Source organism: Trachemys scripta, chromosome 15 (genome assembly GCF_013100865.1).
Source record: "Trachemys scripta elegans isolate TJP31775 chromosome 15, CAS_Tse_1.0, whole genome shotgun sequence".
Taxonomy (NCBI): Eukaryota; Metazoa; Chordata; order Testudines; family Emydidae; genus Trachemys; species Trachemys scripta.
The window spans coordinates 30,475,985-30,585,207 of NC_048312.1; the positions used below are offsets into that span (position 1 = coordinate 30,475,985).

The following is a 109,223-nucleotide window of genomic DNA, read 5'->3' on the forward strand; positions in this document are numbered from 1 at the left end:
CCCCCCAGGACCCTACCTCCTACCTGACTGCCCAAAACTTTCTCCACTCCCCCCAAAAAGCCCCCCCCCCCGTTTCTTGACTGCCCCCTCCAGAACCTCCCTGTCCCTTCTCCTGCCCCCTTACCCTGCTGCTCAGAACAGGGTGTTGGGCTCTGTGCCAGCCGAGCCGGACACGTGGCTGCGCTCCCCAGCACAACAAAACCCGGTCCCTGGCCCTGCACAGTGCTGCCGGACCGGGTTGCAGGGGAGAGCTGCTTGCTCAGAATGCAGGGCGGATCCGGCTCCTCTACAGCTGCTCCTGAGTCCAGCCCGGGACTTTTCTGCAGCCCTCCCAGCCGCTCGCTCTGCTCTGCCGGGGGAGGGGGGAAATCCCGGACATTGTGAGTACTTTACAAATTCCCCCCGGACGCTATTTTTAGCACGAAAAGGAGGACATGTCCGGGTAAATCCGGACGAATGGTAACCCTAGACACTGGGGGTGTGGTGTGGAGCCTGCCCCCGGTCTATCCATGTCCCTCTTCGCCCCCACCATCATTGTTGCCCCCTCCACCACCCCCACTGGCTGTTTTCCATCTGTCTCGACCTCCTGCCTCTGGGACTGAGCTACTCACCTGGCTTGCCACGCCACTTCCATTGTTTGGGCCTGTAGCAGTAGCCAGCCAAACATTGACTTTCCGTACAAGTGCTCGTGGGCGCACATCCCCCACCCTTGGACTGACCCCCTCTCCTTTGCAACGTTTGTCTGTCCTGCCCGTTTCCCTCTGCAGCCCTGATTGTCCTGCCCTAGCCCTGAAGCTAGCCCCTTGGTCCCTCTGCCCCATTCCCAGCTCGATTCTTTTCCCCCCTACCCCGTGGTCCCCCCAACCCTGATTAGCCCCTCCCCTCGTGCGCCCATGCCCCCTCCCATGTGCTTGTGCCCCTCCCCTATTTGAGTTTACCCTTGTTCACTGCACTCCCTTATGCTGTTATCACGCCCAATCCCCTAGTGCAGCTAGAGGAGCCAGAATTCCACTCTGAGTCGGTGACTGACACCCTCCCCTCCCTAAGTCCTTGATAGCTCCCCACGCCCATTTAGCCCTCCCCTTCTGGCGCCCTCCTCCCCTGCCTGCAGCCTAGCAGGAGGAGTGGTTGCCTCCTCTCCCCCCACTCCACTTGCTGTTTGTCCCCCTCTCTGCACTCATTATGGAGGGGGCCACGGCGGGAGAGACCCCTCACGATGATCCCACCACCCCTCCTCCACCTGCCCCTGCGTCCATTCCCCAAGCCTCTACCTCAACTGCCACTGCTGACCCACCTGCTACCGCCCCACCCCCACCCCCCCGCTGGGACACCGGCAGCGGTGAGTACCGGGAAAACCTCTGCTGCTGCCACATCCCTTGCCCCTTCCGATTCAGGGGGAGCCCCCCCAGCCGGTGGGAAAGGTCAGGGAAGAAAGAAGGGTAAGGGCCCCACTAAAAAAACCGGGCCCCCCATGGCAGGAGCTACCGCCACTGCTGCAGCCCCGCTACCAGCTTCCACCCACTCTGGCGATCGAGCCCTTTCTCTGTCTCCTCCGTCAGAGGCTGATGGGTTGGTGCATTGAGAGCCGGAGCTGCGGCTGGTCCTGTCGGCATATGTCGACGATGTGCTCCTCGTGGTCCAGGACCCGGGTGACTTGGCGCGGGTGGAGGCTTGCCAGACCGTGTACTCGGCAGCCTCCTCCGCCCGGGTCAACAGGGTCAAGAGCTCTGGTCTGGTGGTCGGGGATGGGTGGCGAGCTCCCTCCCACCCGTGCTTCAGGCCATCCAGTGGAGCGCAGGTCCACTGCTCTATCTCAGCGTTTACCTTTCTGCCACTCATCCGTCTCCGCCGGAGAACTGGCAAGGTTTAGAGGGCAGGGTGTCGGAGTGGCTCCGGAAATGGACAGGACTACTCCGGTGCCTCTCCCTCCGAGGGAGGGCACTGGTGCTCAATCAACTAGTCCTATCCATGCTCTGGTACCATCTCAACACCCTGGTCCCGGCCCCGGGCTTCCTGGCCAACCTCCAGACGGCGATTCTGGAGTTCTTTTGGCCAAGAATGCACTGAGTCTCTGCAGGGGTCCTCCACCTGCCCCTGGAGGAGCGGGGGGGGGGGGGGGGGGCAGGGCCTGAAGTGCCTACACACTCAGGTCCATGTCTTCCACCTCCAGGCCCTGCAGAGGCTCCTGTATGGTGCAGGTAATCCGGTGTGGAGAGTACTGGCGCACGCCTTACTGCGCCGCTTCCAAGGGCTCCGATATGACCAGCATCTCCTTTATCTTCATCCGAGAGGCCTTCCGCAAGACCTCTCCGGGCTACCAGTCTTCTACCAAGACCTCCTCCGGACCTGGAAGCTGTTTTCAATGACCAGGTCCGTGGTGGCCATCGTGGGGGCTGATCTCACGGAGCCCCTGCTACACAACCCCCAGCTTCGTGTGCAGGTGGCGGAGTCCCCCGGGGTGCGTCAGAGGCTGGTCTTGGCAGAAGTCACCAGGGTAGGAGACCTCCTGGATTACGACCGGGGAGACTGGCTGGATCCCCTGACGCTCGCTCAGTGCATGGGGCTCTCCAGACCTCGCACTCCCCAGCGCATACTTCAAAAGGTGAAGGCCGCTTTACCGCCTGCTGCTCAGGCCTACCTCAACTGGGTCCTGTGAGAGGGCACGCCCTGCCCACCCTCCCCCCCAGACCCTGTAGACCTTTTCATCGGGCCCCTGCCCCGTGGACCCAACCGGCCCCCCCCGCCCTTTCACTGTGAGCCGACTGCACGATCTGCAGCCGGTTCTGTTCCAGACTGCACCAAAGAAACATCTGTACACGCTCATGCTCCACACTCTTCACTTCCTCACCCTTGCGTCCCGCCCCGACACAAAATGGCAGGACCTCCTGCCACCTCTCGAGGGCCAGCCTATACTCCAACCTGGTTCCAAGGCCCGCCGGGGATATCAGTTGGTGGCTCCTTCATGGGGCCGTGAGCACGGGCGTGTGCTTGGCGCGGTTTACCCCTATCCCAAACACCTGCCCTTTTGCGGCATGAAGGAAACCCTGGCGCACATTTATCTAGAGTGCACCAGGTTGCAGCCCCTATTCCGGCTCCTCTTAGTTATATTATTATGGTTTTGGTTGCACTTTTCCCCTCACCTGTTCATCTATGCACTCCCCATCCATGGCCCCACAAAGTCGCAGGATCTCCTTATCAACCTCCTCTTAGCCCTGGCCCAACTAGCCATCTACAAAACCAGGCCGACAGGATTTCCTGTGACTGTGGGGCCTATTTCCGCTCCTCCGTATGTTCACGCATCAGGGCAGAGTTCCTCTGGGCGGTGTCCGCTGCCTCCCTTGACGCCTTCGAGGAGCAGTGGGCACTGTCTGGGGTTCTCTGCTCGGTGTCCCCATCAGGTTCCCTTCGTTTAGCCCTATGACCTCACTCCCGTTCCTGTTTTTTTTCATTATTTGTCCCCTGTATTTATTTGGTATCACAGACCTGTGGATCCTCCCCTTAGGCTCGGGGGAGGTCCTTTCGCAGTGGGTGGGCTTTGCCCGCCCACTTCCTGGATACCAACAGGATCACTCTTCTGTAGCCATCTGGCCTGATCCTGTCACACTAGAGAGAGAAAGCATCTGGCAGTAGAAAAAGAAAAGAAAGATGGGAAAAGGAGCAAGGGGGTCCCTGGGCTCATATAAAGGAGAAGCATGATACAGAGGTGAGGTCAATGGGACTTGAGAGGAAGGCTGGTCTGATGGTTAGAGCCCTGACCTACCACTGAGACATGAGTTCAAGTCATTGCTCTGCCATGGACTTCCTAGATGACCTTAGTCTTTCTGTGCCTCAGTTTCCGCTCTGTACAATGGGGATAACAGTACTGCCCCGCTTCACCAGGATGTCCTGAGGATACACTAGAGTTGGAAGAGCTTGCAGGCTACAGTAATGGGAACACATATGTACCTATAATAGACCACTCACAGGGATAAAATTACACAACAGCTTAAGGTGTTAGCAGAATCAGGCCCTTAAATTCACTGAAGTCAAGAGGACTACCTGTGTGTGTAAGGTTAAGCATGTGCTTGTGTGTTTGCAGTGGAGTCTTGGACTGAAAGCTCCTTGGGGGTAGGCTCTGCGGGTGAAATCCTGGTGCCGCTGAACACAAAGGCAAAAGTCCCATTGATTTCACTGGGGCCAGGATTTCCCCCAAGTCATCTTCTGTGTATGGTGCTGTGCTGAGTGTAGGATCAGTGCTTAAAAAGAATAATGGCCAGAAAGCTAAATTGACCAGTTGAGTTCACTGCCCAGATTGAATGAAACATCAACAAACTGACAGCACAAATGGGGAAAAGGAAAAGCGCTGTAACACGTGCTTTCAGCTGGACTAGTCAAAGGGGTTGCTTAGTAAAAGGCAAGGTCATTTGGGGGCAAAAGAGTGAGGGATATCAATATCCCTTTAAATCAAAATCCAATCTTTCCCTTATTTCTTTTCTAAGATGGCTCACTGGAGATCTTCAAACGCTCCTTGCAAAGCCCTTTGGAAACGGACAGAAGATTGCTGTGACTGCTGCTGCTACTGATTGGTTACAATGTGTGCTAAACCCGCCTCCTGTCTGCCCCATCCTCCTTGCCCCTTCTCCCTGCAGCCTATTTGTTTTTTAGTCTCCTACTGTCTTGTCTCTTCGATCCCCATCCTACAAAGAGAACCACATCTGTGAGCCCTCATCCCTGCATGGAGTCTCATTGACTTCTCTGGTGCAGAGGTTTGTTCATACAGTCCTCTTGGCAGCATCAGGGCCTTAGACTGTAACCTCTCTGGGGCACACACTGTCATTTACTAGGTCTTTGTACAGTGCCTAGCATGCATGGGGCCCAGACTTGCTTGAGCCCTTTAGATGCCATCACAACATAAACAGAATAAATAAAACAAGACCAAGACCAATAAATCAATTACCTACAATGAGTTGGTTTCTCTTTGTTATTCATCCTTTTGATGTATAAAGAGAGCCTGAAAAGGAATTTCTATTGTTTACTGTATAAATTAATGTATTTTCTAGTCTTTTTTTCCTGGAAGACTCTATAGATGTCTTAGGACTATGACATCACAACTACATGGGCAGTGAAACCTGAGTAGCTGAGACAGAAAGTGATTGTAATTCATACTGTTGAAAACTGTTTAACATATATTCACTCAAATGCTCAGTAGCAGTTGGGAGAAAAGCTCTCTTTGTTAAAGATTCAACAATGACCCTCCCCCCTTTTCAAACAAATGTCTTCTAGCTAAATTAGGAGACACCTGACTTGATATTCCTGCTATTTCTAAGGTATAAAAATGAGGAGGGGGGGACTTAAAAAAAACTTCTATCCATCAAAAAGGAGCAAGCACAGCAAGGCAATTTTTTTCTCCTTGCAGGTCACCTCTACGCTAATCCTCTCTGGCCTGGAGGGGGCATGATTTACAATAATGCTTAATATATATTTGGTGTGGCTCCCTTCTACAGAGGATAAAGCAAAAGTGTTTGGCAGACAGCCAGGATGAGGCATTGTTTCCTGCATTCTTGATTTTTTTTTTAAATGCTCTTCTAAGCCCACAAGTCACCTGTAGCCAGGGCTCCCATTCTGTGCCACAGGAACAGCTCAATCTGTTACCATCGGGCTGATTTCAGTGTTACAAATGGAAGATCCAGCGTCATCTCTCATCCCTTGCACACCGAGGTTGAGCAGGGGGAGGTAAGTTATGAAAGCATTTAATAGCTTTGACATTCCTCAGGTTTCTAAACAATTCAGGGTGACAATTCAGAGGCCACACAGCAAGTGGGAGGTGTGAAAGAGCCCATGCATGTGGAACGGTACTACGCTTGCTGGGTTTTAATAAAGCTTCCACTACAGCTAATAGATTCAGTAGCCTTAGGCAAGCCACGGCTGGGATTGAATTTCCTTGCATGCAGGAGCACGTGCCAGTCTGGACCGAGTACCCTTTGCTTCATGTCCCACTCTTCCCCCAGGCACTGGGATAGGTCAGCCAGCCTGTGTAGAGGAGAGATTGCAGTGTGTAAGCCCTCTGGGGCAGGGACCATCTCTTTATCCTGCATTTGTACAGAGCCTAGCACCAGGAGGGCCTGGGCCGTGACTAGGGTTGCCAGGTGCTACTGCAATACAAACAAGTTACAACTTTAAGTGGCCAGGACAGCGGTTCAGAGCATCAACTTACGATGACTTGTCAGGCTGTGCTGGGTAGGGGTCGGTACTGTCAGTGTATTTTTCACAGTGGAGGCAACACAATCTAGTGGCCTGGGGAGAACTATCATCCTCAGCTGGGGAAACTGAGGGATGAGAATGGGCTGTATAGGGCTGACTCTGGCAGGGGTGAGGGGATTGAGTAAAATCCCTGATGTGGGGAGGACAAGTAGGACGGGGGATTGATCTTTGCAGTGGGAGAGGGCAGCAGGAGCTAGGCAGGGGTGACTGAGCAGAAATGCTGGGGCTCCAGAAGAGGGTGTTGCTGAAGTGCTGCTCTAACTGGCCAAGTGAAGCCCCACATTCAGTTAACGGGCACTTCTCTCGGGGTCCATAATGGGAACATGGGGCATCTGTTACTTGGGGGCTACATGCTGCCATGCATATGAAAGCAGAGCAGTACACCCAGCCAGGTCCCTTCCCCCACTCCAGCTAGCTCCCCCAGCCAGATTCCTGCCCCCCACTGGGGCCCATGTCCCTCTCCAGCCAGCTGCCCTCCCTCTCACCCAGGGTACTTGCCTCCACTCTGGCCAGGCCCCAGCCAGGCCCCCAACCCCAGCACCACCAGACCACCCTCCACTGGCCCCTGGCCCCCACATCAGCCAGCTAGGGTTACCAACTTTCTATTTGCAGAAAACCGAACACCCTTGCCCCACCCCTTCCCCGAGGCCCCACCCCCACCCACTCCATTTGCCCCTCCATCCCTCGCATGCTCTTCCCCACCCTTGCTCACTTGCTCATTTTCAACAGGCTGGGGCAGGGGGTTGGAGTGAGGTAGGGAATGAAGGCTCCACCTGGGGGGGTGGGCTCTGGGATGGGGCTGGGGATGAGGGGTTTGGCCTGCAGGAGGCTGGGGGGTAGGGGGATCAAGGGGTTTGGAGTGTGGGAGGGGGTACAGACTCTGGGCTGGGGATGTGGGCTCTGGAATGGGGCCAGAAATGAGGGGCTCAGGGTGCAGGAGGGGGCTCCTGGCTAGGGTAGGGGGTGCAGGAGTGGGTGAGGGCTCTTGCTGGGGGTGCGGGCTCTGGGGTGGGGCCAGGGATTAAGGGTTTGGGGTGCAGGTGGCGGCTCTGGGCTAGGCCTGAGGGGTTCAGAGTGTGGGAAGGGGCATAGGCGCCAACTTCTGCTGCGCCGACCCCCCCCTCTGCCTCCGGCCCCACCCTGACTCCACCGCTGCCCTGCCCCTTCCCGCCTCTGCCTATCCCCCATTCTAACCCCTTCCCCAAAGTCCCCGCCCCAACTCCTCCCCATCCCTGCCCCTATTCCAACCCCTTCCCCAAATCCCCACCCCGGCCCTGCCTCCTCCCCTGAGTGTGCCACGTTCCCGCTCCTCCCCCCTCCCTGCTGCTTATCTCAGGTGGCTCCCAGAAGAGGCTGGCATGTCCCGCCGGCTCCTAGGCCAAGGGGTGGCCAGGTGGCTCCGCATGCTGCCTTTACCCGCAGGCGCTGCCTCTGCAGCTCCCATTAGCCATGGTTCCTGGCCAATGGGAGGTGTGGAGCCAGTGCTCGGGGTGGGGGCAGCGCACGGAGCCCCCTTGGCCATGCCTGTGCCTAAGAGCTAGAGGGACATGCCAGCTGCTTCTGGAAGGCACGCGGAGCCAGGGCAGGCAGGGAGCCTACATTAGCCCCGCTGGGGACAGCCAGCTGGAATTTTAATGGCCTGGTCAGCAGGGTCATAAGAACGGCCGTACTGGGTCAGACCAAAGGTCCATCCAGCCCAGTATCCTGTCTGCTGACAGTGGCCAATGCCAGGTGCCCCAGAGGGAGTGAACAGAGAGAGATCAAGTGATCTCTCTCTTGCCATCCATCACCATCCTCTGGCAAACAGAGGCTAGGGACACCATTCCTTACCCATCCTGGCTAATGGCCATTAATGGACTTAACCTCCATGAATTTATCTAGTTCTCTTTTAAACTGGTCCTTTTTCAACTGGGCATTGTGGTTGAAAACCAGATGCCTGGCAACCCTACAACCAGCCCCAGCCCCTCACCTCCGTTTGCCCTTAAAATACTGGATAACACACAGAGCTTGACCTACAGGAGCAACACAGTGTGTGACCCTCTAGTTCATAGCAGTGACTTACCCACCACCACAGTGCATGGCAGTGATAGGGTCAGGATTAGAACTCAACATCTGCTGTCTCCCATCCCTCTGCTGAGTTCTCCAGACCTGGCAGAAGGACCCCCCTGCACACACGCATCTGAAGCAATGAGGGTGTTCTTCCTCATCAAATGCAGTGTGGACCATGACAATGCTCAGCTGGAGCTGTAGGTGCTGCAGCACAGGCCATGCTTCAATAAAGAAGATGGAGGCATCCATGCCCACAAGCTTCACTGGAGAACACTGTAGGCTGCGTGTCTGGCCACCCCTGAAAAATGGAATCACAGAAACAGTGCTTTGCCCCTCTCTTCCTTCCTGCTTTATGTGACGTGTTCCCCTGGATGGGGCATCAGGTGCAGTGATTGGGCCTGGAACTTCAGTGCGTGAAGCTCTATTGCCTGGATAAAGAACACGGACTAGCTCTGTAGCGGGGCAGTAACCCCACTCCTGCCCTGAAGGGCTTAAAACAGCCCTGTGAGAGGGCTGTGGCGGGGAACCAGTAAGCCTGGGCTGTGAGCTAAAGGCTGGGCTGATTGGGGAAGCAGCTGCTGCTGGGCCACACCTCGGCCAGGCCACAGCTGGCCCTATAAAAGGCCAGTGATCCAGGAGCTGGCAGAGTCTCTCTCTGGTCATAGAGAGAGGACCTGGTTGCTGAGCAGGGTACCTAGAGTGGAGCAGGGCTAGGGAAGGGCTAGAGGAGCTGGGGAGCTCCAGCTTGGAGAACCCCCAGGCTGCAGGCCTTGATAAAGGCCAGAACAGGTACTGGGGCTTCAGAGGGGTAGCCTGGGGTAGGCAAAGGCAGCAGGTCCAAACTCCCCTTTGCCAGTGATGAATGGCGTGTACACTGCAATCCGCCCCAGTGAGCAGGGGCTAGATGGTGGCTGGCAGTAGCCATATACTGAGGTGAGGTGGGGATAGAGGGTTCCCCTGGGAGGGGAGACCCAGAGACTGTGGGGATACTGGGGAAAGGGGCACTGGGGTCCAGGAGGGACACAGGGGCCAGCGACAGGTGAGACACCGGCTGACAGAGAGCGCTCTGGAAGCTGGTGAGCTAATTCCCTGGATGTCCAGTGGGAGGTGCCGAACCGGTGAGTCGCAGCAATGCTCCAAGTGCCAAGGCTGAAGTGGACTCATGAACCCCTATATGTGGTGTGACACTCCCAAGAGCGTGAGTACCAACCTCACAGCAGGCTGTTAGAAACCGGGGCACCATCCCCAAATTGGTTGTGAGTTCTAAACTTCGATTGCACCAAGTGCAAACTCCTCAGGCACCTTCATAGCCTGAACACGGAGTCACAGACAGTCCCTATGGGTGCTCTGGTCTGTCTTGCCACCCAGGTGAGTGTAGTTCTGTGATAGATGGCCCCTTACACCAAGAATCACAGAGTTACTCCTAATCCCAAAGGACCAATCACTTACCTCAGGCCAATTACTCTTTAGGTTTCATCCAAAGACAACGCTTGTAGCCGACCCTATAATAAACTACATGAAGATTTATCAAGCAGTAAAAGGACATTGGAGAGTTATTTACAAGGCTAAAGCAAGTGAACATAGACACACAAATGGGTTACAAGCTCAAGTTTCAAAAGGTAATATAGGCTTCTATCATCAGCAAGCTGTAATTGTCCTTTAGGGCTAACCCAGGCTAAGTTGCTGGGGAGCTCTTGCTTATGCCTAGAAACACTTTGCCCTCCAAGCAGCATAGAGGTGCTAGGTCCTTTGGCTTAGGGTTTTTATCCCCCTCCTGCCATGTGCTCTGAGCTTTTAAAAGTGATGGGACCCTGGCTCCCTGACCTGCCCCTGTGACCAGGGGCACTGGAACAGTTTGTATAGTGGGGGTGCTGAGAGCCATTGAAACAAACTGTAAACCCTGGATATGATGGAAACCACTTCATGCCAGGGGATGCTGCAGCACCCCCAGCACCCTTAGTTCCAGCCCCTATGCCTGGGGCTAGCCACTATAGGGAGGTAGATCCACTGTGGAAGAGTGGGTAACACAGTTTTTAACTCTCTCCTGGGAAGGATCAGGATCCCTATTTTACAGATAAGGAAGCTGACACATATAGCTCATTGCATTCCAGCGCCAGAGCTGAGCTCAGCACAGGGCCCAAGAAGGCCGGGTCTCCTTTGTGCCTTGCCTGTCCTGAGCCAGCTGTGGGCTTCTTTATCCCCCAGAGCTGATCAGAGCAGCCCAACTTACCTCCTGGCTGCCTAGGGTCCATATGACTGTTCCAACAGCTTGGAATAACTAGAGTGCAGTTGCACTCTAGCCTCACCCCCATGTCTCCTCTATGCCATCAGGGAAAGCTCCTTACATAGGGGAAATTCCCTAGGGCCCAGATCCATCAGCTTAGTGACCCCTTATGCTAGCAAACCCACAGTACGGGGTGAACGAGAGAGACCCACTGAAATGAAATACCCTGTATAAGGGTATGTCTACACTATGGGATTACTTTGAATTTACAGAATTTGATTTTTGGCAACCGATTGTATAAAGTCGAGTGCATGGCCACACTAAGCACATTAATTTGGCGGTGTGCGTCCATGTACTGAGGCTAGCGTCGACTTCTGGAGCGTTGCACTGTGGGTAGCTATCCCATAGCTATCCGATAGTTCCCACAGTCTCCTCCGCCCATTGGAATTCTGGGTTGAGATCCCAATGCCTGATGGGGCAAAAAACATTGTCGCTGGTGGTTCTGGGTACAGCCTCACCCCTCCCTCCATGAAATCAACGGCAGACAATCGTTTCGCGCCATTTTTCCTGGGTGAACTTTGCAGACGCCATATCACAGCAAGCATGGAGACCGCTCAGCTCAAGACAGCAGTTATGAACATTGTAAACACCTTGCGCATTATCGTGCAGTTTATGCTGAACTGGGACCTGAAAAAACAGGCGAGGAAGAGGCGGCTACAGCAGCGCGGCAACGAGAGTGATGAGGACATGGACACAGAATTCTCTCAAACCGCGGGCCCCGGCGCTTTGGAGATCATGCTGTTAATGGGACAGGTTATAGCCGTGGAATGCCGATTCTGGGCCCGGGAAACAAGCACAGACTGGTGGGACCGCATAGTGTTGCAGGTCTGGGACGATTCCCAGTGGCTGCGAAACTTTTGCATGCGTAAGGGCACTTTCATGGAACTTTGTGACTTGCTTTCCCCTGCCCTGAAGCACCAGAATACCAAGATGAGAGCAGCCCTCACAGTTGAGAAGCAAGTGGTTATAGCCTAGTGGAAGCTTGCAACGCCAGACAGCTACCAGTCAGTCGGGAAACAATTTAGAGTGGGCAAATCTACTGTCGGGGCTGCTGTGATCCAAGTAGCCAAAGCAATACTGAGCTGCTGCTACCAAAGATAGTGACTCTGGGAAATGTGCAGGTCATAGTAGATGGCTTTGCTGCAATGGGATTCCCTAACTGTGGTGGGGCGATAGTTGGAACTCATATCCCTATCTTGGCACCGGAGCACCAGGGGAGCCAGTACATAGACCACAAGGGGTACTTTTCAATGGTGCTGCAAGCACTGGTGGATCACAAGGGACGTTTCACCAACATCAACATGGGATGGCCGGGAAGGGTTCATGACACTCGCATCTTCAGGAACACTAATCTGTTTAAACGGCTGCAGCAAGGGATTTACTTCACAGACCAGAAAATAACTGTTGGGGATGTTGAAATGTCTATAGTTATCCTTGGGGACCCAGCCTACCCCTTAATGCCATGGCTCATGAAGCCGTACACAGGCAGCCTGGACAGTAGTCAGGAGCTGTTCAACTACAGGCTGAGCAAGTGCAGAATGGTGGTAGAATGTGCTTTTGGACGTTTAAAGGGTCGCTGGTGCACTTTACTGACTCATTTATACCTCAGCCAAACCACTATTCCCATTGTTATTGCTGCTGTGAGAGTAAGGGGGAGACCTTTATGGCGGGGTGGGAGGCTGAGGCAAATTGCTTGGCTGCTGATTACGTGCAGCCAGACACCAGGGCAATTAGAAGAGCACACCAGGAAGCGCTGTGCATCAGAGAAGCTTTGAAAACCAGTTTCATGACTGGCCAGGCTATGGTGTGAAAATTCTGTTTGTTTCTCCTTGATGAAAACCCGCCCCCTTGATTGACTCATTCCCTGTAAGCAACCCACCCTCCCCCTTCGATCACAGCTTGCTTTCAAAGGAAATAAAGTCACTATCATTTAAAAATCATGTATTCTTTATTAATTGATTATAAAAAGAGGGAGAGAACTGACAAGGTATCCCGGATGGGGTGTTGGAGGAGGGGAGGAGGGAAGGAAAAGGCCACTTCAAAAGTTCAAAATAATGACAGCCTTTTGCTTGGGCTGTCCACTGGGGTGGAGTGGCAGGGTGCACGGAGCCTCCCCCCCCCCATGTTCTTATACGTCTGGGTGAGGAGGCTATGGAACTTGGGGAGGGCGGTTATACAGGGGCTGCAGTGGCACTCTGTGATCCTGTTGCCGTTCCTGAAGCTCCACCAGACGCCGGAGCATGTCCGTTTGATCCCGCAGTAGCATCCTGACTCCTCTGGTCTTCCTGCCTCCTCTGGTCTTCCTGCCTCCACCTCTCATCTCAAGCGTCCCTCCTGTCCTCATATTCACTGGCATCTTTCCTGTACTTTGATACCATGTCCTTCCACTCATTCAGATGAGCTCTTTCATCGCAGGTCGATTGCATGATTTCCGAGAACATTTAGTCTCGCGAGCATTTTTTTCGCCGCCTTATCTGAGATAGCCTTTGGGACGGAGGAGGGAGGCTTGAAAAATTTGAAGCTGCGGGAGGGAGGGAGGGAAAAAAGGGAGAGAAGTATTTAAAAAGATACATTTTACAGAACAATGCTTATACTCTTTCACAGTGAACAACACTATTCACATTACATAGCACATGTGATTTCGGTACAAGGTCGCATTTTGCATCTTATATTGAGTGCCTGCGGCTTTGGTGTTAAGAGATCACAGATGCAGGGCTGGGCAACAGAGTCTTTCGGCTTCTGCAACCTTCATTAAAGCAGCGCCCTCCTTTCCCATACCAAGCAAAGCCCGTTGAGTGCTGTGGTTTTCCTGTTAATGTGCAGCAGCAGAAACCAAACTAAACCCTCCCACCACCCATCCAATTATCTGGGATGATCGCTTTACCCCTCCCCCCCACCGCGTGGCTGGTATCAGGGGAGATCCCTGCAGAAACCAAATGGCCATCTCTGTCCCCTTAATTAAACTCCCGTATTTCAACCAGGTTACCATGAACAATATCACTCTCCTGAGGATAACACAGCGAGATAAAGAACGGATGTTGCTTGAATGCCAGCAAACACCGGGACCACACACTGCCAGGCTTTGTCATGCAATGATACCAGATTACTTGCTACTAGCATGGCGTGGTCAAGTGTCCTACCATTGAGGACGGAATAAGGCTGCACTGCCCAGAAACCTTCTGCAAAGGCTTTTGGAGTACCTTCAGGAGAGGTTCATAGAGATGTCCCTGGAGGATTTCCGCTCCACCCCCAGACATGTTAACAGACTTTTCCAGTAGCTGTACTGGCTGTGAATGCATCCCAAGTCCTCAGGGCAAATTAATCATTAAAAAACGCTTGCTTTTAAACCATGTTTTATATCTACAAAGGTACACTCATCTGAGGTCCCTTCCATGGGTTCATGGTCTGGGATGGAGGGTTGGGAGGGTACTTCAGTCAGGCTGAGAAAAAGATCCTGGCTGTTGGGGAGACCGGAGTGCTGTGTGCTCTCCGCAAGCTCGTCCTCCTCCTCATTTTCCCCATCCGCAGAATCCTCAGGCATGGCTGAGAGTACCCCCTCTTTGGAATCCACGGTCAGGGGTGGGGTAGTAGGGGCGGCCCCCCCTAGAATTGCATGCAGCTCAGCATAGAAGCGGCATGTCTGTGGCTCTCCCCCGGACCTTCCGTTTGCTTCTTTGGTTTTCTGGTACGCTTCTCTGAGCTCCTTAACTTTCACGTGGCACTGATATGAGTCCCTATTGTGGCCTCTCTCCATCATGCCCTTGGAGATTTTTTCAAATGTTTTGGCATTTAGTCTTTTGGAACTTAGTTCTGCTAGCACGGAATCCTCTCCCCGTATAGCGATCAGATCCAGTACCTCCCGTATGGTCCATGCTGGTGGTCTTTTTCGATTCTCGGACTGCATGGTTATCTGTGCTGATGAGCTCTGCGTGGTCACCTGTGCTCTCCACGCTGGACAAACAGGAAATGAAATTCAAAAGTTCGCGAGGCTTTTCCTGTCTACCTGGCCAGTGCATCCGAGTTCAGATTGCTGTCCAGAGCGGTAACAGTGGTGCACTGTGGGATAGCTCCCGGAGGCCAATACTGTCTAATTTCGTCCACATTAACCCTAATTAAAACCGGCAATGTTGATTTCAGCCCTACTCCCCTCGTCAGAGAGGAGTACAGAAATCGATTTTAAGAGCCCTTTATGTCGAAGTAAATGGTTTCGTTGTGTGGATAGATGCAGGGTTAATTCGATTTAACGCTGCTAAATTTGACCTAAAGTCATAGTGTAGACCAGGCCTAAGATCTCACGGTGAGCGTGGCAGAAGTTGGAATAGAATCCATGAGTCTGTAGACACTACTCTTGCTACATGTAAAATTCCTAGGAGCTCAGGTTTGCCAGCCACCTTCTGGAGTTTCCTCTACTAGTGCTAGCCCGTGAGTAGGTTTGGCAAAATTCAATTTCAATTTCTTTTTTTCAATAATTTCAACTGATATCACTTCTCAGCCTTTTGGCTAAAATCAAGTGTAAACATTTTGATGGATAATATCAATGTTTATTTATAAGCATTTATTTTTATTTTTTTGTCTATTTACATTTACAATTATGGATTTTAAACATATTTTTCAATTTTTGATCCATCAAAATGTTTACAGTTGCAGGAAATTGTGGGCAGGGCAGCTGAGACAATAATTATTTAATGGCAAGAGACGATGAAATTCAGAATGTTAAAGCTCTATGACTGTTAAAGCACCAATTGTCAACATGTCAAAATAGACAAAGTATCCTTAACTCAAGCTTTGATAAGTTCTGAGGCAGCATTTTTCTTCTTTTACCTATCTGCCAGTTTTGATTATTACTGATGGGGATGTTTTTGCATGGGTCTGTGTGTGTACATGGTGAAATTGATGTTTACCAATAAAAATCGAATCCTTCCAGGGGTACGTGTAAACAATGTTTTCACTGTGCCGTGCAACATCATAGTGTCTTGCACGGCTGTCGTCCTGGTGTGATGCTGACGTGACGATGACACATAGTGCTATCCTATCAGTCTGCTGTGGCGGGGGCAAACATGAGCACGCACAAATTTGTGAGCCCCCCCTCATCCCATGTACAGTGGTGCTGGAACTAGGGATGCTGTTGCCCCCCTCACTTGAAGTAGTAATAGCAAAGACCAAATACGTGGTTTCCATGATCAACACCCCCCACTATAAGAATTGTTTCAGCACTCCTGCCCTGCCCATGTGTGCTGCTGTGAAGTTTTCTCCCGGTTCGCGGTCTTAGAGGGGACCCCCGGGCGTGAGGCTGAGCAGGGTTAGGGCTACCGCTAGGGGGAGCCAGAGCCCGTGCTTCGCCTTCCCGCCAGGGGCCTGCCTTGCTCAGCAGTCTCTCAACCAACCCTGCTGGGAAGGCGGGACCGTATGGGAACCAAAAGCTACCGAATGGCAGCGCCAATAGCCAGTCAAATGTAGATAACTCCGAAGTCTAGGCGGGAGGAACGTCCTATTGGCTGAGATGCCCCTCAGGAGGCGGGAGGAAGGGCGGTGTCCCGCCCCTGGCGGGCTCCTGGGCCAATGGCGGAGAGCGGTGCGGTTAGGCTGCGCTGGCTGAGGCGAGCGGAGCTTTGTGAGGCAGGTAGCGCTGGTTCCTGCCCGGCTCTGCTTCGTGCGGACCCCCGCCCCTGAGAGCAGCCCCGCCCCCCGGTAGGGCCCGATCCCCGAGCGGCCCCCGGAGCTGTGGAGGCCGCCGCGCGCTGCGGGCCAGGGCCCGACCCAGGTCTCGCCAGGCTCCCGAGCCCGCCGCCGGCCGCCCCGCTCTCAAGGCAGGAGCGCTGGGGTGCGCTGCGGGCCCGGAGTCAGGCTGATGCAACGTCCCTGCCCCCCGCTTGCCTTGCGCGGCCCCCCGCTGCGAGCCGGGGGGGCTGGCTGACCTGCTAGGGCCTTGTGCGGCCCCCGGCCCGGCTCCCCGCCGGGCTTTGGGCCTTCTCAGCCCTTCCCCCCGCGCCTCACCATGGCCGGTGCCATCGCGTCTCGGATGAGCTTCAGCTCCCTGAAGCGAAAACAGCCGAAAACCTTCACGGTGCGGATTATCACCATGGACGCCGAGATGGAGTTCAGCTGCGAGGTAACCGGAAGCGGGGCGTCCTGCGCCTGCTGGCCTGGGGCTCCCACACCCCCCGGTGACGGGCAGCGCCCCGCGCCTTCCCAGCGCACCCGCTAGCGCCAGAGCGAGCCCGTGGCCGGCCCAGCAACCCCCGCTCGGGGGCCGTGCGCAGCTCCCCGAGCCTGCAGCGCTCTGGGACGGGCCTGGGAGATGAATACCGGGACAATATGACTGCAGGGGGATCGAGGGAGGCAAAATGTAGCTACCCAAGGTGGAGTGGGATCGGGATGCCAGGGCTAGCACACCCTTGGGAAAAGCTTTCTGTGAGCTTTAATGAACAAAACCGGGCTTGATATCCTCTAAAACATAGTACTTCCGGCACCACAAATGACCCATTGCATCCTGTTGAGGGCTCTGGCTTATTGGTAAATCAGAGAAAAAAAGTGCTTCGCACTGAATCCACTTTCTGGTGCCCCCCTTCCCCCCTCCCCATTTTCCTGTCTACCAGTGGTGGGCACGTACTAGCTAAATATTGTACAGATCCTCCAGAGTTTCTTTTGCGAGATGAATGTGTTTATAGCCAAAGATGGAACATGTGGGGTTTCAGTTTGAATGTCCTTGGATCTACTCACGGCCACCTGCATCTGTTTTGGTTAGGAAACCCTATTCGTAAATGGTGCTGTTTTTCATATGCCTGCATTGAGCAGGCACTGGAAGACTACAGGGAGGCCCTCTAGGAATCCATTGTTAATCTAGCATCAAAGTGTAATGTCTTTCCCGAAAGATGTGTTGGGAGAGAAACTGTATGAATATAAAGAACTTGTGTGTCAGTGCAGGAGGTTCCTTGGTGCTGTGCTGTGATACAGCAGAGGGGATGCAGTCGTGTCTCGTTGTGGGAGGTTCCAGGGTGCTGCACTATAATATAGAAGAGGGGAAGTCATGTCTTCACACAGAAGGTTCCTCAATGCAATTCTCTTGTGACTCCCAACCTCTACCGGAATATGGTACAACACATCCTTGAGCAAAGGAATTGGGGGTGGGGTCAAAAATAATTGCTCTGATTCTATTACAAAAGAACAAAGGTGGCTCTGGGTCACCCCCTATTATGTTGGTAAATTAGGTACTTCCCACTCCCTTTTAGCCCCTAAAAAAGAACGGCTTGCGGGTACTCTGTGTACAATAGGTAAGCAGAAAGCTGTGAACAAATAACTCTTAAGTTACAGTGAGGTTTTTGGATGACTTGAAATCTTTTGGGGACACTAAAGGGTAAACTTTGAATGCATTTGGCCTTTCATCCCCTTTATCACCCCCAGCAACATCACTACTTTAGCCTGCTCAAGGAGTGCTGTCTTTGATATGAAAATGCAAATGACTATCTGCTTTGATCTTACTAACTGGCAGATTGCAAAATTTGATCTCTGGAATTTGCTAAGAGCATAGCAGACCTAGTGATTTGCCATTGAAAGTTGGCATTATAGCTATGTGGTGCTAGCAGTCTGCATAATACAGTTCAAAATAGAAGCAGGATGAAGTACCAAGGGGGTAGGGGGAGGGCAGTAATAGAGACCAACCATAGGCTGTGAGATGTCTTGAGTCTCTTCACAACATGATGGGGCCCTGATCCTGAGTTGGGCCTGTGGGCACTAATGTAGTATAAATACCTTGTTCCTAGGCAAAATATGTCACTAAACTGGAGTCCTAAGAATGTACAGTATCCAGGCACTTGCTATCTGGAGAATGATGCAAAGTACATGAGGGAGGATTTGAAGGGGTCCATCAAATAAATCCAGAGGCATTGCTCTGTTGAGAAGTCTCCACCCCTCAACTACTGGAAGGGGTGAGTGCTGAGAATCCTGTCAGGTTGTTGTCTCCAGACTTGATTTGGGCCTCCAATTAGTCCACAGCTAGAAGGTGTCTAATTACACTTGAAGCTTCCTCCCAATACTCACGTCAGGTTGCTGATGTGATGGTCACTCTGCTGCTTGCTCTTTCTAGGTACTCCTAGCACACTGTCTCTCTAGTTTGAGTGCTTTTCTTATTCTCAGAGGCAATTATAATTAAGGCTATGATTTAGTCACGGAATCCATGACTTCCAGTGACCTCTATGACTTCAGCCTGCGGTGGTCAGGAGCTGCAGGGTTCCCCGCTGCCACAGGGGCAGGGAGCGGCGGGGTACCCCCACTGCCTCTGGTGGCCCCCAGAGCTCCAAACTGCTGCAGGCAGCGGGGCAGGCAGCAGGGTACCCCGCAACTCCCAGCTGCCACAGGGTACCCCTGAGCTCCTGGTCACTGCCGGCTTCAGGTGGTGTGGGGACCCACAGACCCCCATTTTGTCACAGATATTTTTCATAAAAGTCACAGACAGTTCATGGCTTCTGTGAATTTTTCTTTTTTGCCCGTGACCTGTCCGTGACTTTTACGAAAAATATTGGTGGCAAAATCTTAGCTTCCCTCAAGGTGGTATATTATAATTAAGGCTATCAGCGGCCCTCCTCAGTCTGAGCGATTGAGAGAGGAAAGACGCTACTTAAAACTCTTGGCTTTTTTTTTTTTTTTTTTAATGCCCTCTTCTGTTTAACTCAAATACATGACAAATAGTTAGAAAGAAAAAAATCTCTGTTAAAAATTCAACTCTTCTGCCCCTTCAGTTAAGGTCTGAGAAAGCTTTGTGTTCTCTGGTCCTCCAAGAAGACCTTCAGAAAAGGGAAGAGAAGACTTGATATTACTGATTTCTAAGGAATAGTAACTCCCCCAGTTAAAAAAGGCCACTTTTCAGGCCTTTATGCCCACCCTGAACAGAGAGGGCATAAACCCATTTTTTTCCCCTGTTTGTGAGTCACCTTTAAGAATATGGAACGTTAATATTCAATACCCACACCCTGGCCTAATTTAACTAAAAAACAATTAAATCGATTCTCTCCATATGTTCTTAAATACATCATGTTTCAGCTAAGATCAAGCATGGAAAACTTGAGCCCAAAACGATAGTTTTTCAGTAAGTGGGGGCAAAAAGAGTTGTTTGTAACTCATTTATTTTGCACTTGCTACTGAGCAACCAGTGAATTGGCTTTTGCAGAGCTTGAGTTATACTGGCTGGTGTCGTTTAAATCTAACAAATCCAGCTCCGAGAATGACTGACCAAATGCTGTCTGTGACAATGATAAACAAAGCCTTCAAATCTTATATGGTTTATTGGGCCTCTCTAGTAGTTGAAAATTGTTCAAGAAGGTGTGTAGGCTAAAGGGATTTTATTGTGGCTTTCTCTTTCTTTTCCATCTATTTTTTCAATATTTCAATTTTCTAGCTCATAATGGTTTATAAACACTGTTTTTTCTTTGTGGTTGATATTTAACCCTCATGAGCCTAACTCATTATATTGCTGTGTTTTCTAATGATCCAGTGGACTTATAAATTGGGCAGTGGATAATAGGAAGCTGATGTTACCCTCCATTTAAAAAATCACAACCTTTTTACACATATTTTAAAAAGCGTCATGGGTCTGCTGTAACTCCATTGACTCCAATGCAATTATGCTGGGGTGAGTTTGGCCTTGTGTGTTTTTATCATTTGTAAAATGTCATTAATGGCCCTGGATAATGAAATCCTCAATCCCCAGAAGAGGTAGCGATAATAGACCAGGGGTCGGCAACCTTTCAGAAGTGGTGTGCCGAGTCTTCATTTATTCACTCTAATTTAAGGTTTCGTGTGCCAGTAATACATTTTAAGCTTTTTATAAGGTCTCTTTCTATAAGTCTATAATATATAACTAAACTATTGTTGTATGTAAAGTAAATAAGGTTTTTAAAATGTTTAAGAAGCTTCATTTAAAATTAAATTAAAATGTAGAGCCCCCCAGACCGGTGGCCAGGACCCGGGCAGTGTGAGTGCCACTGAAAATCAGCTCATGGCATATGTGCCATAGGTTGCCTACCCCTGTAATAGACCATAGCAATGCAAACTTCCCTCAACTGTGTATCTCAGGACATGTCTACACTACGATATTAGGTTGATTTTATAGACGTCGATCTTTAGTAACCGATTTACAGTTGATCGTGCGTGTCCCCACTAAGCGCATTAGGTTGGCGGAGTGCGTTCTCAATACTGTGGCTAGCATCGACTCATGGAGTGGTGAACTGTGGGTAGCTATCCCACAGTCCTCGCTGCCCATTGGAATTCTGGGTTAAGCTCCCAATGCCTGATGGGGCAAAAACATTGTCACGGGTGATTTTGGGTACAGTCTCCTTCCTTCCTCCCTCCCTCCTTGAAAGCAATGGCAAATAATCATTTAGTGCCTTTTTTCCTGGGTTACCTGTGCAGATGCCATAGCACGGCAAGCATGGAGCCCGCTCAGCTGCACACTGCTTTTGTGAGCATTGTAAATACCTCGCGCGTTATCCTGCAGTATGTGCAGAGCCTAGCTAGGAGCTGCCAGCACAAGGAAGATTGTGAGTAGGACATGGACACAGACGTTCCTGAAAGCACGGAATGTGGCAATTGGGATATCATGGCGACATTGGGGCATGTTGATACAGTGGAACGCCGATTCCGGGCCTGGCAAACAAGCACAAACTGGTGGGACTGCATAGTGTTGCCAGGTATGGGATGATTCCCAGTGGCTGCGAAACTTTCACATGCGTAAGGCCACTTTCATGGAACTTTGTGAGTTTCTTTCCCCCGCTCTGAAGCTCAAGAATACCAAGATGAGATCTGCCCTAACAGTTGAGAAGCAGGTGGCGATAGCCCTGTGGAAGCTTGGAATGCCTGACTGCTACCGATCAGTTAGTAATCAATTCGGAGTGGGCAAGTCTGCGTTGGGGGCTGCTGTGATCCAAGTAGCCAGGGCAATCAGTACCCTTTTGCTAAGGAAAGCTGCAAGAAGGAACTTTCTTCCCAGACCAGAAAATTACCATTGGGGATGTTGAAATGCCAATAGTTATCCTCCCATGGCTTATGAAGCCATACACAGGCAGCCTGGACGGCAGTAAGGAACAGTTCAAATATAGGCTGAGCAAGTGCAGAATGGTGGTAGAATGTGCCTTTGGATGTTTAAAGGGGCGCTGACGCAGCTTGCTGAGTAGGTCAGACCTCCGCGAAAGCAATATTCCCATTGTTATTGCTGCTTCCTTTGTGCGCCATAATATCTGAGAGAGTAAGGGGGAGACGTTTATGGCAGGACGGAAGGTTGAGGCAGATCACCTGGTGGTCAATTTTGAACAGCCAGACACCAGGGCAATTAGAAGAGCACACTGAGGCATGCTGCGCATCAGAGAAGCTTTGAAAAACAGTTTAATGACTGACCAACTACGGTGTGACAGTTGTGTGCATTTGTCCTTGATGCAAAGCCGCACGGTTTGGTGAATGTACTTCCCTGTAAGCCAGTCCCACTCCCCCTTTTGACCACAGCTGGCACAGAAAATAAAGTCCCCATTGTTCTGAATCCATTCTTTATTTATTAAAAAATACTTGAGATCACTGACAACTCTGATTAGTAAAAGGAAGCCCAAGTGTACAAAGGGTTTGATAATGGATGGGGTGGGGGAGGGAGGGAAGGGTTAGGATTAGCGTTAGGGTTTTGAATGACAGCCTTCTATTGCTTGAGCCATCCCCTGGAGTTGAGTGGTAGGATGCCCGGAGCTCCCCCCCCCCCCCCCCGTTATTTGGCATCTGGGTGAGGGGGGTATAGAACTTGGCAAGGAGGGTAGGTGGTTATACAATGGATGCAGCGGCGGTCTGTACTCTAGTTGCCTTTCCTGCAGCTCCACCAGACGCCTCATCATGTCCATTTGCTCCCCCATTAGCCTCAGCATCTCCTCCTGCGTGTTCCGATCACACTCACTGTATGCTTTGCTGGCCTCTGCCACCAAATGCCTCCGTGCATTCAGCTGTGCCCAATCAGTGCGGGAGGATTGCATGAGCTCTGAAAACATGTCATTGCACGTGTGGTTTTTTCCGCCTTCTAATCTGCGATAACCTCAGGGACGGAATTGATGCGGGGAGCATAGAAGCATTTGCAGCTGCAGAGGAGGAAAAAAGGGAGAGTAGACTTTACAGAAGATACATTTCTGAGAACAAAAGGGAGACTCTTTCACAGTGAATCAAGCAATTCACAGCAGACGGCACATGTGTTTTTGTCTTTTATATTGAGTGCCGGCAGGTATGGTGACACATCAGACACGGCTAGTCGACAGAATTCGGTTTGCAGGCAGCCATGGTAAGCCAACGGGTACGTGAGGTTGTCTTCTTCCGTGTTCATGACATGTGAGAATGGTTTCAAACTGCAGCACCCTTCTTTCCCATAGCAACCAATGCCAGTTGTGTTTGCCGTTTAAAAGGAGGGGCTGCGGTTGCCCTTTAAAAGGAGTGGCAGCGGTTTTGGGGTGGATGTGCAGCACACCCCTCCCCCTTCCCTCTGCGTGACTGTTCTCCGGGATGATCCCTTTTAGCCAAGCGCAAACAGCCTAGCATGTCCAGTGTCTAATGTGTCAGGGATCAGCAAACAGAGGGGATTACTGTTCCCTTACAAAACTTCCCCTATTTCAACCAGGTGACCATGAATAATATCACTCTCCTGAGACTGACACAGAAAGATAAAGACTGAATGTTTCATGAATGCGACCAAAACCCAGGACCATTCGCTGCCATGTTTTGTGCTGCAGTGATTTCAGACCACTTGCTACTGGCTTGGCGTGGTAAAGTGTCCTACCTTGGAGGATGAAATAAGGCAGCCCTCCCCAGAAACCTTCTGCAAAGGCTTTCAGAGTACCTCCAGGAGAGCTTCATGGAGATGTCCCTGGAGGATTCCCGCTCCATCCCCAGACACGTTAACAGATTTTTCCAGTAGCTGTACTGGCCGCGAATGCATCCCAATTGCTCAGGGCAAATCAAACATTAAATACAATTGCTTTTAATCTCTGTAGTGTTGTTACATATGTGCACTCACCAGAGGTGCCTTCTCTGCTTTCAGGGTCCGGGAGAATATTGGCTCCAGGGTGAGGAAAAGGTCCTGGCTGCTAGGCAGAACGGATTCTCCACTTGTCTGCTGTGCATTCTCCTCCTCCTTTTCCTCCTCCACAAAATCCTCATCCATGTTGCTTGAGGCTGCCATCTTGCAGGTGTCCATGGAGAGTGTTGGGGTACTGGTAGGGTCCCCCCCCTAGAATGGCATGCAGCTGATCATAGAAGCAACATGTTTGGGGCTCTGACCCGGAGCAACTGTTTACCTTCTTTGTCTTTTGGTAGGCTTGCCTGAGCTCCTTAATTTTCACGTGGCAGTGCTGTGCATCCCTGGTGTAGCCTCTGTCCACCATGCTCTGTGCAATTTTGGCATATATATATATATATATCAGCACTTCTTCTGCTGGATTAGAGTTCTGCCTGCACAGATTCTTCTCCCCATACTGCAATTAGATCCCGTGTCTCCCGTTTGCTCTATGCTGGAGCTCGTTTGCGATTCTGGGACTGCATGGTCACCTGTGCTGCTGAGCTCGCCACGCTGACCAAACGGAAATGAAATTCAGAAGTTCCCAGTGCTTTTCCTGTGTACCTGGCAAGTGCATCAGAGTTGAAAGTGCTGTCCAGAGCGGTCACGTTGGAGCACTCTGGGATAGCTCCCAGAGGCCAATACAATTGAATTGCACTGTGCTGTGTCTACATTACCCCAAATTAGACCCAGGAAGGTCAATTTTAGTGCTACTCCCCTCGTTGGGGAGGAGTATAGAGGTTGATTTTAAGGGCCCTTTAGGTCAGTGGAACGGGGTTGGTTGTGTAGACGCATTCATTATAAAATTGACCTAACCTCGAAGTGTAGTCCAGGCCTCAAAATTGCTCAGGAGGACACTTCTTTCCTCTCCAGGGACAGAGGGGAAGTTGTCTTCTTGTACCAGACAATTGTTCTCTCCCTGTAAGAATGTCAGTTAATAACAGATGTAGTGGCTTTCTATAGTGTGAAAATTTGTCACTTCCTATAGGCTGTAGAGTATTTGTCAGATGATAACAGAGTGGGTTGGATCTGAACTGGCAAGTCTTACATCTTCAAATGACTCCTTAGGGATGCTTCTGCTAAAGAAGCCCTATTTTTATCATTGTAGATGAACTTCCATTGCCTCTCCTGGAAGCACGCAGAGAAACTGACAAGAATTGTCAGAGTATTCTCTGTCAGTGCTGTTATAAAAGCAGGACTTGTGGGAACTCAGCTGCAATCCTTTGTTGCTGTTGTTGGGGAGCCCTATCTTTGTTGGGAAGGAAGAAGTGAAGGGAGGTGACTTGTGGCCTGGTGACAGCACATCGGAGCTTGCGTTCCACCATCATCCTTTGCCCTCCAGGTTAGAAGCAATGTTGGAGGGATTATATTTAGTTGCAGGGGATTTATTAACCAACCACCAGCCAAAAGGCAGTCTGCTGCAGTTTGAGCCTTTGATGATGTGGATCCTGGAATGAACCCTGAAAAGAGCGTTGGGACATGGGGTGAAAGAATGATATGCAGCTACTAACTGCCATGTGTTTGTCCTAGAACACCCTCTTTCTCCTCTCCCCCTCCCCCCGCCACAGGCAGAGCTGTAATGAAGAGTCTGTCTTCAGGTTGGAAGGATGGTCATACCCCAAAGGGGCAAGACTTTGTAGTGAGGGGATGAAGCTGCCAGTGCAGCGGCTTCCTAGAGATTTGTTCTCGTGGGAGAAATGTAGGGTGCAGATTTATTCTTGCTCTTTCCATTCACTTGTCATCTGTGCACAAAGCAACTTTTCCTTTGTACTGGTTGGTGTGGGAGGAGCTAATGGACAGTTAGTCCCATGCAGGGGGAGAGCTGCTACAGTATTCCTGCTATGGCTGGCAGTACAGGGACTTTTCTTCCTGATGAGTCATGGCAGATCTATTGGGTGGAGAAGGCAGGGAATTACTACCTCCCAGCCTTCTGCCCCTCCTGTATTTGCTTGCCCCTCCCCATGTCTTTCTGACACTGCTGTTCACTATCAAGGCTTCTGGCCAACCATTGGGACCCTGTTGCTATTGAGGCTGTGAAATATTGAAAAGGATTAGTTCGTTAGTAATTGCCTGTATTGTGATCTCTCTTGAGCAGGGAATGCATTTTCGTTCTGTTTTTACTTTCTCCCCACTTCAAACCCCTTGGTATCCCCACAACCTCCCACCCGTCTCCTGATATCCACCTGCCCGCCACCATCTGCTCCCCTGCCTCCCTCCCTGTCCACCCTTCACTGCATGCTGCTTCTCTCTCTCTCCATCCTCATCCATCGTTCTGCTGCCTCTGCCTCCACCACGTGTGTAAGTGAATTGGCTGTGTGTGTTGGCAGCTGTATGGTGATGTGGAGGTGAAGAGTTTGAGGGGATCTGGTAGTTATGATGCTGGCTGGTAGACCATGTGTTTGAAGTTGTGCTGTATGTTATGTAGCTCTAATTGGTGGCTTACATGCTTTGTATTGTTGCTGGGAAATGAACTTCAGCAAACTTAACTCTTATTTTTAAAGGTCTTTTTTGTGGGAATAATATAATTATTTGCACTTCTCTAGTGCCTTTAATCCAAAAATCTCAAAGCCTTTAACAAATGTAAATGAATTAAGTGCCTCCGACCCCTGTAGGTGTGACATTCCCCAAGGTACAATCTGGACTGTTGACCATTAGTGTCCCTTTAAATCTCTAGCCTGGGCTGCCTTTTACACTGCTTTGTTGTCAGAACAGCCACTCCTGACTTGCTTGCGCAGCCTTCAGCCCACAAATTCACTCCCATCGAAATACATGAGCATGCTGAGGAGTCACTCATGAGGATGACACCTGCAAATTCTTACTCCCAGCCTTGTCCCCCAGAAATGTATGTCTTGTGCTGCTCGGTACCTTTTCTGAACAGTATACGCTCATAGAAAGTCCATCACTTCAGCAAAGGAAAATTATATATGCAAATGGAGTTTCCTACGTACTCTAATCCAAATATACTGGATAAAATAAAACAATATGATAAATTTATTAAGAAAGACAGATTTTAAGAGCAACAGAGAGTCCTGTGGCACCTTTAAGACTAACATGTGTTGGAGCATGCATAAGCTTTTGTGGGTGAATACCCACTTATGCTCCAATACATCTGTTAGTCTTAAAGGTGCCACAGGACTCTCTCTTGCTTTTTACGGATCCAGACTAACACGGCTACCCCTCTGAGATTTTAAGAGATTACAAGTGATGATGCATAAAAGTCAGGATTGGTTACAAAAGAAACGAGCAATGCGCAAGCTAATATTTAACAAGCTAAATGAACTTAACAGCAAAAGTTTTGTCTCACCATACGCTGTAGTAAATTTCATAGGCTGGGTCTCCTTCCAGCCTAGGACCACTCCCCCTTATTTCAGGTCTTTGAGAGTGGTTAATATCATGAGCAGAGAGATGGGAGGAGGAGAGGTGAAGTCAAGTGTTTTCCTCTCCCTTTATAACTTAATTTCTTGTGCTAGAAACATCATTGCTCAGTCACGGTGACACGCAGGTCAAGCAGGACATGAGGTTTGAATGGTCCCCGAAGTGGAAATTTCTTGTTTATACCTTCCTGTTGCTGAAGAATGGCTGCTTAAGCCGTGATAGCTCTTTAACATCTGGCTGGAGTGCTAGTGTCTTTGTTTCTGAACACTTGTTTGAGCCTGCTTTTCTTAAACTTGGAGCATGTTACAGCAATGATATGTAGTATCAACATTGTATGTGGGTTATAAGATTCTACATGTTTCAGAGTGGTAGCCGTGTTAGTCTGTATCAGCAAAAACAATGAGGAGTCCTTGTGGCACCTTAGAGAGTAAGACATTTATTTGGGCATAAGCTTTCGTGGGCTAAAACCCACTTCATCTGAATAAATTTTAGTCTGTAAGGTGCCACAAGGACTCCTTGTTGTTAATGTTGATGCATGTATTTTACCAGGGCAATAATGTTCAGCAGATGGAGTTTTCAAATGATACCTCACAGGGCATACTTTTTATAATTTTTTTACAAGGCTCTCTCACAGGCTCCTCCTCTTATTTTGTACTAAATCTTTATAGAGCACTAGTTTTGGTTTGTTTAAATATATTCTGTTTTAAATCTGCCCCTCAGCAATTCCCAGATGTATATATTGGGAGATTAAACCTCCTTTGCATCTGTCTACAGTGCAGCTAACATCTCTAAATTAAACCCAAATCTATAATAATTCCTGGAAATGGAAGCTTAATGTCTTTTACACTATACAACTTCATAAACACAGTGAGGATTTTATTTTAAAGCTTTTAATTTGTTAGGGAAATATTAAAGGTACAAACCCACCCTCTCTCCCTGTTTTCTGCTTTCATTATGGCCATTGAAGTGTGAAGTTTAATTAATCAGCAGCATATTAAGGATGGAGACCCTAGGGCTGGTTTACACTAGAAAATCAGATCAACCCAGCTATGTAGCTCGGGGTGTGAAAAATCTGCACCCTGAGCATTGTAGTTAAGCCAGCCTAAGCCCCCCTGTAGACAGGAATAGATTGATGGAAGCCTTCTTCTGTTGACTTACCTCAGGGATCGGCAACCTTTGGCACTCAGCCCATCAGGGAAAGCCGCTGGTGGCCAGGGGCGGTTTGTTTACCTGTAGCGTCTGCAGGTTCGGCCAATCGCAGCTCCCATTGGCTGCGGTTCGCCGTTCCAGGCCAACGGGGGCTGCGGGAAGCGGTGCAGGCCGGGTCACCTCTTCCTGCAGCCCCCATTGGCCTGAAACGGCGAACCGCGGCCAGTGGGAGCTGCGATCGGCTGAACCTGCAGACGCTGCTAGTAAACAAACTATCCTGGCCCGCCAGCGGCTTTCCCTGATGGGCTGTGTGCCAAAGGTTGCAGATTCCTGACCTAGCTATTGCCTCTCGGGGAGGTGGATTTACTACAGTGATGGGAGAACCCCTCCTGTTGCTGTAGTATCTACACTGAAGCGCTACTGCAGTGCAGCTGGAGTGGTTTAAGTGAACATACCCTACTTGCGTAGCTCTTAATATCACTGCATTATGGAAAAGCTGGGTTTGCCCCACCTCCCTAAGAACTAGACCACAGATGTTTTATAATACTGCCAGATGGCTTTGTACAGGTAACCTGCTTGGGGATCAACATAGACCTTCTTTCAGCAAGATTGTCTTATTTAAATGTTCCAGTACAGTTAGCACTGTCATGATTAAGGTTAAGATTTTATCACAGTCATTTTTAGTAAAAGTTATGGACAGGTTGCGGGCAACTGTGATCTGTCTGTGACTTTTATTAAAAATAATGGGGGAGGGGCTGATGGGGAGAGGGCTGAAGTCTGAGCCCCACGGAGGCCGGGAAAGAGTTCAAGCTCTGCTGTGGGAGAAGGGAGTCCAGCACCTGCACTGCAGCAGCTGACAGTGCCGGTGCCTGTGCTGCAACCCCAGTGGCTCAGAGCTCTGGGATCCCCCTGCTGCTCATAGCAGCTGAGGGCTCCAGCTCCCCCCACCGCCTGTGGTGGCTCAGAGCTCCAGGGTCCCCACTGGCTGATACCTCCAGCCCCACCGCCCCTGGGGCTGAAGTGGAAAATGTCACAGAGGTCTCTGGAACTCACAGAATCCGTCACATCCATGACATAATCTTATCCTTAGTCATGGTGTAAGCTGTTAAAGTAATCTAGCAATAGTAATGCAGTTCTGTCAGTAGGTGAAACTCCCGGATGAGGTACTGATTTCTGCTGCTGTATCTGAACTCCTGTCCTTGCGTGCCATTGTGAGATGATCAAATTCATTTAGGAAGGAAATTGCATCTTTCCATGCTTTTTTGGGGTGTTCTTTCTCCCCATGAATTAAGGGAGAGACCCCCTCTGATTTTGTGGCTGGCTAGGGACCCCCTTTTTTTTTTTTTTCTCTTCACTTGTGTGTCTCCTTCCCTACTCCACTTTCTCCTTTTCTCTGCAGAGTTGTCTGCTATTTGTGTCACTACTTCCAGATTTGGTAGGGTGACTGTCCATTCAGTAGGGTGGGTTCTCCATTCAACCCCTTCAGTAAGGCCTGGGATCTTAGACCCAAAACTCCTTTTCGAATTCTTACTCTGCGGAGATTTAGCTGCTGCCCCAGCTGGTTCCCTGACCTTAATACTTTGACAGCAGGAGCTTTGTGGGTCTTATATTATAAGTGAACTGAAAAGGTTTGCAACCAATATAGAGAAATAATTTAAGCTCCCAAACCAACAAGATGCAAGTTTAGACTAAATGTATCTGTCAGTCTCTAAACTTGCATCCTGATCTGGGGCTTAAACTAATTCTTTATTGGTTGGAAAGCTGTTCAGTTGACTTTTCAGTAGACAGGGCCCAACGCTGGCACTGTATGGTGTGGTATTTGTAGTATGATTCCTTAGTAGGATGTTGAGCTCTACTCAGCTGAGCCATGACACCTATGTTTCAACCCAGTAGTAAACCAGGGTTCTCTTTCTGGCAATTTGTGGGGCCAAATTGACTTCATGGGAGTTGCACAGGAAGGGATGAGGGTGTAAATCGGGGCAGAATTTGATTCTTAGTGCTAAAAAGTGATGCAGATGAGTAAATGCACAATACTCAAAGTTGTGTACATCCCTCCCCACCTGTAGATAAATGACGGCAATTTGACAGTGGTGTAACAACGCCGATAGTAACAGTGAGCTCTCTTAATGCAGCTGAGCTTCAACAAATAGCTGGCAAGTTAACAGCTCAGGGGAAACATATGGTTGTCAGCAGCAGTAAATGTTCTCTTTAAAAGGCAGGAGAGGGGAAAACCCAAACTCTTCACTGAAATTCACTTTGCAGTCAGGGAAGTAACTGAAATGCCAACTACCAAATCAATGTGTGATTGCCCAGTGCTCTTATGATGCTCTGAGAATGTTTTGGGAGGTGGGTGCCAATTGGAAGCTGCTGATTTTTTTTTTCTATGTATATATACAGGAAATGCAGGGTGGAAGCTTCTATTTGAATTTGAACTTTCTGGTGACGCAATGAGGAGGTGTGCACACCAAAAAAGAACACAATGCCAATTGAATTCTAACAGGTTGTGTGATTTGGGAGTTAGTTTATCAGAGACATCTGCCTTGCCTGTGGTATAATTCAGCTTTGTTTCCCCCTTCTTATAATACTTAAAAGTCATTCACATGAGACGTATTCTGTGGTCTATGTACCTTCCTTTATACTGTCCCCTACGAACGGACAGCCCTCTCTGATCCTGTATGCCCCATAACTATCTTCTTCTCCCAATTTTTTTTTTCAAATCCTACCTTTTCTCCTACAGTCCTCTTAATTCCCTATAAACCATGACAGTTTCTGTGGATCTGACAGACTGTCTTTATTTTTAAGATAGATGAATTTCAACCTCAAAAAAGAATGTCTATCTGGTTGTGTGTGTATTTTTAATACTATATAATGCTCTTGTTTTGCTTGCAGTGGCATCCTACAGGCAGCAGCCTAGGAGATTCAGGGGAGGTCTACACTATAGCCGGGATCGATGGTCTGAGATCGATCCACCAGCGGTCGATTTAGCGGGTCTAGTGAAGACCCGCCAAATCGACAGCAGATCGCTCTCCAGTCAACCCCTGTACTCTGCCCCCTACGAGAAGAGTAAGGTAAGTCGACGGGAGAGTTTCTCCTGTAGACCCCCGCGGTACTCTATCTAAGGTACGTCGACTCCAGCTACGTTATTCATGTAGCTGGAGTTGGGTAGCGTAGGTTGACTTACCGCGGTAGCGTACAAGTAGCCTCAGTCTGAGCAATTTGGATAAGGAACTAACTTTACCAATGGCTTATCTCGCTTCCAGAAAACACTGCATCAGAACTAACAAACAGCATTTATCCAAAAGCTGTTTATCCTATTATTATTTTATTATTTTTATTATTGCAGTGGCTAGAAGTTCCAGGCATGGGCCAGGCCCCCATTGTGCTAGGCGCTGTACAGACACTGAACAAAAAGACTGTCCCTGCCCCAAAGAGCTTACAATCAAAGTATAAGACAAGACATGAGATGTTTTAGTAATTGAAGTTCTGTTTCACAGTGTATGACAATGTCTCATTGTTTCTTTGTGCTCCCCAGTCTGTCTGTCTGTATCTGTATTAATATTACAATATGTGTAAACTGCCCAGTACGCTTTTATGCTCAATATGAATAATATAGAGGAGCAAAAACATAAATCTGCAATAGTGCCTTTACTGCGTAGTATCACAAATACTGGGGAATGGATTGCAGAGATCCTACGAAGTTAAGAGCGTTCCATTCTTAGGTGCTTTACATAAATCAAAATATTCTGGGCTTTCGCTGAAAACGCAATCATTCCGCCCCCAAAAATCAACAACTGATATCTCCCCCACAAATACAGTTGGTAACAGAAGAGCCCCACCTCCCCAAAAGCTACGTTCCTTCCAAACATTTCTGCCCTCTCCTAAAGCCCAAGAACATTGATGGGTTTTGCAGAGTGCCTATCAGGTGTGTAATTCCCTGCCCAGATTTGCTCAATTGACATTGCCTTCAGGAGGAAAGACCTGCCGGCAGCCCCCTTCTTAGTTATATGGTGAGGCTCCTTCAGCTTGAGTGTCTCTGCCGGTCTCAACTGTGGCAGTATAGTGCATGGAGATTTCTTGGAAAGGCAGGCGCCAATCTGTTATGGCCTTTGTAGGCAAAAATTGTGATACCAATTCTTCTGTCAGACACGTTTGTCAGTCAGGAGTAACTCCTGAACTCAATACAGTAGTAGAGGGTTTCTTAACCATTTCAGGCTGGCAATCCCTTATTCAAACTCAGAAATTTTCATGATACCCTTACAATTGCTACAAATGTAAGAATAAAATTGTAACCATGTTATCCTTGGTAAGCTTATATAATGTGTGTATGTAGCAAATGCCAGAGAATACTTGACCTGGAAATCAACTATACCTACATTTGACCTCACCAACTTTGAAGGTTTTGGCCCTCGTGAAGTTATTCCAGAAATTTTATTTTCTTTGCTTTAGAACTGTAATAACATCTTCAGTGCCTTGCAACCCCCCCTTGATTGCCTTTTGTGACCTACCCCCAGGGATTGTGACCCATTGATTATGAAACATGGCAATAGTATATCAGTGTTAGTGAGGGAGTGGGTGCTTTCTCCTTAAACTCCACCCAGAAACCAGTTGGCAGCCAATGCAGATCACAGAGTACCGGTATAATGTTCAGGTAGCTGCATTCTACACCTGTTTCTGTCTCCAAATGGATTTCAGGTGCCTCTCCTTGTAGAGCACATTATTGTTCTCTAATCTCAAGGCGACAAAGGCACAGACTGCAGAACTGAGATGTGGCTCTGACAGGTGCATAACTCCTGGACATATCCAGGGTGGGAGAGAGCCATCCCAGTTACTGTTGCTATCTGATTATCTCACTCCCAAATTACAAACTCAAGTGTTTAAATGGTGGTAAACACCCTCAGGCTAGGAGGTCTGTTATAATTTTCAACATCTCTTCTGGCTCCTTTCCCCTAAGGTACCCACTATTACCTGGATAGAGCTTCCACCATCACCCCCTCCTCTCTAGATCCCAGGCAGATGCTGAGAGATATGCTCAACTGCACCATCTGGGTTGATGTGCCTTAGTGCATTTCCAACCTCCTTGGTGGTTAACTGAAATAGAGTTTAATTAAAATCTCATTATCAAGTTGTCCTACAACATTAGTAAATAAAAATAACTTTAACAGCTGCCTCTTGTGACTTAGTAAGTGGCAGTTTCAAGGATTTGACATCTGTTCATTAAAAAAGAATTTGAAAAATATTGAATATTTTTATTCCGTCTGCTCTCAGAAGATTTTAAATCCAACTATATTGTGGTCTTTTTTTCCTACTGCTGCTATAGTTTAAAATTCCCAATGAGAGGGGAGTACACCCCATAGCAAGCTGCCTTGGGTATGCCTCATTTGGATTTATAAGATGCCTTGGGAGTCATTTGAACATCTCCCTATGGGCCAGCGGGTGGATGTATCTGTCTCTCTTATTACAACCTGTTTGATGCACCCTCCATTTTACTACCTATTATTTGATGCACATTGCTGTTTTAAAAAGCACAGCTAGCAATATTCAGCCAGTCTAATTTTTCTCCACTTCAGCCTACTTACTCCACCCATTCCCATTACTTTCAGTTTTGCTAATGAAACCTGCTTACTCTCCCCTCCCCTTGTCACTTCTATTTTATTCTGCTCCCTACACCTGGATCATCCTCCTTATTCCAGCATAATAGGTGCCCATCTTCTTTTCATTCAAATCTGTCCTCAAAGCTCACTTGATCCGCGAGACCCATAAACACAAGTGTGTCATGTTAAGAGTTAGTGCTATTCTCTCGGACTCTGTTTCACTCCTCGGTGTCTGATCTTTGTCTTTTTAGACTGTACGCTCACTGGGCCAGGACTGTGTCCTTTAGGAACGGTACGGGGCTCAGTAGAATCTCGGTGCGTAAATAAATAATAAAGTGACCTGCTTGACTGAGGATCCATTTTCTGCATTAGTCACTAAGTAAAGTAGTGCAAACAAATGTTTGTTCTACAGACTTGAATAATCTCTTCAAAGTCACACTTTCAACTGACTGTTTGACCCCTACAATTTGATTCTAACAAGTGACTGAATAAATAGTTCCTTCTTATATAACAGGTCTTATCCCTGTTTCATATTTGAGGCCATACCCGCTTACTTTAGTCACAAAAGTAATATTTGACTCCTGTTCACTCTACTGAGCCAACACAGCTACAAGGGAGCAAGCTGGATTCTGTTGTGGCTCATGTATCATCAGTTATATTCCAGTTGTGCTCTTGGTTAAACCTGTGCAGTCCCAGTGGTGACAGTGGTGTTGCACAAGTGTGACTGAGAGCCGAATTTGGCCTGCAGAACTGTTTTCCTAATGAAGCTCCAGAAGGTAAGAACTTAGCTTGACTCTCGGATGGCAGAGTTTGCAGGGCTGGTAGTTAGAAAACCCATTTTTCCTTGTGAATTGAGTGAATTTGATCTGGAGTCATTGAAACAAAACACATGGAACAGCACACTGCCTGCCTTATTATCATTTTGCAGAGTAGATCCATACATGAACTTTCTCACAGCAACTGGTTCCTCTCCTTGTGTGTGTTTTCACTAAAATGTGGCCTCCCTACCGTTTACCCTGCAGTATTTATGGAAGCTCAACCAACCTCTCTGCTCATATTTGCAGCTGCTATGTAGGCTGTAATTACCTAAGAAGCAGTTGTGACACTTATAGTAAGGATGCAATACAATTTATGTTGGTATTATCGGAGTGATGCTTTGGCTGCCTGCCAATTGCATATGACTCCTGGTGCAGGTTAATAGGTAACGTACCCCCGTTAATAGATCCCAAATCTGATCATGTGAATAACCGATGCTGGAAGTGCCGTATTCCAGCAACCAACTGCTGAGTTTTTAAGTGCTTAGTGCTGTTTACTTAACACAGTCTGTGCTGATAAATTACAAGCACTCTGCACTTAGTAAAGAAAATAAATTCCAGCCCCACAAAATAATAGCTTTGCAGCACTTAGCCCTGTTTATAGAGTAGTTCATCCACATTTCCCCCAAGACTCGCAAATATAGCTAACAAATCATGTGAAGATAAAGTCAATGGGATAATATGAGACCACAAATGCAAGATCGTTCTTTTTGAAGGCTCTGGCTCAACAGTAACTTTGAAGGAGCATGGTGGCTCCAAACCCTGTTGTGCCTGGACAGGAGCAGAGCCATTGCTGTTAGTTTAAGGTCACTCATCTAACGTAGTTTTCATTTGGGGATTTAGCTTTTATTACAGCAACCATTCTAGTTCATGGCTGAGGTGGAGAATGTTCATTATAAACCTTGCTTGCAGGCACTCAGAACTTTCTAAAAGATGATCCTTTATGCTAAAATGTCCCATGATTAATATAAGTGGGGGGGATGGTGTTGTAAAGCACAGGTCAGAGAGTCAAGAAGTCTTGAGTTTTATTCCTGACTGTGTCACAGGCTGTCTGTGTAACCAGGACAAGTCATTTCGCCTCTGTGCCTTTTTAAGTTCTTTGCTTGTAAAATGGGGGTTACTGATACTTGCCTATCTAATAGGGTGCTGGGTGTTTAGATTAGGAATGTCTGTAAAACACTTGGAGTTTATGCTGTCTAAATGCAAAGTGTTATAAGTAGGGCACGGTGTTTGTCATGGAGGTTGCAGGAAGTCACAGATTCCATGACTTCCTGCAACCTCAGTGACTTCTGCAGTGGCCAGTGTGGCTGACCCCATGGCCAGCTGCTTGGGTGGTCCTGGGAACAGTCACACGGGCTCCTGCTGAAGCGGCTCTGCAGTCAGCCTCTCCGGGGGCCCCGCAGCCAGCCACACCAGCTGCTGCTGGAGTGGCCCCAGCCCCCAGGCCAGCTGCACTGGTCGCTGCTCTGGCGGTCCTGGACAGTTGGTCCCTGGGACCACCCCCCAGGGCTGTTGGTGCCCCCGCCCCTAAGATTCAGTCAGGGATATTTATGGTCAGGTCGCGGGCTGTGATTTTTTTGTTTCTTGCCCGTGACCTGTCCATGACTTTTTAGTAAAAATACCCATGATTAAATTGTAGCCTTAATTATAAATACAAAGGTGAGGAATTCAGTCATGTATGTTGAAATAAACTGGATTCCTATTCAACTTTTATTTTCAATTAGTGTGTGTGTGGGGGAGTATGCTAATATGATGTGGTTGGAATTTTAACACCACAGTAAAATGTATGGTTCCCACAACAACCATAACTCTGCCATTACATGTGTGCGTTAAGGCCTAAAACTTAATAGCATAAACAGTCATTCAAAATACTTTATACACAAAGGGCGAAATTACATTTGTGGAGAGAAAACACAGATCTCAGTTAAATGCTGACCGCTGATATTTTAAACTAACCATAGACCTCTTTCTGGAGAGGAGAGAATCTTTGAATTTCGTTACTTGTGTTACATTAACTCAGTGTTTGTAGTTGAGAATTTTAACATAGGTTTTTGCACAGAGTTATGTAACTGCAGATCATTTGTAGTCTGCAGGCTGGTTTAAACTCCAGCTGGGGTGCCTCAGTGTAGATTGCAGTCTAAAGCACAGCTGGAGTTTCAAAACATTGATTCCATAGAGTATAAATTGCATCTGTGGTTGAAAGCCTCCCAATGGCAATGCGCAGTAACCTGAATTTGAGAACGCTTTCTTTTCCATCTATGGTGGATAAATGTCTGCACGTAAACATTAATTGGTCCTTTAAAACAATAGCCATAAAGATGGCCTTTTAAAAAAATTGCTTATGCTGTTTTACGCAAAGCAATTTAGTCCTAGTTAGGAAATAACCTCTTGCTAAAAATGTTGGCAACCCAAATCTGTGTTCGGAATTTTAGAAGCGCAAAATAGCATCTTCGATCTTTTTTTCTCTCTCTGTATTTTGCTTAAAACCCCAGATGAAACTCCCCTTGAAAAAACTGGCCAGAAAAAACTCCCTCCCAGTTGTATCCCATTGCAGGGGGTGCGTTTGAACCCCTGGAATTAGGGCATTCTAATGGCAACACTGGAAAATCAACCCTGGGTGCTTTCATCCTCACTGTTTAGATTGTGTCTTATGTGAATCACAGAGATGCTCTCTGACATTTGATTTGTTTTTATTTGAGCATTTACATTCTTCTGTTCTTCAGAATTTTCTGGTAACATTTGTGCATGTGTTGGGTGGAGGAAGGAGTTCTGATCTGTTCCTTTTGATTCAAAACGGCTGTGGAGTAATGAAAGGGACTACATATTCCTTGACTGCATTACCCACAAGGTGGCAATGTGTGACAGCAGCTGGTACGGTGAAGCACAGTCTCTGCTGTTCTTTAGCATTAATATTGAAGCTGGCCAGGTGGTACTAAGATTGAGCAGCAGTGACAGGGAAGTGTGCTGAGATTCTTCTGCCCTAGGGCTTTGGAAAAATGGCCATATGTCCCTGTCCAGCAGTGTTTCCATCCATGCAAGTGGAAAAGCAAAGTGGCTTTGGAATATAGGATCTCCTGTTTTATATCCCTCTTCATCTTCCTTCTCTCCCCCCCCCCCTCCACTTTCATTTTTTTTTTAATCAAACTTTAACAAGGCCGAGGCAACTGTGGAACTGTTGGAAGGTCATGGCTTGTGGTCTGGACCAGTTTTCTCAGCTCCAGCAGTTACTTTTTATTACCAAATGTCTCCAATGTAAAGTGTGGTTGTACTCTGCGTAAAAATAGCCCTTTGTTACACCATAGCTGTTCCTTGTGTGTCTAGAACAGAGCTGCAGACTTCAGTGATTAAAAATGAGGCTTTTGTTACTTTTTATTCCTGTCAGTCCTGCAGAACTAATGGCTCTGGGAGAATAAGATGGTCTACTCTTGTTTGTGCATCATCATTAGAAATTGTTTAAGTTCCAGTTGCAGGGCCAGAATCTGTTCTGTCTCATCTGTGAAACCCGATAGAAGATATTGAAGTGAGTCTAGGGATAGCTGGGAACAGGATTTGAAGACATTGAGGTTGCACATGTGCAATTAAGGGCAGAATTTTGCATGCTGAATATTGACCGCTGATGGTGATGTGGGCATCAAAAAGAACTCAGATTTTTCAGATCCCAGGTGAGATTGGTGCATTGGCAGTAAGAGAAATTGACTTCTTTCTTCTAAACTGAACCAATTTGATATGGTTTCACCGAGACATGCTCAACATGGGACTGCCATAAAGTCATGTTTGTGGTCTATTTCCAGAGTAAAACCACCCTTCCATGCAGTGCAGGGTAAAATTGCCGATCTGCTGTCTGCATTCTATGGAGGATTTAATGTACAGTGTGATTGCAATAGGATAACATTGGCATTCCTAGTGCTGTATCTGCATTACCAGGCATGACAGTGGGAGTAGTGGGGGAGGGCAAGCACACATGCAGGAGAAAGTGAATTTGATGTGGCTGAATGGAAAAGTGTGGGGTGGGGCTATAATTCAATTTTTAAAATGCCATTTGCTGTTTGCTCTCTTGCTGCAGGTGAAGTGGAAAGGGAAAGATTTGTTTGACTTGGTGTGCAGGACACTAGGACTCCGAGAAACCTGGTTCTTTGGACTTCAGTACACGATCAAGGATACCGTGGCCTGGCTCAAAATGGACAAGAAGGTTGGAATAGGACTTTCCTTTTAGGGGATGTGTGTGGTGGGGTTGGAGGGCAGATCTTTCCCTGGCTGTCCATGCATGAAACTCGGAGATGCATCAGTGGGAATTCTGGGGGCGCACCAGGAGCGGAACTAGGCTTTGGCTGATCTATAGATACATTAGTCAGGAGATCCAAATACAGTATGATTGTCCTCCAGCACAGTTAGTGTTAGGTCGGACCTTTAGTCTATCCCTGAACCATCACAAAGCCTTAGACTATACATACAAGGTCCCTTCTACGCTATAAAACTGGTGCGTTAGCTGTTTCAAGGGACAGCCATGTTACAACCATACCCCTAAGATGATTGTAATGTAAATAGGATCTAATATCCTATTTGGACAGTCCCCGTGTGTACATGAAGGGCAGACCCTTTAGAGACGGTAGCTTTCCAAAATATACAGTGCAAATAGTGGAAAAGTGAGGCTGAAGTATGACATTTCTTTACTAACAGTCTGCCAGTGTTTGAGGTATGGAAGTGCCTAGGAAGGAGAGACAATAGCGAACGTATATGGGAGATGAAGTTAAGGAAAGGAATACTTCCCAACAGTGTGATCCTCTCGGCTGTTGAATAGTCTTCTAATGGAACCATCATTTCCTTTGCTTGTATGATTTAAAACTAAACTGGGCAAACCACTAGGAAATGTACAATAGGGAATAATCCTGTATGCCGTCTCCTCCCACCCCCCAGGTATTCTTCGTTCTGGTGTCTGAGAGGAACCTTTCTTGAGCAGTATTGAAACAAGGGTCCAGTTGAGCCTGTGTTTCAAAACACAAGATATTTAGTTCAGTGAACAGAAGTTAGGATTGTATCTCTCTGCCTAAGAAAAAATATGGAAGCAAATTCCGGGTTCACCAGTTGTCTTTGTAGCAGGAAACTGCATTTTTTGGAGAAAGATTTGTGTGTTGGTAGAACCCTGTATGTGCTCAGCAGGGAAGAAGAAAAATGAATCCTCTGCCTGATGACAAATTGCACCCCATGGCATGCAGGATGATTTGTTTCTGCTTTGAGTTTGTTTTATAAATATGTAGAAATTGCAAACTTCTTACCAGCCTGTGGGGCAATGGTTCCTGAACTTCCCAGATTTCATCATGTTGACCAGGTGACTGGAAAACCTGGAGAGGGGGTACTGCAGTTTGAGGGGAAGTAGAAGTTTGGCACCTGTGTCTAGGCTGTAAGAGACAATGGTGTTGGGGAGGTTGGAGTCACTGATTGTCAAATCCTGCAGGTTCTGGATCATGACGTTCCAACAGAGGAGCCGGTCACTTTTCACTTCCTTGCCAAATTTTACCCTGAGAATGCGGAGGAGGAGCTGGTTCAGGAGATCACACAGCACTTGTTCTTTCTGCAGGTATGCGCTTCAGCAATTGGTTGTCCTTCCCAAGGGCTGGGGAATGTGGTGGGTGATAAGTCTGTAGATGTGTTTCTTAATGTTGGCTGTCTCTGGCCATCCCAGCATGGCTTCTCTTCTTTAAGTTCAAACCCACTCTGAAATGAGCAATTTCAACAAGCACACGGTGTTGTAAAAATAGAGAAAAGATGGTTTGTGTAAACCTAGCAGCATTCGACATACTCAGTCTGTAAATCTGGGAGCAATGAGGTGACTAGCCATATTAATAGGTTATACTCTCCTGCTAGGGGGGTATCTGTGTGAGAGAGGGGCAGTTTCAGGAGCTAAGCAAAGTGCAGGAGGTGTCACACCCTTGCAGCCAGTGCAAATGTCTTGTATCAAGATATGCTAGCTGTCTATAATGCATGGCTAGCATTTTTATTGTATAAAACACAGGTACATCCTCCTGAAGGAGAGCAGGACAAGTCCAGCCCTTGCCATATTCAGGGTACACTGTAAAACTCTCCTCTTCACCAAAGTAGGCCCCAAATAACTGGAGCAGAAGAAAATCCCAGAAGCCCAATGGAGTCAGAAGCTGATGGCTAAGATGGAGTGGGATGGAGAACTAAATGTTCCAGCTGACACACTGTAGTTTGCAAACTGTGATAACCACACCTAGCTCTTATGCAGCACTTTTCATCAGTAGATCTCAAAGTGCTTGACAAAGGATGTCAGTCACTATCACTGTCTTTTTACAGATAGGGAAACTGAGGCACAGAGAGCCGAAGTGGGTTGCCCAAGGCCACCCAGCAGGCCAGAGCTTCTTCAAGAAACCCAGATTTCTTGAGAGCCACTCCACTGTGCTGTCCACTAGGCTACATTTATAGTAACAGGCTCTTTAGCTTTAAAGATTTCTAGAGAGAAGGGAAATGCCATGCAACTTTGTTTTGGGGAAATCTGCGCTGATGCTGTTGCAGTGGCAGCTCTCTACTTCAGGTTAATGAGGCACTTTCATCAGAACTTCCATTTTTCAGGCAAGGACGATTTCTGAAATAACTACCTTTTGGGCTGCAACATTCCAGGTTTATTCTCAGCCCGTAAGGTGACCTGTGTGTATGTGTGAGAGACTTATTGGACTGGGAAAATTACAATGATGTCTAGTGGTTACACTAGGATTCCTGGGTTCTATTCCCAGCTGTTTGTCCTTGGACAAGTCATTTAGGCTTAAACTTTCAAGTGTCTGCCGATTTTTCTTTTTTGGGTGCCTCAGGTTGAAGAAGGAGGTTGGATTTTCCAGTGTCCCAAGTTAAAGCACCCAAAATTAGTAGATGCTTGGCTATTTAGCCCCAAAACTGAAGCCATCCAGATCAGTGGACACTTGCAAATGTAGGATTCAAACCTCACTGTGCTGTTTCTGTCCCTCTGTAAAATGGGTATAAAAGCTACCTCAATGGGTTGTTGTGAGGCTTAATGTTCATGAAGTACTCTGTGCCCTTATATAGTACCTCTACTCTAGGGAGCAAAGTATTAGTGTTAATTTTCAGGCACTTTTTGTTGCTCAGGTACTTCACATAGGTATTTTAAAATGATTTTAAAATGGCAAACTTGCCACGGATTTAATCCTGGGTGAGGAAAAGTGCCTTTGATGTAATTTAAGAGTTTAAGCAGTTGAAAACTGCATCTCACAAGTGCAGCATGTGACTTTTTACTGGTGGTTTTTAAAAACAGTGTTGGAGCACCACCACCCAACTATCTGTGACATAGGAACATGTATAAGTCTGCAGACTCGCCTGATTGTGTTAATACAGAAATATAGCCTTTGTGATTGGTAAGGAAAGGACATAGATGCAAATCACACTATAAGTGCAAAGTGATGTTACTGTAGCTGATTGTGTGTCAGTCTGACAATCCATTTAAAGCTCACATTGAAATAAAATGAACTTTTTTCCTTTGGAAAATTAGTGTTTAATATAAAAATAATCAAACATGCATGAAAGTCAGGAAATGCAAAGGGGCTGCTGGGGGGGCTTTCCCGATCCCATGGCTTCTGCCGGGGACGGGGTAAGGGTGTGTTCTAGGGGGGCTTCCCCCATCCCGCGGCTTGTGCTGGGGTCCTGGTCGGGGGTCAAAGGGGCTTCATCTGCCGGGTGGCAGAAGCCGGGGCCCCCGGGCCTGTGGGTCCAGTGGCTAATCCGCCACCTGCATGAATCCATCTGAAAACAGTGGCTTGTGGAAACCTGAGCCCGTTCCCAGAAGAGTGCCAGAGTTTGCGTCAGCCAGAATTGTGCCCTGTATGAGGAAAATCTTTAACTGGCTGGTTGGCCCTAGTTAAAACAAACTGCAGCCATCCGCTGTGATGGTTGCGCCTTGCATAGCTCCACTAAAGCAATGTTCTATCTCCTTTGCTGCTTTGCTCAGGTAAAGAAACAGATTTTAGATGAGAAGATCTACTGTCCTCCTGAGGCATCTGTGCTGCTGGCCTCCTATGCCGTCCAAGCCAAGGTAGGCACAGAGGAATGATGGGAAATCTCCCATGAGCCCACTGATGTCCGAGTGATTTCATTTTATTTCCTCATGCCTTTTGAGGTGATAGACCTTCATCTGCTGAGGAACTGGGGCGGTGCTAGATTTGTGCAGACTTGAGTGAATGGCAGGAATGCCAGCTTCATTGCCTGCTCTGTGCTGGTGACCCTTTGGTCCTTAGGATAGAGCCTGCATCCCCTATTAGGACTTTGCAGCGAGGGCAGAGCTTATAAACTGCAGTATCCACACCAGCTGGTGTTGCTACAGGAGCTGATAAGTCATCATACCCCACCCTGCTCTCTGCAGAAGCCATTCTACCCCCTGTTCTTGCACCTTTCAACTCTTCTTTCTGCCAAAGACCCTCCAGCTGGACTGCCACCATGGCATTAAATAAACCCTCCATTGCTGGCACCAAGCCTTGCTCCAGTCCATCTTATGTTGTTAGTGCAAATTTGTTGGGGTGAGGGAAATATAGTGAGGTGTTTTTCTTTCCCCTCTTCCTTTCTCTTAGGCATCAGATCATGGGTTCTCTTGTTACAGCTGGCCTAGCCAGATCACTGGTTCAGCAGTCATTGGGTTTCTTCCCTTTGAGCCAAATTCTTGTCTTGCATAATAAACCTGAATTGTGCTGGGGACCCATATGAAAATGACTAGCCGGGAGGAGAAGGGATCACAGAGTTGGAACTCAGAGCAGCCACCAAGTCATTATTGAAACCTGCAGGCTGTAGTCATAGTTACAGCTTTCTACATGCCTACTAATCAGAGCTTTTGGCCAAAGGAGTGGTGTCCTTCATGGATCCACTGGCTACACCACTGGCGTGCCCCCTCCACCCATGTATGAGAGAGTGGCTGTGGAGCACTGCTTAGTGATACACTGGGCATAGAGACATCCTGCTTCTCTCAAGCCATCCATGATGTTCCTCTTCTTTGTGATCTGCAGTTGCAGAAGGGGGAATTTGTCTCACTGTCCTTGTAGAGCCAACACTTACCCCCTTGTCTTTCACTACCTGCCTGGCACTTTGCCCGCCTTGTCATCCTATTCCTTTATTCAGACTACGTACCTCATTAGTGTTGTTACCTCTGCATAGTTGGGTGGCATTTGACATAAGTATATATTGATAAAAGTTTGGATTTATTAAAAAAAAAAAAAGTGTAGGGCTTTTGGGTTTTATTTGTTTTATAACTAAAACATCTTGTCTTTGTTAAAAACAAAGTGTTATAATTTTATTTAGAGCAGTTATCAGCCAGGGAAATGGATCTTTTAAAATATTTATTTGCTGAGAAGCATTGTACTGAATATTCATTCAGCACCCTTGTATTCAAGAGCATGAGCAAACGTTTGTTTTGATTTCTCTCATTTCCTGTTTCATACAGAATATACATATGGGCTGTCTCTATACTACAGCTTACAATGACATAATTTATGTTCTTCAGGGGGGTGAATAAACTGCCCCCCTGAGTGACATAAGTTACACGGACATAAGCGCTCGTGTGGACAGTGCTATGTTGGCAGGAGAGCTTCTCCCACCGACATAGCTACCGCCTCTTGCAGAGATGGTTTTATTATGCCGACAGGAGAGCTCTCTCCCGTTCGAATAGAGTGTTTTTCACCAGATGCACTACAGCAGTGCAGCATGTATGTATGTGTAGACAAGCCCACAGTGACTCTTTCAATCACAAAAATAGTAGAACTGTTGAGTAAACTCTGTGCTGTTAGTTTCCCAGCCACTGGAGCTACAGTTCACATGCTCAATGCCAGGCTGAAGTTAGGTAAGACATATGTGGACTTTTCACTGTACCCTCTCTCCTTCCCCAGCCACTTCTGCAGTTCCTCTATTGGCCACATGCTTATTAACACACTATTGAATTGTGCTTGATGTTTAGTTGTTTGTAAGGTGCAGCATGGCTTTAAGCAGGGTTTCCTACTTCTGAGTTGTGATATTCTATGGAATCACAAGAGGGCAGCAAAAAATCCCCCTTGATTTTCAGCCTCTTAATCCCAGTGCTTCCATGACTGCTTCCTTTAGTGACCTCACCACTGTCATCTACTTGCTGAACAGAAGCTGGGACTCCTGGCTTACTTCCTTCAGTTGGGCTGGTGCTGGTCTCTCGCCTGATAAACTGTGGGACAGTGGCCTCTAGAGGTAGGGATGAAGCCACTAAAAGAGGCATTTCCCTAATGATCAGCTGTTTGTTGTAAGCGGTGCTTAACAGCAATGCAAACGGATGCGTTTACATTTGATTTCGCTGATTGACAAGTGCATGTTTGTGTTGCTGTTTTACCTTTATCTATAATAACAATGTAGCCATTAGGGACATAAAATATATGTCTTTATTTGTAATACTACTCTGTTCATTCTGGGAATTACTGTGAATTTTTCCCTCCAGTGTTGCTTTCAAATCACCTCCACCGTTTTCAAATGTTGGTATAGTCTTCAGTTTTAAATAGCAAGTGTTAGGACAGAATCTATTGAAAAATACATTCCTGCTGAAAACAATAAAATCACACCAGAGAGATTTTCCTATTTTTTTTTCCAATGTGAGTCATTCTGACTCTAAGCCTGTTCAGTCTCTCTGATGTTGTAGGATTCCTACAAGAGTTATTTTTTCTTATTTTTTTTTTTATTTTTTTCCTAAATAAATAATGCATTGCATTTATATTCAATATATTAATGTACGCAGATTGATACAGTACAATATAAACCAGAGGTCTGAGTGATATAAAGACAATCTCAGAGTGTAAATACAAATATTAATCTCCTAGTTCAATTAACAAGAACTAAATTGCCATGACAGTTTTTGAGTTATAATTGAATTGGAAGGTTTTTTTCAATATGTTTGCCAAATCACTTGAACCAATATATCCTGCAATATTTCGGCCATTTGTTGATTTTAATTTTTGAATAATTAATGTTCTCATCCAGAGTTGCTTCCTGAACACACATTCCTTTGGGATGTGGTGACATCCTTGACCATACTAAAATCACATAATCCACACACAGTCTTGGGTTCCCATGATAGATCACAACCTAAAATAATCATATCAATACTATTTATCATTTTTTTCCAACCAGAAATAATTTATTTTCTGCCTGTCCAAGTTTATAGAAGGAGTTTTCCCTCCCAACTCCTGCATTTTTATTATTATTTCCCAGTTTGACATGTGTTCAGTAGATCCATATATGCAGCCTGTTTTTGAGACGCACTGAGCACCTGCAGCTACGATCGAAGCCAGTGGGGAGTTGCCAGGTGCTCAGCACCTCTCAGGATCAGGCCAGTGGTATCTCTATTGTATTAATTATGTCTGTGTTGGCTCTAAATCGGTAAGTCCATCTTTAATCTCCAGTTGTATGAGATGTTGACCGTTTTGCTGCTAGGGGTTATGTGCACAGATTGTTGATTCTGAGCTCTGGTGTGTGTTAGTGTATGTCGTCGCAGCTCAGCATTAAATGGAGGCTGATTTGGAATGTCTCTCGACTTCCTATTGTTGCTGTGTTTTATTATTTGTCTGTCTTGTAACAGTTGTTACTGTTTGCTACTGTTTGTTCTTTCCAAGCAAGAAAGAGAGATGAAGGGCATTTTCACCATGAAATGGCTGACTTAGGGAAATGGTGTCCTGTCTTTTATTGGATGATGCCGTAGTGTGACTCTTGCATTGAGAGATGAATTAAAATCGAAGTATTTCCTGTACATATCACTTGTAAATCATCTACTTTCCGTCAACTGACTCATTTCAGGCACGGTGACTTGGCCATTACGTGCCCTGCGTACTGTGCAGGAGGAACGTTGTTTCTCACACACTGCAGAGATACTCAGCGTTTGAATCTTTTACCGATGCACTTTATATCTGGTTTTGCCAATTTCACTTTTTATATGAAGCTTGAAATAATTTATAATCTAAACTAGTGTGAATAATTATTGGGCACACTTTTCAAATAAGAATAGTATTTTCTGACCTAATTTGAGTAAGAGAACTTCTGGCAGTGGGACAAACTCCTGTCTGAGCAGTGTCCCCAACTGTCCATTGAAATCTCTCTTTAAAAAAATGTTCCTAATGTTAAATTGATTAAATAGGACACTGAGAGGTGACTGAAAGGGGGTGCCAGCTGCATCAAATGATTTGCTGGTCTTGGTCCATGCCACAAAAACCAATGATGCAACTGGACTCCTTGTGGACAGCCTCAGCTGAGAGGTCAAGATCTGAATAGCTATGAAGAGCAAACTCCCCTCTTGGAGGACAGGGCTGAGGCCCATTGGTGGGAGTTGTTGAGGCATGTTTGCTGTACTACTGTCCAGCTGCTCTGGAGATAAAAGAAGGTAGTTGGTCTCCAGGCCTGCACCATACAGCAGCTCTAACATCACAAAGAAAACATATGGGGCTGACACACTGGCCAACGTGTACTGTGTACTCTACTCTCACTCAGTGGTTATTTTAAGGGTGTGTGATATTGAGTTAAAGTTCAAGAATGTAGATGATTTCTATCTCATCTTCAGACATAGTCTCTGTGCGTTGTCGCCATCTTAAACATGCAGTGTTTGCGTTTCTTTTCAGTATGGTGATTACGATCCCACTGTTCACCAGCGTGGCTTCTTAGCACAAGAGGAGTTGCTTCCAAAACGGGTAAGGAGTTCAACCAGGCAGAATCCTAAATTCGTGGCTGAGTCTCTAGGACTTACTGGCATCTTCTGTAGAATAGCCCTGTAGGATTACCTACAAAAGCCACAACAGTAAATTATTTTCTCTTGACCAAAGTTCCCTTATTGAGGCAAGTGATACAATGTGCCATGCCCCTTGGCCACAAATGTTCACCTGGTAAAGCTGTACCGGCACAGCAGCCTAGTGTAGACACAACTTATACCGGCAGAAGGTATAGAAACACCACCCCCTCACCAAATGACATTAGCTATGCCAGCAGAAGCACTCTTCTGTCAGCATAGAATCATAGAATACCAGGGTTGGAAGGAACCTCAGGAGGTCATCTAGTCCAACCCCCTGCTCAAAGCAGGACCAATCCCCAGACAGATTTTTGCCCCAGATTCCTAAATGGCCCCCTCAAGGATTGAACACTCAACCCTGGGTTTAGCAGGCCAATGCTCAAACCACTAAGCTATCCCTTCCCCTGCATCTACACTGGGAGATTTGCTGGCATAGCTCTTGGTATGCCTACGTTGCAGCGGAGAGCAAGCCTCCCAGCCTGTGTGGCCAGACTCTTGCTAGCGAGGCTTGAGTTGGAACACTAAAAGGAGCAAGTGTGGAGTTTGTGGCTCGGGCTCTCAAGCCCACATGACCGTCGAGGCTTGAGAGCCTGAGCTCCAGCCCAAGCCACAGCATCCATGCTGCTGTTTTTAGCAGGCTAGTATGAGCCCCGCTAGCACAAGTCTATCTTCCCCAGGCAGGGAGGCTCCCTCCCAGCTGCAGTGGAGATGTACTCTCTGTGGCTGGCAGAGGGACATAGCTATACCCACAGAACTTTGTAGTGTAAACCTGGCCATACTGAATGAGGACATCTTAATCTGTATCTAGAATATTTTAATAAATATGGAAGTGAATGTTTTCTGCCCACTGTCTTTTGCCAGAATAGCAGCTGCATTCCGCAGGTGTCCAGGTGTTGGTTTCGGGGTGGTTGGAGTGTGGTGTGCTCAGGAAGGCTAACTGAGAGCTGATTAATGAGAGCATAGGGTTGATCTTGGCTAGTCACGAGGGAGTTGGAAAGGCATATGAACTGGAGATTAGACGTTAGGGTTGGGATGGTGTATGTGAGAGGACAAAAAAGGCATTTTGAGCTTGAGGCTCCCTGTTTCTGGCTCATTCATCAGGTGACGAGTCAAAGCCACAGGTAGGACAATGTGTGCTGAGGATTTCTCTGCCTGTCTCTCTCAGGTAATTAACCTGTACCAGATGACTCCAGAAATGTGGGAGGAAAGAATAACAGCCTGGTATGCAGAACATCGAGGCAGGGCAAGGTGAGTGTCTGTTAAGTTGGGCTATTGACTAGTGTAAATTCTCTAGCCTCTCTGTGAGCAGTCAGAGTGAATAAGGTCTCCAAGATCCCTAGCAGGCTATGGAGGAGTTCTGCTAAAAGAGCGCCTCTGGCAGGTCAAGCTCAGGGCTCTGCCAAATTCACAGCCATGAAAAACGCATCACGAACCGTGAAATCTGATCTCGCCCCCATGAAATCTCGTCTTTTGTGTGCTTTTACCCTATACTATACTATTCACTGTAGCAGTGCTGGAGGAACCGACTAGGGGCCGTGCTCCTCTTGACCTGCTGAGTACAAACAGGAAAGAATTGGTAGAGGAAGTAGAAGTGGGTGGCAATCTAGGCAGCAGTGATCATGAGATGGTTGAGTTCAGGATCCAAACAAAAGGAAGAAAGGAGAGACCCTGGATTTCAGAAAAGCAGACTGAGACTCCCTTAGGGAACTGATGGGCAGGATCCCCTGGGAACCTAATGTGAGGGGGCAAGGAGTACAGGAGAGCTGATTGTATTTTAAAGAAGCCTTATTGAGGGCGCAGGAACAAACCATCCCGATGTGCAGAAAGAATAGCAAATATGGCAAGCGACCAGCTTGGCTTAAGAGCGAAATCTTCGGTGAGCTTAAACTCAAAAAGGAAGCTTACAAGAAGTAGAAATTTGGACAGATGACTAGGGAGGAGTATAAAAATATTGCTAGAGTATGCAGGGGTGTAATCAGGAAGTCCAAGGCACAATTGGAGTTGCAGCTAGCAAGGGACGTGAAGGGTAACAAGAAGGGTTTCTACATGTATGTTAGGAACAAGAAGGTGGTCAGGGAAAGTGTGGAACCCTTACTGAATGAGGGAGGCAACATAGTGACAGAGGATGTGGAAAAAGCTGAAGTACTCAGTGCTTTTTTTTGCCTTGGTCTTCACAGAAAAGGTCAGTTCCCAGACTGCTGCACTGGGCAGCACAGCATGGGGCGGAGGTGAGCAGCCCTGTGTGCTGAAAGAACAGGTTAAGGACTACTTAGAAAAGTTGGGCATGCACGAGTCCATGGGTCCAGATCTAATGCATCTGAGGGTGCTGAGGGAGTTGGCTGATGTGATTGCAGAGCCAGTGGCCATTATCTTTGAAAATTAATGGCGATTGGGAGAGGTCCTGGATGATTGGAAAAAGGAAAATATAGTGCCCATATTTAAAAAAGGGAAGAAAGAGAACCCGGAGGACTACAGACCTGTCAGCCTCACTTCAGTCCCTGGAAAAATCATGGAGCAGGTCCTCAAGGAATCCCTTTTGAAGCACTTGGATGAGAGGAAGGTGATCAGGAACAGTCAACATGGATTCACCAAGGGCAAGTCATGCCTGACGAACCCGATTGCCTCCTATGATGAGACAACTGGCTCTGTTGATATGGGGAAAGCAGTGGACATGATGTATCTTAACTTTAGCAACATTTTTGATACGGTCTCCCACAGTATTCTTGCCAGCAAGTTAAAGTAGTATGGATTAGATGAATGGACTGGGTGGTTAGAAAGCTGGCTAGATTGTCGGGCTCAACGAGTAGTGATCAACAGCTTGACGCCTAGTGGGCAGCCGGTATCAAGAGGAGTGCCCCAGGGGTTGGTCCTGAGGCTGGTTTTGTTCAACATCTTTATTAATGATCTGGATGATGGGATGAATTGCACCCTTAGCAAGTTTGCAGATGACCCTAAGATGGGAGAGGTAGATACGCTGGAGGGTAGGGATAGGGTCCAGAGTGACCTAGACAAATTGGAGGATTGGGCCAAAAGAAATCTGATGAGGTTCAACAAGGACAAGTGCAGAGTCCTACACTTAGGAAGGAAGAATCCCAGGCACCGCTACAGGCTGGGGACTGACTGGCTAAGCAGCAGTTCTGCAGAAAAGGACCTGGGGATTACAGTGGACAAGAAGCTGGATATGAGTCAACAGTGTGCCCTTGTTGCCAAGAAGGCCAACGGCATATTGGGCTGTATTAGTAGGAGCATTGCCAGCAGATCGAGGGAAGTGATTATTCCCCTCTATTCGGCACTGGTGAGGTCACACCTGGAGTACTGCGTCCAGCTTTGGTCCTCCCACTACAGAAGGGATGTGAGTCTGATTTATGAGGAGAGGCTGAGGGAACTGGGGTTATTTAGTCTGCAGAAGAGAAGAGTAGGGGGGATTTGATAGAAGCCTTCAACTACCTGAAGCAGGGTTCCAAAGAGGATGGAGCTCGGCTGTTCTCAGTGGTGGCAGATGACAGAACAAGAAGCAATGGTCTCAAGTTGCAGTGGGGGAGGTCTAGGTTGGATATTAGGAAACACTATTTCACTGGGAGGGGGTGAAGCACTGGAATGGGTTCCCTAGGGAGGTGGTGGAATCTCCATCCTTAGAGGTTTTTAAGGCCCGGCTTGTGAAATCCCTGGCTGGGATGATTTAGTTGGAAATTGGTCCTGCATTGAGCAGGGGGTTGGACTAGATGACCTCCTGAGGTCCCTTCCAACCCTAATATTCTGTGATTTCATGGGGGAGACAAGCGTTTCTCAAATTGGGCGTCCTTACCCAAAAGGGAGTTGCAGGCGGGTCACGAGGTTATTTTAGGCCGGGGTCACAGTATTGCCACCCTGATTTCTGTGTTGCCTTCAGAGCTGGGTGGCCAGAAAGTGGTGGCTGTTGGCTGGGCGCCCAGCTCTGAAAGCAGCGCCTTGCCAGCAACAGCACAGAAGGAAGGTTGGCATGGTATGGTATTGCCACCCTTCCTTCTGTGCTGCTGTCTTCTGAGCTGGGCGGCTAGAGAGTGGTGGCTGCTGACTGAGGGCTCAGCTCTGCAGGCAGCAGCACAGAAGTCAGGGTGGCAATAGCATACCATACCATCATTCTGTGCTGCTGCTGGCAGGGCGCTGCTTTCAGAGCTGGGCTCCCGGTCAGCAGCCGCCGCTCTCCAGCTGCCCAGCTCTGAAGGCAGCACCACTGCCGGCAGAAGTAAGGGTAGAAGTACCCCAACCCCCCCTACAATAATTTTGAGGCACCCCCACAACTCCTTTTTGCGTCAGGACCCCTACAATTCCAACACCATGACATTTCAGATTTAAATAGCTGAAAACATGAAATTTATTATTTTTTAAATCCTATGATTGTGAATTTGACCAAAATGGACCTTGAATTTGGTAGGGCCCTATTCATGCTGGATACTGAAAAGGAAGAGACTATAGAAGAGTGACCTGAGTTACAAATACCGTATTGTGGGGAGGGGGAAAACATATGAACAGTGGTGTTCTGGATCAGCTCTTTGGACTAGAAGTCAATTTAGCAAGGCAACCCCCGTCTTTCTAGGCTGCCAGCACAGTGGAGATAATGCTTACAACAAAGAACGTGTCTACACAGTTTTTTGTGCAATACAGCTATCTCAGCTAGGAGATTTTTTTTTTCTACCAAAATCGTTAAATTAGTACACCCTTAGGGCTGGTCTACATTGAGAGGGGGGTCAATGTAAGATACGCAGTTTCAGCTACAGGAATACCGTAGCTGAAGTCGACATATCTTATTTCGATTTACCTCGGGTCCTCATGGTGCGGGATCGACGGCTGCGGCTCCCCCATCGACTCCGCTACCGCTGCTCGCCCTGGTGGAATTCCAGAATCGACAGGAGCGCGTTCGGGGATCGATATGTTGTGTCTAGACAAGACGTGATGTATCGATCTCGATAGATCGATTACTATCCACCGATTCGGCGGGTAGTCTGGACGTACCCTTAGTGTGGATGCAGTTATATCTGTATAAGGCACCTACATAGCAGGTGCCTACCGGAATAAGCTATACCAGCATACGCACCATTATATCAATAGAACTGCAGCAACGTGAGAGTGTTTGTACCATTGTTGTTATGAGTATGGCTGGTGTGGTACAATTTTGTATGTAGACAAGTCCTAAAGGAGCAGTTGGAGAGAGCTTTTACCACTCCTAGTGCCCCGTGCTGGCCAGTCATAATAGTATGTTGATGGGATTCCAGTGGGAGGCTTTGGAATGCCACTGCAGGAAGGCCATGTGTGTGGTAGGTAGGGCGTGGCAGCACTCCTGCTGAGTCACTGAAATGACTGTTGAGATGGGAGTGATGCTCAGTGGGCAGCAGAGAGAAATAGGAGTCTGGATTCGTGAGATTTCACCCACTTAATGATTCCTTGTACCACAAGCTAGTATGGGTGGTTATACCCTTACTGCACAATACACTCCTCCTTCGGGATGAGCAAAAAGCAAGAGATGTCAAACACACAAACTGAGTCTGTTCAAGGGATTGGGGTAGAGACAAGGCCTGAAACATTGCATCCTCTGTGCTGTCATTGATAGACATTAGGATGCAGGTAAGCTGCAAACTGGGATTTGCTGGGGATCTTTATTGATCCTGCTGGTAAACAGAGACTTGACCCTTGCAATAGAGACAGTCCTGGCTCCAGTGCGTTACATGCCTGCAAGGCTTAGAAGGCGCCTGTTTTCCCCCTTTCTCTTCCTGTCTGTAACTTTGGCCTGTATTTACCTGACAGAGATGAAGCTGAAATGGAATATTTGAAGATCGCTCAGGACCTGGAGATGTATGGAGTAAACTACTTCGCAATTAGGGTGAGTTCAGAGTTTGGGTCATGTTTTCAAGGCATCTTGAGTCCATTGTGTGTCTGGGGCAGGGGAAGAGGCATTTGAGAGGGATAGTCTTAGTGTTAAAGGTCCCCTTGTCTTGAGACTACTGTGTGGAACTCAATGCTGGCTGCACTCCCGCAGTATTTTATCTGTGGGTGGGGGGAGGGGGAGGCAGTGGATAAGCTGCTGCCAGAAGCCTCCCAAGAGGATGAGTGAATGAGTCACTACTGCAGTACACTATGCCTGGGAAGCAGGATCCCCTCTGGGATAATTGGTGCTGCATCCCTGGTCAGGGCTGGATGAAACTAGTTGGATGTAACTGTTTGTGTCAGATCCTCCTTAAATCTTCCTGCTTCAAATGGAAATGATGTGTTCTGCTCTGTTCTTCCCTCCTGTAGAATAAGAAGGGCACCGAGCTGTTGCTTGGGGTTGATGCACTGGGGCTTCACATCTACGACCCAGAAAACAGGCTGACCCCCAAAATCTCTTTTCCATGGAATGAGATCCGGAATATCTCTTACAGTGATAAGGAGGTAGGACATCTTTAGCCTATGTACAAATACCAATAGGAATGCAATAACAAATCAGAGGGACTTCTCTTATCTCCTGTTTCACTTGCTCTCTCAGTCACAGCCAAAGCTGTCTCAGTCTTTCCAGTAGAACCCTTAATTCCCAGGCTTTTGTATGTTTTTTTGAAAGCAGGCGTTCAAGAGCTCAGCCCAGGAGCTATTTTTTTTTTATTTATTATTTTTAGAGCCCTCTGTTTAACCATTTTAAAAAGAAAATTATCCCTAGTATGCACAGCCCAGCCAGCTGAAAGTTCAGAAGGTGAGAATCTTGTCTTACTATGAATATGCCCTGGCATCGTGAAGTATAATTAAATGCATTCCTGGTAAGAAGAGCTTTTGGCTCACTGCTTCATTATAGTACTCTGAGCTTCCAAACTTTCAGACTGCCAGGCTCAGTGCAACAGATTGAATCTTTTCTTAGGTGTCAAGTAGTGTAGGCCCAACACCTATGGTCGATTTTGATTAAACTGTTGATGTGAATAGGAATGGCTTCCTGAATAGTTGTAATCCAAACACCAACACCACTAAGACTAGAATAAGGGCTTGGCTACACTTGCAAGTTACAGCACAATAAAGGAGCCATGGGCTCCCTAGCTCATTCCCCGTCCACACTGGTTCTCCACCTTGGCGAATGGAATAACGTTTGCTGCACTCTCCCTGGAGCACCGTGGTGCCAGTGTGGACGACCTGTCCTGTTAATGCGCTCTGATCGGCCTCCAGAAGTGTCCCACAATGCCTGTTCTAGCCTCTCTGGTCATCACTTTGAACTCTACTGCCCTGCCCTCAGGTGATCAACCATCAGACCTGCCCTTTAAATTCTCTGGGAATTTTGAAAATCCCCTTCCTGTTTGCTCAGCTAGGCGTGGAGTGTCCTCAGCGAATCTTTCCAGGTGACCACACCTCCACGCACCAGGCGATCCCCAGTATGGAGCAATGGCGAGGTGCTGGACCTCATCAGTGTTTGGGGGGAGGAAGCTGTCCAGTCCCAGCTGCGCTACAGCCGTAGGAATTACGATACCTTTGGGCAGATATAAAGGGACATGACAGAAAGGGGCCATGACCAGGACGCTCTGCAGTGCAAGGTTAAAGTAAAGGAATTGCGGAATGCCTACCGCAAAGCCCGTGAGGCAAATAACTGCTCCGGTGCTGCCCCCACAATCTGCCGTTTCTACAAAGAGCTGGATGTGATACTTGTGGGTGACCCCATCTCCACTCTGAGTACCACCGTGGACACTTCAGAGCCCAGTTCAACAAGGCAGGAGGAGGAGCAAAGCGGGAGCGAGTGTGCTGAGGCGGAGGAACGCACCCCAGAATCCCTAGATGCATGCAGCCAGGAGCTGTTCTCAAGCCAGGAGGAAGGTAGCCAGTCACGGCAGCCAGTGCTTGGGGAAGGACAAACACCAGAGGAGGTTCCCGGTAAGCGGCTTTTATTTTGGGAAGGAAGTTATTCGGTGGGGGCTCTCAGGGCAAGGAGGATTACGGCGGCATGCATGCCTAGATAGGGCATTGATGTGCTCTCACATTGTGGTAATCGGCTTCAGTGATCTCTTCAAAGGTCTCATCCAGAACTTGGGCAATGTGGTTGCACAGGTTTCTCGGGAGAGCCACTGTGATCCTTGTCCCAGTAAGGCTAACTTGTCTGTGCCACTGTGCTGTGAGGGGCGGGGAGACCATTGCTGCACACAGGCAAGCTGCATGTGGGCCAGGGCAGAAGCTGCATTGCAGTAGAAGACCCTCCCTTGCTTTCCAGGTCACCCTCAGCAGTGAGATATCTTCCAGGACGAATTCCTGTGGAAAATGTGAGGAAAGTGTTCAGTATAGGGGCCCCCTGCCACTGTTGGCTCTCCCCATGGCACAGAAACCCAGAGGACAGTATAGCCGTGAAACAATCAGTCACGCTTGACCCTGTGCTTTCTCACCATTTTGGGGCTCCCATGGGTTTATGTGCGCTTGCTTTGGGACAGGCAAATTATGCTGTTGTATAGGCTGTGCTTGCCTTTAAGTACAGAGGAATCATTGCTTTGTCTGGTGTGAACAGGGCTGCCTCTGTTAAGTGTTGCATTTTGCCTTTACAGATGCAACCTTGAGATCTCAGCCGTCCATGTTATCACCGGCTGAAAGACTCCAAAGAATCAGAAAGAGGCCACGTAGAAGCAAGGAAGACATGTTGCATGAAGTAATGCAGCATTCAAGTAATGAAAATCAAAAAGTGCAGGAGTGGCAGGAGAGTAAAAGGAGGATCAGCCAGCAGAACGAGGAGTGCTGGCATAAAAGCGTGGTGCTCCGGCAGCAAAGCATGGATCGGCTGATAAGCATAATGGAGCACCAAGCAGACTCTATCCAGGCGCTCGTAGCTATGCAGGAGGAGCATTATCGCGCCCCCCCCCCGCCCCCTGCAGCCCTTGTCCCAAAACTTTCCCTTGTGCCCCCATTTCGCCTCCAACCCACTTTCCCCATCATCCGGGTTCTTACTGCCAACACCTGTAGCTTCACCACCCAGCCCTGAAAACTACGACCCTTACCCACTGCACTCAACCCCCATCACCATGCAGTATAGCCATCCTGAAGTGAAGCACTCATTGCACAGCACTCCAGACAGGACATACGCAAATCTGTGATCGTACCATACCCCACCCCACCCCACCCCACCCCCTTGCCCTTTCTGTTTCCCAAGCAGTTGTGTTTCTTTTCAATAAATGGATTTTTGGCTTTGAAAACATTCATTATTATTGCATAAAGTAAAAGATACTTTAGCCCAGGAAGGAAACAGGCACTGCAAGTCAGCGTAGCAAACACAGATTCTACTAACATTGGAACCACTGCACTTCACTCCCTGAAGGGCACCAGACATTACTGGTGGCTTTCAGCCTCAAATTGCTCCCTCAAGGCATCTCTAATCCTTGCAGCAGCGCTGGGCCCCTCTAATAGCCCTGCTCTCTGGCTGTTCAGATTCAGCCTCCAGGTGTTCAACCTCCGAGTTCCATGCCTGAGTGAATCATTCACCCTTCCCTTCACAAATGTTATGGAGGGTACAGCACGTGGATATAACCGTGAGGATGCTGTCATCGGCCAGGTCCAGCTTCCCATACAGAGAGCACCAGTGACCCTTTAAATGGATAGAAGCACACTCCAAAGTCATTCTGCACCAGCTCAGCCTGTTGTTGAACTGCTCCTTGCTGCTGTCAAGGCTCCCTGTGTAGGGTTTCATGAGCCACAGCATTAAAGGGTAAGCAGGGTCTCCAAGGATCACAATGGGCATTTCGACTTCCCCTACAGTGATCTTCTGGTCTGGGGAAAAAAGTCCCGGCTTGCAGCTTCCTGAACAGGCCTGTGTTCCAAAAGATGCGTGCGTCATGCACCATTCCAGGCCAGCCTGCGTTAATGTTAATGAAATGCCCGCGGTGATCCACAAGCGCTTGGAGAACCATAGAGAAATACCCCTTCCGATTAATGTACTTGGAGGCTAGGTGGGCTGGTGCCAGAATTGGAATATGCGTGCCATCTATCGCCTCTCCGTAGTTAGGGAAAACCATTTGTGCAAAGCCATCCACAATGTCCTGCACGTTACCCAGAGTCATGGTGGTTCTGAGCAGGATGCGATTAATGGCCCTGCAAACTTGCATCAACACGATTCCAACCATTGACTTTCCCACTCCAAACTGGTTAGCGACTGATCGGTAGCTGTCTGATCCCACCACTCAGTGCTTGTTTCCCAGGCCCAAAAGCGGCGTTGCACGGTGCTGAGCATGGCCGTGAATGCCACAAGCAAACTCGTGTCGTATGCGTTACTCGAGTCGCAATCGTCGTCTGAGCCCTCACTGTCCCTTTGGATCCTAAGGAATAACTCGACTGCCAAATGTGACGTGCTGGCGAGACTCGACAGCATACTTCTCAGCAGTTTAGGCTGCATTCCCGCAGACCGAAAGGGAAGATGGAGTGCGCAGTACAAAAAACATTGAAAGATGGCGCCAAATGTGGACGGAAGCACAGGGAATGCTGGGGTGCGAACCGATGCATCATGGGGCATTGGGACAGGACCCAGAATGCCCCACCCCCTTCCCACAAGCCAAAGCGCCAGAATGGGAATAGGTGCTCTGTGGGATAGCTGCCCATAATGCACCGCTCCCAATACTGCTGCAAGTGCCGCAAATGTGGTCACATTGCAGCGCTTTCCCTACTGCGCTCTCCGAAGGTGGGTTTAACTCACAGCACTCTACATCTGCACCTGTAGCCATGCCCTAAGGAGGTAAAATTGACTATGGAAAGTGAAAATGACCAATTCCCTGTCCAGTCTGAGGGAATTGCACAAAGGAAACTAGCTACCTTCATGACAAGTAAACAAATTAGCTGTTTAATTTCTGTTTTATTTTTAATTTAAAGATATTTGATGAGGGCAAAAAGCTAAAGATTTCTCACTTCAGTTGAGTTCATTCATGTTTTTCTTAAGTGATAAGCGCCTAATTTAATCTTTTTTTTTTTTAAGAATTAAAACTAAAGCTCTCCATAATGTAGAGCAACAGCCCAAGCACAACAGTTTTTCTTCTCCTAAGACTCTTTTCTGCCCATATCCAGGTCAGTGCAGTGAAAGCTCCCTGATCATGCGTTACTCTAGGACTCTGAGGCTGAAGCAGCTGCAAGTAGGCCTTGACATAATAGACTGTAATAGATCTTTCTCCTGGGGGAAGACACTGTCATCTTCTATCATGTCAATAATCCTTGTAATAAAATGACCACAAATTGACCTGACATGATAGTAAACAGGCTTAATAGCAGTGAATGACAGCTATATTGACACAGTGAAGATGTTTAATCTATTTTAACAATGATCAACTGTGTATGTGGCACTGGTATTACTCTGGAACCTGAGGTAGAGGGCGGGCCCAGGTTCCCCCCAAACCTCCCAACTCCTGATCCAACACAGGAGGTTCCACCAGAGGGGAAGGTCTCTGGGCTGTTCCCCGACCCACATGGTGGATCAGCAGAAACTGCGGGGATTGTTCTTACTGTTTTTTTCCCCATACTGGCCAGTGATGAGGTTATCTGAGTGAACAGCAGATTTGAGCCATGAAAGTGGCCAAACTGAGGGCTACTGTGAATCTCTGAGGCAAGCAAAATCCACCAATAAGCGTAGGACCCCCCCAAGGTAGAGGAGGAACTTTATCATTAATATATCTATAAATAAAAAAACATGGACTCTGTTAGAGTTAAAATCCAAAGAAATTCATGCACATCAGCCTATGTGGAAGACTTAAAGATCAGGCACTGTTTGCTGAGGTCAGTTGTGCTGAACTCCTCAGGCAGTACAATGTATCGTACTGCCTTTATGCAGAAGGGTTGTCTGTTCAGCCAGCTTTTTTGGGGGGTGGGGTGGGGAGGCCCTCTAAAACTGCAGTGACCTTGTGAAGTATCCTTTTGTTAACTGAGAGTCCCCATCCATTCAGTTCATTATATGGGCCCCAGCACCATGATGCTTGAACCCCCATCCCTGGCAGTACAACTAGTACCGTATCACCTGAGGCTGGAGAGAGCTGATTGTAGCTGGGAAGTACTTTGAATGCAGTAAGCGCCAAGGAGGGGATGAAATTGTTTAGGGTGGCACAAGATTGTGTAAATACACTTAGGAGTAACAGGATAAAATTTTAGACTGCAGAATAGTCTTTCCAGGGAAGTGGGACCATAAGGCCTGTAACATAAGGTTAAGTTGGCCAAAGTCTTGGAGAATAGACCGTATGGAGCAATCACATACTGGCCCTCAGGGTTGGGGGAGATAGACTAGAAGCATGGGTGGAATATAACTGGGCTTGGTAGGATTAGATTTTTATCGGTAAATGTCAGTTTCACAGTATACACACAAACCAACGAGAAACTATTTCCGTCGATGATGATCAAAATTTACAGATAGGCAAAGTAAGAAAAATGCTGCTTGAGAACTTCTTAGAGTTTGATTTAAGCATATTTGTTTTGTATATTTTGCCATGTACTGTTGACACTTTGTGTTTTAACGATCAAGAAGCTAAAGATTTATAAATCTCAACATCTACTGAGATTAATTATTATTGTCTGACACCCCTTCTTCCTCCTGTTGTCTGAACCTCCCGGTTTCCTGCAACTGTGAAAATTTAAACTGATAAATGTTGAAAAATGCTTAAAAATAAACATCAATATTATTCATCAAAATGATAAATAAAAATCCAGTTCTGCTTAAGCCTAAATAGAACTGTTTGTTTAATTAACTGCTTTCTTTAATTAAGCACCAGCCCACTGGGCAGTTCAAGCTCGTTCCTCTACTCCAGGGGTGGGCAAATCTTTTGGGCCGAGGGCCACATCTGGGTGGGGAAATTGGAGGTTGGGGTGTAGGAGGGAGTGCAGGGTGTGGGAGGGGGTACGGTGTGCAGGAAGGGGCTCAGGGTAAGAGATTGGGACAGAGGAGCGGTGTGGGGTGCATGAGGGGGCTCAGGGAAGGGGTTTGGGGTGCAGGAGGGGTGCAGGGGGCTCAGGGCAGGGAGTTGGGGTGCAAGAGGGGTGCGGGGCATAGGAGGGGGCTCAGGGCAGGGAGTTGGGGGGTGGGGTGGGGTGCAGGCGGGGTTTGGGCTCCGGCCTGGCTCTGTTTACCTAAAGTGGCTCCGGGGTGGCAGCGGCACGCACCGGGGCCAGGGCAGGCTCCCTGCATGCCTGCCCTGGCCCCATGCTGTGCCGCTCCAGGAAGCGCTGTGGTCCCTGTGGGAGGAGGGGACGGAGGGCTCCGTATGTGCCCTTGCAGCCCCTCCAGGTACCTTCCCCGAAGCTCCCATTAGCTACAGTTCCCCGTTCCCGGCCAATGGGAGCCGTGGGGGGCGGTGCCTGGAGGCAAGGGCAACTCACAGAGCCCTCTGCTCCCCTGCCCAGGGACTGCAGGAAAGTGGTGCCAGCTGTTTCTGAGAGCGGTGTGGGGTCCACGGGGCCACAGGGGGCAATCCCGCAGGCCGGATCCAAAACCCTGAGGGGCCAGATCCGGCCCACGGGTTGTAGTTTGCCCACCCCGATCTACTCTGATAGGCCACAATTGTTTTTAATCCTCCCTGTTCCTAGTTCCCCATATCCTGCTGGACAGAAGCACCTCGCCTTTGGTTGGAAGGGTGGGTAAACAACCCCATCCAAGACCTGTGAGCTGATCATCAGAGAGCACTTGCTGAGCAGACAGGAATCACTCTCTCCTCTTGCAGCTTAAGGACATTGCTTCTGGAGGCACTTGAGCTTTCGTGATGGGGAACAGCAGTTCTTGATTGCTTTTGATCCTAGCTAGCCTGCTTGGCAGGAAGCCATGAGGACTGCTCTCAGGCTTGTTTATCCAGCACTCCATTGACTTGCTCTTAGCCAGCATGCTGTGAAATTCTTTCTGCTACCCTGTTTTGTTCTAGGCTCTAAGTTTGATAACTTTTTTTTTCTTTTTCTCTCTTTTCAGTTTACAATTAAGCCACTGGACAAAAAGATCGATGTCTTTAAATTCAATTCATCAAAGCTGCGTGTGAATAAGCTGGTAAGTTCACAGGCACAGTGATTTTATTGTCTGCAACAGTGGCTCTTGAGGAAGTCTCTATAGGCAATGTGAGGCAATGTTCTTTCAGGGTTTTCCTTATTTACACATCTTGGCTACTCTCAGAGGTAACACACTTGACTTGAGGGACTGCAGGTCTGAGCTAATGTTTCGGATCCAATCAAGAATTTATAGCCTCTGAGAGAGGGTGGGGGAAGAGTCAAGCTCCTTCATGGAATTCCTCCCCATCTCTTCCATTGATCCCCTTTTTTTGAGCCTTTTGGTTACATCTGCCCTGCACTGTAAATAAAACATTATTCTCATCTCCTTCATTCCCTGAATGTCCTTTTGCTTCTCCTGGGCTTCCCCTTGCTGCTCTGCTGATGTATTTCAGGATGATTACAGTGTCTAATAGAAAACACTAACTGGTCTGTGCTCACTCAGTACTGTGCCTCTATCGGGACACATCCCTTGAGTCATGACAAGTGGTTGTCTGAAGAGGAGAGACCAACTCGGATCCATTGCATTCATGTTACTTATGGCCATTTATGCAACGTGGAAAAAAAAGTCACTCACTGTAGACATTCGTGTCTGATTTGACTCTAAAGTTTACAGCCAGAAAACCACATCATAAATCTAGAGCCAGATCCTCAAAATTGGTCGGTAGCCAACAGTGCTTGTTGAGGCATCCAGACTAGTAACCAGACTTTCAACAGCACTTGGCATCAAGAGAGCACTAAGAGCTGCTGGCTCTTGAACATCTGTAATCCCCATTACTCAGCTGCTCTCTCTAGAGGAGTCTATTTTGGGTTCTTTTGGGGGTAGGCAGAGGGATTTCTGTCCTGACTCTGCCAACATAGTCTGCCCTTCACCTAGTCTCAGGAAAGGTACTGTTACCTTACCAAGGCAGGGCCTTATACTTATTGTATTCTCCTCAGTCTCACAATGGTATAGCTCCATTGACTTCACTGTACTGAGGCCCTTAGAGATGCGTCTGAGGGAGGTTACAGAGTTTTCACCTATCCCTTAGCTTTTTCCCACCATTCTTCCCACCACTGTCAGTTTCAGATCATCCTCCTCCTCTGCCCCTAAGGGCTAGAATCAACTACATTGCTCCACAAGCTGTGCGGCAGGCATGGCTGAAGGGCTCCAGCAAGGCTGTGATCCTGCTCCAGGCTGGTTGGTGTAAGTGGGTTGAATGCTGTGCATCGGGTAGCCTTTCTCTCTTTTCATTCCCCCCTGCTCCTTCCAGAGACTGAAGATACATTTCTTATGGCACTGTAAACCTCATCCCATAGTGCTCCTTGAAACCTGGAGGGGCGTTGTGATCCATGCATAAGAAAATGCATTGGGATGTAGAAGACCCGGGTTTCATACCTGAGGGTAACTCACTCCACCTTTCTGTGCCTTGGTTTCCCCATCTGTAAAATGGGGATAATGATACTTTGTAAAGTACTTTCAGATCTATGAATGAAGGTGCTATATGAGCACTAAGTATTAATAACTCTGGTCTATGTGGTGGCAGTACAGATCATGTCATCCAAGTATGTATGTGTTCATTTCTTTCCTTTCTTCCCCCTTATCTTTGGTTGGGACAGATTCTTCAGCTGTGTATTGGAAACCACGATCTATTCATGAGGAGGAGAAAAGCAGACTCTTTGGAGGTCCAGCAGATGAAAGCACAGGCCAGGGAGGAGAAGGCCAGAAAGCAGGTGAGAGACACCTTGTTATACAACCCAGCTGTGAGCCAAAATCAGAAATATAAATATACCAGGAGGGAACAGAATAGCACAAACCACCAGCACTAGGTGTGCAAGGCAGGACCTGCTGAACTGTTCCTCTAGTAGCCTGCCCTGTTATTACCTGTAGTTCTTACACTTCGGTATGTGGGCTGATGGCAGAATGGCTGACAAGTCACCAGACTACAGGCTCGGAGGTATAAGTGGGTGGGTGTTGTACTTAAAGTACTGCACAGGATCTTTTCAGGGGGAATAAGACGAAACGCCACATTTATTAGTAATACATGTATTCATTAACACTGTATTATATGCATATAATATATTACACTTACACTTACACACACACACACTCCGTCTTGTTGTTACCAATTAGTTGCTCCCCTTAACTTCACTGGCCAGGTGAGTTAGATGGGGGAGGGGGTGGAGCCGGGCTTCTGCCGATCTGGATCGATGCTCCCATGTTGACAAGACGAGACCCGGGGTCCTCTGCAAGACACCTCACTTTTATAGCAGCTTTCCTCTTATGCAAATCTATACCAGATTCAAACTCTGTGTCTGTGTCCATTGGTCCTTTGTGCTGCTTTCTTTTGAGTGTTGCCCCAATGCTGCAAAGAAGGTGTTTCCAAAAGAAGGTGCTTGCTTCTAACCCCCGAGGCCGTTGGTATGTCTGCTTGTCTTTAATGAGCCCACTTGACACGTTTTATTGTCCTTGGGTCTGGCTCCCAGCCCCTCTCCAACAGTTGAGGCTGTCTGGAGGTGCTGCCTTCCGTGCCTTGCTCATCCACACCTCATTCATTCAACAGGGCAATTGATTAAGAGTGGGTGGGGGGAGAGCTCTTGTTCTACTGCTAGCAAAAAGAAATTTTTCTTCTATCTTATTCTATCCTTAGGGGCTATAATATTATACCAAGGGCAATGCAAAGTTTCTAAATGAGGCTTTGATACAAAGTCCCATGAAAACAGAGGTCACACGTGGGTAGACCCACCACAAGGTTATATGAAGAGGCACAATGTAAAGTCATATGAAAATTATCAGAGATTTATCTACATGGGGAAAAGGATAACCTGTGCGCACGGTACATATGTTTGCATCCATCCCTACCTAGTCCTGTTGCAGGAAAGTTGTACTGTCTTGAGGAAGTTGATTGTAATTAAGGCAGGAGTTGTGCTTTGCCATTGCTCTGTGCTCTCATTTCCTAATTAGATGCTGATGCAGCCTGCATGCTGATTTGGTCCTGGCCTCTATCCGCCACAGGTCAGGTGGCAGGAACGACAGACACATCACAGGCAGCAGCTTGTAGCCAATGAGCATATATCAGCAAATTGGATTGTATGAATCATTGTTTTCTGTTCATAGACCTTTTCTACTCACTGAAACCCACACAGCTAATCTGAGTGCTGCTGCTTAGAATATAAACGTTCGTTTCTGGATAAGCCACTAGATAGCAGCAGTATCAGCCAGCTGTACCAAGAGACTTTAAATGCAGATGTACTGCTCTTGGGTTTGGACATGTCTACTGGGATTTATTGCCCAGGCTTGGGGGTTAGAACTGAGTACCTTGCCCAACCTCCTGCTATGCTCTGGAGTGCCATGCAGGAGACCTGTGTCCAGTTCTCCTTTCTTCAGCTTCCTATGTTCAGAGAGGCTCAGAGCATGGCAAGGGCAGCACCCTTGTCTTTGGTTGGGAGGAGAGAATGCTTGCATCTAACCTCGGTGCCTCTGGCCAGTGTAGGAATGGTGTTGGCAGACTAAAAGGATCCCCAGGCAATCCTCCTGGAGGTTGAGGATGATGAGTGACCTGGAAGCTTCAGGAGTTAGCGGGGAAGAGGGCGGTGTTTGGAATTTGATGGGCTCTTTGAGGGATATGGAGGACCTGTCTGAATGAAGCCAGGAAGAACTGAAAAGCCTGGGTGACTGCCTGGTAGGAGTCCAGGGGCTTGGGAAGAGTTACCAGGGAAGTGACCACCTGGCTCTGGAGGTGGGGGGTGGGTACACATTTATCACTGAATTTGAGATGAAATGGTTAGAGCTTTTGCAAGTGGGCCCAGAGGAGGAGGAATAATACCTGGTTCATCTCTAGTGCTTTTAATCCCAAGATCTCAAAGTGCTTTGCAGAGGAGGTCAGGCTCATGATCTTGATTTAAGAGGGAAAGTGACTTGCCCAAGGCCACAGAGCAGGCCAGTGGCAAAGCTGTTATTTAAACCCAGGTCACCTCAGGCACAGTCCAGTGCCCTCCCCACTAGGCTGTATAAGAAATGTGGAGATTTTGCCACCCTCCGTGGGATTAACCCCCTTATTGTATCTCGCTGCCTACACTCTAGGGTTACTGTGTGAACTGGCTCTGAGCAGCCTTCTCACATCACGAGACCTGAATGGGATAATAAGTGGTGCTTGATGAAGGGTACCTTTAGTAGAGAGAAGCACCATCGTTAAAGCAATGGGTGTCCTGCTTTCAGAACATAACCAATGCCTGAGGATCACAGGGGGATGGCTTGCCTCCTTGTTCGGCTCATTAAACTCAGCATGGCCTGAGTAATGCAGTGATCTATACATGTAGCCTTGGTAATTATAATGGGCCCATCACTGTGAGATCTGGGTGCTGAGAGGTGGTGAATTAACTGGTTTTGCAGTTTCCTTCCATCGCTTGATTAGCAAAGGTCACAAGTTGTACAGTGTGCAGCTGCTGCCTAAGATACTGAATGTGGGGTGCTTTCAGAGGCAGTATATGTGCTGCACGTTCCCCTGGGAGCTGGTGGAAGGGATTCTGCTAGATTAGGTTGTATCGGGGGGGCCTGACTGGCTGGCTGTTTCTCACATGGAGAAGTCCTCTGACTTCTTGCACACTGTGAGAGGAGGCAGCTTGACTTGTATAGGAATCTTATTGTTGGTAATCTTACGCTTTCTGGCCTATCCATTAAATGAATGGAATGGGGAAGAATTTCCAGTGCATTAGGCTTAATTTGCTGTTGTATCTGATGGAAAATAACAAAGGTCCGTGTTGTTTGAACTTGTGGTTTACAGTACTTGTCATCCTGAGATCACAAAGTGCTTCACACACATTAATAGGCCTGTCCCCTTTTGATAGTGAAATATCCCTAGTTGACAAATGGGTAAATTGAAGCAGAATGAGGAGATTTTACTTATCAGAGTGCTCTCCAACCACCAGACAACATTCCAATCCTGTCCATGAAATGCACCATACCTAGGGAATTGTAACAGGGTTGGGGGAGACCCCATCCAGTGCGGGGCGAGTGCATCCTGTGTCTCTTAGGGTGTAGGGGTGGGACGTACGTAACCTATGTCTATGCCTCCGTAGCCTGAGTCAATATACTTGCCCTTCTTAGCAGGGCAATGAGGCCTAAAGGCAAAAGTCAATGTACTTCCCTGTAATAGCTGGGCAGTGCGGCCCAATGGCCAGTGTCAATAATTTGCCTCAGTCAGAGGGGCAGTAAGGCCTAGTGGCTAAAGTCCATAGGTTCACCCCTCTTAGCAGGGCAGTAAGGTCTAATGGCCAAAGTCAGTAAATTCATCCCTGGTAGCAGGGTAGTGAGGCCCAGCGATCTGTCAGGAAGGAGACTGCCACACACAAAAAGGGGTCTGGGCCCTCCCTCTCCACTGGACCCCAGTCCAGGGTCCTGGGAGTGCCCGGAACATGTGCCACTGAGTCAGTGGGACGGTTCTGACTGAAACACGCTGACTCAAAATTCAGGTTCAATAACTGGGCCACTATCTAGTTGCCCTGGGCTGCTTCCTACTATAGTTCCCGCTGCTGCAATCTGGGTATCTCAGCTGTCTCCGGGTTCCCTGGTCTGCACTGTCCCTGGCGACTCCAGACTCTGCAGGGCCTCCGTGGGTAGCTTGGCGTCTGCCTGGGTTCTGGCGTCTCCGGCTCCCACGGCCTCAGGCTTCGTCTGATCCTTGGCTGGAGCCGATGGCATCCTTCCTCCCTGGCGGTCAGCAGCAACTGACCTGAGCTTCTCCCTTTTATACTAGTGCATTTGGAGCATGCCCAGTAGAGTTGAGAGGGCTTGGTTAACACAATGTGTGTTAACCCTTCCCTGTCCAGTGTGGGGCGAGTGTGCTCCGTCGCAGGAATACACTGAACGTTGGTTATTCTAATATTTGTTATTTCCTTTCCTTTCTCTCCCCTCATCTCCCTAGATGGAACGACAGCGGCTGGCTCGAGAGAAGCAGATGAGGGAAGAGGCAGAGAGAACAAGGGATGAGTTGGAGAGGAGGTTGTTGCAGTTAAAGGAGGAGGCGACAATGGCCAATGAGGCTCTGGTATGTCTTTGTGATGGTTGTTCTCCAGTCACTGCAGACATTCGTGACTTCCTTTGCTGAAGTCAGCAGACATACAATGTGCATTCTGGGACTGTTCGTAAGCCCCGGTTTGTGAACACTGATTAAAAAGACAGATGGGTCAGTTGAATGGTGTGGTGCAAGGGCCCTGCTACGGCACAGTCTCAGTGGAGGATTAACTGGAGGCAGAGAGCCTGAGAGTATCTGAGTCTTGGTTGGGAGCTTATTGCAGTGGCCAAGGCACTGCAAGGATTGTGGAAATGGGGAATTTGAGCACATGTGGGTCATAATATAAAGGTGGGGCAGGGAACTTAGGGTCCCTACCATAGGGATCTTGGACATGTCAGGGTGGGGCCCTTGTGCATGCTGACACTGCTGTATGTGTTGGCTCCCAGATGAGATCTGAAGAGACCGCAGACTTGCTGGCTGAAAAAGCGCAGATCACAGAAGAGGAAGCCAAGCTGCTGGCTCAGAAAGCAGCTGAGGCCGAGCAGGAGATGCAGCGGATCAAAGCCACGGCAATCCGGACAGAGGAGGAGAAACGGTTGATGGAACAAAAGGTCCTAGAGGCAGAGATGTTGGCATTGAAGATGGCAGAAGAATCGGAGAGAAGGTCAGAGGGAGGAACCCTACATGCTTCCATGCTCTACTTTCCAGATCTGCCACTGAGTTTAGCTGAGACCGTATCCTGGGGTCACACCTTTATACAGGGCTTCCAAACTGTGGTATCCCAGACACGTGTGAGGGCTAGTTGGCCACAAAACCCAGCTGGTTTCTTTCTTTAGGCAGCTCTGTTTGTCAGAATTAGGCTGCTGCTGAATGGTAAACTGATGCTAATAAACATATCGGGCCTCCCTAATTTTCGTGTATTTAAGCCTGATGCTGAAGAATTCTTATAGGAGAGATACAATGAGGAGAGAGTGACCAGGAGAGGGAATTTCAGCTACTGGCTTTGGTGGGTGGCTGGAATATATTCTTCCTTTCAAACTGTCCATAGGACTCTTCTTCCCTTGCTCATCTTGGAGCACTAACTAGGAGCTGTAGGATCAGCCACAGAAATACCTGCCGTATTCTCTAAATAAAGTATTTGGCTCCATTAATTAATAACACTTGAGTTTTGCTTCTAGATATTAAACTCAATTCATCATTCTCCCCTTTGCTCTGACTCTTGTCACATGTTGCATTAATTAGTTGGTGAATTAAAAATAACACTAACTTCCTCCCTGTTATCAATTATGAGTGCATTGGGCTTCAGCCCTCTCGCTTGTTCAATAACTTTATCCCCAGTCATCCCTTCTCTATCTTGAGCTCCTGTAAATTCTGATTCAGCAAAGAAGGCTTCTCTCTCTCTCTCTCTCTCTCCTCATCTCTCCTTTTGCTTTCTACCCAGGATGTGTCCTCAGGAGCTGCCATACATCAGGGATAAATGGTAGTACACCTCTACCCCGATATAACGCGGCCCGATATAATACGCATATAGCGCGCTAACCCCGGGGCTCCGGCAGCAGTGCTCGGGTGGTGCTTTAAAGGGCACAGGGCTCCGGCTGCTGCAGGGAGTTCTGGGCCCTATAAATCACTGCTGGAGCCCTGCCGTCACTACCCCGATATAGGTGAAAGCTGTTACAACGTGGTAGGGATTTTTTGCTCCCGAGGACCGCGTTATATCGGGGTGGAAGTGTATTAGAACCCTTGGGCCCTGAGATTGGCATGTTAAAGTCCATATAGGACTTGTTGGGCATTTTCTTATGTTCCTTTTAGACAAACAACCCTCTGTAGATGATTAATATTCAGAAGACCAAAGCTTCTACTCCCCAAGCCAAAGCTTCCTACCTCTGCTCTGATTTTGATCACTCAATGTGTTCCCAAGTTGTCGTCCTCACTCTAGCAGCGTGACCTGATTCTCCAGGTGTCAGTCTTTTTGCAAATGCTAACACAACATCCTTATTTTAGAGCACGCCCTTTTGTGACTTGGATTTCCTGCCGCTTCTTTGTTTGGGTTCTCCACTGCCCCGCAGGCCTGAGACCTGATCAGCCCCTCTCCCATCCCATATTAAACCAGCCTTGGGTGAAACTCAGTGTTCACCACTAAAATGGGGGGGGGGGAACCCCTTAAATTTAGAGTGCCCTAAATTGAGTGGGTAACAGCCCCACATGCAGTATCAGATCCCATCTAGAAGGAGAAGACCTGGTAGGTCATCTAGCCCAGTGGTTCTCAAACTAGGGCCATTGCTTGTTCAGGGTAAGCACCCTGGCGGGCCGGGCTGGTTTGTTTACCTGCCGCGTCCGCAGGTTTGGCCGATCGCCGCTCCCGGTGGCAGCGGTTCACCGCTCCAGGCCAATGGGGGCAGTGGGAAGCAGCGGCCAGTACTTCCCTCAGCCCGCGCCGCTTCCTGCAGCTCCCATTGGCTTGGAGCGGCGAACCGCAGCCAGTGGAAGCTGCGATCGGCCAAACCTGCGGACACGGAAGGTAAATAAAGCGGCCCGGCCCACCAGGGTCTTTCCCTGAACAAGCGGCGGCCCTAGTTTGAGAACCACTGATCTAGCCGGTCTTCTCCATCCTTGGCAGTCAGTGCAGGTTTGTTTTCTTCAGTATTTGTCTAGTCTAGTTGGAAGGTCTCAAGTGATTGGGTTTCCATCATTTCCCTTTTGGAAATTATTCTGCAGCTTAATAGATCTCATTGCCTGATAAATCCCAAACCCCCTACACCCACACTTTGGTGCTGCTCCATTTCTCCTTCTCTGACTTTCATCCCACTCCATTCCTTCCCTGTCCATCTCTGATCTAATGTTTGTTACTGTACATAGGGCAAAGGAAGCTGATCAGCTAAAGCAGGACCTTCAAGAGGCTCGAGAGTCTGAGCGGAGAGCAAAGCAGAAGCTCTTGGAGATCACCAGCAAGTCGTCCTACACGGTAAGAGTGTTTTGTATTACAGCTCCATTTTTTCCCAGGAAGAGGGCAGCATCCACTTGAGGGCTTTGAAAGAAGTTGGGCTGTTTTTCCATAGTGCCACCTCCTAATCAGGGGGGTTATGAGACTACTTTGTTATGGAACTCAGGGGAATTGCAAACGATTTCCTGTGCTCCTCAGCCAAGTCCAGATCTGGTGGTCTGCAGTTTAGCAGAGAACAGACTGCTTCACTCTGTCTCCCATGTACCCTTTTGCCTAATACAAGAACAATGAGGTACAAATGAAATTGAAAAGACAACAGATTTAAACCGAATAAAAATTGTGTTTTGTTAACCTGTGGAGACAAATATAAAGTATTGAGGCCAAGGGCTTAGTAGCATTCAAAATAGGATTAAACACTTGTGTGAATAAGGGCATCCTCTGTTTCCTTAGATCAGATAAAAATTGATCAGAACCTATAAACGCATTAACCCAACCTCCCTTCCTGTGTTCAGGAAGAAACTTCCCCCGTGAGAGATTACTATGTAACTGCTAGTAAGAGGAGCACACCTTCCTTTGACGGATCTGGTACTGGTTGCCATTGAAAACCAAATACTGGGCTAAATGACAGTTGTTCTGATCCAGTCTGGCAATTCCTTTCCTCCTGGCTTCTTTTGCTGTGAATTTTATTGGGACCTGTGAATGCCATCAAGTGGTCTCCACCTTGCAGCATACACCTGTTGGCCTTGCTATCCATCCTGTTGTTTGTTAGTCCCAAGAGGTGGGAGACTGTGGCGTGAAGGAGTGTGAATAATTTCCACAGATACATCCCATCTGGAGCAATTACCAAATCTTTCACCATTTCAATTTTTCTTTGAAATGCCATCACCTCAAGTAAGTGTTTAAACAAGCCGCGTGAAGGTGGCTAGAAGTAAATGACTTCTCGTCCACATTTTCCAAAGATATCTGCAAATGATCAGAAACTTTTAAGAGATTGCAGTGATTAAATATCCAGACTTCGGGCCCCTCCACTGAGTGCTAGCTGCTTCTGTGCTTCACAAACCTACTCTGAACACACCTAGCTTTACTACCCTGTGGACCAACAGGCTGCTGGGGTCCAATAATTCTAATGATGACTTTGTTGTACCCAGATGGTGGAGGATTGTGGTTTGGAAGCCTAATGATCATATCAGCCAAGTACCAACAGCTGTGAGGAGCTTGCAGCTCCAAGATCCCTCAGGCTGGTGGGTCTGTCCTTTGTTAAACCCACAAAGCAGAGACTAGCAAGTTCTCTCCTCTCCTGCACACACCCCTCTGACTCATTCTGTGCTAATCAGCAGCCAGTGTAGATCTATTTCGCCTATGGAATGGAAGTATAATTAAGGGGAAGATTGTTGGACAGAATCAAGCTTGACTCCACCCGTCCAGCTGCATCTGTTCTAGAGGCATAGAATAGAGAATTGTTTTTCCTGCTGTATATTATGTTGCCTTCCTCCCACATCCCCTTTCCTTAGAGGCAGGGGACCTTCTCCCACCAGAGCTCCCAGTATGGAGAAAGAAATGGAATGCCTCTCTCATCCCCTGTGGATTTGCTGGTGCTCCTGCTTCTGGCCTTTGGGTTAACTCTGCAGGTACCAAGATATCACACCAGTTCAAAGGTTGCTATTTTCCAGGGTGCCAAATGTCAGCAGTATGCGAGTATGGCTATTGTACTTTCATAAGTACAGTAATACTTTGCTATGTACATATTTTTAAAGCGTTCTCTCCTGTCCTTCCATTGCCATGCCTGTCTGTTTCGCTTTTCCCATGGGGTCTCTCTCTTGCTGCTCTGCTCTGCTGCATGTGTGTTCCAGGGCAGTCAAGTGAAATGTACTGAAATCCTGTTCTTGCACATTGCTTCAAAGAGCTGGCTTCTGGTAAGTCCTCCTTCCTTGCTATCACGCAGAGGGGACCCAGCTGGGCAAGAGCCATCAAAGAAAGAGAATAAGAACATAGTGGCTTAAGGGGGAACAGGAGACGTGTCCCTCAGGTGAAGGCAGCTGTCTAATACATAGTACAGTACCCAGACTTCCTCCCTCTGTTAATCAGTCTGTCCCACTGAACATGTTCTTTCTTGTCTCATTCCTGTACTTCAGTTACACAGTCCCTCAACTCCAGAGCCGGCAGGATCTGATCCCTCTGTGCTGCCTAAGGAAGGAGAGGAGGATGAGAGTAGGAGGTGGCTAAGCTACAGAAAGGACAGGAGGAGACTTACTATTTTTGTAACTTAATCTTCCACCAAACAAACTGGTAGCAGATATGCTTTATAAAAGTTGCTAAGTTGTTCTCAGAGCTCTTGAAGCCCATGGCCAGCCTGCCTTTGAGGGTTTTTTATGTTACCACGCAGGGAGAATTAGGCTTATTTAGGGCCAGTGTGTGAAATTGAGTCTCAGATCAGCAGGGGTAGGAGGCATCTTTGCACCACTCTTCAGTGACTCAGTTTGGGCTGATTGGCTCCAAAGGGAGTGTTATCAGGTTCCCATCGGTGGGAAGGAGAGAAGGTCTTTACGTAGGTGGTGGGGGGGAACACCCTTGAGGCTCTGAGAAGAGCATTATGGAGCCTTTACAATCAATGACATCACACTTTTCAGATGCGACTCTTGATCTTGGCTCTCAGCAGCTACCTCCACTCCCTCTCCTTGTGTAATGATCTATCCCAGCTCTTTGTTTTTTTCCATTCATGGTACCTCTTGTATCTCATTATTTCAGTGTGCCCTCAGCCTATTTCACTGCGCTTAGATACTGAACACTCCAGGCAGTTCTAAATATTGTCTGCCTTTCTTTGATCCTTTTAGCATAACCAATTCTCCTCTGCTTGCCCCAAATTTTCCAGCTGGCAAGGACAAAAGAAGATGGCAACTTACAGGCCATGACTATGACATGGCTTTGTTTTCATTCCTTCTGCCAATCAGTGTCTTCCATGCCTTCAGGCACTTAAACCTTACCTCTTGGTGACGGCCGCTACAAGCAGACTGTTAGGCTGGGTCTATACTACTCGCCTGAATCGGTGGGTAGAAATCGACCTCTCGGGGATCGATTTATCGTGTCCCGTTGGGACGCGACAATCGATCCCCGAATCGACGCTCTTACTCCACCAGCGGAGGTGGGAGTAAGCGTCATCGACGGGAAGCCGCAGAGGTCGATTTTGCCGCCGTCCCTACAGCGGGGTAAGTCGGCTGTGATAGGTCGAATTCAGCTACGCTATTCAGCTGACAGACCTGAGGGTGGCTATATTACAACAGAAAAACTTCAAAAACAGACTCCAACGAGAGACTGCTGAGCTGGAATTGATATGCAAACTAGACACAATCAACAAAGGATTGAATAAGGACTGGGAATGGCTGAGCCATTACAAACATTGAATCTATCTCCCCTTGTAAGTATTCTCACACTTCTTATCAACCTGTCTGTACTGGGCTAGCTTGATTATCACTTCAAAAGTTTTTTTTCTCTTACTTAATTGGCCTCTCAGAGTTGGTAAGACAACTCCCACCTGTTCATGCTCTCTGTATGTGTGTATATATATCTCCTCAATATATGTTCCATTCTATATGCATCCGAAGAAGTGGGCTGTAGTCCACGAAAGCTTATGCTCTAATAAATTTGTTAGTTTCTAAGGTGCCACAAGTACTCCTGTTCTTTTCTCAAAAAGAGAGACTGTCTCCTGCGAGGTCGCTGTCCTTGGTGCTGACCACCACACGGGTGAGCACCTTTGAGGCATAGGGCACCTCCAGCACCGTCTGTACCGAGACCTCTGCTGAGCCTAAAGCGAGAGACACGGAGTCAAGGCATAAACATAGACATGCCTCCTCCACAGCACCGACCACAATGGTGCAAGAAACTGCACGGAGACCCTCACTGACGGTCATGCGGCCACCACTGGCACCGTCTACTTTGTCAGCACTGATGGACAGAGTCAAGATGCTGCCGTCCGCATCGGCTAAATCAAGCCGCAAGATACTGGCTCACTGTACGGCTCCATCTAAGACTACATCATCAGTACCACCAGTACTGCAAGCAATGGCACCACAACAATTTCTCAAACAGACATTTCAGTCTCTTTGGTACTGATGGCTCTCCAGAATGCATTGACACAGACCAGCCTACATCCCTTATTGCACCATCAATGCTTAGCGATGAAGAGAATGATGAAGAGGAGGAGGATGCCTTTTAATCACAGCATTCCTCCCATACAGAATGCAGACTACCAGGGGGACCCTTTACAGTCTAAAACCCAGCGTAGGCAGGCAGTCCATCCATGGTATGGACAACCCTGGATGTGTCCCCCATGCCAGTCCCCATGCAATGGCCACCCTGGGCCCCATAGGCGGCATACGGGGCTCATTATATCAGACCCTTATCTCCACCTAGAGGCGAACTCAGATCACCTCCACCATCCCCCAGTCCACAAACCTCAGTAGCCCAGGAGGATACAGGAGAGGAGGGGGGAGGAGGACACTGAATAAGAGCCCACATCACCAGCTCACAATTCCTCTTCATCACCAGATGGAAGCCATTATGCCATCACCTACTACCATAGCATATGATTTCAAACAGTTTCAAGAACTGTTCAAAAGAATTGCGTTGAGCCAGGACAGCGCCCTGGAGGAGGTCCAGGACACACAATACAAACTTTTACAAATTTTACAAACCTCGTCCACTTCTAAGATAGCCTTGGCCATAAATGACGCCAGCCTGGAACCAGCAGAGAAGGTATGGCAAACACCAGCTACCATCCACCAACGTGCAAGAGGGCAGACAGGAAATATTATGTGTCCACCAAAGGAATGGATTTTCTCTTCCACCCCCCCACCCACCACCCAACTCTCTAGTAGTTGAGGCAGCTAACTAATGTGGCAAGCATCCACATTACAGGTCCACTCCGCAGGACAAGGACCTCATTAGGCTTGACCTCTTCAGGAGGAAAGTCTATTCCTCAGCAACTTTGCAGTTCAGAGTAGCCAATTACAGTGCTCTCCTACAAAGTACAACCACAATAATTATAGCAAATTATATAAATTTACCAACAATCTGCTGGAAGAGAAGTGGGGCCATATTGATGGAAGGACAACTGGTAACCAGAACAGTCTTGCAAGCATCCCTGGACGTCGCTGACACAGTGGCACAAGCGACAGCTACAGTGGTTGTCATGTGTAGGGTGTCATGGCTACAATCTTCAGGAATTCCAAAAGAGTTGCAAGTGAAAGTTGAAGAACTCCCTTTCGATAGGGGAAAAACTGTTTTCCACCAAAATCAATGAGGTCTTTAGCGACTCTCCGCACACTGGGTACTTATACACTTCTCACCAAATGGAAACGCTACCAACCATACCCACGGCATAGAGACACATTGTTCCAGAGACCCTATGAGACGCAAAGACAAAGATGGAGACCATCTCAACACCAACCATCTCATCACAGCCGATGGCGAACAAACAGTTTTGAAAGATTGGTCCAGGGTCTGAATGACCTCCCCCACCAGACAGCACCACTGACAAATACATCTCGCTTATTTGGCCATAGACTGCGACCATTCACGGGCAGCAATCAACACGGACTGTTGGGTCTTAGAGGTCATAAGATTGGCTATGCTATCCCCTTTATCTCTTGCCCACCCATCTTACCCCCGTCCCCATCCCTCTTCAGATACCCTTCTCACGAGCACCTGCTGTAACAGAAAGTAAACCATCTTCTACAACTTGGTGCTGTGGAACTAGTACCCCTGCAATACAGGGGGAAAGGTTTCTACTCCCACTACTTCTTAACCCAGAATTAAAACTGGGGATGGAGAGATCTCAGGAAGCTCAACAAGTTCGTCCAATCCCAGACATTCAAGATGGTCACATTAGGTACGATAATACCTGCGCTAGAATGTGGGCACTGGTTTTCAGCCCTCACCCTACAAGACGCATATTTCCACTTTACCATACACCCAGCTCATAGACGATTCCTGCAATTCACAGTAGAAAGCAACTACTACCAATACAGTGTTCTATTCTTCGGTCTGTCCACTGCACCAAAAGTCTTCCCCAAAACTCTTAGGGTAGTCGCAGCACACCTTCACAAACAAGGAACTATGATTTTCCTGTACCTAGACAATTGCCTTCTGAAAGGCCCTACTCAGATGGTAGTGACAGAGATCACCCAGAGAGTCCTCACACTCTTCCAGAACCTAAGACTATAAATAAACATACAAAAGTCAACCCTTGTGTCCGTGCAGCATCGGGGTGCACCTTGATTCCATACAGACCAGAGCGGCACTACCGATGAACAGATCCATGACAATGATCAACCTCATCTTGGTAGTCAACACCAGTCCACAAATCATGGCACGGAACCTGCCTGCAATCGTTAGGTCATTTGGCAGTTACAGCCTTCATAGTAAGCCACACAAGACTACACATGCACTGCCTTCAAGGGTGGCTGAGTTTGGTGTACACACCCAACAAACACCGCCTAAACATAAACCTAACACTACCACCAAAGATACTAATCCCTACAGTGGTGGACAAGACCAGAGAATGTGTGCACGGGGATCCCCTTTCATCAGGATCTGCCATAGATAATAATCACAACAGATGTCTCATCTGTTAGGCTTGAGCGCCATCCTGTACCACCATACAATTTAAGGCAGATGGTCACATGTGGAGACCCAACTCCATATCCACCTACTGGAACTGCAAGCAGTACACAATGCCTGTCTCTACAGGCTACCACTCATAAAGAACGGAACAGTACCAGTAATGACCAACAACATTGCATGCATGTTTTATAGCAATCGACAAGGAGGGGCAAGTTCCCACTCACTATGCAATGAGGCCTTGAAATTATGGAACTAGTGCATCCACCGCCACATAAACATCTTGGCCTCCTACCTCCCCGGATGTCAGAACATGACAGTGGACACTCTACACAGACAGTTCTCTCAGGACCACGAATGGGAAATGAACCACACAGTCCTATAATCCATATTGCAACAATGAGCCTTCCCTCCCATCGATTTATTTGCAACGTCACTACACCACAAGTGTCCACTCTTCTGCTTGAGAGCAGGATTTGGACATTAGTCATTAGGGGATGCCTTCCCCATCACATGAGATGCATCACTTCTATATGCAGTCCCACTGATTCCACTGCTTTCAAGGGTGATACACAAGATATGTGCCAACAAGGCCAAGGACATACTGATAGCCCCAATCTGGCCTAGACAGACCTGGTATCCTGACCTGATGCACATGGCAGTATATATCCCACGAACTTTCCCGTCAAGCATGGACCTTCTTTCTCAGGACAACTGTCAGGTTCTCCACCCGAACCTGGAGAAACGCCACCTGAAAGCGTGGCTCCTTCATGGTTCCATCACCACAAACTAGTCTGTTTGGAACAGGTTAAACACGTGATATTGAACAGCAGGAGATCAACCACACGTAATGCTTACCTTAAAAAACAGAAAAGATTCTCCATATGGTGCCAGAACAAACCGTTCACTACAAGCACTACACCACTTCTGCTAGTGTTTGACTACCTACTAGAATTAAAGAATTTGGGCCTGTCCATAAGTTCCATTAAAGTACATCCCATGGCGATTACAGTTTTCCATCATAAGATCAACAGAATATCGATATTTGTGCACCTAATAAATAAATAAATGGAGATATCCCATCTCCTAGAACTGGAAGGGACCTTGAAAGGTCATCGAGTCCAGCCCCCTGCCTTCACTAGCAGGACCAAGTACTGATTTTGCCCCAGATCCCTAAGTGGCCCCCTCAAGGATTGAACTCACAATCCTGGGTTTAGCAGGCCAATGCTCAAACCACTGAGCTATCTGTCCCCCATAATCACCAAACATTTCCTCACTGGCATACAGAATCTCTATCTGGAAGTGCACCAACCTGCATGGGACCTAAACCTGGTTCTCAAACGCCTCACCAGACCCCCATTCGAACCTCTGGCTATTTGCTGCTTGCTCCATCTATCAATGAAGGTGGCATTATTGGTTGCAATCAGCTCCACCAGACGAGTAAATGAGATAGGAGCACTAATGGCCAATCCCTGATGCACTGTATCTTTTTTTTTTTAAGGACAAGGTCACATTGAGACCTCATCCAAAATTTCCCCCTAAAATATCATCCTTCCATCTAAACCAACCTATTCACCTTCCCACATTTTATCCCAAACTGCGTGCGAGCACACAAGAGACTATTTTGCACTCTCTAGACGTTAGACGTATAATAGACTTTGTTCTGTCCAGGTAAAACCTTTCTGAAAATCCTTAAGGCTTTTCATCTCCACAACGGAGTGATCCAAGGACTCCGCTATATCTACACAGAGTCACTCTAAATGGATCTCCAGGTGCATCCAACTCTGTTATAAAACGAATAAAACAGAATTGCCAAGAGGGCTCAGATCTCACTCTACCCAGTATCAGTAGCTTTCCTGAACAATGTACCAATCCCAGACATCTACAGAGCTGCTACTTGGGCCTCTGAGCATATGTTCATCAACCCCTATGCAATTACCCAATACTCATGATCAGACTCTATACTAGGCCTAACTGTGTTTTCCTCCACTATGCACACAACTCCAAAGTCCCCCCTCCACCCTCCGTCATAGGTCTACAATCACCTGAAGTGGAGCACCCACACGGACAGCACTCGAAGAAGAGAAGGTTACTCACCTTGTGGAGTAACTGAGGTTCTTCAAGATGTGTCCCCCTGTGGGTACTCCACTACCCACCCTCCTCCCCTCTACTTCGGAGTTCACAGTAAGGACTCGACAGTAGAGAAGGACTTGAGGGGGTCTGGTTGTACGCGCACTAGTCAAGGCACCAACAGCGCTGCAAGATGACTACTGTGCACATGTGTCCCTGATGGACACTGCTACCAAAAATCTCCAATTGACAGCACCGGGATGCACCGACACCTGAAGTGGAGCACTCACAGGGATACACATCTTGAAGAACCTCAGTTACCACACAAGGTGAGTAACCTTCTCTTAAGCCACCTCAGTTTAGTAATCACAATTTGCCCTGGGAATTTCTCACCTTCTCTTGTTACAAGTGTAGCCTAGGATTACTGAAAATGAGAGAAATGAGATGGGAAAATATTTCCCCCAGATTTGAAGTTGATGTACCTGATAGCACTTTGTGTATAATTGGTTTCACTGTTCTTTGCTCTCTTTGCGCTCTCCGATGCATATGATCAGTTCTTCACCTGCTTAAGTAGCTCTTCCATACAGCAACAGTGAAGAGAGGGAGAAATGTAGTTGTATAACCACAGAAAGTTGGCATGGGAACTCAGCAGATGTAATATCTGCAACTACTGTTAAAATCTGTAAAACTTGAAATCTAGTAATTTTTTAACAAATTATTTAAAGGGCAGAAAAGGAACCATTATGATCATCTAGTCTGACTTCCTGCATAGGCCAGAAAAACTTCATACAGGTAAAGCTGTCCAAAGTCCCACTGAAAGTCCATGAGATTCAGGGTCTGTCTACACTGCAGTCAGGAGGTGTGACCGCAGCATGTGTAGACATACCCAAGCTAGCTTTGATCTAGTTAGCTGGAATAACAATAGCACTGAAGCTGCGGTAGCATGGGCTGAACAAAGCTGCCCAGGACACTGGGTATGTATCCGAGTAGCTAGTCTATGCTGCCATGGCTTCACTGCTATTGTTCAGCTAGCTAGATCTCAGTTAGCTCTGGTACGTCTATGCATGCTGCAGTCACACCTTTGATTGCAATGCAGACATACCCTTAGGCTCTTCAGTCACCTAGGCACTTTTGTCTGTTTTCCTCTCTGAGATTCTGGAATTTAGAGTCACAGGTGTCCCTTTGAAGAGTCTCACAGCAATATTAACTTGGCTGCATTGCACACAAACAGCAGCAGGATAAGCTGTGTGTTGGAAAAGAAACAGGAGTAGGAAATGGTATTTACATTATATGCACAAAGTGGGTAAATTAACGTAAACCCTTGCACCAGGTCAAGCATCTAGCTTCAACTGCCTTGTTCTCACTGCTTTTGCTTGTTCAAAATGTTCCCATTTCAGCTTCAGTTCTGCAGGACAAATGAAATGATGTTCTGCAGGATTTGTTCATTGCAAGCAAGGGACAAGCCCCTACTGCCTGTGAAGTTTATGCCTATGGCAAGAGAGGGAGGCTTATTGTGCAGAGTAAATCCATTGCTATCCCAATCAGAGCTACTGCTGCCAACCTTGGACTAGCTACAACGGTCCTTGGATTATCTTCATCTAGGGAGCAAGGGAGGGAGACCAAGCACAGCATTCTAGTCTGTGAAATCCACAGATAGTTCCTGCCCTCGGTCCCAGAGTCAATACGCACAAAGCATGGCCTTATTCTTGACAGTTATTGTCAAACCTCCCACCAGCCTGTAGTCCTTTATAACACCTTTTGCTATGATCCCCCAAGCCAAACAAAGTTGGGGCAGGTCAGCCTTTGTCTAGAACACCTTAAAGGAATAGTGTGTGCAGGAATTAGTGTTGGTGATTTTAGTACATGGCGCTCTTTCCTTTGAGTCAATAATGAGCCGGTTCCTCAGCATAATACTAGAGGGCACTGTGTGAGATAAGGTGCCATCTTTCAGACGAAGCTTAAAATGGATGTTCTGACCAATCGTGACAATTGAATATACCATGGAACTTTGCAAGGGTCAGGATGTGTTGGTCAGAGTCTGAGGTCCTGACCAGTTTCTGAGTTTGGGTAATTCCATTCTGCCACCCTTTTCTCTGCTCTTCCAATTGAATATAGGATTCTTCTATCATAGAGGGTTTTGTACTAACACCCTTCGCTTCCTGTCCTTAACTGGTATGCAGTTTTACTGTTAAATAGCTGCCGAGTTTCATCCCAGAGGCAGCTGCATTCCAGCAGTGTCTTTAGTGATCCTTGTGTATATATATTAAATAAAAATAATACCTAGCTTTTAAATAGTGCTCTTCTTCAATAGATCTCAAAGGACAGTCGTATTATCCCCATTTTACAGATGGAGAAACTGAGGCACAGAGGCAAAGTGACTTGCACAGAGGCAAAGTGACTTGCACAGAGGCAAAGTGACTTGCCCAGGGTCACTCCGCAGGCCAATGGCAGCGCTGGGAATAGAACACAGGTTTTTTGAGTCCCAGCTCAGTTCTCTATGCACTGGGCCATACTGCCTCTCCTAAAGTGCTTAAAGTGTTAGTGCCTTTCATGCTGAAGGATTTCTATGTTTAATGTAAGTAGTTATCTTTTATTTCCACTGTGGCATATGCTAGGTTCTTCAGATGGTTTTGATAATGAAGGTATGAGTCACATTGTCTCAGCAATACTCTCCGACTCCTGTACACAGTAAATGAGATACTTTCTTGATCAATGTCATTGGAGGCAGCAAAACATCCTTCAAAAGGGATGCAGTGAATTAGCACATAGCCAGCATTGTCCATGCAGTCAGCGAGCCAGCTCTTCACTAAGGCACCACTAAGTAGCTTCTTGCATTACAGGGGTCAGCCGTTGCCGTATCTCCTTAGCTTCCTGCTACAGAACACTTACAGATAGCAGTGGCTGTGTGATTAATCTGTGCTCTCTCTTTAGCAGCCCATGAACTCAGGTATGACAGCGCTGCCTGCCGACCTGCCAAGCTTCAACCTCATCAGTGAGAGCCTCTCCTTTGACTTCAAGGATACAGACATGAAGAGACTTTCCATGGAAATAGAGAAAGAGAAGTATGTAGCTTGCTTCCAAAGTCTGTGTGCACAAGTCAGATTAGTTCCCTGTGTAGCACAACTGCAATGAATGGAGTTATTCCTGGTGAATTTGGCCAGTTGTTCTGAAATGGTAGATCTCAGATTGGTGGCAGTGTGAGGCAAAATGGGAAGGCCTCTACATTTCAATCTGCTGGAGCAGACCAACAGAGTCCCTGCCAGGCATGTGGTGTAGTTGTTAAGAAACTTAGCCTTCTGTCCCCCTGGATGGGTTCTCTGTTGCCCTGGTGGAATCCTGATCTCATTGAGACCAAGAGCTTAGCAGGATTCAAAACAGGTTTGAACAATGAGACCTGTTTAGTTACCATGTTAAAAAACAGACGGGATATACACTCATCTGCTGTGGACATGAGCTAGCCACTAACTTCTTGGGATTTGAATTAAACTTCCCCTATAGTCCAGTTAGTCCGTAACTATCCATTCTGGGGTTTTTTGCACCTTCTTCTCAATCATCTGGTGTTGACCACTGTTGGGGTGAGAGATTCAACTAAATGGACCACACTCTGATACAATATGGCAGTTCCCATGTTTTTACCATATGTGAGAAACTGAGATGCAGAGAGGTTAAATGACTTGCCCAACGCCACAAAGAAGAGGATTAGAGCTGGGATAAGATCTCAGGAGTTTCCAATTCCCAGTCCAGTGCTGAAATCACTAGATCATATCATCCCTCTCTAACCACACAGCTCAAATGATAAGAACAAAAATATTCTATCTGTGTTGATCCACTGCAGGAATGTCTGTACTCTTCAAGTGCTTGGGTGCAGTTCGTAACAGGGCCTCACACTTAGCAAGGCAACCTGGGATGTGCTGATATTTTGCAACCTCTGCCTGCTTTGCCATGTGTTATTGCTTTGGTCTCGGTACTGAGTCACAGTCTTGGCTGCCTATAGTATGCTAGGCAATGTATAATGGGAGACAATTAAGGCCAAGAGTGACTAACCATTTTAGGTGCATCAGTACTTGACACCTTAAAGAGACCTATTTTTGAGACAGTGTTGAGCCCCCCCTCTCTAAAAATCAGGACCCTTTAAGACCTCTTGAGGCACCCAGAATCACTAGTCACTCTTGGGAGATCTGGCCTAGATGAATTGAGAATTTCATGCATTTTGGTAGACTGGGTTTATAAATACACTGTGGAGTAGAACAACATTGTTAAAACCAGTAGCTCTCATTGGAATTGCAGAGAACTAATCAGCCAGCAGATCGAGGGACGTGATTGTTCCCCTCTATTCGACATTGGTGAGGCCTCATCTGGAGTACTGTGTCTAGTTTTGGGCCCCACACTACAAGAAGGATGTGGGAAAAATTGGAAAGAGTCCAGTGGAGGGCAACAAAAATGATTAGGGGGCTGGAGCACATGACTTATGAGGAGAGGCTGGGGGAACTGGGATTGTTTAGTCTGCAGAAGAGAAGAATGAGGGGGGATTTGATAGCTGCTTTCAACGACCTGAAAGGGTTTTCCAAGGAGGATGGATCTAGACTGTTCTCAGTGGTACCTGATGACAGAACAAGGAGTAATGGTCTCAAGTTGCAGTGGGGGAGGTTTAGGTTGGATATTAGGAAAAACTTTTTTCACTAGGAGGGTGGTGAAGCACTGGAATGGGTTACCTAGGGAGGTGGTGGAATCTCCTTCCTTAGAGGTTTTTAAGGTTATTCTTGACAAAGCCTGGCTGGGATGATTTAGTTGGGAATTGGTCCTGCTTTGAGCAGGGGGTTGGACTAGATGACCTGAGGTCCCTTCCAACCCTGATATTCTATGATTCTATGATCATTCTGCAGTTGCTAGCAGAGATAGGGAGGCGTATAAACATCATCTGGGCATGCTAGACTGGCTATTTTTTCATACCTACATGACATCGTTTTGCTCTTGAATTGGCTATCTGGCATCATCTATTTTTAATAATGAACAAACTGCTCAGTGTAATTCACTCTACAGCATAAACTAGTGTAATCAATTTCATGCTCTGGGCATGATGAAATTAAAAGCCCCTATCAGTTGTTATGGAACCGCGTAACCACAAGGCTGTGTATTGTGTGTGCCAGAGTGGAGTACATGGAGAAGAGCAAGCACCTGCAGGAGCAACTGAATGAGTTGAAGACTGAGATTGAGGCGCTGAAGCTGAAGGAGAGGGAGACAGCACTGGATATACTGCACAACGAGAATGCCGACCGAGGCAACAGCAAGCACAACACCATTAAAAAGGTACCCAGGTTCCTACCTTGCTCCTGATGAAAAACAGGGCTTAGACTCTGCTCAAGGAGTCATAATAATATTTTGATTTAGGTGCTTGTCCATGAATGCTTAATCCAGACCAAGATTTACGGAGACTCTGTGCAGTAACTGTAGGTAGCTCAGACGTGTGTGTGTGTGTGTGTGTGTGTTAGGGCTTGTCTTCACTATGGGGGTAAGTCAACCTAAGTTATGCTACTCCAGTGAGTCGACATAGCTTAGGTCGACTTACCCGAATGTCTTCACTGCGCTGCATTGACGGGAGATGCTCTCCGGTTAACTTACCTTACTCTTCACAGAGAGCAGTAGTACTGGGGTAAACTGGAGAGTGCTCTGCTTTCGATTTAGCAGGTCTTCATTAGATCAGCTAAATCAATCCCTGCTGTATTGATTGCAGCAGCGTGGATCTTCCCTTAGTGAAGACCAGCCCTTAGTTTGGGAACTAGAGAGTCAGGAAAAACCATAAGGGTCTCTCTTTGTCCATCACAGCCGACTTCTGTCTATTCCATGATGTGACAGACATTGCACTATACATTCCTAAGTTATGGGTCCTAGGTGGAGAAGGACCCTTCTAGCCTGGATCTAGGCAGCCAGCAGTCTCAACCCCCTCCCATCTCATTTACCATAGAAAGAGAAAAGGACAGGTGAGTGTGTCAGGTTGACTGGTCCTAAATCTTGTAAAGATTTAAATACTGATAATAAGATTCTTGAATTGCACCTATTGTATGAGGGAATTGTTCATTACCCCTTGTTTCAAGTCACTGTCTGGATCCGGGAGCTACCTGTACTTGGCCAAAGGATTTAAAATGACTGTGCCTTTTACTGGCATCAGCACTAAGCAAATGAAAAGGTCCCAACAGAACTTTTCCTTTTTTAAAAAACTGATCCAGTTTCAATCGGGGAAATTTTAACAAGGGGCTGACTTTTTATTATTATAATGGAAAATCCAAGCATAAGGAGTGGCTTTCAGCCAGGCTTTCTTACAGTTTCCTTTCTTTTGAAAGGTTTAGAACTCCTAAGATATGTGCCAGGGGCTACAGTTTAAAGGGGACAATGCCAATGGTAAAAGTCACACTTTAAAAATTAGATCTTCCCTGTGTTACTAATCCCATCTGAGAGTGTTAAAACAAAAAGAACAGGAGTACTTGTGGCACCTTAGAGACTAACAAATTTATTAGAGCGTAAGCTTTCGTGGGCTACAGCCCACTTCTTCAGATGCAAATTTGTTAGTCTCTAAGGTACCACAAGTACTCCTGTTCTTTTTGCGGATACAGACTAACACAGCTGCTACTCTGAAACCTGTTAAAACAAAGCATTTCAAAGTTCTGATTTGGTCTGCCTTTCACCATGGAAAGTTTGATTTTACTGTCCCAACTGAACTTGAAACAAAGAGTAAAATAATCTAGTCAGTTTCACTTCCTAGTTCTCCTGTTCTAGCCCTATGCTGCCTGGATTCCCAGTTGAGAGAGCAAGAGAGATACTGATACAAGGTCTGTGAGCATTTAAGTGTTTTTAGAGTCTGGAAGCCTCTTTGTTCATATTAGGCTTTGATAAAGCTCTCAGTTTACATGCTGGAGAGTCCCCTTTTAAGCTGAAAATGCTACATTTGACCTCTACACAAATCTCAAAAGCTGTTGGCAGAGAGGAGAGAGAGTCCCATTTGTCTCATTCAGGAAGGTGGCTAGGCATTCGTGAATCGTGGGTGAATCGTCATTGCAATCAGGACTGTCTACTCAGTCTCTGTTCACTAGCTGAAGCTTGAAGCTTGTCCTCTCCACTTACCTTCTGAAGTATTTTCTAAGGAGGCAGCATCAGAGAAGCTCTGGCACTACTAGGCTATGTTGCCTAGTGGATAGCACACTGGACTAGGCCTCAGAAAACGGGTTGTGTTCCCAGGGCAGCCACTGCCTGTTGCTCTTGGACAAGTCACTTCACCTGTGCTCAGTTTCCCCATCTGTAAAATGGAGCTAATGCTGCTGACCCACTTTATAAAGAGCTTTTGAGATCTACCAATGAACAGCACTATCTAAGAGCTAGGGATTATTGTTATTTATTATCTCAGCCAGTGGAGCAAAGATTTTTAAAAATTGTGTCCGTTAGCAGGAGGAGTTAAAGTAAAAACTCAGACAACTTGTTTCGTGCCATCCGGGTATGAGGAGGGCTTTAATCTTTACCACTATGGTGGAAGGGGAGATTTGAGACACCTGAAATAGAAAATTATATCAATAGTTTTTCCCTACTTAATTAATAACCCCCTCACCTCTCCTGGACACTGCTAAACACTCTAGCCCGATGGGCAAACTGTACAGATTGCACAAATGACTTGGCGCTGCTCAAATCACAGAGGAATTTGTTTTGTTTTTTATTTTTGTTCATTTTACTTTGCTGGTTTAGCCTCAAGCCCAGGGCAGAAGACCTATCTGCATTTGAGACTTCAAAGTAGGTTATTCCAAGGTACTTTGTGTGTGGTGATGGGATCGCCGTCTGTAATACTAACCTGTGCATGAGCTTGCCTGTGAAACATGCTGCTATAGCCAACTATCAGTGCTGCAGCCCCCAAAGTGCACCGTGAGCCTGAGCCACCCCAGCAGTGTGCTTTGCAAGTGTGAGATCCAGTGCCGTGTCCCACCCCACCCATACATGGATCAGAAGAGCATGTAATAGACAGCAGGATTGTTCTGTCTCATCTTGTCTGTGGGGTTCACAGCTTTTGTCTATTCACTTCTGTCCAAAGTCCTCTGTCTCGGTGGTGTCCTCCTTGATGAAAGCTGAACTGGGACAGTAAGTGGGGAGTGGACTAAATGTGGAATGCCTCACATGCCTGATCCCACTTCACTGCATGTGGGTGGAAATCTACCAGAGAAATGGATGCCCTTTGCAGACTCTGCAGGGTGTTGCAAAGTAAAGTGGAAGATGCTTCCTCCTCCATTTGCTGCAGATGAAAATTCATGAGTTTAAAAAAAACAACAACAACAAAAACCCCTCAACTTAAATTCACTCTTGATGCTGCCACTTGTGCTTCAAAACTGCCCTACGGAAGCCATGGCGCTGTCTCAGAGCAGAGCAGCCGGTGAATGTAGAGTCAGCATCTCTCAGCTGAGAGCTGCTTATTCAAGGGAAATGTCAAGGGAAACAACTGAAGCCAGCCGGTATCTGGAAGCATCAACCAGGCAGGCGTGCAGCTAAAGCTAGTCCTATGAGACTAACACAGTTAGAATTGTTCACCACAATTGGTACACAGAGACTGGTATTCTCAGTTTTAAGGACCGCGTTCTCGCTCCTTGTCTGCAGCCCTGTAGAATCCTAGAAATGGAAAAGACCTTTTAAGTCCCATCTTGCCCAGCCCCTTGGGAGCACAGTTGTCCCCTATAATCCGTTCTCCAGGGCACTGTCCAGTCCATTTTTAAATGATTCTGGTAATGGTGCTTCCACCGCTTCCTCTGGGAAACTGTTTTATTGATGGAATGTTAGCTGAGCAGCAATACTGCCTCAATCTCTTTCATAGAGATGCCTACATTTCACAGTGTTAGTACCATGGGGGGTAGCATGGCCAGACTAGGACTCTGGACAGGGCACCAATTAATCTTTCCTTATTGCCCTAATCTTTAGGGGCCAAATTCTGCTCTGTAACAGGTGCACAACTCCACTGAAGTCAGTGGGAGCAGAATGTGACCACTGCAGCATAAACTAATGCTACCATCTCTCCAATTTTGTCTTTCTCATCTTTCATCCTTCTGCTGCAATGCTCTTGCCCTACTCCCTCTCTCCGAGTGTACTAATGCCTCCTGCTCAGTTAACACCATGTCTGTTGTCTACAATATGTGCTTTTCTCTAAAGACTTAGCCTCTTGGAGAAGCCTCAGTCTGTGGCAGCATGTGTGCAGTTTACTGACTTGTGTGCCTTTATGAAGACCCTTTTAATACCTCAAACAGCTTCAAAGGTGGTATCTCTCTACTGTAGCCAAAGAGAAAGCAGATGTGTCCTGATCTTCAGACACCGGAGGGCTGCAGTAGGCCCTGATCGTAGCATTGAAAGAAGAAACTCTGAGACTGCCTTCCACACTAGCAGCCCCTCTCAAATGCAAGCAGAAAGCTTCTTGGCAAACTCATTTTGAAATGCAGTGTTCTGTAGTGTAGAGGGGATCAGGTTGGCCTAACACATGAAAGGCCCCTGATTCAAAACCAGGAAGAGAAGCTTCAGTCTTGGGAGGCAGTGCTGCCTGTGGATAGAGCACTGGGCTTGGAATCAGAAGACCTGGCTTTTTTTGGCTCTGCTGCTGACCTTAGGCAAGTGACTCCACTGCTCCGTGCCTCAGTTTCCCCCATCTGTAAAATAGGGATAATGGTTCTTTTCAGAGTGCTTAGAGTTGTATGGATGTGTAGGAGCTAAGTATTATTTGGAATTTGATTTTATCATTGTATTTTAGTTCGTTTCCTATTTAATGATACACTATCACTAAAACTGGGGGAAAAGAAAGATGCCCAGAATTTCACCTTTCTGGATGTTCAGTTTGCCGTATTTTAGTTTTCAAAATGATCCGTGATGTTGCAGGATGTATTTCTGAATCAAAGATGTTTGCTCTGTGTGAAAAGTAGCAGCAGTCAGTGTAGACAAAAATATTAGTGCTTCTTTTATTAAATAATCTGCAACTCCAGTCTTAGGTGTGTGAGTGGCATCTATAGGCCGACTGTGTGGAGAGCATTCTTTTCAGTTAGAGCTTACCATAGGGATGACGTGATACAGGTTAAAGTGTTAGCCATAGACTGTTCACTCCTGGATCCTGGATCTGCATTGTTAATGGAGTGGTCTGGATGCTTATTTGAGCTGTCCAGACCTCTTGCATCTGTGAATCGTTCAGTCAAGTTTTTGTGTAAGCAATTCGCTCCTTGCTGCTCCTGGCTGAACTGCAGGTGCTCCAAGAAAAGCCATTCTCATTGTATTTTGGCATTTCCTGCCCTCAGGACCAAAGAGGCCAAAAAAAATGAAATGAAAGTGTGTAGAGTGGCATTGAATGACTTCATTCAGCTTTTGTCACCCCTCTGAAAGGTTTGGGTCAAGTGTTCAGGTGGGGCTGGATGAACATTTATGTTGGAGCCTGCTGTCCCATGTCTTAATCTGCAGTTATTTTTAAGAAACCTAGTATCATCTTTTAATCCAGTTGTGGGCACAACACTGGGATAAAATGAAGCACTGATAGCTCTTGAAAGAAATAATCCATCAACTGTAAGAAATTCTGGGTCTGGAAGGAGCCTCTCCTGTAATTAAACCTGATTCACAGCAAATGTTGTTTTTGTGACCTCTGGGTTTTGTTGCCTGCCTTTGAAGATGCCGGCTAAATTTTTCATGTTTAATTATGTGGTTAACATGCTAATCCCTTTTTATGAGCTCTGTGGGCACAGCACAGGCACCTCATCTGGAAACTGATTTCCTTCCCATGTAGCTTGTTCTCTCTGATGCCCATTGGCTCTACTAACTCCAGCTGGCTCAGCTTCAGGAGGGTTTGCTGCTTAGACTTCTGTGGAATAAAAAACTCAAGGCATTTTCTCTTCTCCACACTCTTTGACTTAAGGGGCCCCTCTCAGGACAGGTAACAAAGCTCTGCTTAATGTCAACAGGATTTAACAGAATTTGTTGAGGTGTTGGTTTTTTCCCCCCACTTGCTTTTCTCTTGCCTGGATTTCTCCACCTATCACAATGACCCCCTGTGAGGTACCCAGTCTGGGAGCTAGGCATTGTCTGTTCCTAGAGCAGTAGTCTTGTTTTTAGTCAGTGATTTGGTAGTTCTGCAAATGGGATTAGTCTCTTAGTGTCAGAATCTCTTTTCATGCAGCTGCCATGTCTTCCAGTGCCCAGGGTTTCCATTCAGTGATTGCATCTTGACTTACACCTTGCTTCATTCTCCGATGGGATCCTCAGGTGGAGCTTGGAGATCCCATGGCACTCTGAGGGGAAGTGATGTAATTCCTTTCGGCCAGGTTGACATTCCTTTGCTCAGTAAAAGCTGATCCTGATGTCCATGGTTGTGTGTATGCTATTGCTGACTGTGTAATGGTTGTTTTGTACCAGCCCAGTCAACAGCTCTGAAAGTGGAAGTAAATACATAAAATTTGTCTTCTATTTGTGAAGAGCCCTCTCTGTGTTGTCAACTGGAGTTTTGGTAGCCCACTTCAATCATCAATTATTTACCATCAGTAGACTGGCCTTGCTTACTTTGTGTCGGGGATGCTGCATAGCTCCAAGTATAACACGTACTGCTAGTTTGGATATCTGGAAGCTGACTGGATATCGAGGAATGGAAGGGGCAAAGTCGGGTTCAGAGTCAAGAATCAAACTTATAGATGAACTTACTTTTGTGTATTCCTCTTGACATTCCCCTGCCAGAGCCCTCACGTTGATACTGGTAATGTGCATGTTAACAATGCAGTCATAGAAACATAGACTCTCAGGGTTGGAAGGGACCTCAGGGGGTCATCTAGTCCAACCCCCTGCTCAAAGCAGGACCAATCCCCAGACAGATTTTTACCCCAGTTCCCTAAATGGCCCCCTCAAGGATTGAACTCTCAACCCTGGGTTTAGCAGGCCAATGCTCAAACCACTGAGCTATCCCTCCCCCATGGCACCTGCAAACACACCTTCTGGCAGCAAAAAGAGGAATGTGTGACTGCAGGGTAACATCCCTGTAAGAGCAATCCCTGCTTCACACTACTATCTCCCTGAGGACTAAAACAGCAGGTAAGGTGCAAGCCGGGCAAGTCAAAGGAGTACAGCTGAAAATCAGGCCTATGGAGCATATCTAGGGGTCCCATAAAGCCATATCCGCACTAACCTTTTATTTCCCATCATGGCTACCTTATGCAGCTTCATTGGTGTGAGTATTTCTGTAGACAAAGCACCAGCATTAACAGCCATGTGCCCTAGACCTCCTCTGAGCCAGAGAGTGAAACTGACTAGAACAGAGGTGGGCAAACTACGGCCCGCGGGCCACATCTGGCCCACGGGACCGTCCTGCCCGGTCCCTGAGCTCCTGGCCCGGGAAGCTCGCCCCCGGCCCCTTCCCTGCTGTCCCTCCTCCCCTGCAGTCTCAGCTCGCTCATTTCGCCGCCAGCGCAATGCTCTGGGCGGCAGGGCTGTGAGCTCCTGGGGCAGCGCAGCTGCAGAGCCTGGACTGACCCGGTGCTCTGTGCTGCGTGCTGGTAGTGGCGGCGGTGTGGCCCGGCTGCAGTCGGGCAGCGCGGCTGTAGTGCCACCAGCCACTGGCGCTCCAGGCAGCGGGCACGGAGGCATAGAGCAGGGGGGGTTGGATAGAGGGCAGGGGAGTTCGGGGTGGTGGTCAGGGGACAGGGGTGTGGATAGGGGTTCGGGCACAGGTCCTGGGGGGCAGTCAGGAAGGAGGGGAGGTTGGATGGGGCGGCAGGGGGCAGTCAGGGGCAGGGATTCCGGGGGCAGTCGGGACAGGGATAAGGGGTGGTTGGATGGGGCAGGGGCCAGGGGGGGCCGTCAGGAAAAAGAGATGGGGTTGGATGGGGCGTCAGGGATCCAGGGACAGTCGGGACAGGGAGTGGGGGGTATGGATGGGACCAGCGGTCTCGGGGGCGTCAGGGAACGGGGGATTAGATGGGGCAGGAGTCCTGGGGGGGAGGGCATGACCCCCTCCCTTAACCGGCCCTCCATACAGTTTCCGAAACCCGATGTGGCCCGTGAGCCAAAAAGTTTGCCCGCCCCTGGACTAAAAACATAAAGGAAACTGACTAGCTTTTTTTTCTTGTTCACACTGAATGAAATGTAACAAGTAAAATCTGGGCTGTCATCTTGCCAGTGTTCGGAAGGTATTACCTGCAAATTGACATTCATCTGCTCCCATTCAACACATTCCTCACCCGAGTTGGGAGCACATGGAAGACCTGTGCTCTGGCCCCCGTCTTGAGAGGAGTAAAGGTGGTGTGGGAGCAATAGAAATAGAGAGATCACCAAGGGGAGTAGAAAATGGGGGTGGGGGAGAGGAAAAACGATGGGAGTCTTTAAAATAGAGAAGGAAAGTTAAAGCATCCAGCTAGAAGTGGAGACTAAGGAGGGCAGATGTGGGAACGGAATGGGAAGCAAGGGGAAGAGAGAGAGTGCTTGCTGTGTACAGTGTTTTGAATTTATGATTTAATAGAGAATGCAGCTCTACCAACAATCTGAAGATGTGCCATGCCACGCTTCGAATGGAGTGCTGGGGGTAAGACCTGCCTCTCTTGGGGGGTATAGGCAAAAAGAACAGGAGTACTTGTGGCACCTTAGAGACGAACACATTTATTAGAGCATAAACTTTCGTGGACTACAGCCCACTCATTCGGATGGGGGGTATAGGTCACTCGCCCCTTGAGGCTGGCAGGGATGCAGCATAAACCATGAAATGAGAATTCTCTGTTGCAGTCATTGAGGTGGTGCTTGTAGCACAGGTAAGGAAATTGCTGTTTAAAACTGGGCTGTTAATATGAGCATCCCATAAAGCAGAAGCCTCCTCTGTCCCCTCTTTTGTACCCCTGAGCAAAAAGGGTGTTTATCACCTGTGTCCAGGCTTTTATTTTTTCCCCTGAGCTTCTTGGTGGGTTTGCAGCATCCTTGTGCTGTAAACAGACTCCATGCCTGGAGGCTCAAGCTCCTGCCCTAAAAGATTAGCATTTTATTCCCAGTACCTCCTCCCCTCCTCCTTCCAACCCTTAATCTCCAGTACATTGGGGAGGGTGTGTAAATGGATTTGGTGGTCTCATTTCAGTGCCACATGATTTTGCTGTGCCAGCAGAAGTTCTGCACATGGAGTTATTGGGTTAGCTGCTGTAAAACGGGTTTGGATGTGGGGGACTTATTGTTTGCTTTAAAATCAAATAACAAATTTGGAACCCCTGGATAAAGGCAGACGCTCTGCAAAGCCCCAGCAAAGAGAGTCAGGGAATCAATGTCCATGTTCTCTTTTCCTTCTCTTGATGCATTTTAGCTCTAGCTGCCTAATTGCCCTTCCTCTCTCCCTCTACATTTTCTTTGATGGCTCTAGTAGTATGTTGTGGAGTCCATCCCCCCCTCCCCTTCCTGCAAGAAGGAGATTATCATAATACTGCCTTGTAAATCAATTTTCTCTCTGCACTGACGAAAATGTAATTTGCTCTTAATCACTCGGCTTTGGCTGCACAATCTTATGTTACACATAGATATTTATTTATTCTTGCATCACCGTGGGGAAATGGAATCGGTGTATGGAATGCTTTAGGAGGGCGGCAGAGAGAGCTTGCAGCTGATCCAGGGCCAGGCTTTCCAGACAGGAAGTGCTGGAGTTGTTGCTAACAGCTAAACTAGTACCAGACAGGAGGCAATAGGGGGAAGTGATGGGGCGCCTCTCCGTTTTAGTTGCTGGACTTAGGGGTGCTATAGGGAATGGTGTAAAAACAGCGGCAGCTGTCAGCTATTCCTGTCCCAGCCTCTGGCTGTGGGCAGCAGTGTAGGAATACTGGCCATATGGAGTACTGCAGTCTCCTACTTTTATATAACCATGATGCAGGGCAGGTAAGAGTGAAACTGGTGGTTCCCAGAATAGGGAGTGGGATTTCCCGGATACCTGGTGCCTGTCTCTTTTGCAGCAGAAATGAAATGAAAACAAGCTTGGTTCAAGGAATCCCACTGCACCTCCCACTTACATGGCCACGCAGCTGTGCTCAGTATGATGAGTCAGGCTTGTTTCCTCTCTGCAGAAGCTGGGGACAGAGCCTTCATTGGCTCTGACCTTCTTTTCACTTGAGTGGATGTGTCAGGCTTTGTCATGCCACTTGCAGTCTGGATGCAATTGCTACGTGCGACTCCAGAGTGAGTGTGCAGCTCTCTGGGCAGCGTGCAGCACGGTGGCTGTCAAAAGCAGTAGGCAGGCTGATTGGCGAAACACTGCCTGGGATCAGAGCTTCCCTGAGCTTATTCACCTGAGCATTTCTTATTGATGCCGGAGGTGGGGGAGGGGAGCCAACCAAACGCAGCCCTTCTGGAATTTCTCCACAGCGGGAGAACAGTAACAAATATATTTACAAGCTCTTTAAAAAGTTTTCTGTCCTGGAGCAGGATGTCATCACTGACAGAAAGTAACAGTCTGCTCAGTCAAGAGCAAACTTAAATTCCTTCTGTGTTATTCACAGGACAGATTTTAATCCGATGTGAGAGGGCAGCTGGATGAGAGATATGGGTTAGCCCCAGGGTCTGGTGGAAGCTACTCCCAATTTGTGAGAGCCTGCTGATGGCTGTCAAGAGTTGTCCCCACACCTAGAGTAATAGGGGTGGAGCAACCTCACACTGCTGTCTGGATTCCTGCAGCCGGGGCCTTCAGCAGGCTAACAGGATGGTGAACGCTCACTGCCTGGAATAACCCACCTACCATTAGTATGGGGCCCTCTAGGTTACACCAGCTAGGAGGATAAGTGTGAGGCTTCCCAACTCCTGCATGTGGGCATAAGATGGAGTCAGGAAAGAATTTTTCTCCATGGAATTATGAGCAGGTTTATGGCTTTCTCAGAACACCCAGCATTAACCATTGACCCAAACAGTGCCCCAGTTGGTCTGTTCTAGTACAGCCAATTCAATGTATATATGGGATCTCTGGCCAAATTCGACTCTGTTTTACTGGTGCAAGTTCCACAGAAATCCAATGTAACCGGGCAAAACTTGGCCCTCATTGCTCAGTGCTGTACTTTGATGTATGGCCTGTGTCTCCTGGCCATTGTGCCCATGATGCTAAAACCTGCAGTAGCTGACCCAGCCCAGGAGGTTACAGGACACCTGCATTCTGTTTCCAGGTCTCCCATTGGCTTACTTTGTGACCTTGAGCAAGTCACCTCAATGCTCTGTGCCTCAGTTTCCTTATATATTGAATGGGGAGAGCAATGCAGGTCTGCTCAGGAAAAGTGATGTGAGATTTACAGATCAAAAGCATTAATCAAGCACTGAGTGGTGTTAATGCCTAGAAGGATAGAACAGAGCTAGATTTCTTTTTTCTCCTTGCATCTGTGTAGGACCCGCTCATTGCTGTGCTTTCCTATGCCCTGTCCAGATTTGCAGCAGCATTTACCCAGACTTGTGCTCCCTTCAGCTCTGAGGCTGCTGCAAAAAAGAGGGATTGTGTTAGTTTAAGGTGTTACTAGAAACACAGAGTGGGAAGGGAACTGATGGAAAAGCCCACATACATCAGAAGGTATCAACAACAGTGGAGAGTTGAATCAGAATAGGTCAGAATCTCCCTCTTAAACCTGAGGGAAACATTATATATTTCCCTTCACCTTAAATCAATGTTCTTAACTGGCCCTTTTCACTGAAGTATCTGAGCACTAAGTTCGTGGTGGTCTCTCTGAGTAGCACTTTTCAGTCACAGTCATCTTCCTATAGGCCAGGGTTTCTGTGTGTGTCTTGATCCAATTAAGGGCTTCCAATATTTCTTCTTTAAGTGAGCAGTACCTTGATGGCCGCACCAGCCAAAGGATTTGCATGTGACTGTGGGATTGGAAGCTCATGGGAACCTTTACCCCCAGGCCATTCCTGTTCTCCCATTCCTGTTCCTGAGCCTAATGGGAAGGGATGATGAATTGCTTCAAGCTGAGTTAACCCTTTGCTAGACCAAGATGCTCAGAGGCGGTGGCGTGTCTTCTCTTGCTCATGCTCAGCTGAGGGGGAAAAACCAGCAAACCCTAGTGAATGATTGTCTGATCAGGGCATGGTAGGAGGAGAGAGAGGCTCCTGTCTTTGGAGCGGGGAGCTACTTCTGCAAAAATAAATACATCAGATGGACTCTGCAGATACACAAGACATCTAGTTTTGACTAACCCTTCTGCAATTCTCTAGTGGAGAGTGTTTTCCTGAAATAATTTCCCTGCTTTTTCTTACTGCTCAGCCGACCCCTCTCTTCTTCACCCCTGCTCACTGCCAGTAGAATCTGGACTAGAATGAGTCAGAGGGAGTATTATGGCAGCAGAGGCTTTGCTCCAAGGGAAGGAAGAACCCCGTGAACTAAACGGGCATTAGGGGGATTATATTTGCTTTTGCAAGCTGATCCCACTTGTTGGCATATTGCAGTGTCTAGCCATAAATGAGCATACATCTGTGAAGGTTGTCCACTGCTGTAAACAGCGTTTCTTCATGGGAAGTCCAGGACTGAGATTGGCCTAGAGCAGGTATTCTGCTGCCCTCCTGCTTCTCCCAGTGCCCAGCATTACCCTTAACCCTCTTTTATTGTAATGACTGGCTAATGGCACTACGTGATCGCAAGAGCCCAGGTTTAGTTCTTGCTGGATCTCGGTGAGAATGTTTCTCCTGTAGAGCTGCGTGCCTTTTCCTCTTCCTGCCTCATGCAAATTAATTGCAACTTTTAATCCTGCAAGTGTCTTGAGGAGGGCCAGGGCTTTGCAAGGGAAGTGGCTTGCCAGTAAAATGAGTCTTTCTTCTCCCTAGTGTGTGGATGGGACCAGCTGGTCCCTGGGATAAGCAGGAGGCAATTCTTAACCAAGGAATTGACTGATGCTTGGAAGATGAGGAGTTGGCTGTTTGAGTACACTCTGGCCCTGGGTATGATTGGAAACGTTCCAGTAGAGGATGTTAAGCCCCTGCAGTCATTTTCCTTGCAATACAGGTTTTTTGAATGAAATTGGAGCCGTCGGGAATATTGAGTAAGGGACAAGGGGGTGGCATTTAAACTGTATTGTATGGTGATCTGGACCTAAGATTCCTGTCTCAGCAAAATGCCCATCCCTCACCTACAGGCACATCAGTAAATCCATCTGAGTCTAAACCACCTCCATTGAGCACCTGATTCTGTGGACTCCCTGTGTCAGCTGCTTTGGTCTCTCCCCAACTCATTGACTGATTCAGCTGCTGTTTAGAAGGCGGCAGTTGTCCTAGGGCACTTGTTTCTGTAACTGTATTTAAGTATAGTGACTTCCTTGTGGGGCCCTGGTGTTTCCTTTATCTTCCTGCTCAGGGTCTTGTTTCCAAAGAAGACTGAGTGATGGTTCTTGCTGGGGTATTATTTTATAAATACCCTCTATGGCATCATAAATAATCTGCTGCTGCTTCCCAGACAAAGATGAGACGCATTCCCTGACCTACAATGAAGAAAGTGCTCTCAGAGGTGCTGCGTGTCCTCCGCTCCTCCTGCCTTCAGTGCGAGTCAAAGATGCTCAGCTCTTTGCAGGATCTGGCCCTAAATAAGAGCAGGCAGCTCTCAGGTGAGGGATTTGTTGAGGAGGAAGGTGAGCATGGGTTTGAAGAAGGGGCCTGCCAGCTGAGGCAGATGTGGCTCGCAGCAGTAGTAAGCAGTGACAAGTGGGCTGACTTTCAGAGGGCCTTGAGACCTGAAGCTTCAGTAGGAGATAGAAGAGGCTGTAGATCTGTGCATTGCAGAGGTGGTGGAGAGGGAGTACTTGACCGTCTCCACCTGAACACCCATTCCCCTAGTTTTGGGGTAGCAGGACTGAACTGCACTAAACTTCTTACTTGGGATCAGCAAATAATACATAGTATTTGACTCTTCTCAGCATAGCTAGTTGGACCTTGGCTTTGGGAGCACCGTTATCAAGAGGAGAATGCACTAAACTGTCCCCAAACAACTCAAAGAACCCCAGTATGGGTGGCAGCAGGATCAAACACTGGCCCCATGAGTCAGTTCGCCTGGCCTGCTGCCTTCTGAACTCCCTGTAGACCTCCAACCAGTCACACATTCAGCTGACTGCCTGCTGTTCCTGCCTCTCATGTTTTAGTGAATGTGGAGTGTTCCCACCAGACTTTCAGCAGAGAGCCTCCAAGTTCCCCTGTAAACAGGAGGGGGAGGAAAATGGTTCAAACTGTGGTGAATTTTAATTGTTCATCCCCACCCTAACGTGCCATAGCTTGCAGCAAGGCAGCTCCTTGGACAGGGCTTTCAGCACTCGGTGATCCAGGCTTGTAAACTATCTGCAGCCTAGTGAGCATACAGGGAGCCGGTCCTGCTCCTGTTCACTCAATGCAAAACTCCTAGTGACTTCATTAAAAGCAGGATCTGACCCATCGCAGGGCCCCATTTTCTCCATGATAACAAATCTAGATGCTGCAGCAATGTTAATTACATGAATTAATTACGTAAACTTATTCTGTTGCCATGCAGCACCCTTCTCTTCAGATGAGAGTTGTCAAAAAACACAGAGTGCAACTATTGGTATCTACTAAGTCTGCTAAAGCCTGCTGCACGTCTTAGCCTGCTGCTCCCCTCCTGTATCCCCTGCCCGGGTATCGCTGCTGGAGACCCCCCTTGGGAAAGGAGGGGGGCTGAGTCAGGCTGGGATGGCAATGGGCACTTAAGGAATTGGAGAGAGGAACCAGTGAGGCTGGCTTCCCTTTTACACCAAAGTGGGAGGGTGTCTCTAACTGGGGCCTCAGTAGTATCAGGCAGGGTAGGCCAAGGGAGCGGGTCTAAAATCCATGCAGCTGTTCTGAAAGGTTGTTCGTAAATAGCAGCTTGGCACCGCCCCATTCCCAGCAACGCTGGCCACTCCTGACCTGACTCCAGCTCTGTTTCCTCCTGCTCTGTGACTGCGAGACCTGAACAGGCATCTTTACTGGCTCCCCAAAGAGCTCCTCCCCCTGAACCCCAGCCATTTCCACTGCCAGGCTCCCAGGAACAGTGCAGGGACACGCCCACCCCACACACACCTCTTGCAGGGATGTCTAGCAATGGCTGGGGTGGGCTGCAGTTCCCCAGCCAGCAGGCCAGTGGCCGAAGAAATGGGGACAAAAAAATCTTTCCTCTTTCTGCGCAGCACAGTGGAAACTGAGGCTGATCATGCAGTTAATATCCCCAGCCAGAGAGGTGCTGCAAGGCATAGACCATGGTGGACTCCTGTGGTTCCAGCACAGTGGAAAAGTCTGCTGAATACTTAAGAACTTGCTAAAATACCAAAGTCCACAGCCAGTAGCTTAGCTTGGGAATCCTAGAGTGCCTGGAATCCCTGCCTGGGGTTGCATAGCAGTGTGTGGGGCAGTCATGTGCTGATGTGGGAGAGGGAAGGGCTATGCAGACTTATGGTCTCAATGTGGTAGCTTTGGTCTGAGGGATTCTTTCTCTGCCACTCACAAAGTGGGGTGGCCTGGAGAGATCTTGGGCCCTTGTAGTTGGTGAGGTGAAGAAGGCCCAAGCTGGGAGATTTCATCAGTTGTCTAGGTAGGAGAGAGTAGGTCTCATTGATGGACTCATCTTCTGAGATGTTCCTCCAATGGCACTTCATTTAAATGCTCTTCCTGTACCTCCTCCCTCCTGCTATCTTGGCTAGATGGAATCTTGGCTCCAGGATACTCTCTGGGCTGAGTGATGGAGAATTCCTGCCCGTCTCCTTCCCCTGGCTGCTACAGCAGGTGTCTCATTGTAGTTCCACAACTGATAGTGGCCAAGTCTCACCAACCAGCTTCCAGGGGAATCCATTTCCATCACCCGACTTAGAGGAACAGACATGATAAACAGCTACTCTAAGTAATTCTGAACTACAGTGCTGACTGAAAACATCCCCCCCATCTCAATGAATATGCCTCATACAAAGGTGCATTAGAAGGTGTGTTACTCAGAAGCCTCTTCTTTAGGAGATGCTCATGTGTCAACAGCTGGCCAGAATATTTCAGGACCCTGGAGGTGTGTTTTCTTTGATCAGACTGCCAGTGCTCTCATGCCGTAAGACTGTTCTCAGATGCGGAAAAGGGGAAGGCTGTAAATGTTTGATCAGTGTTTGTAATCTGGGACAGCCTTTCTGAACACCAGCAGTACCAACGGACCTCACCGGTACATGCAGGTTTCTCAGCACTTCTGTGTATCAGGCCTCTGAACCTAAACTCATGTGGTATGTTGCAGTCCCCCTGAATGTATTGGGATAGCATTGTGCAGGGCTGATGGGAAAGCAGGTCAAGCTCTTTCTTCAGTCTCTCTCTCAACTCTCTTGCAGCTCACCTTGCAGAGCACCAAGTCCCGTGTGGCCTTCTTCGAGGAGCTCTAGGAGGTGATCCAACCATCCTGCACTGCTGCTTCCAGCGAGCCAGCCACTTGCCAGCCAGAACCTCCTTCAGCAAGGCCCTATAGGCACATCCCACTGGCTGGGGAGCCAGGAACGCAGCCTCTCTACATGCTGGCTGAGTGCATTCTGGGACATGATGCTGCTCCTGTGCAATGGACTTGGTCTGTCAACTGTCCGTGGATTTCAGCGTGATGATCTCTAGTTTAGAGTATCCTAATCCCCCTTGTAGGTTTTTAACTAGCTACCCTCTTCTGCCGTTTATAATGCAGAGCTGTGTATCCCTTGCAGTCTTTTTAAGCAGTATTTGTATTTGGCCGTGACTATCATGTGACCTCTTGGGAGAGGGTGAGCAGGCGCGTGTGCCTTGGAAGGGACGCCTTTCCCTTCCGGCCCTGCTTTAGGGAATACCACAAATAATGTGCACTTCTGCAGGTGGAGATATGGCGCCTTCAGCAGTTCGGGAGCCAGGCGGCGAGATGTGCGCTACCCTCTCCATACCCCCAGTACTTCTGCCTGACTTTTGGAGGGGCCGAGTACTGGTAGCCCCCATTGGTGACACACACAGTGATATAATGGATGCTTTAATCAGTGTTACAGCCTCCCCTACAAGGGCGTGATTAGGTCTGGTCTTCCTGCCTGTCAGAGAATCTAATAGACCTAGAAGGGGTTCAGAGATACGCCGTGGAAATAGGTTTGGAACGACTTCTGTATAAGGAGAGATTGAAAAGACTCTAGCTGTTTACCTTAGAGAGCTGCCGCATAGCGGGGACACTACAAAGGTGTGCAAACTAATTAATGGTATGACGCAAGAGCAAGGGCATAGTTAAGGAAACGGAAAAGTGGCATATCCAGCACTGATCAAAGGAAATGCTTTCCCCACACAGTGTGCAATGAGCCTCTGGAACGCCTTGCTACAAGATTCCACTGACACCAAGAATTTTGTAGGATTAGATCTTTGTCTGGATACAAAAATAGCCAGAAATCTAGCAGTGGACATTTACAAAGTGAAGGGGTTCTGGAAGAGATATGAACCTTGTAGATCAGGAGGGAATTTCCTCTGTGCCCTGGTCATCCCATAGCTACCTATTGCAGCCTTCTTTTCACTTTCCTCTGAAGCATCTGGCACTGGCCACTGGTGGAGATGGGCTAGAAGGACCATGGGTCTGATCCACTATGTCAGTTCCTGTTCATGGGAGCTGCATGTGCTCAGCCTCTCTGCACATCACCTCCCTTGCTCCATTTTAACTCCCCTGGTAGAGTGGTAACCAGCTCCCCACGAGCTGGGACTCTACTGAGAGCAGTCCCAGCATCTCTTTACTGCTGAGTCCTGTTGAGTGAGAGTGGCAGGAGCAGCCTTGCTCTGGTGGTGGCAGAGCCTCTGGTTTCCAGTCCCTGAAGGACCATGCTGTGAACACTCATGCACCCCGTGCCTGCCGTGAGAGAGCCAAGCAATAGGGTTGAGTTACTAAGCAATCAAGGTGAGGTTGGCTGCTAAATGAAGTAGCTCTCTCCTAGCCAGGGACTCTTGGCAGCTATGTCGAAGAAGTCAGTGGCATCCTCAGCTCTTGAAAGGACATAGGGCTGCTGCTTTGGGAGGAGAGGAGTAACTCCTGGCATATGCTTTGTCATCATCCTGTCTCCTTGGTCAGTGCTAGCACCCATCCCGCCCTGCTTTGTATTCTCTGTTTTGGGGGGTGAGTGGGGAGAGGTGCTAGAAATCACTTTCAATTTATCTCCCAGGTGCTGGAAGGAGGGGGGGCTGCCGCACCCGCTGGCTTGAAGTAGTTTTCACTATATTGAGGATTTACAGTTTGGTTCAATGGCTCCCAGCACCCCCCCACCATACAAATTGTTCCAGCACCACTGTTGGCAGCCCCTCATGGGAGGGAGGAAGGAATAGATAGCTCAGTGGTTTGAGCATTGGCTTGCTAAACCCAGGGTTGTGAGTTCAATCCTTGAGGGGGCCATTTAGGGAACTGGGGTAAAAATCTGGCTGGGGATTGGTCCTGCTTTGAGCAGGGAGTTGGACTAGATGACCTCCTGAGGTCCCTTCCAAGCCTGAGATTCTATGATCCTAATGCACTTATGAACTATTGGGCCCTGCCTTTGTGTAATGGCCTCTGGTCTACTCCTACACACACACACAACCTACTTACAGGCAGCTATTATCGCTTAAGCTCACCCCTTTGCTGTTCTATGTTTTGTTCTGCACCAGCATAAAGCTTTCGTGCCCTGGCGGTTATATTCATTACATATACAGAAATACACTATTCAACCCTTAAGCACTGCTGCTGCTTCCCAGACTGCCAGCCAGTTTGAACAGTACATCTTCTAAAGGGTTAATCCAGGTGCTCTCCTGGAATGCACAGTGTCAGGATCTTTTCTGTGACTTGGGGCCACTTGGAGTGTAGGGAAGCATGATTCCTCCCAGGGCAAACAGCATTGACTCCCCATGTCCTCTCGTCAATGCTGCAAGGACAGCAAGCGCTAGGCATGTCTCCTGCCGGACAACAGCTTCAGTGTCATGCCAATGGCTGGTCTTTAATCCCACCTAACCATACAGCCTGAACTCTAGAGTGGGAGCTTCTCACACATATACCACCATAAAGGGTTAAGGCCATGATGCTAAATGTTTGTATATCTTTTGTATCAATGTTCTTTGCCACCCTAGGGAGCAGAAAGAACACCCAAAGGTCCCAGCAGGAAGCCTTGCAGGTAGCAATGGGGTATCCCACAGATTGGAGCAGGCTGCAAAGTTGCAATAACATTGGGTTATGGATTAGCTTTTCTCTTGGGCTGGCTCAGTTCAGGTGACTGGGATTAAGTCCCGCTCAGAGTCTCCATCCTAAATCCTGCTTTTTAGGGGTTTATAGATCAGCTCTTAGCACTCCATCAGGGCTATAACCTCAGTAGATCCGGGCTTGGCTTAGGAGCAGAAAGATGCTAAATTTAAAAAGGAAAAACTGTTAAGCCATTTTCAAGTTATAAGAGCAGAAAAGTGACCTGATGTGAGGGGTTGATTTCCAGTAAAGGGACAAAAGGGAAGCGGGGGAACAAAATCTCTTATTAAAAGATGTTTTTCCATCGATCAGCCTCTCTCCCTGCTTGTCTCTCCCTAGTGACTCAGTGTTAGTTATGTTTACTGCCCCTCGGAAAGGTTGGGCTAGGGCCCTTGGGGTGATCCAAGGGCTACACAGAACCAACAGCCATTTCAGCTTGAAATAGTGAATCCTGGCCCCAGTGAGTCAATGGGAATTCAGGGGAGCCAGGATTGCACCCAGAGTTTGCAACCATTTCATTGGTGCTAGTTAGAAACGCACATTTCATGCCAGCATTTTACGTATACACTTAGGTCCAGATCTTCAAAGGTATTTCAGTTCCTAAGTTAGGAGCCTAAATACCTTTGAGGATCCGGGCCTTAGACCATGATCCTGCAGCTACATATACATGTGGTCAACTTTGAGCTCATGACTAATTCTAGTGAAATCAAGCCTGATTTTAAGCTGGCTCCAAATTGCAGTTTACCTTATCTATGCTTCAGGTTTACAATGGAGCAGCTACATGGCTGGCTGGTTATAAATTTCTGGAATTGGGGCAAATTCTGACTGGAACCAAGGCCAAAGAGGAGTTACTTCCCCACTCCTCTCCCCTTCTTAATCCAGCATTGTCATAACACAAGAGCCAGGGGTCTCCCACTGAAATTAACAGGCAGCAGGTTTAAAACAAACACAAGGAAGAACTTCTTCACATAGCGCACAGTCAGCCCATGGAACTCATCAGAAAATGTGATGGCCAAAACTAGACCTGGGTTCAATAAAGAATTTGGTAAATTCATGGAGGATTGGTCCATCAATGGCCATTAGTCAAGATGGTTAGAGATTAAACCCCATGCTGCCGGTGTCTGTAAGCCTCTGACTGCCAGATGCTGGGACTGGCCAATGAGATGGATCACTCAGTAACTGCCCTGTACCATTCATTGCCTCTGGTACAGGTCACTGTCAGAGACAGGACGCTAGGCTAGATGGACCATTGATCTGACCCTGTATGGCCGTTCATATTTAAACAATACTAGCAATCGCGTCCTTGCTGCCCACTCTTAGCAATTCTGAGCAAACACTAATGGTCTGTCTTTAACCCACCCAATTCACTTGCCTTTATTTTACTTTTTTCAGCAGCCTGGTTTAATCACAGAGGGCTGAATCTAGTCCTGTGGTGACCAGCTGAGTTATGGACAGGGTGGATTTGGCCCAGAGTCAGCCCATGGCTCAGCATAGTCTATCGTGGCTTTTAGCAGATCACACCCTTGAACCCTTTTATTTAAAAGGTCCCTGATATACATTGAATCGCCTCCCATTTGGAAGTGTATGTGTCTGAAATTCAGATGGATGAAGCAGTCTTTTCCTTGGGATGGGATCCGGGACAGAAAGGCCTTTTATTTTCTATTCCCGTGGATTGTTATATTCTAAAGATACCATCGTTTTCTCATTTGTTTTAATAAAAATTGAAAGCAGTTGGAGGTGCAGTTGGTTTTTTTGGGAGTGGGTTAAAAAGAATAAAGAGCACTTTGTTATTGTAATATTACAGTGAGTCCTAAAGCAGGTTTAACGAGAGACGTGATTGCATCATCTCCAGAATATTAAATGCACCATAAAGGAACTTCCAAAACTGAGACACGGCTGCCTCCCCTCTGCTAGATCACAGCACACAGGAACCCTGAGCATTGAGATGCCTGCAGCCCTGCTGCTAGATCACAGGTCCTGGGAATCCCCAGCACTGAGACACAACTATCTAAACACTATGGGCCATATCCTCCCCAGTCCACCGTGTCTGCTCAGTAGAGTAAAGGGGCCACAAGGCAGCCTCTGCCTCTCTTGCATGGGCCATTCTACTAGTGGGCTATTGCAGTGCAGGAGGGGCAGGAAGCATTGCAGCGCCACTATCCCCTTTGCCCCATACAGGAGGCATGACTGTGGACGTGCTACTTGCTTAATAAATTGGCTCGTTCTGGCTCATGAATGCAGTGGCTGGATGAGACGGACGCTGGTCATTAAATGTCAGGGAAGTTCTTGGCAGCTGTGGATCTTGATCTGACTTGACTTGGGAAAGCTCAAGTCTTCCTCTGCTTTGCTCACAGCTGTCCTGTTCCCTGACACGTCCCCAGAAGTTGTGTTCGTACTGGCCTGGCAGCCTCTCCCTGAGTTTTTGAGTAGCGCCAAGCACACTGGTGGCACATAAATAATACCAGCTCTGTGTCATGTGCCCTTTCAATCAGCTGTCATTTCTTAGCCACTTGTGCTCTCCTTGAACGCATGGGTTTGGGGTGCAGGGAGCTGCTGCAGAGCTGGGTTAATAGATATTTGACCCAGCTGCCTCTGAGCTGGGCTGGGAGCAGGAAATGTTTAATTTTCATTATCCATCATTCAGGCCTTTACAGAGGGCATGAGGACATGCACACAAAAAGCAAGGAGGCTGCTCTCTCTGACTGTCCCCTTTCTCCGCCATCTGAGCCACAGACAGGTTTGCAGCGGGGTGTTTGCATATCTCATTTAATGAATTCAGCAGCAGAGTTGTTTATCTGCTCTGTGTTTGCACAGCCCCGGCAGCAAAACCCCTGGAGATGAAATTTAGCTCTTGACGAGGGCTTGTCCTAGAATGATGGTTCTGTTTGTCACATTTATGTACACTTTTTTCAGTCAATAATTGACTCAGCAGAAGTGAGTAGGCTGATGTGACTCTTCTTTCGTTGGTTTGTGTCAATTTTGGGCCTGCCCCTAGGAGAGGAGTTGACTTTATTTTTTTTAAGAGATGCTGAAAGGAAAAGTGGGGTCTGCCTGCACTGCTCCATAAGGCCCAGGCTGCAAAACAAAGGGAAAATAAAGAGACGCTGACCTGATTTCACTGGTATCAAACACAGAATATTTATATATATATATAATATAGCTCATGCATGGGAGTGAATGTGTGTGGCAGGCAAAAACCTCATATCTCAAGGAATTTAGCTGGTACACAGACTAAAAGGTTTTTATAAATGCTCCCTGCAAGTCCCGGGTTAGGATTTTCAGCTGATGAGTGGCATATTCTGTAATGCATGCAGGCATTAACTACATGAAACTAAAGGGGAAAGAGATGGGGGAGGGCAGCCCTGAAAGTGATGGGGAGGTAGGAATAGCCTGTCTCTGACATCAAGGCTTGTTTCTTCTCAGCTGCCCCAAGGCCTCCTGTGGGGTAGAGGTGAGGAGATGGGCTTGCAGGAGTAGCCTGATTGAACCCCAATAAAGTTTTGCATCCCATCAAAACAGCCATTCCTACACATGAAGCATGTCCAGCAGCCCAAGGAAAATAAAGTACATGCAAAAGAAAATATGCTGAAAGGATTGATCTATCTCAGGCCTCTGAAAAATGTTCTGACAGCTCCTGAGCAAACAGTGTTATTTTTAAAACATTGGAAAACAATCCATCTCTAGAAGATCAACATGACAGGTGGTGGTTACCTGGGTGAGCACACACCTGAGTCAAGAGCCACCATGATCATTTGTGAAACATCAGCACCACGGAGAGCAGCAGAGCAGAGGAGTGGAATCCAACCATGGCTTCTTAGTCCTTCCTCGTCTCATCTTATAAGGAGCTGTCAATACTCAAGATTCAGGGCACAAGATGATCACAAGAGTCAGGAAGGAATTTCTGGCTGTGCAAAAGTATTGCAATGTGGTGTTTCCCATCTCAAAGCCTTCAGTCCTCCTCCCATCACCCACATCCCATCCCTGCACTGTGTTCCCTTCCCAGCTTGTATATCACTTCAGCATCTCTCTTGGATTCTCAGCTGTTCACAGCCACCAGAAAGAAGCCCTCACTTTAGTCTTCATTGCAACATGTTTGCATCAATGCCTTGGGATTCCTGCCTCACCGCCCCCCCCCAACTCCTTTTCCATTACTTGGCAGAGCTGGGGTCATTCCATCTGCTTCTCATTGTTTTATTTAAATCAGTTTTCCCCCATTCCTCCTCCGTCCCTCCCTTTCTTCAGTGTGGGATCTCATTTGGTGTCTTTAGAGGCCTCATTTCCCTCAGAAACCAGCTGGGTGGGCGTGTGGGGAGAGCAGTGGGGGAGAAAGGACAGAGGCTCCAAGTCTCCCCTAGTTTCAGCAAGATGAAGTTGTGTGGAGGTGTCAAGCTCCAAGCTCAATATCCCACTTAACCTTGCAGCCAGAAGCCCCATTCTGCACCCAGCAACAGAGACATAGGTCCTGGAAAGCAAATCCCCAGCTGAACATGCAGCGAGTGGGGAAAGGACCCTGGCATGGCCTGTACCAACGTGCCACAGTAGGAAACCTGTTAGAGAAGTGGCTTGGTTTGCCATTCCAATGCAGCCGGCATTTCTCATCCCCCTCCCTATTTGAGTCTGTTCTTGATCTTCCCAGGAGCAAGCTGAGTTTCCCGTTTGGCACCTAGGTAAAAAGGTGCCTTGTATTTTCCAGAGACAAGCTCTGCCTTGGCTAATAAATATTCTGAGCGAGCCCCAGCCTTGCCCCACCCCTCTCTTGGAACAGCAGAGTGATTAATGGCAGTACTAATGATTAGGATGGCCCGTGTTCCTCACTGCTGACTGCACCTGCATGCTAAACAGATTAGCCTGGGCCAGGACTGCTCAGCCAGCCCCTGCTGTTCCCAGGGCCCAGTCCAAGCCTGTGTGCTGGTGGTACAGTGCTGAATCCACCACGGCCCTCAGTAAATTATTTCAGTGGTTAATTACCCTCGCTGTTACAATTGACACCATATTTTCAGTCTGAATTTGTCTAGCTTCAACTTCCAGCCATTGGATTTCGTTATGCATTTGTCTGCTAGGTCGAAGAGCAAAGTATCGAATAGTTGTTCCCCATGCATGTACTTATAGACTGGGATCAAGTCACCCCTTTGTCTTCTCCTTGGTATGCTAACTAGACTGCACCCGTGTCTATCACTGTAAGATGTGGGTTCTCTTCCCAGCCCCACCACTGACTCATTGTGTGATGCACAGTCAACCTGTGGCACTCATTGCCAGGAGATGTTGTGAAGGCCAAAACTATAAAAGAGTTCAAAAAAGAATTTTATAAGTTCATGGAGGATAAGTCCATCAGTGGCTATTAGCCAGGATGGGCAGGAATGAAACCCCAAGCTCTGGGTGTCCCTAAACCTCCAACTGCCAAATCTGGGACTAGATGATAGGGGATGGATCAGTCAATGATGACCTGTTCTGGTCATTCCCTCTGAAGCTTCTGGCACTGGTCACTGTCAGAAGACAGGACACTGGGCTAGATGTATCGTTGGTCTGACCCACTATGGCCGTTCTTACTTTCTTGGACAAGGAACTTTACCGTGACCTGCAAGAGGGGAAAACAGCTTTATGCCCTTTAGGAACATCAGCAAAATGTTACCTGTTTTCGATGGACTAAAGACCTGAAATGGGAGCTTTCTCTGTCATTATGGGCTCAATCCAGCTCTCATTAAAACTGATGAAGTTAGAGAAGCCCTTAATTGACAGGGCTGGGGGTAGATGTTGAATCTTCGAGCAACAGATCTTTATTCCAGCTTCAGAGTAACAGCCGTGTTAGTCTGTATCCGCAAAAAGAAGAACAGGAGTACTTGTGGCACCTTAGAGACTAACAAATTTATTAGAGCATAAGCTTTCGTGGACTACAGCCCACTTCTTCGGATGCATATAGAATGGAACATATATTGAGGAGATATATATACACACATACAGAGAGCATAAACAGGTGGGAGTTGTCTTACCAACTCTGAGAGGCCAATTAATTAAGAGAAAAAAAACTTTTGAAGTGATAATCAAGCTAGCCGAGTACAGACAGTGTGATAAGAAGTGTGAGAGTACTTACAAGGGGAGATAGAGTCAACGTTTGTAATGGCTCAGCCATTCCCAGTCCTTATT

The 109,223-nt window shown here is 47.7% G+C and overlaps 1 protein-coding gene across 7 annotated transcripts; it reads left to right on the forward strand.

Annotated features, from left to right (window-relative positions):
- The first annotated feature begins 16,146 nt into the window (after window positions 1-16,146).
- On the forward strand, window positions 16,147-102,144 carry NF2 (neurofibromin 2). 7 transcript variants are annotated; one of them, XM_034790705.1, is made up of 17 exons: window positions 16,569-16,682; window positions 38,633-38,758; window positions 40,022-40,144; window positions 42,542-42,625; window positions 47,199-47,267; window positions 48,528-48,610; window positions 53,144-53,219; window positions 53,633-53,767; window positions 61,245-61,319; window positions 62,915-63,028; window positions 67,219-67,341; window positions 67,755-67,972; window positions 70,165-70,270; window positions 81,866-81,996; window positions 84,082-84,241; window positions 86,663-86,722; window positions 100,234-102,144. In XM_034790705.1, exons 1-16 carry the CDS (start codon window positions 16,569-16,571, stop codon window positions 86,696-86,698), a joined length of 1,773 nt encoding a protein of 590 aa, XP_034646596.1. In that variant the 3' UTR covers window positions 86,699-86,722; window positions 100,234-102,144. The 7 variants fall into 7 exon arrangements, with proteins under 7 accessions (XP_034646599.1, XP_034646598.1, XP_034646593.1 ...); XM_034790704.1 differs by having other exon boundaries at window positions 86,663-86,707; XM_034790706.1 differs by having other exon boundaries at window positions 81,869-81,996; window positions 86,663-86,707.
- Window positions 102,145-109,223: the final 7,079 nt, after the last annotated feature.

What these genes read in the sequence shown, in the direction of transcription:
- NF2 (XM_034790708.1), top strand. Translation starts at nt 16,569, where the DNA reads ATGGCCGGTGCCATCGCGTCTCGGATGAGCTTCAGCTCCCTGAAGCGA. An exon ending in GGCTCAAAATGGACAAGAAG is followed by an intron (nt 38,759 to 40,021) that starts GTTGGAATAGGA and finishes CAAATCCTGCAG; the next exon opens with GTTCTGGATCATGACGTTCC. An exon ending in GCAGAAGAATCGGAGAGAAG is followed by an intron (nt 67,973 to 70,164) that starts GTCAGAGGGAGG and finishes TACTGTACATAG; the next exon opens with GGCAAAGGAAGCTGATCAGC.